Below are 143,066 nucleotides of genomic sequence, written 5' to 3'. Positions count from 1 at the left end.
ATGAAAGGATTTAGTACTTCTCTAGATATGAGGACTGGAGAAGGGAATGGCAAACCACTTCAGTATTCTTGCCTTGAGAACCCCATGAACAGTATGAAAAGGCAAAAGGATAGGACACTGAAAGATGAACTCCCCAGGTCGGTAGGTGCCCAACATGCTACTGAAGAACAGTGGAGAAATAACTCCAGAATGAAGAGATGGCACCAAAGTGAAAACAATGCTTTTGCAATAAGGAGTTCCTGATCTGAGCCACAGTTAGCTCTTGTCTTATTTCAGATGACTGTATAGAGCTTCTCCATCTTCGGCTACAAAGAATATAGTCAATCTAATTTCATTATAGACCCTCTGGTGATGTCCATGTGTAGAGTCATCTCCTGTGTTGTTGGAAGAGGGCATTTGCTGTGACCAGTGCATTCTCTTGGCAAAACTCTGTTAGCCTTTGTCTTGCTTCATTTTGTACTCCAAGGCCAAATTTGCCCGTTACTCCAGGTATCTCTTGACTTCCTACTTTTGCATTCCAGTCCCCTATGAAGAAAAGGATATCTTTTTTTGGTGTTAGTTCTAGAAGGTCTTGTAGGTCTTCATAGAACCATTCAACTTCAGCTTCTTTGGCATTAGTGGTTTGGGGCATAGACTTGAATTACTGTGATACTGAATGGTTTGCCTTGGAAGTGAACTGAAACCATTCTGTTGTTTTTGAGATTGCAACCAAGTAGTTCATTTCAGACTCTTTTGTTGACTATGAGGGCTACTCCATTTCTTCTAAAGAATTCTTGCCCACAGTAGTAGATATAATGGTCATCTGAATTAAACTCACCCATTCTGGTCCATTTTAGTTCACTGATTCCTAAAATGTCATTCACTATTGCCATCTCCTGTTTGACCACTTCCAATTTACCTTGATTCATGGACCTAGCATTTCAAGTTCCTGTGCAATATTGTTCTTTACTTTCACCATCAGACACATCCACAGGTGGGCATTGTTTCTGCTTTGGCTCAGCCTCTTCATTCCTTCTGGAGCTATTTCTCCACTCTTCTCCAGTAAAATATGGACACCTACTGACCTGGGTGGTTCATTTTTCAGTGTCACATCTTTTTGCCTTTTTATACTGTTCATTAGGTTCTTAAGGCAAGAATGCTAAAGTCGTTTGCCATTCCGTTTTCCCATGGACCACATTTTGTCAGAACTCTTCACCATGACCCATCATTCTTGCATGGCCCTACATAGTATGGCTCATAGTTTCATTGAATTAAATGAAATGTATGCTCCATGTGATCCACTGTGGCCCATGTGATCAGTTTGATTAGTTTTCTGGGACTGTGGTTTCATTCTTTCTGCCCTCTGATGGATGGGGATAAGAGGCTTGTGCAAACTTCCTGGTGGGAGGGAATGACTGTCAGGAAACTGGGTCTTCTGGCAAAGTCCTGCTCAGTTCAGTTCAGTCCCTCAGTCATGTCCCACTCTTTGTGACCCCATGGACTGCAGCATACCAGGCTTCCCTGTCCACCACCAACTCCTGGAGTTTACTCAAACTCATGTCCATTGAGTCGGTGATGCCATCAACTATCTCATCCTCTGTTGTCCCCTTCTCCTCCTGCCTTCAATCCTTCCCAGCATCAGGGTCTTGTCCAGTTAGTCAGTTCTTTGCATCAGATAGCCAAAGTGTTGGAGTTTCAGCTTCAACATCAGTCCTTCCAATGAATATTCAGGACTGATTTCCTTTAGGATGGACTGGTTGGATCTCCTTGCAGTCCAAGGGACTCTCAAGAGTCTTCTCCAACACCACAGTTCAGAAGCATCAATTCTTCGGCACTCAGCTTTCTTTATAGTGCAACTCTCACATCCATACATGACTACTGGAAAAACCATAGCTTTGACTAGATGGACTTTTGTTGGTAAAGTAATGTCTCTGCTTTTGAATATGCTGTCACGCGAGTATATGTTCCTTGGTTCTTTGTCTCATCACAACAAAGATTTGGAGCGATGGACATTAAAGCCCTCGGCACGTCACAGCTCTCGGGTCTTGGACAAACCGTTTTATAGCTCTTTGGCAAATCAGTGTTACAGCTCTATTTTATTTAGAGGATAGCAGGAGAATCCATCCTCGAAGTGTGAGGGCATGCCAACCCAAAGACTCGAAGAGAAGAGAGTAGAGGAGTGCGTGGGGGAGGGAGGGAGAGAGAGTGAGAGAGGGAGAGAGAGAGAGAGCACACACATGTGGGAGAGAGAGAGAAAGAAAGCGCTTTGGCTCCTCCTTTTATGTTTTTTTCCTCCACCTGGGCCTGCCCTATGTAAATTGGGCTTAGCCACGAGTGCTGTTTGTTCTACCTGAAGTCTTCACTCTGGTCCTCGGACCTTCCTTTGACCTCCCTTTGTTCTATTTTCAGGGCTTTTCCCTTTCTTGTCTTTTAGCCACCGCCATTTTGGACTCCTTTTCCCTATTCTACCTACCTAACATTCCCCCCTCAAGAGATGGGAGGCCCAATTCTTTGGGAATAGGGGCATTGAGGTCTTTCTGGCTACTTCCTGCTGAACAGGGACGGCGAGGGGTATTGGGCCTCCCCCTCTTGCTAGTCTCAAGCCTCAGAATCCTTATAGCAGTGTCCATCTAAGGGTGTGTGATATTTTCCGTGGTCGGCTGTAGTTTTATATCTTTGTTGAACTGGCACTGCATGTTGTAGCTGGTTGACCTGGGCAGAGACAAACAGGTTAGACAATTGACAGTACATGGAATAATCATAGGCATCATCAATATAGCATAACAAGGACTAGTAGGGGCATTAGTCAATTTTAAATTCACATCACCAGGATGGCTCTCTCAAGTCCCTCCTTGTTCAGGGATCAGAAGATCTATCTCCTGTCTGTTTTGGAGTACAGTCTCTGTCAAGCTGTGTTAGCTCTTTAGAGTTATCCTGAGAAATCTTATCTCCAGAAACCAGATTTTGGGGATGTTCATTAGAATGACACTCACTGGTAGTCCTGAATAGGTATCTGAGATTTCCCAGGGCTTACAGGTGTATTGAGTGTCCTCTTCTGTTTTCTTCCACAGCTTGACTCATGAGTAGTGAATCTAGGAGTCATGTCCTGGTACCTTGACTGCTGTGGGGGTAGAAAGTATTACAGGGTAGGGGTCCTTCCATGTGGGCTGGAGTTGAGCCTTTGGGGACCCATCTTTCCAGACTTCAATTAGGACTTGAGTCCCTGGAGCATATAGTGGTGATTCTTTAGAATCTTTTGGGGCCTGGTTCATACCCCACAAGCATATATCCTGTTGGAATTGCCCAATGGCCATGGTATAAGACTGGAGGGTCTGAACCTCTGGATCTAGGAAGAGGTCATTGACATAAACAAAAGGTCTCCCATATAGCATCTCATAAGGACTAAGACCAACCTGTTCCTTAGGGGCAATGCGGGTGTGGAGGAGAGCTATTGGTAAAGCCTCCTTCCATCCCAGGGAGGTCTCCTGGGTTATCTTTTTTATCGCTGATTGGCTCTTTCTACTTTTCCTGAAGATTGAGGCCTCCAGGCACAATGGAGATAATAAGTAATGCCCAATGCTTTCGAGACCCCTTGGGTGACCTTAGAAGTAAATGATGTCCCACGGTCACTTTGTAATGACCTGGGCAGACCAAATCTTGGAATGATTTCATGGAGCAGTTTTTTTACCACCTCTTCAGCCTTCTCAGTCCGGGTGGGAAAGCCTTCAATCCATCCTGTGAATGTATCTATCATAACTAATAGGTATTTATACCCTCAAGAAACTGGCATCTGGGTGAAGTCCATCTGCCAGTCCTCTCCTGGGTAGGCCCCACGTCGTTGGACAGGCTGGGCCAGCTGGGGTCTTCGAGCTCCTTGGGCGTTGTTTAATTGGCAAGTAGGACAAGAGGAGACCGCCTGTCTTATAGTTGTTTGGAAGCCTGTTCCTCTGAAGGACCTTTCTAGTAATCTTTGAAGGGCCTTTTCTCCTAAATGAGTAGTGGCATGTAAGGAGTTAACCAACTTCCATTGGAGGTTCCCAGGCAGAAAAAGGAGTCCCTCCTTTTGGAACCACCCCATATGATCTTGAAAGCCCTAGCTCTTAGCTTTAAGAGTCTCACCTTCAGTATATGAAGGAGTTTCTGGCAAATTAGTCTGTGGAACTAAGGTGGCAACCCCTATTAGGTCATGGTTCTGTAATGCTGCTCTCCTAGCTGCCTGATCAGCTGCTTGGTTCCCTCGTGCCACTTCTGTGCTCCCTTTTTGGTGTCCTTTACAATGGGAGACTGAAACCTCAGTGGGCAGATGGACTGCCTCCAAGAGTCGAAGAATCTCATCACCATATTTGATTGGGGACCCTCAGGTGGTCAAGTGGCCCCTTTCTTTCCAAATAGCCGCATGTGCATGTAGCACCAGAAAGGCATACTTGGAGTCAGTGTAAATGGCTATTCTTTTTCCTTTTCACAGCTCTAAAGCTCGAGTCAGGGCTATGAGCTCAGCTAATTGGGCTGAAGTACCTGGTGGCAGAGGCTTAGCCTCTATGGTCTCAAAATTGGAGACTACTGCATACCCGGCAGTATCATTCAATATCACGGTAATCCAAGTCTATGCCCCAACCAGTAACGCTGAAGAAGCTGAGTTGAACGGTTCTATGAAGACCTACAAGACCTTTTAGAACTAACACCCAAAAAAGATGTCCTTTTCATTATAGGGGACTGGAATGCAAAAGTAGGAAGTCAAGAAACACCTGGAGTAACAGGCAAATTTGGCCTTGGAATACGGAATGAAGCAGGGCAAAGAATAATAGAGTTTTGCCAAGAAAATGCACTGGTCATAACAAACACCCTCTTCCAACAACACAAGAGCAGACTCTACACATGGACATCACCAGATGGTCAACACTGAAATCAGATTGATTATATTCTTTGCAGCCAAAGATGGAGAAGCTCTATACAGTCAGCAAAAACAAGACCAGGAGCTGACTGTGGCTCACTCCATGAACTCCTTATTGCCAAATTCAGACTGAAATTGAAGAAAGTAGGGAAACCACTAGACCATTCAGGTATGGCCTAAATCAAATCCCTTATGATTATACAATGGAAGTGAGAAATAGATTTAAGGGCCTAGATCTAATAGATAGAGTGCCTGATGAACTGTAGATGGAGGTTCATGACATTGTACAGGAGACAGGGATCAAGACCATCCCCATGGAAAAGAAATGCAAAAAAGCAAAATGGCTGTCTGGGGAGGCCTTACAAATAGCTGTGAAAAGAAGAGAAGCGAAAAGCAAAGGAGAAAAGGAAAGATATAAACATCTGAATGCAGAGTTCCAAAGAATAGCAAGAAGAGATAAGAAAGTCTTCTTCAGCAATCAATGCAAAGAAATAGAGGAAAACAATAGAATGGGAAAGACTAGGGATCTCTTCAAGAAAATCAGAGATACCAAAGGAACATTTCATGCAAAGATGGGCTAGATAAATGGTATGGGACAGAAATGGTATGGACCTAACAGAAGCAGAAGATACTAAGAAGAGATGGCAAGAATACACAGAAGAACTGTACAAAAAAGATCTTCACGACCCAGATAATCACGATGGTGTGATCACTGACCTAGAGCCAGACATCCTGGAATGTGAAGTCAAGTGGGCCTTAGAAAGCATCACTACGAACAAAGCTAGTGGAGGTGATGGAATTCCAGTGGAGCTACTCCAAATCCTGAAAGATGATGCTGTGAAAGTGCTGCACTCAATATGCCAGCAAATTTGGAAAACTCAGCAGTGGCCACAGGACTGGAAAAGGTCAGTTTTCATTCCAATCCCAAAGAAAGGCAATACCAAAGAATGCTCAAACTACCACACAATTGCACTTATCTCACACGCTAGTAAAGTAATGCTCAAAATTCTCCAAGCCAGGCTTCAGCAATACGTGAACCGTGAACTTCCTGATGTTCAAGCTGGTTTTAGAAAAGGCAAAGGAACCAGAGATCAAATTGCTAACATCTGCTGGATCATGGAAAAAGCGACAGAGTTCCAGAAAAACATCTATTTTTGCTTTATTGGCTATGCCAAAGCCTTTGATTGTGTGGATCATAACAAACTGTGGAAAATTCTGAAAGAGATGGGAATACCAGACCACCTGACCTGCCTCTTGAGAAATTTGTATGCAGGTCAGGAAGCAACAGTTAGAACTGGACATGGAACAACAGACTGGTTTCAAATAGGAAAAGGAGTACGTCAAGGCTGTATATTGTCACCCTGCTTATTTACCTTATATGCAGAGTACATCATGAGAAATGCTGGACTGGAAGAAACACAAGCTGGAATCAAGATTGCTGGGAGAAATATCAATAACCTCAGATATGCAGATGACACCACCCTTACGGCAGAAAGTGAAGAGGAACTCAAAAGCCTCTTGATGAAAGTGAAAGTGGAGAGTGAAAAAGTTGGCTTAAAGCTCAACATTCAGAAAATGAAGATCATGGCATCCGGTCCCATCACTTCATGGGAAATAGATGGGGAAACAGTGGAAACAGTGTCAGGCTTTATTTTTCTGGGCTCCAAAATCACGGCAGATGGTGATTGCAGCCATGAAATTAAAAGACGCTTACTCCTTGGAAGGAAAGTTATGACCAACCTAGATAACATATTGAAAAGCAGAGACATTACTTTGCCAACAAAGGTCTGTCTAGTTAAGGCTATGGTTTTTCCTGTGGTCATGTATGGGAGAGTTGGACTGTGAAGAAGGCTGAGTGCCGAAGAATTGATGCTTTTGAACTGTGGTGTTGGAGAAGACTCTTGAGAGTCCCTTGGACTGCAAGGAGATCCAACCAGTCCATTCTGAAGGAGATCAGCCCTGGGATTTCTTTAGAAGGAATGATGCTAAAGCTGAAACTCCAGTACTTTGGCCACCTCATGCGAAGAGTTGACTCATTGGAAAAGACTTTGATGCTGGGAGGGATTGGGGACAAGAGGAGAAGGGGATGACAGAGGATGAGATGGCTGGATGGTATCACTGACTCGATGGACGTGAGTCTCCGTGAACTCCAGGAGTTGGTGATGGACAGGGAGGCTTGGCATGCTGCGATTCATGGGGTTGCAAAGAGTCAGACACAACTGAGCAACTGATCTGATCTAATCTGATCTGCATACCTGCTCTTCTTTTTCTATCCAAGACAAAGCTGCTTCCATCAGTGTACCAGATTTCCTCAGGATTGGTCAGAGGATCTTCTGACAATCCCTCTCGGGATTTTGTCCAGTGGTCCAAGGTTTCTAGACAAGAGTGAAAGGGGAGAGAGCCCTCGGGGGTAGGGAGGAGGGTGGCTGGGTTAAGAACCTCACAAGGGGATATAGTGAGGCCTGGATTTTCCATCAGCATTACTTGAAATCTGAGGATTCTTTGATCAGACATCCATAAATGGCCTCTCCCATTTAGGAGTGTTTTACTTGGTGGCTGGTAAAAATAGTTAGTTTGCCCCCAAAGGAGAGTTTTAAAGCATCTTCTATCATGATTGCAATAGCTGCAAGATTTCGAAGGCAGGGGGACCAGCCTCGGGCAGTTGGATTGAGCCTCTTGGATAAGTAAGCTACAAGCTGGGGTTCAGATCCCAACCTTTGAGTTAACACTCCCAAGGCTATTCCCTCTCTTTCATGGACATAAAGTTGGAATGCTTTTTCTGGGTCTGGCAACCTCAAGGCAGGTGCCTGAGTTAAGGCCTGTTTTAGTGTAGCCTCGGCTTTCTTTTGAGGAGTTCCCCACATCATTGCGATTGAATCATCTCGTCCCTTTAAGCTTTCATATAAGGGCTGGGCAGTTAGACCATAGTGGGGTATCCAGATTTTACAATAACCAGTTAGCCCCAGGAAAGCTCGCAATTGTTTTCGAGTCGTGGGGGAGGGCAACTGGAGGATTTCTTGTACCCGATCAGAGGACAGCCTCCTGGACCATGTGTAATCTGAACTCTCAGGTAAGTGACTTTGGCTCGACCATCTGTGCCTTAGCACGGGAAACTTTATATCCCCTTTTTGCCAAGAAGTTTAGAACCTGAATTGCATGTTGTTGGGCACTTTTTTCATCTGGAGAGCAGATTAGTAGGTCATCTATGTATTGTAATATGTTCCCATTAGGTCCCAGGTCCAGATCTAGGAGATCCCGCCTGAGGGCCTGTCCAAACAGGTGGGGGCTATCTCTGAACCCCTGAAGTAATACTGTCCAAGTCATCTGTTGGTGTTTTTCTCCTGGGGCCTCCCACTCAAAGGCAAAAAGATATTGGGATTCTTTAGTCAGTGGTATGCAAAAAAAATGCACCTTTGAGATCCAAGACTGTAAACCACTTGGCATTGGGTGGATTTCTCCCAAGATCACATAGGGATTGGGTACTGTGGGATGGAGGGGGACTACAGCTTCATTTATGATCCTGAGATCTTGAACCATTCGCCAGGTTCTGTCTTTTTTCTTTCCTGAGATTGGGGTGTTACATGGCGAACTGGTGGGGACCAATAGTCCACAAGCAAGGAATTTATTTATTAAAGGCTGTAGTTCCTCTCGAGCCTCTCTTTTGAGAGGGTATTGTTTCCGGTTAAGAAACCGAGTGGGATCTCGGAGGACAATGATGACTGGTTCAGCTTGGTGGCCTCGTCCAGGAATCCCCTGGTCCCACACCTGGGGGTTAATTTTGTCTTCCCATAGTTTTTGGTCCCTCTATTGAAGAAGGTGTAATGGGCTCTTCAGTAGTAACCAGGAGCTGTAGAACTCTAGGGGCTGAAAAACTTCCCATCACAAGGGTGGTCCCCAGTTTAATGAGTATATCTCTTCCCAATAAGGGAGTAGGACACTCAGGGACCACAAGAAACTGGTGGGAAAATATTTGTCCATCCCAGCAACAAAGAAGTGCTCGGGTGAATCTTTTAGTAGTTGTTTTTCCTGTAGCACCCAAAATACAGGTTTGGGAGGAGAAGCTCCAGAGTAGGAGATCAAGACAGAGTAGGTAGCCCCTGTGTCAACCAACAAATTTTCGGACCTACCTGCCACATCCAGTTGCACCCTTGGCTCCAGCCCTGTGATGGTTATCTGTGACAGGCGGGCTGGCTGGAGCGAGCCGCTTCAGTCCTCTTGAACCATCGTAAGGGTAGGCTTGGCTCTTGACCTTGAGGCTCTTGGGTCCCGAGGGCAGAGTGCCGCCCAATGTCCCAGTTTATGGCATTTGTGGCAAGTGGTTCTAGGAGACTTGTCACAGTTTGGACACTCTTTGGCCCAATGCCCCGCCTGTCTACAGATCAGGCATTTGTCTCGTGCCTTGTCCTTCAAGGACTTGGGGTTTGCCATAGGGCTTCTCTGGAGGGTGGCCAGCATCTGGGCATGCCTTGTCTCTTTCCTCTCCTCCTCCTGGGCCTTGGCCTCCTTCTCCTGTTCTCTGTTATAAAAGGTATTGGTGGCTGTCTGGACCATCTCATCTAAAGAGGCAGCAGGGTCCTGCTGTGGTAGCTGTGTAACTTAATTCTGATATCTGATGCACATTGGGACAGGAATTTGTCCTTTAAAATCACCCGTCCCTCGTAAGAGTCTAAGTCCAGGTTGGTAAACTTTTGGAGTGCCTCTTTTAGCCTCTCCAGAAAGGCAATGGGGTTCTCATTGGGCTCCTGAGTTATTGCTGAGACTGGGCACAGTCCCACAAGTAATAGGCTTCCTTTGTTTCATGGGTGGACTTCCTTAGGGGTGAGTCTTTCTGAAGCTTATCCTACCCAGAACTGTTGCAACAGAGAGCCAGGCGTCCCCGGGTCAGGGTGCAGATCCCCAGGCAGGCTGAGGCATGACAGCCTCCTAGAGATCGAATCACTGGGCAGGTCGAGGTGTGCCGGCCTCCTGAGAATTGGGTCCCTGGGCAGGTCGAGGCGTGACGACTTCCTGGGACCCCTAGGACTAGCGGATCCCCAAGCAGGTTGAGGCGTGACAACCTTTCAAGGACCAGATCCCTAGGCAGGTCAAGGCGTGATGACCTCCTGGAACCCCCGGACTGGAGTTGGGCATCCCCAAGATCTCCAGTGTGACCAGTACTGGGTAGGATTAGGGGGTTGGATAGATATTATACAGTATTTCCCTCCCGAGGCCAGCTATTTTCTGGTTGTCTCTCCAGAAGATTGTAGAGGCAACACTGTGGGCCCGGATGGGGCTCAGGAAAAGAGCATAGAAACAGGAGGGTAGGGGGCAGAGCACAACCTTTGAAAGAATGACATAGCAAAAGGGTATAATGTAAACCAATTAAAATCAATTGGGTCCAAGATGACAAGTCAAATTTAAGTGAACCTTAACCCCCAATCTATAAGCCAACAGACACACCCAGAGGTGGCAAGACAGCTCCAAGGCACTGTCAAAAGATGGAGGAGTGAGTGGTTCCCCAATGGCTGGGATGATCCTCTCACTCATGAGCATATGAATTCCACCTAGCACAAAACCTCACAAAACCTAGCCAGGCCTAATTCCATGGCCCCATCCCTTGCCCTTGAAAATGGTTCACACCCAGAAGAGTGGCTTCTTTCTGGATCCTAACAAATCCACCTCTTATCGCTTTGCCTCTCAATGAATTTTTGCAATGAGACATCAGAGCCTGAGTTTCATTAGTTTTGGCCGGGCTTGAATCCTGGGAGAGAGCTGAAGGACAGGAGGAAAAAGCAATGGGAAAAACGTGCCAAGGAATCCCCTTCATAGCCTGCCAGAAAATTTGCTAAATATCTGACTGGTGCTCACAGTTTCATTGGTCTGATCCTTGGCACAGAGAAGAGAAAGAACAGAAGACCCCCACCAGCTTCAGATCAGATCAGATCAGATCAGTCGCTCAGTCATGTCTGACTCTTTGCGATCCCATGAATCGCAGCACGCCATGCCTGCTTGTCCATCACCAACTCCTGGAGTTCACTGAGACTCACGTCCATCAAGTCAGTGATGCCATCCAGCCATCTCATCCTCTGTCATCCCCTTCTCCTCCTGCTTCCAATCCCTCCCAGCATCAGAGTCTTTTCCAATGAGTCAACTCTTTGCGTGAGGTAGCCAAAGTACTGGAGTTTCAGCTTTAGCATCATTCCTTCCAAAGAAATCCCAGGGCTGATCTCCTTCAGAATGGACTGGTTGGATCTCCTTGCAGTCCAAGGGACTCTCAAGAGTCTTCTCCAACACCACAGTTCAAAACCATCAATTCTTTGGCACTCAGCCTTCTTCACAGCCCAACTCTCACATTCATACATGACCACAGGAAAAACCATAGCCTTGACTAGACAGACCTTTGTTGGCAAAGTAATGTCTCTGCTTTTCAATATGCTATCTAGGTTGGTCATAACTTTCCTTCCAAGGAGCAGCGTCTTTTAATTTCATGGCTGCAGTCACCATCTGCAGTGATTTTGGAGCCCAGAAAAATAAAGCCTGACACTGTTTCCCCATCTATTTGCCATGAAGTGATGGGACCAGATGCCATGATCTTCGTTTTCTGAATGTTGAGCTTTAAGCCAACTTTTTCACTCTCCACTTTCACTTTCATCAAGAGGCTCTTTAGTTCCTCTTTACTTTCTGCCATAAGGGTGGTGTCATCTACATATCTGAGGTTATTGATATTTCTCCCAGCAATCTTGATTCCAGCTTGTGCTTCTTCCAGTCCAGCATTTCTCATGATGTACTCTGCATATAAGGTAAATAAGCAGGGTGACAATATACAGCCTTGACGTACTCCTTTTCCTATTTGGAACCAGTCTGTTGTTCCATGTCCAGTTCTAACTGTTGCTTCCTGACCCGCATACAAATTTCTCAAGAGACAGATCAGGTGGTCTGGTATTCCCATCTCTTTCAGAATTTTCCATAGTCTATTGTGATCCACATAGTCAAAGGCTTTGGCATAGTCAATAAAGCAGAAATAGATGTTTTTCTGGAACTCTCTTGCTTTTTCCATGATCCAGTGGATGTTGGCTATTTGATCTCTGGTTCCTCTGCCTTTTCTAAAACCAGCTTGAACATCAGGAAGTTCACGGTTCACATATTGCTGAAGCCTGGCTTGGAGAATTTTGAGCATTACTTTACTAGTGTGTGAGATGAGTGCAATTGTGTGGAAGTTTGAGCATTCTTTGGCATTGCCTTTCTTTAGGATTGGAATGAAAACTGACCTTTTCCAGTCCTGTGGCCACTGCTGAGTTTTCCAAATTTGCTGGCATATTGAGTGCAGCACTTTCACAGCATCATCTTTCAGGATTTGGAATAGCTCCACTGGAATTCCATCACCTCCACTAGCTTTGTTCGTAGTGAAGCTTTCTAAGGCCCACTTGACTTCACATTGGAGGATGTCTGGCTCTAGGTCAGTGATCACACCATCGTGATTATCTGGGTCGTGAAGATCTTTTTTGTACAGTTCTTCTGTGTATTCTTGCCATCTCTTCTTAGTATCTTCTGCTTCTGTTAGGTCCATACCATTTCTGTCCTTTATCGAGCCCATCTTTGTATGAAATGTTCCTTTGGTATCTCTAATTTTCTTGAAGAGATCCCTAGTCTTTCCCATTCTGTTGTTTTCCTTATTTGGGTAACAGCTATTGGGGCTCAGCAGATAGCGCCTTTGGGACATGTTGAGGAGTAGCCTCTCCAGAGTCCCTCACTTGTGCCCCCTGCCGCCCGCCTGTTCGAGGAAACAAGAAATGAGAGATTGTAAAGGTCCCTCCAGCCATAGGAGCAAGGACCTCTTACCTTAACCCAAGGTCTTCTGGAATCTGAGAGTGGGCCACATGAGCTTTCTGCTGAGTTCGTTTTTCGCTGTCCCGGTTTCCAGCACAATGGGCGTTCCCCTGCGCCCTTTGCTCTCCTTCTAGCACGGGAGCTTCTCTGAGTTGGGCTCCTGCTGTGCTTGGCCTCTTCCGCGCAGAGGCTGTTTCAGCCAGATTAAACCCAAGTCACGGCACCATAGATGTCACGCGAGTGTATGTTCCTTGGTTCTTTGTCTCATCACAACAAAGATTTGGAGCGAAGGACGTTAAAGCCCTCGGCGCGTCACAGCTCTCGGGTCTTGGACAAACCATGTTATAGCTCTTAGGCAAATCAGTGTTACAGCTCTATTTTATTTAGAAGATAGCAGGAGAATCCATCCTCGAAGTGTGAGGGCATGCCAACCCAAAGACTCGAAGAGAAGAGAGTGGAGGAGCACTTGGAGGAGGGAGAGAGAGAGAGTGAGAGTGAGAGAGGGAGAGAAAGAGCACACTCATGCGGGAGAGGGAGAGAAAGAAAGCGCTTTGGCTCCTCCTTTTATATGTTTTTTCCTCCACCTGGGCCTGCCCTATGTAAATTCGGCTTAGCCAGGAGTGCTGTTTGTTCTACCTGAAGTCTTCACTCTGGTCCTCGGACCTTCCTTTGACCTCCCTTTGTTCTATTTTCACGGGCTTTTCCCTTCCTTGTCTTTTAGGACAAGGTCTAACTGTTGTTTCTTGACCATGTGCAAAAGTAGGAAGTCAAGATATACCTGGAGTAACAGGCAAACTTGGCCTTGGAGTACAAAGGAAGCAAGGCCCTCCTCAGGAAGTCTTTAATCCAAATTTCTCCTGATGGATGGGGCTGTGTCCCCTCCTTGTAGTTTGGCCTGAGGTCAAACTACAGTACGCGTAGTTGTGACCTCCTTCAAAAAGAAGGAAGTCCTCCCAGGACTGCTGTAGTCAGTGCCCCTGATCCCGCAGCAGGCCATTGTCGACCAATACCTCTGCCTGAGACTCCCAAACACACACAGGAAGTCTGGCTTGGTCTCTTGTGGGATCACTGCTCCTTTCTCCTGGGTTCTGGCGCACACAAGGTTTTGTTTGTGCCCTCCATGAGTCTCTGTTTCTCCAGTCCTGTGGAAGTTCTGTAATCAAATCCCACTGACCTTAAAAGTCAGATTCCCTGGGGATACTCAGTTCTTTGCCAGATCCCCAGGTTGGAAAGTCTGTTTTGGGGCCTAGAACTTTTGCAGCAGTGTGAGAATTTCTTTGGTATAATTGTTTTCCAGTTTGTGAGTCGCCCACCTGGTGACTCTATAGTGGGGCTAATGACGACTTTCTTCAAGAGGACTTATGCCTTGAACAGGCACTCAAAGCCAGTGCTCTGGGACAACCAGAGAGGTGGGAGGTGGAAGTGGGGTTCAGGATGGGGAGACACATGTACACCTGTGGGTGATTCATGTCAATGAATGGCAAAAACCACCACAATAGTGTGAAGAAATTATCCTCCAGTTAAAATAAATTAATTTAAGAAAAAGAGAAATTATGCCACACACTGCACCTCCCAGGACTGCTGTTGCCAGAGGCTCTGTCCCCGTTGCAGACCACTGCTGACTCATACCTCCTCAGGAGACACTCAAACACTCAAAGGCAGGTCTGGCTCAGTCTCTTGTGGGGTCACTGCTCCTTTCCCCCAGTCCTGGTGTGCACAGGTTTTGTTTGTGCCCTCCAAGTGTCTCTGGTGGGTATGAGGTTTGATTTTAAATGTGATCGTGCCCCCTCCTACCGCCTGTTGCGGTTTCTCCTTTGTCCTTGGTTGTGGGGTATCTTTTCTTTCTTTGTTGGGTTCCAACATTCTCTGGTCGATGGTTGTTCAGCAGCTAGTTGCAGTTTCGGTCTTCTCGAAAGAAAAGATGAGCTCACGTCCTTCTACTCCACCATCTTGAGGTTATATGTATTGTATAAGGTATGTCTAACTTTCAAGCAACTTTCAAATATGCAGTACAGTATTATATAGTCACCATGTTGTACATTACATCCCCATTGCTAATTTATGACTTTATAAGAGGAAGTTTGTAGCTTTTGACCTCTTTCACTCATATATATATATTTTAAATAAACTTTTTTTTTTCATAATAAGATTTCATCCAGGATACCTTATTACCTGTAGTTGTGTTTCCTTAGTCGTCTCCAGAAAGTAAATATTTCTTACACTTTTCTTTTTTGGTGAACTTCACAATTTTAAGGTATGCTGGTCAAATATTTTGTAGGATGTCCTTCAATTGGGGTTTGTCTAATGTGTCTTTCTGATTACATTGGAGTTACCATGTGTGGAAGCAAAACCACGGAAATGGTATTTTCATCACGTTGTAACAAAGGTCCTATCAACATTACTCATCTCTGTTGATGTTGACTTTGATTACCTAGTTGAGGTACTACTGCTTGTAAAGTTTTCTTTTATCTCCCATTTTTATACTGTACTCTTTGGAAAGAAGTCACTATTCACAGTCCACACTTGAAAAGTAAGGGGTTTGGCTCCATCTTCTTAATGGAACCATATCGCTATATATTATTTGTATAGGAATTCTTCTGTACAGAAGATTTGTCTATCTTTCCCAGTTAGTCAATCATTTATTTATATTAGTAGGATCTCATCAATATTTATTTTATATTTTGGATAATAATCTCGTATTAGGCTATGTATTTTGTTTCTCTAATTGTTCTAACTTTGGCCACGGGGCACTCCTTCAGTTGGCTCCTATGCTATGAGACACATCTCCATCAATTTGTTCCTTGAGCACATCCTTACTTTTGGCACCAGAGGATGCTCCAGATTCATCTTGTATATTCCCTGCCCAGCCATTTCTCCAAGGAATCTGGTTTATTTTTGTCGAAGAATGATGTAAGAAACCAAGATCTGGGTACCAGATGTGCTCATTTTACCTAAATGTTGCTGCTTCTGTGCCCTCTCTGTAGCAGAGTTAGGAAATATACATGTGTAAACTAACAGTTTTTTTAGTGGATTTATTAAGACTTTCTATAAGCAAAATCATATTATTTACAAAATATAGTTTTGCTTCTTCCTTTCTATCTGGATTTTTTTTTTTTTTTTTCCTTTACTGCTTTGGCTAGAACCTCTAGCAAAATGTTGAATAGAAGTGGTGAGAGTAGACATGGTTGTTTTCTTCATCTTAGGACAATGCATTCAGTGTTTCACCCTTAAATATGATATTAGCTATGCTGCTGCTGCTGCTGTGTCGCTTTAGTCGTGTCCGACTCTGTGGGACCCCATAGACGGCAGCCCACCAGGCTTCCCCGCCCCTGGGATTCCCCAGGCAAGAACGTTGGAGTGGGTTGCCATTTCCTTCTCCAATGCATGAAAGTGAAAAGTGAAAGTGAAGTCACTCAGTCGTGTCGGACTCTAGGGACCCCATGGACTGCAGCTTACCAGGCTCCTCCGTCCATGGGATTTTCTAGGCAAGAGTACTGGAGTGGGGTGCCATTTTTGCAAATGCCCTTTATCAGGTTGAGGTAATTCCTTTCCATTTGTTGAGTGTTTTTATATGAAAGATGTTGGAGTTTGTCAAATGCTTATTCTGCTGTCTGTTGAGATGATCATGTGGTTTTGATCTTTTATCCTATTGGTGTGGTATATTATGTTAATTGACTTTCAGATGTTAAACCAACCTTGCATTTCTGGGATAAATCCTGCTTGATCACTAGTGTATAATCCTTTTTATATGTTATTGATTTCAGTTTGTTAGTATCTTGTTGAGAATTTTCCCATCTGTATTCAGAAGAGATATTGCTCTTTTTTTTTTTTTGGTAAAGTCTTTGGTATCAGGGAGATACTCAGGATGATTTGGAAAGTTTTCCCTACACTTTAATGTTTTGGAAGAGTTGTTGAAGATTTTTATTCATTCCTCTTAAACATTTGTTAAAATTCACCTGTAAAGCAATCTGGGCCTGGGCTTTAAATTGTGGGAAATTTTAAATACTAATTAAATCTCTTTACTAGGTTTATGTAGATTTTCTGTTTCTTCTTGAGTCCATTTTAGCAATTTGTGTCTTTCTAGGAATTTGTCAGTTTCATCTTATGTTTTCTAAATTATTGTCATACAATTGTTCATAGTTTTACTTTATAGTCTTTTAAAGTTTCTGTAGGTTTGGTAATGATTTCCTCTCTTTCATTCCTGATTTTCATATTTTGAGTGAATTTTTTCTCTTTTTAAATTCAGTCAGTTTAACTAAAGGTTTGTTAGTTTTCTTAATCTTTTCAAAGGACCAACTTTGGCCTTGTTGACTTTCTTTTTTTATACATGTATACTAATCTCTGTATATACACACATCATGATTATTACTATTATATCTATACACATTAGGCTAAACACACACACATATATTTTGTATGTGTGTGCAGACATATATACTGATGTCTGCAACTATCTAGTATTGCTTGATTCATTCTAGACTTCCCTCTTGCTTATCTGTAATTTCACACTCCAAGAATGAGAAGTCTACCTCCCACTGTCTGCCATCCATTTATTTATTTGTTCAATCACAGTATACATGTATAGTGGTCTCAGAGTTGTTAACCCATACACCTGTGGGCATCAACTTCATCAATTAGAGCACAGTGCTTATGTACATTTCCTTTAATCTTATAGCCTCTACTCATTTCCAAAGTCACTTAAGTCAGTACTTACCCTCCACTGTCTTAAGTGAGGTTATATAGTACATTTTAATAGTACTTTTAAAAATCACAGTCTGTATTCCACTCTGAGATTTCCCTGCCCTACTAATTAATTTTTTAAATTTGTATACATTAAGGTTGAGTCTTTTTGCTGTAAAGTTCTATGGATTTTGACAAATGCAGTGTCATGCATCACACAGAATAGTTTTACTGCCCTAAAATATAGTTCATTTATTAAGTCCTCCCCACTCCCCAAGCCCCTGGCAACCACTGATATATTTTCAGTCTCTATAATTTTGCCTTTGTCCAAAATGTCATATAAATGGAATCATATAGTATGTAGTCTTTTTTTTTTTTTTTTAGTATGTAGTCTTTTAAGATCAACTTCTTTCACTTAACAATGTGCATTTCACTTAGCAATATTTTCCATGTTCTTGCATGAATTGACAGCTAATTCTTTTTTTTATTGCTGAATAGTATTTCATTGTATGAATGTACCAAAGTGTATTTATCCATTCACCTATTGAAGACTATCTTGGTTACTCCCAATTTGGGGGGTCGGATTGTGAATAAACTGCTCTAAACATTCTTGTGAGGACTTTTGTGTGGACCTAAGTTTTCATATTCACTGAATGAGTGCCTAGGAGTGTAATTGTTGGATTGTTTTGTAAAACTGTGTTTAACTTTATGATAAACTGCCAACTTCTCTTTCAGAGTGGCTCTACCATTTTGCATACTCACTAGCAATGAATGAGGGTTCTTATACACTATGATAGAGGATTTTTCAGCTAAAATGACCCAGGATCTAAATTTATGGCCCTCTGCTAATTTTGCTGTTACCGCTTGGATGGATTCAAGGCCGTGGGAAACTGCAGAAAAGTAAGGGAGTGCCTAGAAGGGAGATATGGACCCTTTGATTAATTTTATCAGTCTCCTGGTCAATGGTTAATCTTATAAACACTGGATGTCCAAGGAGGTCTCATTCTGCTAATAGTTACAGAGAGAAAGGATTCTTTCTTCACTAAACTGATAATGTCAACCTCAGGCCATATATTCATATATTTTGCACCCCTCCCAGTAAACCAGATGCTACCATGTTATTGGGTACTCCAGATGTTATATTTCTCAGAAAACGCTTTACTGCTCCCTCTTGATTTTGTCTTTTATGGTAAGAAATGTATGTATTTGGGTTGAAGTGTTATAGGATAAGATGGTCCTTTTCTTATTAAAAAATATTTATTTGTTTGTTTGTTTTTGGCTGCATCAGGTCTTAGTTGTGGCATGCGAGACCTGCTGCAGCACATGGGATCTTTCACTGCAGCCCTCAGGCTTCTCTCTAGTTGAGGGGCCCAGGTTCTCGGTAGTTGTGCATGGGCTTAGTTGTCCCATGGCATGTGGAATCTTAGTTCCCCAACCAGGGATCGAACCCATGTCCCCTGCATTGGAAGGAGGATTCTTAGTCACTGGACCACCATGGAAGTCTCCAAGATGGTCTTTTTCTTATTAAATTTGAATTCCAATTAAAGATGGACCTTGAGATAGAGCTATAATGGGACAAATAAATATGGCATTGGGAGTGCTGGCTACAAGAAGACCCAGAAGAGGACAAGTGTGGGGAAATGGAGTGAGGAAGCCACATCAGTGATGGGGAGAGTCAAAAAAGAGTAAGAACCCATTTGTGAAAGAGGAAAGGGATCCGTGGCAGAAGTGGACAATCCCTGTGGCAGAGAACCCCATGGACCTGAATGGAGGAGGCAGAGAGAAAGAAAGATGCAAGAAACCAGCCTATAAGGTCAGGATGGGGGGCAAATGCAGTCTGATCTGAATGGGAGCTGAGAGCGAGAGGCTTACGGAGAAGAAGCAGGGAGGTAATGAACTTAGTTTAGGAGTCACTCTGACCTGAAGTTTTTGTATGTTTGTTTGGTTGGTTTTTGATTTTTGTTTTTCCAAAACTGAAGTATGTTTAAATGTGGATTCCAATATGGCAAATTTTCACTTTTTTTTAAATTGAAGTATAGCTGCTGTACAATATTATATAAATTATAGGTGTACATGGCAAATAGATGGGGAAACAGTGGAAACAGTGACAGACTTTATTTTTTTGGACTCCAAAATCATTGCAGGTGGTGACTGCAGGCATGAAATTAAAAGCTGCTTGCTCCTTGGAAGAAAAGCTATGACCAACCTAGACAGCATTTTAAAAAGCAGAGACATTCCTTTGCCAACAAAGGTCCATCTAGTCAAAGCTATGGTTTTTCCAGTAGTCATGTATGGATGTGAGAGTTGCACTATAAAAAAAGCTGAGCGCCGAAGAATTGATGCTTTTGAACTGTGATGTTGGAGAATACTCTTGAGAGTCCCTTGGACTGCAAGGAGATCCAACCAGTCCATCCTAAAGGAGATCAGTCCTGGGTGTTCATTGGAAGGACTGATGCTGAAGCTGAAACTCCAATACTTTGGCCACCTCATGAGAAGAGTTGACTCATTGGAAAAGACCCTGATGCTGGGAAAAATTGAAGGTAGGAGGAGAAGGGGATGATAGAGGATGAGATAGTTGGATGGTATCACCGACTCAACTGGACATGAGTTTGAGCAAGCTCCAGGAGTTGGTGATGGACAGGGAGGCCTGGTGTTCTGCAGTTCATGGGGTTGCAAAGAGTTGGACACGGCTGAGCTACAGCTGGACTGATGTAGTGATTCATAATTTTTAAAGTTTATACTCCACTTATACTCTTTATAAAATATTGACTATATTCCCTCCATTGGATAAATATCCTTGTGGGCTTATTTGATATCTAATAATTTGTACTTCTTACTTCTCTACCACTATATTACCCCTACTCCCCACTGGTAACCACTAGTTTGTTCTCTGTATTTGTGAATCTGCTTCTTTTATTATTATATTTGCTAGTTTGTCATGTTTTGTAGATTCCACATGTAACCAATACCATACAGTATTGACTTGGACACAGCATATGCAACAGTTAACATTTTTTGACCTTTCTGAGGGGCCCATGCTATGCTAAGCCCTTTATGTATTTTCTCACTTAAACTTTTGAGGTGAGCATTATTATTCTCATTTTGAAGATTAGAGATCATAGAGATTTAGAGAGTTTAAGGTACTTAGAGATGAGTATCTGTAAGATACTTAGAGAGCTTAAGTTGAGATTTCCACTTCAGCTTGTCTGGTTCAAAGCTGCCTTCTTTGTGTCTATGAGCAAAGTTTTAAACACCTTCCATGCCCCAGCGTTGGGGTAGCAAAGTGCTCACAGCCTGCCCAAGACTCCCCAGGTCTGTTTCTTCCAGAAGCCTCCCCAAGAGCCTTGGTCACAGTCTTCCCTCCCTTGAACTCCCAGACATTCTTGTTTAGTGAGTCCCCAGACACATCTTCGACTCAATGAACATGAGTTTGAGTAAACTCTGGGAGTTGGTGATGGACAGGGAGGCTTGGAATGCTGCAGTCCACGGGGTCGCAAAGAGTCGGACATGACTGAGCTACTGAACTGAACTGAACTGAGCCACATCTTGCCTTGAGTTTCAGCTTTTGCATTTATATTGCAATTCCTGAACTTTTAACAACATACCTTTTCGTTTTTTTCCCTACTCCTTTTTCCCTTTATTTTAAAATCTTTAAAATCTTTATTTATTTATTTGCCTATGCTGGGTCTCAGCCACAGCACACAGGATCCTTGATCTTTGCTGTGGCATTCGGGATATAGCTCCTTGACCAGGGATCAAACCCAGGCCTCCTGTTCTGGGAGCACGGAGTCCTAGCCACTGGACCACCAGAGAAGTCCGTCTTTTTTCCCTTTAAGTAGATTTTAATTCTTAGAACACCTTTAGGTTTACAGAAAATTGTGAAGATAGTACAGAGTTCCCGCATATCCCCCACACTATTTCCCTTATTATTATCCGTTAGTGTGGTGTGTCTCCCATTCAATTATTTTCTGTGCAGTCACGTACCCACTGATGTACTTTGGCAAATGCAGTTCATTTTGGCGTGTCTCTGCCTCCTGGAGCTAAGCCCAGTACTCTGCAGAGAAGCCATCACTCACCTTTGTGATGACCTCTAACTCAGGGCAGTCAGTTGGGGGAAGTTATCCAATAAATGACCAGTTCCATGTGAGCCCAGAAGCAAACCAATGCCTGAGGAGCTCCGTTCAGTAAACATTGGTTGAGCAGGTGGCTGTGGGGAGAGTCCCCCAGACTATCAGGACTGTCCTCTGAATCTGTAAAGTGCAGTGTCAGGGAGCAGGGCAGACAGGAAGGAGGAGCACCAGACGTGGGGCAAAGTGTCAGCTTCCCTTCAGGACAGATTGAATTTGAGCGGGTCATCCAGGTGGGACATCCAGCAAGAACCTGGGAATAGAGATCTGGCATTTAGAAAGAGAGAACACAAATTGGTATTTGTATAGTGAGGAGAAGGAATCCCAATGGAGAGGTGCAGATGGGAGCCTGTGGGTACCTGAACTTCAACTCATCACTTACCTTCTTTCTGATAACTCATGGCATTTGCACATCTGTTGCCTAGATTGTTTTTACAAAAATTCGTGAAAGTAGAGAACAGTGAAGTGCTTCTATGAGCACTGTGTGCTTGTCATTTGTCTGTTTTAAGTGGTGTCTCAGTATGAAACAAGGAAGCTTCTCTCAATATTTCAAAGGCTTCTTATACTATAGAAGTAGAATGGTGGGCTTCTGGAAGTAAGTCATCAGAGAGATCCCAAGGGAAGCATTCTGGGAAGCTCTTTATCACCAGGTTCAGCACAGTACCTGACACACAGTGGAGCCTTGGTAGATCATCCACTACACAGTGGATAAGGTGACAAGAATGGGAACAGATATTCTCTATTCTCTGAACATGTGCAACATCAGAGGTATCCCTCAGACAGGGAGAGGGGACTTGAACAATGGCCCCAGAGCAAGCTCAGGCTTAGGAACAGGATGAGATAATGCAGTGTCTCTGGCAGAGGCAGCTGGTGCCATGCAGACAAGTACAGGGCAGGTGCCCACTGCCACTCAGGCTGGAGGCTGGTGTAGGGCCATTCATGACCCAGCTCAGTGACTGAAAGAAATATGTCAGGGCAAGGGCTTGCCTTCCAGGAGCTAAGCACATAGAGCTACCCAAACAGGCTGGAGTGGTGTCTGCAGGTGAAGAGGGGCAGGGCCTCAGGGGAGGGACCAGAGGGTCACCTGGAGCTCAGCTTCTAGGGGAGGTCCTGGGTAGCCAGGGATACTTTAGGTCAGGGCAATCCCCATGGTATGGGGAAGGGCAGGGGAGGGGTAGGATAACCTTGAGAGCACATTCCTGGGCAAGAGTCAACCATGCCACCCACGCTGTGCCAGCACCAACCCTCCCCAGCTCCAAGCATGAATGTCCTTGCCCAGAAGCCACTCCCTCTCCAACTCAGAGAGAAGAAAAGGAAACAAGTTAAGGCTGGTGCCCCACTCAAATCGACCTTTAACTTGGCTCCAAAACTAGCCTTCCAGATGTGATCTGTTTCATATACTATGAATGTGTGAGTGGGTTGAGGGAAGAGGCAAAATAGTGATTTAGTATTGTGTTGGACAAAATTTTCATTCAGGTTTTTCTGTAACTCTTTGGGTCCTCAATAAGAATTTTTGTGGGTTTGTTTGTTTGGGGTGGGGGTAGGGGTAGAGAAAATTGGTCATGGTGTTTGTTTTTGAAAATGTCTACATTTGTTCTAGGCTTCCCTGGTGGCTCAGTGGTAAAGAATCCACCTGCCAATGCAGGAGACATAGGTTCAATCTCTGCATCAGGAAGATCCCTTGGAGAAGGAAATGGCAACCCACTCCAGTATTCTTGCCCGGAGAATCCCATGGCAGAGGAGCCTGGTGGGCTACAGTCCATGGGGTCAAAAAAGAGTTGGACACGACTGAGCGAGTAAACAACAGCAACGGTGCTTGTTCCTGCCCCAGCCCTGTCTCAGGAGAAGCTGCAGAGCAGAGTCTGCTGACACCAGAGTCCTGGGTGAAGTTCACAGCACCTGGGTTGTTTCTCCATTTAGTTTCAGAGATACTTTTTTCAGTTCACCCAGTCATTAGGTAATCTGCTACCCAGGGACACAACACTGATTCACAAGGCCTGATTCATTTGTGTGGAGCAAGAGAACTGCCATCTGGGACAGATCTTCACATCAAGGTCCAGGGGCTGCTCAGGGGGCGAAATCCTCTCAGAACTTGGGATGAGTGGGTGGTTTGGAATTTGTGGATTGCCAGCAAAGAAGTGGAGTGGTCTCCAGGGTTGTTTACTTAAGCTGCAATGGCCCTGGTAATTGCCCTTGTCCACTGAAACGCTTGGTGGGAGAAGAGGCCACTACAGCCACAGAAAGGCAGCTGCCCTGCAGAAACCACTCCAATGCCAGCTGGCACAGAGTGTCCTGTCTGTGGGAGTACTGCTAATAGAAACCCTCCTCCCTCTAAAACCTACTCAAGTGTGCTCGGAAGATCAGCTGCCTGGCATGACCAGTGAGCTTGTTAGAAATGCAGAGTCATGGGGCTTCCCTGGTGGCTCAGTGGTAGAGAGTCTGCCTGCCAATGCAGGAGACATGGGTTTGATCCTTGGGTGGGGAAGATCCCACATGCCTTGGAGCAACTAAGTCTGGGTGCCACAAGTGTTGAGCCTGTACTCTAGAGCCCTGGAGCTGAAACTACTGAAGCCTGAGTGCCCAGAGCCTGTGCTCCGAGCAAGAGAAGCCACCACTGCAACAGGAGCTGCTCTCTACTCGCAGCTAGAGAGTAGCCCTTGTCCCACACAACTAGAGAAAAGCCTGCACAGTAACGAAGACCCAGCATGGCCAAAAAATAAAGAAATAAATAAAAATTGAAAAAAACAGAAGAAATGCAGAGTCATGGGCCCCTGTTAGAATCTGCATTTTAACAGACCCCACAACACTCATGCTCTTTATAGTTTAAGAAGCCCTGGGCTGTAAAAAAGGAACAAATTTGAGTCAGTTGAAGTGAGGTGGATGAACCTAGAGCCAGTTTTACAGAGTGAAGTAAGTCAGAAAAACAAATATCATATATTAACTCATTTATATGAAATCTATAAAAATGGTACTGACAAGACCTATTTGCAGGGCAGGAATACAGATGCAGACGCAGAGAATGGACTTATGGACATAGTGAGGGAAGGAAATGGGAGACGAATTGAGAGAGCAGCACCACGTGCAGAATGGATGGCTAGTGGGAGCCTGCTGTATAGCACAGGGAGCTCACCTTGGTATCTAGGCTCCATGTGGATCTCAAAATCCACTTTATCCTGATTCATCTCAACACCCACAGGGAATCTTTCCTGTCCATAGCGTCCCTCAAGGCTGGACCCAAGGTCTCCTGCCTGAAATGGGGAGAGCACTGGGCTCCGCAGGGCTGCCTTCTATTCTGGATTCTCTTTCTCTCTGCAGCTCTTGGCTCCTATTGCCTACTTTTGAGTCCTGGCATGGATTTTATTATAGGAGTAGGTCTCTTCAAATGCTTCTCTGTTTGAATCCAGTCTCAAAAGCACTCATCTTACAACGTTTAGAGATGGTTTATCATGATTAGCTGCTTTCTGATTACCTAGATGGGGGCTGTGAGCTTTCATGTCATCAGTTAAGCAAGTTTCAAATCTCACTTTGGCACAGGTTACTTCTAGGACACATTTTGAGAGATCATTATCCCAGGCACATTGCATGTCGTGACCTTGGCTTTATATTTTGGGATCTTTAATTTTGTGCCCGTGGCATCGAATTCCATTATAAACTGGACTCAAACCCTCCTAAGATGGCTGTGGTTACTAGGTCCAGGCTGGAACCTGGAAGTAAGCATTCTGTTCTGGGCCCAGGGCTTCAGCCATCTGCCTGCTGGTTAGTATTCCAGTGTTTCAGTACCTGTGATGCAGTGAAGGGTGGCTATAAGATCAAAGATCTCAAAGATCTGAAGCTCAACTGTGCCATTTAAAAACTGTGTCCCTTGAAATTAATTACTCTGTGTTCTTTGCACTCTCACATATTTGTCAATAAAATGAATATGGTCCCTACTTGAGAGAATTGTTAGGAGGCTAAATGGCACCCCACTCCAGGACTCTTGCCTGGAAAATCCCATGGACGGAGGAGCCTGGAGGGCTGCAGTCCATGGGGTCACTGAGGGTCGGACACGACTGAGCGACTTCACTTTCATGCATTGGAGAAGGAAATGGCAACCCACTCCAGTGTTCTTGCCTGGAGAATCCCAATGAGATGGCTGGGGCATCACCAACTCAATGGACATGAGTTTGGGTAAACTCTGGGAGTTGGTGATGGACAGAGAGGCCTGGTGTGCTGAGATTCATGTGATGCAAAGAGTCAGACACGGCTGAGCAACTGAACTGAACTGAAACTACAGATGTCAAAAGGAGGAAGATGAAACTGATTTACTGATATTTTGAAACAAAGTTAATATATTTATTTTAATTCAGTTGCTCTCCATGGGACTTCCCCTGGTAGTCCAATAGTTAAGACATGGGTTTGATTCCTGGTTGGGAAACTAAGGGGGATTCCCAGGTGTCTCAGTGGTAAAGAATCCTGCCAATGGAGGAGACACAGGAGACGTGGGTTTGATCCCTGGGTTGGGAAGATCCTTTGGAGAAGGGAATGGCAATCCACTCCAGTATTTTTGGGCTTCCCTGGTGGCTTAGATGGTAAAGAATCCGCCTGCAATGTGGGAGACCTGGATTCAATCCCTGGGTCAGGAAGATCCCCAGGAGCAGGGAATGGCAACCTGTTTCAGTATTCTTACCTGGAAAAAGCCCTTGAACAGAGGAGCCTGGCGAGCTGCAGTCCATGGGGGTCACAAAGAGTCAGACATGACTGAGTACATACACATGCATGCATGGGGATCTAAGATCCCACATGTGCATGGCATGATAAAAAAAAAAAAAAAGGAACCTCCTTATCATGGATAAGTACACATACTGAGAATTTAATAAATCAGCTTGTCTTGTAGAGATAATATGAATGCATCGCAATTCTATTAAACCTGTACTTAGATTTCTCTGATGGGTTGGTGGTGAGATAAGTAGGAGTCAGCATCATCAACCTTCAGGTTCTGCCTGGTCTGCAGTCTACATGCTTGTGGGAATCATTAATTTCTCCCACCTCGAGGGGACTTCAGTATCTACAAAACAGCTCAAAGCTATTTTTCCTGTGTGGAGATAGTGAAGGACAGGGAAACCTGGCATGCTACAGTCCATGGAGTTGCAGAGTTGGACACGACTGAGCAACTGGACAACAACAATCCATTGATGCGAACCAGGACTCTGCCCCAAAGCTAGACTATTATTTCTCTTGACCGTTTCCCTTTGTCTCACGTTCTCTCCCTTTCCAGGCTCCTCTATTCATAGGATTTTCCAGGCAAGAATACTGGAGTGGGTTGCCATTTCCTTCTCCAGGGGATCTTCCTGGCCTGGGAAACGAACCCTGGTTTCCTGCACTGCAGGCAGATTTTTTACTGACTGAGCTACAAGGGAAGCCCTTTCCCTAGTTAACAACTGCTTAAATCTGTCCATTGGAACTCAGGGAAGGTCATGGAGGCTGTGGTGGTGGTGGTGGCTTAGTCACTATGTTGGGTCCGACTCTTGAGACCCCATGGACTGTAGCCTGCCAGGCTCCTTTGTCCATGGGATTCTCCAGGCAGGAATACTGGAGTGGGTTGCCATTTCCTTCTCCAGGGATCTTCTCGACCCGGGAATCGAACCCAGGTCTCCTGCATCGCAGGCAGATTCTTTACCGACTGAGCCATGATGGAAGACCCTTTGGAGGCTGAATGAAGGCTATTTCCGATAATCAAAGAAACGGGGGACACAGAAAAGCTTTGTGCCCAGGAGTCACACAGGGCCCTGCTGGATCTCAGGGCCCTGTGTGAGATAAACGACTAGATAAACGACTAGCATCATTTTTAGCACACCAGGTTTAGGTTTTTCTAGGTTTACCTTTTCTTCACATGTACTCTTGGCTTGGCTTTGAAGTGAAGTGAAGTGAAGTCGCTCAGCCATGTCTGACTCTTTGCTCCCCTATGGACTAGAGCCTACCAGGCTCCTCTGTCCATGGGATTTTCCAGGCAAGAGTACTGGAGTGGGTTGCCATTTCCTTCTCCAGAGGATCTTCCCCACCCAGGGATTGAAGCAGGGTCCTCCACATTGTAGGTAGACGCTTTATCGTCTGAACCACCAGGGAAGCCTTTTAGCACACAGTAGATGCTTAATAAATCTTAGCTGTTATCTGTCATTCAGCTGTAATATCAAGGATGTTCCCAGCCAAAGACTAGATTCTTCTGCATCATTTGCTAACTAGAGTAGCAATAAACTGGGGAAGAGAATCTATGTATAGTGTATCAGACTGCAACAGTATGTGGATATTACATTATCCTCGGAAAAGAGAGAAACATGGAATAGTAGCACAATTAGCTAGTACATGCAAAACTAGATTTTGAACCCAGGTTTCTCTGCTCCAAAGGCCCGCCTGTCCCCTTTGAACTCTCGCTGAGAGCTCAGCATGAGGTTGCAATGTGCAGTGGCTGTTAAGGTAGGGACTGAGGTGGCTGGCAGATGGCATCTGTAAAGGCCTGGAACAGAGGAATGGTAGTCCCGCTCCATTCTTCTGTTTGACCATGTGGATTGGTCAAACCATGCTTCCAATACTGACGAGTGAGTGGAGAAACGTAGAATCGTGTCCTATGGTGGCCCTTAGAAGGGATCAGGATATTTCACCTGAAGGAAAGATGATAGCTATGGACATAAGAACAGTCTTCAAACAATAACCAATTTATCAAAAGTAGAAGGGAAAGAGAATTCAGTATAATATGAGTGAAAACTTTTTTTTTTTTTGGCCACACTGCATGGCTTGCAGGGTCTTCCCTGACCAGGGATTAAACCCAGTTGGCAGTGAAAGCTGAGTCCTAACCACTGGACCGCTAGGGAATTAACTAGGTAAAAACTTTGTAACAGTCTGAACTTCCCAAGGCTGTCCCAAACCTATCAAGGTTTTGGAAGTGATAAATTTGCTCTCATTGGAACGGTTGAGTAGAAGCTACACAACCACTTGATGGGGTGAAGTAGAGAAATTTTGTTAGATGAAATCTTCATATGTTTAGTGGACATCTGTTATAGGCTGTGTATGGTACATGAGTTAAAGTTCCTTCCAGATTTGAAATTCTGTTATGAAACTAGAAGGGCTCAATAGGACATTATATCCTGCTCAAAACTCCGACTTTGAGCACTGTATTCATTGGCATAAATAGTCTTCTAATTAATTTTAAAATTAATTTGTATTCTGCTTTCCCGCCCTGAATAACTTTTACCACTTGCTATAAAGTAGGGGCAAATTCCACCATATTAATCTGGATTGCTCCTGCTCCATGCTCTCCCACGTGAGCTTCCTCTTAGCACAGAATAATTTAGTCAGGAGTATTAGGACAGGAAACTGAAGGTTTTCAAGTACATTTTAAAAGGGAAAAAATGAAAAATAAAGTGGAAAATATCAACCCTCAAATATATTAGTTGACAATCCTCCATTCTCTGGGACAATCCTGTTCCAGTGTGCAGAACTCCACATTTTTATTTTATGATTCTAGTCTAAGGTGATTGCCCTGAGCCTAGGATTCCAAAGTAAAGAAAGTGGATACAGGTTGTCAAATAGGAGCTGTGGTCAGAGCCAATGTAGGTTGGAGTGGCATCTGTAGTAGTAACTGGGAGGACCTATCCTGTGTGTCCAGCAGAGTTCTGCATCACTGGCCAAACTGTGTTGGAAAGCATTGGAAAGGACTTGATCTGTGTTCTCTAACAGTGCCTTCCCACTCAAAAAACCTCAATCAATATTTGCTCAAGTGCAGGATGATAGAAAGTTGAAACAGTGGGCAAAGTAACAGGGAGAATCCTTTCAAGTTGATGTTTAACTTTGAGCAAGTTGTTTGTCCTGTTCACTAGAAAGATTTATGCTTTGAGAAAGGAGATGGATTAGGACTATGGTTTTCAAACACAGGTCATAGCCCCCTGAGAAATTAATTTAATAGGTTGAAATCAGCATTTTAAAAAATTAAATAGAAAATTCCAGACTGCTTTGCACACAGCAAGGGTATTATTTAATGAAACGTTTACTTGTTTCATGTGAATATATACACAAAAATACATACATACACATATATACTGGATATATATACACATATATACACAAATATACTGGATGCAGTCCATGGGGTCGCAAAGAGTCGGACACGACTGAGTGACTGAACTGAGCTCAACCGATACTGGATTGTTCAGTCAAGTGAACATTTTACCATGGAGCCGTGGAGCGCAGTCAAACATATTTGAGAAATGCCGATGTCAGAGAACTCATTTAACATCTGGGCCACAGAGAGGACCCCAGAAAAGGCAAATGATTTTGAATCCCCAGTTTCTGAGTTGACAGATTAATGTATTTTATAAATTGTGATAAAATATACATAATATAAACAAATTCACGTCTTACAAGGTAAGGGAAAAAGCACTAAATGCCTTTGTCTAAAAACTAAAAACCTCCCACCCCCAACCTGCATCATCTTAGAGGCTTGGATTTATAGTGCTGTCCCTCTCTCCCATCCTCCTTGGTTTTTCCTCCAGGTTCTTGATCTCTATCCCCTGGAAGGGGTGTATGGTTTGATTTTGATGTTGTGGGGCAAGTAGCAAAAGTTCCCTCTTGTACTTGTGCCTGAGTTAGAGATGAGAGTGTTTATATTCAATTGTACTTTTACATTACAAAATAGATTATTAAAAAACAGGTAGCTAACTAGAATGTGTTAATAAATAAGCATACATGGGTTCCCAGGTGGCTCAGTGGCAAAGAATCCGCCTGCCAGTGCAGGAGCCATAGGAGACTCAGGTTCGATCCCTGGGTCAGGAAGATCCCGTATGCAACCCACTCCAGTATTCTTGCCTGGAAAATCCCATGGACAGAGGAGTCCATGGGGTCACAAAGAGCTAGACATGACTGAGCACGAACAGGAGTATAATTTGGAACAAGATTTAGAGTACAGAAGTACAGTCTCCCTTAATAAACACACTAAAATCTTACTTTCCTTTTCAGATCTCGGCAGTTGGCTGTCGCAGACCTTGATTCACTTATTTTTGCTTGTATTTCATATTTGGATCCTTATTATTTGTTCTTTAAGTATAAATTCTATTTCCCCAGCCACGTTGTTTGCATTTTCAGGGGTACAGATTCCTTTCCTATCTCTATAGGTATCTTTGCTGGACACACAATGCTGTTCTATGCTGTGCTTAGTCACTCAGTCATGTCCCACTCTTTGTGAGCCCATGGGCTGTAGCCCTCCAGGCTCCTCTGTCCATGGGGATTCTCCAGGCAAGAATACTGGAGTGGACTGCCATGCCCTCCTCCAGGGGATCTTCCCAACCCAAGGATTGAACCCAGGTCTCCCACATTGCAGGCAGATTCTTTACCATCTGAGCCACCAGAGAAGCCCACAATACTACTCAATGAGCATTATTGTATAAATGCAATAAATGGTAATTGATTACCTTTTCCTCTTAGCCATTATCAATAACGGAGTCATTTTTACTGGAATCAGGGCAGTCAAGTGCCACTGAAGATGAGAGAGTCAATTCCTAGGCAGGTTGATAAGAAGTCTGGGGTCCCTGAGGAGGAGAAAGGGGTCTGAGGCTCTGGAAGAGGAGATAGGGGTCTGGAATTCTCAAAGAGAAGGAAAGGACAAACTTTTCCCCCTACATTCCTTAGTAAGGATTATATAACAATAATGTATCTTGCTTGTTTCTCCTTCCTGACTAATCCTGGTATTTTAGAATGTATATTATGGGAGTGGGTCTGGTAAGATCTTTCTATTGTTAACTATAATCCTGTCATCTTAAAATGTAAATTGTGGGAGTTCAGTTCAATCGCTCAGCCTGTCAGACTCTTTGTGACCCCATGGACTGCAGCACGCCAGGCCTCCCTGTCCATCACCAATTCCTGGAGTTTACTCAAACTCATGTCCATTGAGTCAGTGATGCCATCCAACTATCTCATCCTCTGTTGACCCTTTCTCCTCCCGCCTTCAATCTTTCCCAGCATCAGGGTCTTTTCCAGTGAGTCAGTTCTTTCTACCAGGTGGCCAAAGTATTGGAGTTTCAGCTTCAGCATCAGTCCTTCCAATGAATATTCAGGACTGATTTCCTTTAGGATGGACAGGTTGGATCTCCTTGCAGTCCAAGGGACTCTCAAGAGTCTTTTCCAACACCACAGTTTAAAAGCATCAATTCTTCGGCACTCAGCTTTTTTGATAGATTGTGGGAGTGGGTCTTTATAGATTGTGGGAGTGGGTCTGGGAAAATTTTTACAATCTTGAGATATTCTTTTGATTTATTGTAGTAACTAATGAAAAAGTATTTAATTCCCTTACTAAGACTAGCAAAGGGGGCACCCTCCGTCTCCCTTCTGATGTCTATGTCAGAAGCTTTCTCAGTCCCTTTTCATACTTTTATAAAACTGCTACACAAAAGCTCTTGAGTGATCAAGCCTGGTCCCTGGTCCCAAAGCTAAATCTGCTTCTTCAGAGATCAAGAATCTGACACTATTCACCAGAAGCTATCAAAGACAACTTTCCTTTTCTGGACAAATAGCCTCATTGCTAGTTGCTTAGAACTTTTCAGTTTCCAGGCCACATTTACTCATTTGGCTTGGGCTCTGAACTAGCAGGACCTTGTATTTGTATAACTGTGTAGTTTAAGGAGCTTTCCTACTTTTTAGGGGGGAAAAAGTTATTTTCCTGGTGAAGGAAATAAAAGCATGTTATCTCTATGTGGCCAAAAGGAAAACTGAGGCATAGAGCGCCATTAAACCCATCGTTCTGCAGCACAGTTGGGACAGCTCTGGATTAGTTGGTAACTTTGAGGCTGGGGCCCTTTTCACTTCATCAGTGACTTCTCTGCTTTACTTTTTCCTGTTATTCCTCTCTCACTGAAAATAGGAAGATTCCTGCTTTCATCTCAAGGTGAAGAAAAGGGAGGGAGGGAGAATTTTGCAGCTTATGATTCCTGTAACTCTCTTCCACCACTGGTTTCCCTGAGGTATTTACATAGAGTAGGATTTTTAATACACACCACAGGAAGCCGGTCTCCTCATCAGTCTAAGTCTGGCCTGAAGACATCTTCCATGTTACTTTTCCTGCCTGATCCCGCTCTATTCCACCCAGACAGACTCAACCAAGCATCTTCTCTGTGCCAGAGTAGACTGTGGTTTTAGGAGACTGCACCTGCCTTATCTCATTTAAACACACAGAAAATCTGTGAAGCAAGTATTTTTTATTCTCATTTAAGAGCTGATACAACCCAGGCTCAAGAAAGTTGAGAACTCTAGTTGCTTAACTTCAGTTTTTGTGCTCTTTCCCCAGATCTCCAGGGCTTTTATTTATTTACTTGCTTGTTTATTATTTAAGCACATTGTACACCCCTCTCTAGTCTCCAATTTCCCTTATGCAAACTTCTAGTATACATGATTTTAAAACAATTTTTGTGTGCCTTTTGGAAGAACTGCATGGATTTTAGGTAAGTCTTATGCAAGTCCATGGAAGGCTGGAAACTGAATAATATCCATTTCAGTTATGATGAATAATTTAAATAAAGTTGCCAAAAATTTATTTCATTGCAAACATCCAAGTTATTGGTCTCCAGAAGTGGGAGCTAATGCTATGCAATAATGGCAACAACAACGAAACTCTGATTTAAAAAAGTAAAATCTTTGAACATATGTATGCAATATCAGATAAAGCAGAGTTGCCTCTCCGTATAGGTTCCACAACAAAGCATGACAAATTAATTTTGATCTACTTGAAATAACAGAGGAGGGAGATCCCGCAGAGCTTCTAGGGAGAAAGGGATAGTGAAAGGAATGTAATTGCATTGTATCCCTTGTTACTAATAAAAGCATGAAAATAAACATATAATTGACATGCTCTTTAGTGTCTTCTTTGTGGTTTCATTCTAGTCAATGTAAACATTTTAATTTGGATTTTTATAGATTATATCCTGACCTGCAATCTCCTAATTAAATTTTCTCCACGTGGTTATAAGATTTTCACCTGGATATCAGCACTGTTTCTTTTCTTTTAAAGTCCCACCGGCCTGGGAAGGAGAAGGGACTCAGTCGACCTGCTGTCAGAATTTCAAGTTGGCCCCATCAAAACGAATCTGTTCCATTCCCTGCTTTTTTTCTGTGTAGATCCACTAAGGTGCAGCGATATTACTACATACGAGATTTTAAAATACTTCTCCTTAGCGAGAGACTTTAGGTAACCGGAGTATAGAGAAGGGCGGTGGACAGACATCCCTGCGGGTAGTAAGGGGAAGAGCAGAATCTCAAGGTCGGGAAAGAGATTTGCATTTCAGAGGACTGTTGTTGTTTCCCTCTAGGCTCTGACCTGGAGAGCGCTTTATCTGTAACCCTTTTTATGGCCCAAGAATATTCTCGCTTAGGGGCTATTTGTAAACGTGTCTAATCTCGCTCACTGTATATTACCGACCAAAGGGAGGGAAACGGTGAGAAGTTTGCTAGCAGAGTTTAGAAAGTGATTAACAGTCCATTTTATTTATTTATTACGCATTGCACAATCCTATAATAACAACAATGGCAAGGAACATCAAAGTTCTACAATTCTATCACCCTAATAAATCGCTTGTTTCTATTTTCTCTTCCATTCCCTCATGCATTAAAATATTCTGCCAAGTTCTATGCCAGTCTTAGTGATTCAAGGGCGGGTTTTATACATCCGAAATACAAATTTGCATTTTCCCTTTTAAAAAAATTATAGTTGCTTTACAATATTGTGAGTTTCAGATGTACAGCGAAGTGATTTGGTTATACAAATACATATCTCTATTTTTCGATTCTTTTCCATTAAATATTATTACAAAATATTGAATATAGTTCCCTGTGCTATACAATTACATTTTGCTTTTAATTCTGCTTTGCTTATCCTATTTCTGAAGCTGCAAAACATATATTCACAACATGGCTTTAGTGCCTACTTAATATTCCATCAACGACAGACACTTTAAAATAAATATTTCAGTTTAAGTATCCAGCATTTACGAGTAAACGCTAACACCATTTGACCTTGCACTGCACAGCCAGAAGATCGGTCAAGGTTAGACTGAGGGCTCCGGGAGGCAGGGCTGCGGCTGCGCGCCAGCTAAGGACGCGAGGAGGAAGTTAGTACACCGCTCGCCCAACCCCTCCTGCACTTGCAGTCTCGCGCCTTTTCCCTCCGACCTCGGTCCCGCGCTCCAGCGGAGGGACTCCATCCGACTGCCTGTCCACTCCTAGCCCCAGGCTGTCTTTTTCCCGAGCGCCTCTGAAGGTGTACGTGATATAGGAAGTGACGCAAGGGAGAGGGCGGGACCAAACTATAAACTGCAGGTTGGGGGTGGTTATCCCACCAGAGGGTGTCGGCAAAGACTGGTGGCGGGCCGGGAAGCAGCGGACGGGGAGGTCCTTCTGTGAGTGACACGCGGCTGCTAGAATCCCGCCGACTCTCCTACCCTCCCCTCAGCTTGCGGGGGGCTGCTCGGAGCGGGCTTGGGTGCGACCCTCCTCGGTGCGGTCCAGCAGCCTGGGGAGCCGCGAGGGGCGCCCGGAGGCTGCAGCGCCTCCGGGTTGGCGGGCGGGAACGTAGCCCGCGTGGCGGCGGGAAAGGGGCTGTGGCGGGGAGCGGAGCCAGGCTGCAGGTGCAAGCGGGGTGCAGCGGCGCTGCGGGGCGGGCTGCCCGACCTTTCCCTTACCGGTGCCCTCCGCCCCTCGGCCCCCAATCCTGCGAATAGGTTCTGTTAGGGTCCTGAGGGCGATATGAGGGGTGTTCCACTGTCGTTCTACGCCCTGCTATTTTGCTCCCGGCTTCCCAGGTCACCCGGATCCCTTTTCCTCACTAGCTCGCCCTGAGAAGATGCAGGCACTCTTGGGACAGCCGTAGGCTGCAGGCCCGGGAGCGAGGCGTCAGCCACGCTGCCGCAGCGCTGAGCCACTCTGCGGGGAGCACGTGGCCCTTTCAGGAAGTATTCCCAGCGAACGGCGGTCGGGGTGCGTGGATGACCTTGAGCTCGTAGCCCTTGGATTCCTCGGGGCCTGCCGGGGCCGTGGTCTCATTGTTGAAAGGGACAAAGCTGTCCTCAGTAGACTGCATTACGACTGTGTCCTGGGCATGTAGACAAGGGTTTCTGTAAGCTGTATATCTGAACTCTAGTACAACCTGATCTTTCGGCGCTGCCTGTTGGCCTTGTGTGTGGGTTCTCAGTTTTTCTAAGCCGACTGAATCCCGCAGGTATTTGGATTGCTAGACTCTTCTCACTAACAGATGGGAGACCGTAGGAATAAGACTTCTATTTTGTGAAAGCTATGGTCTAGGGGCCAAGTAAAAGCTATTTGGATTGGAATCTGCTTTTGCCATCAGGAAATTAGCGATGTGGTATCAAAGGGCTGTGCTTGACGATATAAAACGCCTTGGAAGCCCATTGTATCACTGTTGGTAGTGGACAGCTTTGTAAGCTAGTAATGGGGCGGGTGGGCCAGTTGTGACTTGACCCAGGTTAACATTTTGCCATAGGCCAGATTGTGGTGACTGGGTATGCCAAGGAAATTGATTGCTAGTGCTTTTTCTGCTAAGAAGGTTGAACGAGGAGATAGTTATCCTGTTACAGAAGTATTTGGACACCTGATAACCTTTATTCGAGGCTTAGATAGGAGTTTGGAATACTAGATGCTGATTCCATTGCTGAGCTGGGGAATTTGACCTTATTGACCAAGACATTTAAGGTGATTTCCAGAAGTGGTTGGGATCTTAGTTCCCCAGGCCAGGGCTGAAACCTGTGCCCCTTGCGGTGGGAGTCCAGAATCTTAACCACTGGACTGCCAGGGAATTCCCTCCCTGATTTTTTCTGCTTTGAAAATTAAGGTTAGGCTCCCTAAAATACTGACTGGTCCTGTGAGGTTTTTTGTTTTGCTTTGGTTTTTTCCTCAGTTTTGGATTATTGTTGTTCAGACAGTTGCTAAGTCATGTCTGACTCTTTGCCACTCCATGGACTGCAGGACCCCAGGCTTCCCTGTCCTTCCTTCACCATCTCCTGGAGTTTACGCAAACCCATGTCCATTGAGTCGGTGATGCCACCCAACCATCTCATCCTCTGTCACCCCCTTCTCCTGCCCTCAGTCTTTCCCAGCATCAGGGTCTTTTCCAAGTTGGCTCTTCGCATTGGGTGGCCAAAGTATTGAAGCTTCAGCGTCAGTCTTTCCAATGAACGTTCAGGATTGACTTCCTTTAGGATTGACTGTTTTTGTTGTTGTTTTTCTCAATTTGGGACTGTAATAGACTCAATATGTTACACAAAATCCAGAATTAAAAATTTTGTCATTGATAGGAAATGTTTTCCAAAAGTCTGTATGTAGCATAGTACCCTTCAACTTGTCTTTGATGGAATGTTCTTGTTAAGGAATGGTGGTGGTGAACCTAGCCTGTGCGGAAGACTGTTGGATAGCAAACAACTCAGCTAACTCTGCCCTAAGGAGTGGTATTTACTTGCCTTTGATTACGTAGCTATTTGTAATGAAGAAAGCTCCCAGTTCACCTTGAATCCGACAACAATTGAAAGCTCTTAAAAATGACTCTCTGAGGTCTTTTAGAACTCTTGTGTGTGTGCCCCCTCTGTCTGCTCTCTCAGATGACCACTACACAGATAGACTGCAGGGACTTCAAGTGGTCCTGACCTTCAACTTGAGCAATCATTTTCTCAGAAAGCTAAATAAGAATGAACATTTTGCTTTGTTTTCTTTGATTCCTTCCACTACTTTTTCATTTTAGGCTCATAAAGTTAGACTCTTAAAGCTAGTAAAAACCTTGACCAGCCGTCTCTTTATAAGTCATTCTGGGTATACCCAAGCTATGTGTTCTAAGGGCCATGCAGTTTTGTAAGTCCCTGTAATCTTTTCATTTTCACCTGCAAATGCATAAGTGTCTTGGGAAACTGTTTACAAAATGGGTTTCTGTAACCAATTACTTGACATCTTGGAGCTCTGCCAGGTAAAGGTTAAGGTTTTTCTACTTTTAAAAATTTCTTACCTACCCAAGCTTTGCCCAGTGAGTAGCAAGGATGGGAAGAGTCTACATCCAAGGTTTTCATTATACTCCTTTTCATATAATTTCTAAATTATATGAAATGTGAACCTCATGTACATTTAGCATGCCTTGGTACTGTTAAAAAATAAAGTTGTCTTTACTTTGTTGATTACCACATAATTCCACATCAAATTTTGTGGGATAGAGAAATCAGTCAGAGAAGGCTTCATAGAGATGGCCCTTGAGCTGATCCGGGAAGAAATGGGTAGGACTTTAAGAACAAAGGAAGAATGTTAGTGGGTAGAGGTCGGGGCTGGATTTTGTCTCATTCTGGAGAAGGTAGAGGGCAGTGAAGTTATTAGGTGGTGAAGGTCTCTAGAACAGAGAAGCAGACAGAGAAACTTCATTTATGTGAGCTCCAAGGACTTGAAACTGTGGCTTGTTTTCTAAATTGAAATGGGGTTGTATTAAAAAACATGTGTCTTATTTTTATTTCAGGTAAAGTGGAGTAGTGGCTTTGAATATGTTTTCTATGTAGGTGAAAGTGTATTTTGGTACCTAATCTCATTAGCTATATATATTTTGTACAGACCTATGATTTTTAAGACATCCCAAAGTAGCATAAGACCTCAAGATAATTACCATATTAAAAAATTAAATAGAAAATTAATGCCACATATCAAGAAAGTAGGAATAAGATGATTTGAATTTGAAAGAAGCTTGGGACTGTTGTCTAGCTATTACCTTTGTCTGCCTTCTGTCTTCCATCCCATGGCTCAGTTTAAAACATTTCTTCCATTTCATGTTCAAAACATGTGGGGCTCTGATTTTGCTTACCTGAATTTTCATTAGTGTGAGAAACTGAATATTTTTCCCAGTTATCATTGAGAACACCAAGGATACACAAGAAGCTAATATAAATAAAAATCAAGGTGATTTTGGGTTGTCTTTTGTAATAGATTGTTAGCACTGATGGTGACATCTTGAAATAAGCTAAGTAAGAGTTGTTTGGCTTATATATGTAGTCTTGTGAACTACTTGTTTATAGGTTGGTATGAAAAGTTTTTCTCCCATGCTTTTAGAGCACATTTCAGTTAGAAAAAACATTAAGGGATTCTTTTAAATAGAAAGCTTTACTAATGGGTGAAATTATTTTGAAAAAATGACTCAATTTTGTTATGGGTAAAACTTTAGGAAGAGCCTTTGTGGATATCATTTTAGATAGAATGAAAATGTGGATAGAATTGTGTTCTTCACAGATGTGGGCTTAAATGATGGAGTTAAAATGAGAATTACCGAGGGTGTGGAGAAAAGGGAACACTCTTGCACTGTTGGTGAGAATGTAAATTGATACAGCCACTATGGAAGACAGTATGGATATTCCTTAAAAAATTAGGAATAAAACCACCATGTGACCCAGCAGTTCCACCCCTAAAATTGAAAAAGACACAAGTGTCCCATTGTTCATTGCAGCACTCTTTACAGTAGCTAGAACATGGAAGCAACCTAGAGGTCCATGGATAGATGAATGGATAAAAAAGTTGTAGTACACACACATGATGGAATATTACTCAGCCATAAAAAGGAATGCATTTGAGTCAGTTCTAATGAGGTGGATGAACCTAGAACCTATTATATAGAGTGAAGTGAATCAGAAAGAGAAAGATAAATATCGTATTCTAACACATATATATGGAATCTAGAAGAATGGTACTGAAGAATTTATTTACAGGGCAATGATGGAGAAACAGACATAGAGAACAGACTTATGGACATGGGGAGAGGGGAGGAGAGGGTGAGATGTATGGAAAGAGTACCATGGAAACTTACATATGGTAATATGTAAAATAGATAGGCAACCGGAATTTGCTGTATGGCTCAGGAAACTCAAACAGGGGCTCTGTATCAACCTAGAAGGGTGGGATGGGGAGGGAGATGGGAGGGAGTTTCAAAAGGGAGGGGGTATATGTATACCTATGGCTGATTGATGTTGAGGTTTGACAGAAAACAGCAAAATTCTGTACAGCAATTATCCTTCAATAAAAAATAAGTTAATTAAAAAAAATGAGAATTACCTAGGTCACACTTTTTTTCCTCCTCTGACTTGATTTCTTTTATGTTACAGTCTTAATTTTGTGTCTGGGGATTGAAATAGAAATAGTGTGTCTGTTTGCTCAGTAAAAAATATATTTTAACTATGCAAAATCATGACATGTGCTATTAATATCTGTTTCTTTAGACGTGCACTCAATCTCCTCATTGTTTATTTATACCTTTTATTTAGATCACTTATTTGAATGTATTGTCACTTTAGTCTTAAAATTCATTTAAAACTAGAAACCTTGAGGAGTGGCTGAGTCAGATGCATATTAAGCTGGTAAGCCCTTTTTTCCTAGAAAAGGGTGATTAAAATTGGTTCAGGGTGGGGCCTTCCAGTTCTGGCTCTAGTGATTGGGTTTATACAGTTGAGTGCAGTGATAGTGATAAGCTTTTTGTACCAGATGGGGTGAGATTGTGCTTCTAAGAGTATGAACTTTTGCTTGTTGGCTCTGGTCTTTAAAGCTTGAGGATTAAAAAAAAATTTTTTTTTTTCTTTTGTTAATAGAGTTTGATAGGAGACTTTTCTAATGCCAGTTTGTATAGTTTCTTTGTTTTACAATCTACATATATATCACATCTTGCTTTTTGCTGTGTGGGTGTTAAATGTGCTATGAGTATACTTTTAGAGGAAAAGCTTTAAAACAGTGTGAAATAAATGTCTTTTTATATACATCTCAACATACTTTCAAGCATCTAGATGCACTCAAACCAAATTAACTAGAAAAATCTAGATTTCAATTAATACCTGTGCTTTAACTTTTAAGACTCTTAGTTACAGAGGCATAGTTTGCTTTGAAAAAAGTTAAAAGTAATTTCTTAAATTTCTGGAGATGAGAACATGCTCTCTGTAAAACCAGTTTCATAGAAAGCTGTTGGACCTCATTTTTAGGTGATCAGTTTTCAACCTTGAACAAGTCACTTAAGGTCTCAAATAATTGGCCTTTTCATCTGTAAAATAGCATACTCTATGCTTTTCTTTTATCTATTCTTTTTGCATCAAAGATCTATCAAATCATTTGTTAGAAATTGTTCATTTAATCAGAAAGATCGGGTTTTCTCTCCTTTTCTGTTGGCTTGATTTGTTACCGATTTGTGTAGCATAACCAGTCTTTGGCTTAATTTTACTTTTGTTAGTTTTTTTTTTTTTCAGGTGCCAGTCTATTGTCTTTTGTATTTGTCCCTTTTCTTTGTCTAGTAAATTCAGTTAAAGTGAACTATTTGAAAGTAAGTGACAGACATCACGATACTTCATGCTTAAAACCATTGGCATTAATCTCCTAACAAGGACATAGTCCTCCAGAAAATGCAGTACCATATCACAATTCTAAATCTAATATTGATACAATACTGTTGTCTAGGATATAGTCTGTATTCAAATTTCTTACTTCTCCCAATAATATCCTTCAGGCTGTCCTCAACTCACCTCATCCCCCCCTCAATTCAGTAGCTAGTCAAGGGTCACCCTAAATTTAGTTGTCATGTTAAACTATCTTGGTTAAAGATCCTTTCTAGAAAGGTGATAATATATTTAAAAGTAAACGATATATAATACTTAATGGAAAGTCCTCACTAGTCTAATACAGTGGTATCTGTGTTGCTGCTGCTGCTGCTGCTAAGTCGCTTCAGTCGTGTCCAACTCTGTGCAACCCCATAGACAGCAGCCACCAGGCTCCGCCGTCCCTGGGATTCTCCAGGCAAGAACACCAGAGTGGGTTGCCATTTCCTTCTCCAGTGCATGAAAGTGAAAAGTGATAGTGAAGTCACTCAATCGCATCTGACTCTTAGATATCTCATTATGCTAATTCTCTGTTTTGTGTCTAGGCTCTTCTGTGTGGCAGCTCAGAATGATGGATCAAGCCAGATCAGCATTCTCTAACTTGGTATGATTTTAAGATGTATTTCTCTGTCACCAGTTTGCAAGAGTCTGAAGCATATGAAGATGCTTTTCACCCAGTAAGCAAGAAAAAATAACCAAAGCTATCATCAGTTACTCATTTATGTTTGAAGTGGTGGTCTTGAGGTGTACTAGATCTCACAAAGGAAGGTTATATTCAGTCTTGAGTAGAGTTAATTATGGAAAATCATGTAAGAAGTTTCAGGGCATAGTGAAGAGATAGTCAGATAGTTCAGATAAACTAAAGAAAGCACTGGTCAAAATGTCTATCAGTAGACATGATAACAGAAACTGAATGAAAAGGCTGAATGAGATAAAGGCCAGTGTATGAACCAGCCCTCTTATGCTATTGACAGAACTGGGCACAAGGAAGTGTGCTAGCTTGAAAAGGGAACTTTTTCCTTGAGAATGTACAGCAAGTCATAGTAATAGCCCAGTAGCACCTGATCAAGCTTCCTTTAAATGTCCCAGTTCCCTTTCTTCTCCTTCATAATGCTTTCTTTTCTTTTTTTTTTTAAATCTCAGTTTGGTGGAGAACCATTGTCATATACCAGGTTTAGTCTGGCTCGGCAAGTAGATGGTGATAACAGTCATGTGGAGATGAAATTAGCTGCAGATGAAGAAGAAAATGTTGACAGTAACATGAGGGGCAACCAAACCAGTATCGCAAAACCGAAAAGGTTAAATGGATATGTCTGCTACGGGATCATTGCTGTAATCGTCTTTTTCTTGATTGGTAAGAACAGCCATTCAAAACTTTAAAAATTCCTTGTTGTCAACTCTAGGAAGTTTGTTCATCCAGCTCAGCAAACATTTATGTAGTGCATTGTGCAAGATACCAGGAATACAGTGATGCCTAAGATTTTACACCTGCCTTTGAGGTTAGCCTGGTGGGAGAAGAGCAACGCAGGGATCATTTCAGTGTAATGTGCAAATGTTACACTAGAAATTTGCACAGGGTATTTGTAGCATAGATGCTGGCCCTGAGGACTCACAGAAGGCTTCTGGGAAGAAAAGTTACCTTTGCTTTGAAAAGCTAACTGTTTAAAATGAAATTATTATATAATAGATTGAATGGTTTAAATAGACAAAGCTGAGATGTGTCATTTACTTTCAGATGCCTTACAGTTTAATTTAATGCCAGCATTTGAAAATATTAACAATTCTTACAGGAACGGAGTATAAATGAAATTCTTTGAATTCACCTCTGAAACTCTTTATCCTTAGGATTTATGATTGGCTACTTGGGCTATTGTAGACGTGTGGAATCACAAGATTGTGGGAAAGAGGCAGGAACACAGCCTTCGTGCCCAGAGGAGACAGAAACTTTCGAATCAGAAGAGCAACTCCCTGGAGTACCTCGCATATTCTGGGCAGACCTCAAATCAACGTTGTCAGGAAAACTGGATGCCGTAGACTTTGCCAGGGCCATCAAGTAAGCCTGAGCTGCTTCACAAGTCCAACCTCAGTGCCTAAGCAAATACTATTAGGTGCAATGGAATAAAACAAGGGTGACAGTCTGGAGGAAAAGCTGGTTAGAACAGGCGAGACATTTTCAGTCAAGGGTAGTGAAAGTGAAAGCGTCAGTTGCTCAGTTGTGTCCACTCTTTGCGACCTCAGGGATTGTAGCCCACCAGGCTTCTCTGTCCGTGGGGTTCTCGAGGCAAGAATACTAGAGTGGGTAGCCATTCCCTTCTCCAGGGGATCTTTCCAACCCAGGGATCGAACTCGGGTCTCCCGCATTGCAGGCAGATTCTCTCCCCACCCCACCCCCTTTTTTTTAAAGAAAATTCATAGGCTTTTGGTCTTTTGTCATATGGTTCTTTGTAGCCTGTTGCTTGCTGTCAGACTTTGTTCTTCTCTGATTTTCCATCTCATTCCCCTGTAAGTCATGCTGAGCCCTGCTACTATCCATAAAGGAATCAGCAGCTTTTTTCATCCTCTAGCTCAGGACTAACCAACAGCCCAAGTCTCAAGTATTTCTTGATTTCTTCTGGTTCTTACTCAACCCATACCCTAAGAAGTATCCTTCAGGTTTCTGTCTTTAGACTTTTCTTTTTTTGGCTGCACTGGGTCTTCATTGCTGCGTGCACGGGCTTTGTTTAGTTGCAGTAAGCATGGGGTGCTCATCTTTTACCTTTTGTTAACCCCGAATAGTTTCAATGGGACAATAATTCTTTTGGTCTTAAATGAGAAATCTTGGCATTTTTACTTCTTCTGGTGAATATTTTTGTGTGTACTGTACACTAGGCATTATGGATAAAGTGAGGGTGAGGCTATAGTCTCAAAAAAGATTATATAACTCATGTGATGTGTATATTTACAAAGAGTCATGAGATATCAAAACGAAGAGGAGTTTTGCTTCTGGGATATTCAGAATGCTTCAAGAAGTGAAATTGAAGCTGTATGTCTTGAATACACCAACAGTAACACTGTCTTTCATTTCGCTTAGAGCAGATCTTATGGATACTCTTTTCCCCTAAAATTACCCTAAGCAGATATATAGGGATGAGGCTTTACAGTAGATAAAGAGGTTTAATTCCTGCAAATATAGATGCTTTTTTTTTCCTTTTCCTTCTAAGCTTGTCTCTTTCTGGTTAATCCAGAATTTTGGGTTACAGTTATTTTATTGAGTTATGCTTTTAAGACAACTTGCTTGATATTTGAGTTCAGTGTTTAAGTTAAACTTTAGTTCATTTAACAGTGAGTTTTTTCCCCTCCAGGATGCTGAATGAAAATTCTTATGTCCCACGTGAAGCTGGATCTGAAAAAGATACCAGTTTGGCTTTTTTCATTGAAAATCAATTACAGGACTGTAAACTCAGCAAAGTCTGGCATGATGAACATTTTATTAAGATTCAGGTCAAAGGCAGGTATGTTGAAAGATGGTAACCTCATTTTATAGAATTAGCTATTCTCAGGTGTGCTAATTATTGTCTGACTCTGTGACCCCATGGATTGTAGCCCACCAGGTTCCTCTGTCCATGGAATTCTCCAGGCAAGATTACTGGAATGGGTAACCTCACTCCTACCATCTTGCCTGATAGGATCTTCCTGACCTAGGGATCGAACCTGGGTCCCTGCATTCCAGGTGGACTCTTTACCATCTGAGCCACCAGGGAAGCCCTAATTATAGCAAAGACCTTCAAAATAAATAATGTATGTCAAATGCTAAATGTATTAAATCCATTTAATTTTTTTCTCAAAGATGCCTTCACTTCATTTTCCCTTAACCTTTTTTTTTCCCCCCACAGTTCTCAAAACTCGGTGTCTATAGTGAGTACAAGCGGTAACGGCAGTCAGGCATACCCAGTGGAGAGTCCTGAGGGTTACGTGGCATATAGTAAGGCTGCGACTGTTACTGTGAGTAAGGCAAAGCCATGCATGATTCTTATTCCCCTGTTGAATAGCTCGAAAACTCATTGTCTTTTCCTGTTCTTAGTATAAGTTTACTTGTAAAATGTAGCTGGTCATGGGATATTTTTGTTCTCATCCCTCCTATGCCACAGTTAAAATCCCGAGTCCTCAGCTTGGTTGGCAAGGCCCTAAGTGATTCTGCTGCTCTGCTCTTCACTCACTCTGCTGTGGCCACTCTCGCCTCCCTGCTGTTCCTCAAACACTCTAACTCAAACATGCTCCCACCTCAAGGCCTTTCTAGATCGCCTTTCTCTTTGTCTGTCCCACTCCTCCCTTAAATATCAGCATGGCTTCTTCCCTCCCATTGCACTGGAGTCTCTTCTCCAGCATTACCTCCCTAGGGAAGTCTTCTTTGATTATCTTATCAAAAATGGCCTTCCTCCAGTCCCTTCTCCTTACCCTGTAAGTACAGAGCCTGACATTATTCACTTGTTTCCACACTAGCATGTAAGCTACACAAAGGGCTAGGAGTTAGTTTCATTTTCTGCTATGTCACAGAGCCTCGGACAGTGCCTGACACATGCTAGGATTTACTGAATGAATTCATGTATCAGATTCACCCTTATGTGGAGGCAGATGTAAATAACCATCTTGGCTAGAGTCTAATGTTAATTTGATGCTTTACTGCTTGATCTTTTAAAATTTAGGCAACTTTGGCCAAACTACTATAGAAGTTGAAAAATAGCTAGCTAGATCTATCTAGGTTTTTTAGATTAAAATCCACATATTTATATGCCAGAGTCTTATCTGAAGATTGTCTTCTGAGCCAAATGAAGTTTTATGGTTCTTCTCTGTCTTCCTGGTTGCCTGTGCTGTATCACTTTCACTGGCCACCCACAAGCCAGTGTTTTGGAGGTAGGTAGTAATAGTTTATAGTCAACAATTTTGGATTCGTGATCTCTGAAGAAGATTTAGCTTCGGGACCAGGGACCAGGCTTGATCACTCAAGACCTTTTGTGTGGCAGAAGTTTTATGACAGTGAAAAAGGACAGACAAAGCTACTGACATAGACATCAGAAGAGGACAGAGCGCCCCCACTCACTAGTGTATCAAGGCCTTATATGTGTTTGCCTGACCCACTCCCACAACATACATCTTAAATTAACAAAGTTAGAACGAACAATAGAAAGGTCTTACCAGACCCATTCCCATAACATAAGTCTTAATATAACAAGATAACCAAGGTACAGAGCTTAAGGAAAAATATACCCTTGAGCAAGATGAGCTTTGTTGTGTAATCATTCAGTTCAGTCGCTCAGTCCTGTCCAACTCTTTGCGACCCCATGAATCACAGCACGCCAGGCCTCCCTGTCCATCACCATCGAGTCAGTGATGCCATCCAGCCATCTCATCCTCTGTCGTCCCCTAACGTGTAATCATTAGTTCTGGGAAAAACATTTTCTGTGACTAAGACTAAGGAATGTAGAAAAAAATGTTTGTCCTTTTCTCCTCCTCAAGAGACCCCTTTCTCCTCCTTGGGGGCCCTGGACGTCTTATCAACCTACCTAAGAATTAACTCTCTCAGTAGGTTGTTCTGTTAAAGAATGTGGAGAGGATTAGTTCACCTGAATGCTATCTGTGTTTAGATATTTAGTTGCTAATGTCAGTTTATAGCCATTCATCTGAACTCTGATAGAGTTTAGGAGCATTATGATGACAACTTACATAAACATCTAAAAGTTGATCTCTGCAAGTTTAGTTTATTCTAAAACAACTTTTGGATGGATTTATTATCACAGCTTTCAGTTAATTCTTATGTCCTTGGTTATCTGCAGTTCAAGTATAGGAACATTATGTAATTGGTTCTGCCTTGGCTAGTCTACAGTGTTTTTAATGACAGATACCTCTTTGCTTAAGCATATTTTAATTATCCTTTCTCTTTCCCCCAAATATCTGAAGCAATGTAAATTAACATAAATAGTCAATGTTAATTAAATGAAAGGTATCGTAAGGTAATGAAAGATATGAATATTTAGTTCAGTTCAGTCGGTCAGTTGTGTCTGACTCTTTGCGACCCCGTGAACCACAGCATGCCAGGCCTCCCTGTCCATCACCAAATCCCGGAGTTCACCCAAACCCATGGCCATTGAGTCGGTGATGCCATCCAACCGTCTCATCCTCTGTCGTCCCCTTCTCTTCCTGCCCTCAATCTCTCCCAGCATCAGGGTCTTTTCAGATGAGTCAGCTCTTCACATCAGGTGGCCAAAGTATTAGAGTTTCAGCTTTAGCATCATTCCTTCCAAAGAACACCCAGGACTGATCTCCTTCAGGATGGACTGGTTGGATCTCCTTGCAGTCTAAGGGACTCTCAAGAGTCTTCTCCAACACCACAGTTCAAAAGCATCAATTCTTCGGCGCTCAGTTTTCAGCAGACTCTGTCATTGTTCTAATACCATAATGCTCATTGAATCTAATGTCTTATCCTAGGGCAAACTGGTCCATGCTAATTTTGGCACTAAACAAGACTTTGAGGATTTAAATATGCCTGTGAATGGATCTTTAGTGATTGTAAGAGCTGGAAAAATCAGTTTTGCTGAAAAGGTGAGTATGAGTTATTAAATATATAAAATCATTCTATAGCTAAATGGTATTGTTAATTTTCTTACATTCTGAAAACCATCAGTGTTAAACTCTCATACCTGATAATATAATTTATTAAAGTACTCTACAAATCAAATAAGTTCCTGTTATCTAAAGTTATAGGATACTTCTGAAACTGGCATATCTACTTGGAGTACTTTGCAATAATTGTTCTCCAGTAAAAAAGGAGTTATGAGAAATGCTTAAGTGAAAGACATTTAAATTGTGTTTGTGTAACCAAGTTATATATATATATAAAACCAAGGTTTATGTGTATATATACACACACACACATACATTCTTTCTCTCTCTATATATATATATTAATGTATATGATTCAGTTATAACTGTGTTTTATAAAAAGGAAAATAAAAAGTCACCTATACAAGGGCTTAGAATGGAAAGACAGTGGTTGTCTTGGAAGGGTTTTTATTATTTATATTTTGAATTCTCTGTAAGAGTTCAGTTCAGTCAGTTCAGTCGCTCAGTCGTGTCTGACTCTTTGCGACCCCATGAATCACAGCACGCCAGGCCTCCCTGTCCATCACCAACTCCTGGAGTTCACTGAGACTCACGTCCATCAAGTCAGTGATGCCATCCAGCCATCTCATCCTCTGTCGTCCCCTTCTCCTCCTGCCCCCAATCCCTCCCAGCATCAGAGTCTTTTCCAGTGAGTCAACTCTTCGCATCAGGTGGCCAAAGTACTGGACTTTCAGCTTTAGCATCATTCCTTCCAAAGAGCACCAGGACTGATCTCCTTTAGAATGGACTGGTTGGATCTCCTTGCAGTCCAAGGGACTCTCAAGAGTCTTCTCCAATACCACATTTCAAAAGCATCAATTTTTCGGCGCTCAGCTTTCTTCACAGTCCAACTCTTATATCCATACATGACCACTGGAAAAACCATAGCTTTGACTAGATGGACCTTTGTTGGCAAAGTAATGTCTCTGCTTTTCAATATGCTATCTAGGTTGGTCATAAGTTTTCTTCCAAGGAGTAAGCGTCTTTTAATTTCATGGCTGCAATCACCATCTACAGTGATTTTGGAGCCCAAAAAAGTAAAATCTGACCCTGTTTCCACTGTTTCCCCATCTATTTCCCATGAAGTGATGGGACCAGATGCCATGCCATGATCTTGGTTTTCTGAATGTTGAGCTTTAAGCCAACTTTTTCACTCTCCTTTCACTTTCATCAAGAGGCTTTTTAGTTCCTCTTCACTTTCTGCCATAAGGGTGGTGTCATCTGCATATCTGAGGTTATTGATATTTCTCCTGGAAATCTTGATTCCAGCTTGTGCTTCTTCCAGCCCAGCGTTTCTCCTGATATACTCTGCATAGAAGTTAAATAAGCAGTGTGACAATATACAGCCTTGACGTACTCCTTTTCCTATTTGGAACCAGTCGTTGTTCCATGTCCAGTTCTAACTGTTGCTTCCTGACCTGCATATAGGTTTCTCAAGAGGCAGGTCAGGTGGTCTGGTATTCCCATCTCTTTTAGAATTTTCCATAGTCTATTGTGATCCACACAGTCAAAGGCTTTGGCATAGTCAATAAAGCAGAAATAGATGTTTTTCTGGAACTCTCTTGCTTTTCCCATGATCCAGCGAATGTTGGCAATTTGATCTCTGGTTCCTCTGCCTTTTCTAAAACCAGCTTGAACATCAGGAAGTTCACGGTTCACGTATTGCTGAAGCCTGGCTTGGAGAATTTTGAGCATTACTTTACTAGCGTGTGAGATGAGTGCAATTGTGCGGTAGTTTGAGCATTCTTTGGCATTGCCTTTCTTTGGGATTGGAATGAAAACTGACCTTTTCCAGTCCTGTGGCCACTGCTGAGTTTTTCAAATTTGCTAGCATATTGAGTGCAGCACTTTCACAGCATCATCTTTGAGGATTTGAAATAGCTCCACTGGAATTCCATCACCTCCACTAGCTTTGTTCGTAGTGATGCTTTCTAAGGCCCACTTGACTTCACACTCCAGGATGTCTGGCTCTAGGTCAGTGATCACACCATCGTGATTATCTGGGTCATGAAGATATTTTTTGTACAGTTCTTCTGTGTATTCTTGCCACCTCTTCTTAATATCTTCTGCTTCTGTTAGGTCCATACCATTTCTGTCCTTTATCGAGCCCATCTTTGCATGAAATGTTCCCTTGGTATCTCTAATTTTCTTGAAGAGATCTCTAGTCTTTAAGAGTTAGTGAAGCTTTATTGTGCAACCACATTGGAGTGGAAGTGTTTTTTACTTTTTAAATTGATATATAATCAATATACCATAAAATTCACTCTTTAAAGTATACTATTCAGTTTTTAGTATATACACAGGTTGTGCAACTACCATCATGATCTAATTCCAGAATATTTTCATTATATCCTAAAGATAACCCTATACCATTTTCAGTTACTCCCCATTCTTCCCTCCTTCTAGTCCCTGGCAATCACTAATCTACTCTGTTGCTATGGATTTGCCTCTTCTGGACATTTTATATGACCAGAATCATACAATATTCTGCCTCTTTTGACTGGCTTCTTTTCACGTGCATAATGTTTTCAAGGTTCATCCACGCTGTACCATTAATCAGTGCTTCATTTCTTTTTCTGACTGAATAGTATTTGATGTAAGGATATACCACATTTTGCTTGTTTACTTGTCAGTTGACAGACATTTAGGCTGTGTCTACTTTCTGGTTTTATGAAGAGTGCTACAATAAACATTCATTTATATATTTTAGGTGAATAGATATTTCTGATTATCTTGTGTGTCTACCTAGGAGTGAGATTGCTGGGTCATATGGTAACTCTATGTTTAGCTTTCGGAGTATATAACATTTTTGAAATGACAACGTTTTAGAAATGGAAGAGAGATTAGTGGTTGCCAAAAGTTGAGGGTGAAAACAAATGGCAACTGAAGAATCTTTGTGGTGTTAAAACTAATTGTTTGGTATTTTGATTGATTGTTTAGAACTTAATATGTACAAACACATGAATGAGTGCAAGTAAAACTGGAGAAGTCTGAATAATATATGTAGATTGTATTGTATCAATGTTAGTATTCAGGCTGTTAGTTCTGCAGACTTTGAAAGAAAACTGGGCAAAGTTTACAGTGGATCTCTTATTTCTTAAAGCTACAAATGAATCTACAATTATCTTGTAAAATTTTCAGTTAATTTCTTTAAAAAAGTTAAATTTTAAGGCAAGTATTTTTTCCTATCCATGTTAGCTATTGAAATGTTGGAAGTATTGGTGTAGTCTGCTGTAGCCCTTTGTCTTTCAGTATATGTTCAGTATGTATTCTTTTAATTTTTGTTGATTAGATCTTCATTTTCTGAGCTTTATGTGTTTTTCTTTAGGTGGCAAATGCTGAAAGTTTAAATGCAATTGGTGTCTTGATATACATGGACTACAGTAAATATCCCATTGTTAATGCAAATCTTCCAGTTTTTGGACATGTGAGTTTTTATTTCTTGACTAAATAAGTTACTGGGTTCTACAAATTGATGCTGGGTTCCATCTACATTAATAGCAATAGAACTATGCCTTCCTCAAATACTTTTTTTGCCCTTGGAGAATTTTAGCAATAAGTGAGAAGATGAATTACATGACTTTGAAACCTAATTATTACTTATTGCTAAAAATACTTTACCAATAGTACCTTGAATTAAGAATTTGACATATGCCATATAAAAACAAAAGTCATATATTATAGAGCCACTGAGACTTTCAGACTATAAATGTAGGTTATAACCTCATACAGAATTTGAATCTTATAGGGATTTCCTGAATAAATGTGTGAGCTAATTACTCTTTTGTTTCACTAGGCTCATCTGGGAACAGGTGACCCTTACACACCTGGATTCCCTTCTTTTAATCACACTCAATTTCCACCATCTCAGTCATCAGGATTGCCCAACATACCTGTCCAAACAATTACCAGAGCCGGTGCAGAAAAGCTATTTCAGTAAGTTCTTATTTGAAAGCCATCTTGCAGGGTCAAGTTTTATGATTAGGGAGAAATAATAATCTGTTGATTTGATAAAATCTTAAAACAATTGGCTTAAAACACATGTTGGGTGTTTGGGGGATGGTTAGCTGTTAACTTGATGTATATAAAAATGAAATTTTTCCTCTATAAACTGATCTTAATAGACATTCGATTCGTTAAACTTGAAGAGACCTTGTTCAGTCCACCCAGTGAATTTCTTGTGTAATATTGTTGGCGTACCTTCTGCTTGAGTACTTCCTGTGGTTAAAGCATTTTGTTACCTACGGCAACATTCAGTTATTGGAGAAGATCTGTTAGAATTTGTATTGGGCTGAAATCTTATTCCCTGGAATATCCATTAGTTCTGGACTTTCTTTTTTAGCAGCAGAATGATTTGTTTCTTTGTCTATAGATTGAATATCCTCAGTTCTCATGAGCTTCCCAGATGCTTTATAGTCATAATTAGCCCTTCTGGATATCCTCCCTAGTGTACTAGTATTTCTGTTTAAAAATAGAAACCAGGCTGCTTAGAGTACATGTCGTTAATTTTTATCTTGATCTGGATATATCCCTTCGTATTGGCAGGGGATGTTAGTCTATTTTCAAACATTCACGTGAGTATTTATTTGCTATGTGACATAGAATAAGTTACTCTAACCACACTGGTGATGTTTGACATAATTGTATAGCTGAAGTGTATTCTACTTAGCAGGATTACTGATATCAAATGAAGAGCCATCTACATGCAAGGACTTAATATATGACTATTAATAATGTGTCTAATAGGTTTTTTTAATAGGTGATTCTTTTTGACTAAAACCAGACTTAGAATCAGCTACTTCTTCCTACTACCTACAAGCCTTTCCTAATCTGTGAAGCCAGCCCCTTATCTTGTTCTTGCATACTGGGGGGTTAATAATGTTTTGACTTATTTATGTAAGTAAGCCCTTTTGAGCAGTCATTTGGATAACACATGCGGAATCAGAAGGGGGAAGCTATCTAACCTAACTATAGCAGCATGAGAGTATTTTTTCGTAACTGAAATAAGAATGCATACTTGCCTTGTTGGGCTTTCCTTGTGACTCAGCTGGTAAAGAATCTGCCTGCAATGCGGGAGACCTGGGTTTGATCCCTGGGTTGGGAAGATCCCCTGGAAAGGGAAAGGCTACCCACTCCAGTGTTCTGTCCTAGAGAGTTCTATGGACTGTATATATATAGTCCATGGGGTCTCAAAGACTTGGACACGACTGAGCGGCTCTCACTTTCACTTGCCTTGTTAGTGGAGAGTTAGGAAACATGAGAATGTATTGATGCACCTTTATAGATACGGACTTCATTTTTAATCCATCTTGGAGTCTATTTAAAATGTAAATTATAGCTATTCTCTGGCAGAAACACATACATCAGGTGGGATAGGTAATTTTTTAAAAAATTCATTAAACTAGGAAGCAACTCATACTTTTCAAATGACTGCCTACAGATCAGAGTAAAACACAAGTATTTGGTCACTAGTGAGTAATTTTGTGTGTTCTATTTGTCCTCTTGACCTCGAAAGTCACTGATTTTGTAAACCGTGAGGAAGTTAACAGTAACTCAGAACTCTGATCTCTACTTTCTGCTTCTAGAAATATGGAAGGAGACTGTCCTCGTATTTGGGGAACAGACTCTTCATGTAAGCTGGTATCCTCACAGGATAAGAATGTGAAACTTAGCGTGAACAATGTGCTGAAGGAGATAAGAATTCTTAACGTCTTTGGAGTTATTAAGGGCTTTGAAGAACCAGGTAAAGATCCTTGGGGACTTTTTGTTTGGTTTTCCTCACTAAAGAAGTGGCTAGAGGGAGAGAGGGCAGGAGCACTGACTGGGCTTGGTTTCTTGAAATGCTAAACCATATCTGTCCTAAAGTGAACTAACTGTTCAAGTGTCAGCTTTAGTAGGAGGTAATAACAACCTAGAAAGTTAACTTGTTGAACTGACCATTGTGCCTAGGAAATCTCTTTTTAAGTTATTAAGTAGACCAGAGGTAAGCAAATTTCTTCTTAAGGGGGCAAATAATAAACATGTTGTAGGCCAAATAGTCTCCATTGCAACTCTTCAACTCTGCCACTGCAGCATGAACACAGCCATGGACAATATTAATGAATGGGCACGCAGGCTGGAGTTTGCCACTATATCTGTTTGCTATCAAATAGTCATACCATTTGGTAAGGAAAGCCCTTGGACTTCAGTGCTTACTAGACAATTAGCGAGCACAAATAAGTAGGCAGTGAGTAACCTTAATTAGTAATGTAGAAAAAAGAGATTAGTATTGTCGTATGAATGTTTAATCCCTGGAGTCCTAAGTCAGGTCTGAAGTAAGTATCTCTTACCCTTACTACATATACTACATTTTTTACCCTTCTACTAATGTGCTTATTCTAGACTTCACTATTAGAAAACAGTTTAAAAGCTGTTTGAATAATTTATTTTTTTTTTTTTTTTTTTAAGATCGCTATGTTATAGTAGGGGCCCAGAGGGATGCCTGGGGTCCTGGAGCTGCAAAGTCCAGTGTAGGAACAAGTCTGCTATTGACACTTGCCCGGATACTTTCCGATATGGTCTTAAAAGGTAGAGTACAAATTTTGAGAACTTGAGCATCTATGTACTGTGCTTCTAAATGTTATAATATGCTTTGCTCACTTTTGCCTATGTTCTTATGGTTTGCTTGTGCTGGGCCCTCGGACCCAAAGATTCAAGAATGTGATGGGGGTTTGTATGTGTGGGTGGGTGGGTATAAGAGTGGCAAGTACCACGGGAGAAAGGCTTAAAAGTAAGCCTTTGTTACATAAACATTCCTTAAAGTTTATTTATTTATTTTTGGCTGTGCTGGGTCTTCATTGCTGCACAGGCTTTCTCTATTTGAGACAAGTTGAGGTGTGTAGGCTTCTTATTGCCGTGGCTTCTCTTGTTGGAAAGCACAGGCCCTAGGACCTGGGGCTTCAGTAGCCACAGCACATGAGCTCAGTAGTTGCGGCTCCTGGGCTCTAGATTGCGGGCTCAATAGTTGTGGCACACGAGCTTAGCTGCTCTGCAGCATGTGGGAGCTTCCTAGACCAGAGATTGAACCCGAATCTCCTGCATTGGCAGGCGGATTCTTTACCACTGACCACCAGGGAATCCCTAGACCCTGAATTCTTAAGTACAAAGTACGTTGTCTTTTGTTGTATTTGCCTTTGACTTTGAAACAGTTTTCTGTGCAGTGTCTTCATCGTGCTGGGAATCATGAGTTTCTTTGAGACACTGAAAAGCATTGTCTTGGGCCCTAAATTCTCTTTGACATAACCAGAATGATACAGCAAATCTAACATGGTCCCTAAGGAATCTGTGTGAAAGCAAGCAGTGTCATACCTCTGCACTATGTTCTATAGTTTGATTATAGAATGATAATATAGAACTTTATAAGTAAAATATAGAATATTTGGTTTATAAGTATATTATATAGTATATAATATGTTTATGTAAGAAAGGCTCACTTTCAAGACTGTCACATGGTACTTGCCACTCTTTTATATCGATCCACCCGCACATGCAAACCCCCATCACAAATCTTGAATCTTTGGGTCCTAGGGCAAGTTGCAGTGCTTAAGTCATAAACAAAAGTAAATTAATGCAGAAAAGGATGTACCCAGGGGAGGGGGAGGAGTGGAGTGGAGGGTAGTGGCCCATAAAAGCCCCAAAGGAACTATCATTAATTTCTCTGAAAACTCACTCTTTCCTAAACTTAAATTTGTGAGTTTTAATTCTATCTCAAACATTTGTTTTTAAAGTAATCTGGTATTTTAAGTGACTTCTAGGCAAATCGTTTTCAAAGAATATACTTCGGTTGTGATTTCAAATAGCTCTTGGTCTGGAAGTTATGGGACTCAAAGAATGGAATGTAGGAGTGAGGTCTAGTAAGCTGGTCCTTACTGTGTACTTCAGGTCTTATTTGCAAATGATCTCCTATTACTTTTAAAATTTATTTCTATTTCTTTTGGTTCTTTTCACTTGGGGCCTCAAAAGGAAAAGAAATAGTTTTGAATCTGTAGTCTGTAATCTGAAATTTCTGATGCATCTTAAGTCAGTTACCAACCTGTAACCTTTTCCAAGATAGAACTAACTGTTTGTTGTCTCTTAGGTCAGTTTAAACCCAGCAGAAGCATTGTCTTTGCCAGCTGGAGTGGTGGAGACTTTGGAGCTGTTGGTGCCACTGAATGGCTAGAGGTATTATCTATATCTCATCCATACCCAGAATGGGCCTCCCACTTGTAATTGCTTAAGCTGTCTTCCAAACACCATGCTCTTTTAGATTTGTTTATATGATTTTTTAACTTTGTATATTTAGTTTCAATAAAATCCAAACTTAAACAGAAATCCCTAATAATAGCTCTGTAGGTGATAATTGGATTAATACATTCTAGTACATTCATATTTTTCCTTTTCCAGGGATACCTTTCCTCATTGCATTTAAAGGCTTTCACTTACATTAATCTGGATAAAGCTGTTGTTGGTAAGTGTCTTTTCTTTAGTATCTTTTTTCATGATAAATTTATAAACTACTTATTTCCAGGGATACCTTTCCTCATTGCATTTAAAGGCTTTCACTTACATTAATCTGGATAAAGCTGTTGTTGGTAAGTGTCTTTTCTTTAGTATCTTTTCATGATAAATTTATAAACTACTTATAAAAAAGAAGAAGAAAGCTTTCTAAAGCAGCACTTGTTATTTTTTACAGTCTACACTGGACATAGCCAGATCAAAAGATTGACATAGTTTTCTCTTAAATAATGCATAAATTTATATGGGTGTGGATTGCCTTGCCTAGAGCAGTGGTTCTTTACGTGGTCCCAGATCAGCACCATCAGGATCACCTGGGAACTGTGAGAAATGCAAAATTTCAGGCCCTACCCTAGACCTTTTGAACCAGAATCTGGACCGTACCATCTAGCAAACTGTTGTAACCAGTGCTTATGATGCACTAAAGTTTGAGAACCACTAGTTATCTACTCTGGACCAGGAGGAAATAAACCATGCCAATAGAATGGTACTTCTGGAGACTAATTCACAACTTGCTAGATTGTGGCTTCATGGATAGAAATATAAGATAATCAAACTTCTAAAAGAGTCTGGTGTTAGTAAAAATACAGATGTAGCCAGTGGATGAAGTGGAGAGTAATGACATGTCTATTTGGGGAAGAAAAAGGAAGGAGTTACAATTAAACTAAATTTTATTAGTCATTATTGCTATTTTACCTTTGCCACAAAATGTATTGAATATAACAAGCTTGCTATTGCTAATAGATGACTGCCCTAACATGGGTGAACCAAAAAGTTACAAAAATACAAGTCGTTAACATTAAATATGCAAACTCAAGGACTAAGAGCTTCAGTTGAGTAAAATTTGGTGTTTAGCAGTCACTAAAGAGCTTGACTCCTCAACCACTTTTTTGTCTACTTCGTAAAGAGGGAGAGTTGTTGTATATGCCATCGATTAGGTTATTGTCCTCCTGTTTGCCAAGTAGTTATAGCTGTAGAAGTAGTAGCGTGCAAACTGCTTGACTAAAGGAGGAGCAATGTTAATCTCTTTGCAGGTACTACCAATTTCAAAGTTTCTGCCAGCCCACTGTTGTATTCACTTATTGAGAAAATCATGAAAGATGTGAGTATATCCTTAATCATCAAAGTGTAATGAAAGTTGGACAAAATATTAGGATGACAGACATTTATATTGAACTACTGTAGGTGTCTATGAGGGTTGTCTAGAGTCAGAATGTTAAGGAAGGGTTAAATGAACTTAAACCATACCTGAGACTTAAATAAGAAAGCCAGATGAAATACTCACTGAATAAAAACAGACATATGAATGACTATAGTTTTGAATGAGCAGGGAAAAAACATATTGGAGTGATTAAAGCTGGAGATGAAAAAGGGTCAGGGAACTTGACCTCGATCCCATGGGAAACTGGGGAGTTACTGTAGGGTCTCCCAACAGGGCAGTAATGTGTTTGCAGGTTAGGTTGCAGTAGTATAAAATGTGCTGGAAGGAAGAAACTAGAAAGAAGATAGTAGGCAGAACATAAAGTCTAGAAAGCACTGCTAAAACTGGGTGAAGCCCCCTTTAAAATGTTAAAAATGAAAACTTTCTTTCTCATAACTAAAAGAACTAACAGCACAAGCCTAGAAGGAATAACTTCAGAAATTATGGATTGTAACTGTTTAAAGAAATTTTTTTCAAGATGATATAATAAAAAATGTAATGTTTTAAATAAATGTTTATAGAGAAAAATGTTAGTGACTAGTCTGAATGAATAAATCCAGAATAAATAAATTTATATTATATTTATTTATATTAAATAAATTTAATATTTTATTAAAATCCAGAATTTTATGATTAAAATTCATTTTAATCATAATTTATTTTACAGGTGAAGCATCCACTTAATGGGCTGTCTCTGTATCGGGACAGCAACTGGATCAGCAAAGTGTAAGTTGAGAAAGGTCAATGAATAGCTAACAGGAAAGCAGGGTCACTCAATAAATAGCACCTACTATGTCCATTAGAGGTTTAAAAATAACCTAGCATTGAGTTTACCTGTACCTGGAAAGATTCAGTTTAAGAATTTACCTGAGGGTAGGATAGGGGTGCATGTAGCATAGTCTGTTCTTTGGAAAACTTTCTAAAGATGCTTTTTGGCTCTTCTTGTAGGCAAAAACTTTCTTTGGATAATGCTGCTTTCCCTTTCCTTGCATATTCTGGAATCCCAGCGGTCTCTTTCTGTTTTTGTGAGGTAAGTCTGAAGAATGCTACAGCACTGTATCTTAGATCTTCTTTGGTCAGTTTTGAGACCAAGTTTCCTAGAATGCTTAGTATGTATTGAGAAATTATACATGTGCAGTTACTGTAATCTTTCTTATTGTCAGTCTTAACATAGAATTTTAATCTCAGCTTAGTTAGCGTTTGAGTTTATTTGCTAAAACTTCTTCAGTTATATATGATGACTTTCAGTAACAAGGCTGTCTATTGGAGAGTGCAAGTATAGAATATTTCCTTCAAACAAAGTTCTACTGGATAATGCTGATCTTGATGCCTGTTGAAATATGATTGTAGATGTTTATCCCAAGATGTTAGTTAGTTTTTTAGGCAGGGATTATAGATAAAAGCACACACACAAAAAAGGCAAGCTTTTTAAGGGACAGAACTTTGAACTGACCAAGTTGTTGGAAAACCAAGATTGGCTTGGTACAAGAGCCAATTAGAAGACACTGAAATCCAGGCAGACTGAAAATGATGAAGGCCTCTGTGTTGGAGTTGAAAAACCAGCTCTGTAGCAGGCTCTTCCAAGGTGTGAAGAGATCCCAGAGTTCGTACAGGGGTTCAGGGTAGAAACTTTGGCATCAAATTGTTGACCCAGTAGAGGCCAGGTCCTTACTAGACTTCTTCCCACTGGGTGTTTTAGCCTGGGATTAGGACAGAAAAAGTGAGGAAGTGATGAAAGATGTGGATTTAGAGATTAACATAGCTGGAATTCCCCTAACTTTCTGCTAGATCAGCAGTATGAATGGTATTGAAATATTAGGTCATGATGTCTATTTAGTACCCTAGGAAGAACTGAGTATCAGGTCCTAGGGTTGAGGAAATTTATGGATGATTTCTGTTGACCTTCAGGAGTCTTTTTTTTAAAAGCTGTTCAGAGGTATAGGTAATACCTATACAAATAACATACATACCTATACAGATATGTGTGTGACACATACAGATAAGCATGTACAGTCTGAAAGTTAAGGACTGAGGTCAAACCAAAGGATTGCCAATGAGACTGTCACCAAGGACAGTGGTAGTGTTGAAGAAATAGTTACTAAAGTTGTCCAGTGAAAGGAGAGAGTTCTTGTGACTGTCTCGTCAGAAAGGTAGCATGAATGGATGAAAGCTGCATGATGAGAAAGAAGGTAAATTTTTGGCTAAAAGTAACACTTTATATTGAAAGTACATTTCAGGCATGTTCTCCTCTTCCCTCATGCCAAACTTCACAGGGAGACAAGAACAAGGATACAACCTGCTCTGGCTACAAATCCGTTCAGGGTCTGTGATGTGATAGAACAGGGATTCAGTACAGCTTAGAAGAAAGTAAAATCATTCCAGGAGTAGGTAAGGTTCAGAGGAACAAGCAAAAGCAGTATCTTCTTAAAGTAGTGGGTAGGAGATAAAGTTGGAGTAGGAATATATTAGAAGCAAAGGAAGAATTATAGTTACTGTTACCTTGATGGGGGAAACTAGAATGTGAAACTCCTAGTCTTATAACCCACCTTTGTTTCCCAGGACACAGATTACCCTTATTTAGGCACTCCCATGGACACCTATGAGACACTGAACAGAGAAGTTCCTCAGTTGAACAGAGTGGCACGTGCAGCAGCAGAAGTGGCCGGTCAGCTTGTGATTAAACTTACCCATGGGGTTGAGCTGAACCTGAACTACGAGATGTATAATGATGAAATACTTCGGTTTGTGAAGGAAATGAACCTATTCAGAGCAGACATAAGGGTAAGCACTAATTAAATCAGGTTCCTACTGGTAAAGTATCAAACAGTTTGAAGAATACTGTTTAGCTATTCCTGGGGAGCAGGACAGGTAGACAAAGTATGTTTTAAAGTGCACTGAAGTATAATTTTGCATAGAATCCACAACTCACTTGAGAGGAAGCCCAGAGACTGCAGTACATAGGACAGACCACAGCAGTGTTTCAGAATCTACAACAGTGTTACCTCATTCATCTGAAACAGTTCTCTCATTCATGTATTCCTAGCACCCCATAAAGAGGCTGGATGTAAACCATATGAAGATCTCAACTATGAACTTTTGAGTTTGTGCCACAAATACTTTTCAGAGATCACATGGGTGGAGAGAGGCACTTAGCCAGTGGGTTTATTTAGTGTTGATCCTTTGTGTCAAATATTCAAAGTTTTGATAAAACCAAATTAATATTAATGAGTGGCTTTTATAGTACCAGAAGTCAATTCAACAGATCCCTTAAATAAAGTAAATCACCGATAACCTAATCTTAATTATAAGGATTGGCTTTCTTGAAACTAATTGTAACTGATCAGAAACTGGGACGTAAGAATGGATAATAGTACTATTTGCTGAGCTTAAATATGAGTACGTTACTTAGCATATAGAGCCTGGAACCTTGTGTACAATATGCTTATATCTAGCTTTTGCTGCGGAGAAGGCAATGGCAAGCTACTCCAGTACTCTTGCCTAGAAAATCCCATGGATGGAGGCTGCATTTCATGGGGTCGCTACGAGTCGGTAGCGACTGAGTGACTTCACTTTCACGCAATGGAGAAGGAAATGGCAACCCACTCCAGTGTTCTTGCCTGGAGAATCCCAGGGATGGCAGAGCCTGGTGGGCTGCTGTCTATGGGGTCGCACAGAGTTGGACACGACTGAAGCGACTTAGCAGCAGCAGCAGCAGCAGCTTTTGCTGACTTGAGCTTGTTTGTGAGTCTCACCCCCTTTTATCAGGATCGTTTCAGTTACTACACCTAAATTTAGAAAGGTATGTGGAATAACACCCTTAGAAATATAACGTCTAATAGTGACTTTCATGTCTTTCTGTTTCAGGATATGGGTCTGAATATGCAGTGGCTGTATTCTGCTCGTGGAGACTTCTTCCGTGCTACGTCTAGACTAACTACGGATTATAAGAATGCTGAGAAAACAGACAGATCTGTGATGAGGGAAATCAATGACCGTATCATGAAAGTACGTAATCCTTAGAAAAGGAGGAATTCTAGGAGCCTGGAATCCTTTCCCGCTTTAGAATTCAGCACAAATTTTAAAAAAGATCTAAAGCTAGTATATCTAAACTGAAAATACAGAAGACATTTGACCTAGTATTAGTTTTTTTAGGCTCTGAAATCATTTTAAAGAAAGGATCAGTAATGATTTTCATCTGTCATTTTCTCTGTATTTCTGTTTAAGTCAGCCCTTAGCTGTTTTATTATAGTGGAAACTTGTAAAACTTCCGTATGTAGACGCCAACCAAAAAAGAAACAAAAAACAACCCAGTGCAGTTAGAGTTTACAAAGGGATTGACAGCTTTCCTTACAGTTTTAACATTAGAAGATTAGTAGCTCGGTTCTCAACATTCTTAAAATTCAGGGAAATTTAAACATTGAAGCGAGAGAATGATGGTTGTTTTACTATATCAGGTCATTTTCTCACGACAAAAGCTGAGCATTGTGTAAGGTCTGTGTTTTATTTTTGCAGGTGGAATATCACCTCCTCTCACCCTATGTATCTCCAAGAGAGTCTCCTTTCCGACACATCTTCTGGGGCTCTGGCTCTCACACTCTGTCAGCTTTACTGGAGCACTTGAAGCTGCGTAAGAAAAATAATGGTGCTTTTAATCAAACACTGTTGGAAAACCAGTTGGCTCTGGCAACTTGGACTATTCAGGGAGCCGCAAATGCCCTCTCTGGGGACATTTGGGACATTGACAACGAATTTTAAATGTGACACCCATAACTTATGCTAAAACATCAGGGTAGTGTGGTTTCTAGACTTGTATTGGTTATGCTAAATTTTCAGTAGGGCTAAAAAACTAATATTAAAATTCTACCCAATCTTGGTACTACTAGATGTTGGTCTTTAGACAGCAGCTTTTAATACAGGGTAGGTACTTGCATTTCTAGTTAAATTAAATAATTTTTTAAAATGTTCACAATAGAATATTTTCTGTGATTATCTCTAGAATTTTTAGTGCTTTGTAATGGTAACTGCCTCTTTCCTGTCATAGTTCTGAAAAAGTCAGAACCAGTTATGTGAACTATTGGTCTAAATCCTAAGGACATGAGCTGGTTATCTTTTGAGCTGGAGGAGGAAGGTGATACCTGCTGAAGGTGGAAGGTGGTGGCTTAGAGTGGTCTTCCATCTTCATCTGATGCTAGACAGACACCAGACTGTAAGGCTTTACTCTCCACATGGGGTCTCTGCCTTCTGTAAGGATTTAGCTGGTTTCTACCTCTGAAAGTGGAACAGTTCACTTTCAGAAGAGATGGGACATGTTTTCTTGCCATTGAGGTCTGAAATAGAAGAACTTCAGCTGCATAAAATGAGGTTCACAGGAGTAAGGCCTTAATGTGGCAACCTCAAGATTGTCTATGAAAAGAGGAGACCAGAAAGCCAAAGACCTAGTATATTTTCTTTTCCTCTATCTCTTGTCCCATAAACCTTTGTTAGTTTTTTGTTTTCACTTATTCCAAGGTATTTTGAAAGAGAACCAGGTTTTAGGTGTTTAATTTCAAACTCAGTTTGTCAGACTTTAGAGAACACAGTGCCAAATTTTGGCCAAAGTGTTAATTTTTTGGAAAAGCTTCCTGTCATTTTGGCACTGAGATATTTATTGTTTATTTATCAGTGACAGAGTTCACTATAAATGGTGGTTTGTTTTTTTTTAATAGAAGATAATTATCGGAAGCAGTGCCTTCCATAATTATGACAGTTATACTGTCGTTTTGGTTTTTTTTTAAATAAAAGCAGCATCTGCTAATAAAACCCAACAGATACTGGAAGTTTTGCACTTGTGGTCAACACTTAAGGGTGTTAGAAAACAACCACAAGCCAAATAAAATTATAAAGCTCAGTCTTGAGAATTAAATTTAATTAGTGGTTGCTAATCAAGTTAAACTTCTATTTAGCTAACCAGATAAAAATGGCAGTTCTTCTAAATGCAGTGAATTGTGACCAAGTTATAAATTAATGTCACTTAAAAGCTGTGATTGTATTCATACATGCAAAATTTTACAGTTCAATTTATCCAAGATGTAACTTCAATTTGAATTTTGCAAAATTTCCAGTACCTTTGTCACAAACGTAACTCACATTATCGGGAGCAGTGTCTTCCATAATGTATAAAGAACATGGTAGTTTTTGCCTACCACAGTGTCTATATCGGAGACAGTGATCTCCATATGTTACACTAAGGGTGTACGTAATTATCGGGAACAGTGTTTCCCATAATTTTCTTCATGCAATGACATCTGCAAAGCTTGAAGATCGTTAGTATCTAACATGTATTCCCAGCTCCCTATAATTCTCTATCTTTTAGTTTTAGTTGCAGAAACATTTCGTGGTCATTAAGCATTTGGTGGATAACTTCAACCACTGTAAAATAAAATTACTTCCTTCAAGGTTCTTTGTTTTTAAACCTAATGCTGTGTTATTTGTGGTTTCTCCGGGTCTTCTGTTAGGCAGGATAGTGGCATACATTTATAATGTTTGCTGTTGTCAAGTAAATTTAACTTTATCCCCTTATTTGCATGTTATCTCCTATAAACTTAGTTCACACAAGTTTGAATCCAGAATTAACCTTTTAGCTTAAAGCAGTAGAAACTTGTACCAGAGTTTAGGGGGAGGGGCAACTGTAGGGTGGGGGGAGGTAAAGTTTGCTAAAGGGTCTTTGATCATGTCTCCCCAACCATTAGTATGTGGTGGTTATAAGTTAAATGTAGACATGAACAAGTAAGTTTGAGACCACATCAGTTAGGACTTTATTTTCTACTCACCCATTTTTATTATAAACCTGATAATCAGTTGTTTGTTCTAAGGCAGTTCAATACTGTCACCAAAAAAAAAGTTCATAGGGTAATCTTAAGATTCTTAAACTTAGTGTCATTTATGTAAATTAAAATAGATGTAGATGAATACAGCCTCACTGATTTGTTTGACTGTTCAGTCTGTTTCAGTCTTCTAGTGTTTTATCTTGAACTGATACTTAGTGTAAGTGAAAAGGTCAGAGTTGGGATTCCTGGTTTGAGTATCATGCTTTGTCATTTTAATGAAAGTACAGTGACTTCAAGGCATTTTATGAATAACGGGTATACATTTTACAGCAGTAAATTTCTTCAGAAAATATTTCTGTAGTTAGGATTAAGTTATTTACAATCAAACAAGTCATTATGTGGTAAGGGGCTTAATATTCCTGAAGGAAATGGATATCTGACTAATGTCAACCAGCTGGTCAGATTTTTTCTGGTTTTAGATGTCACATGTATTTTGAAAGTAAAAGGATAAAATGAGTGAGCTTTGTCATGATTCACTATCTAGAACTTGCATGACCTTTATTGTGTTTCCTCTGGAATGTTCTTGAAATTTTAGTTTACTAAAGATAGCGTATTAGACTTGCCAACTTACTGCTCAGCTGTGTTTGTGAACAAGTGATATGCCCTTACATTGTATACAATCTGGTATGTGCAACAATGTGGAGATTCCTCAAATGATTTAATAAAATGCTTGAACACTGAGTTGTCATTGTTAATAGATTTCACTTAGGTTCCCAGTAAAACTGAGCGGAAAGTATAGTTCCCATATACTCCCTGCCTGCACACCACCCCCATCCCAGTTTCTTTGACCATCAATATCCTGAGAGTGCCCCACCCCCAAGTACATTTGTTACAATCAGTGACTCTATCTTGACACATCATTATCCTCCAAAGTCCATAGTTTACATTAAGATTCACTCTTGGTGGTTTACATTCTATGGGTTTGGACAAATGTATAATGATGTATTTACCATTATAGTACAATACAGGATAACGTTGCTGCTGCTGCTGCTAAGTTGCTTCAGTCGTGTCCGACTCTGTGCGACCCCATAGACGGCAGCCCACCAGGCTCCCCCGTCCCTGGGATTCTCCAGGCAAGAACACTGGAGTGGGTTGACATTTCCTTCTGCAATGCATGAAAGTGAAAAGTGAAAGTGAAGTCACTCAGTCATGTCTGACTCTTATCGACCCCATGGACTGCAGCCCACCAGGCTCCTCCTCCCATGAGATTTTCCAGGCAAGAGTACTGGAGTGGGGTGCCACTGCCTTCTCCGACAGGGTAATGTTACTGCCCTTAATATCCTGTTCTGCCTCTTCAGCTTCCCTTCCCAGTAACCTCTGGCAACCACTGATAATTTTTAGTGTTTCCATAGTTTTGCCTCTTCCAGAATGGCGTGTATTGGGTTGGCCAAAAAGTTCATTCAGGTTTTTCCATTACATCTTAGGGAATCATACAGGTCATTCAATGTAACTTTTTCAGATTGGCTTATTTCAGTTAGTAATATGCATTTAAGTTTCCTCTATGTCTTTTCATAGATTGATAGCTTGTTTATTTTTAGTGCTGAATAATATTCCATTATCTGATGTAACAGTTTATTTCTCCATTCACCTATCAAAGAACATCTTTGTTGCTTCTAAATTTTGGCAATTATGAATAAAGACATGTACAGGTGTTTATGTGGACGTTGGGTTTTCAGTTCATTTGGGTAAATACCAAGGAATGCAATTGTTGGATCATATGTTAAGAGTTATCTTTTTGTAAGAAACTTCTAAAATGTCTTCCAAAGTTACTGTGCCATTTTGCATTCCCACTAGCAGAGAATGAGAGCTCCTGTTACGCCACATCCTAGGCAGCATTTGGTGGTGTCAAGTGTTTTGGATTTTGGCCATTCTAGTAGGTTTGTAGTGGTGTTTCATTTTAATTTGTATTTCCCTAATGACAAGATGTTGGGCATCTTTTCATGTTTTTATTTACCAAGTGTATATCTTCGGTGAAGTGTCTGTTCAGATCTTTTGCTCCTGATTTAAGCAGGTTGTTTATTCTCTTATTGTTGAGTTTTAAGATTTTTTTTCTTTTGGTGTATTTTAGATAACAGTCCTTTATTAGATATGAGTTTTACAAATATTTTCCCCCCAGTTTGTGGTTGTCTTTTTTATCTTTGCAGAGCAAAAGTTTTTAATTTTAATGACATCCAGCTTATCAATTATTTCTTTCATGTATCACCAAACCCATCTAGATTTTCCCCTATGTTATCTTCTAGGAGTTTTATAGTTTTCCATATAAAGGATTTTTGTAAAGAATATATGGTTTATTCATTTTTTTGCATGTGGATGCATGTGGATGTCCATTTGGTCATTGGTTTTCATTAAGAACACTCTAACAGGTCACATCATTTGCAAGTATTTTTTCCCATTCTGTAGGTTGTCTTTTTGTTTTAGATTAATTTTCAAATATATACAAACAACTCATACAAATCAAAATCAAACAAACAACCCAATCAAAAAAATGCACAGAAGATCTAAATAGACATTTCTCTGAATAAGACATACAGATGGCCAAAAGGCACATGAAATGATGGTCAACGTCGCTGATTATTAGAGAAATGCAAATCAAAACTACAATGGGGTATCACCTCACATCAGTCAGAATGGTCATCATCAAAAAGTCTACAAATAATAAATACTGGAGAGGGTATGAAGAAAAGGGAACCCTCTTAGACTGTTGGTGGGAATGTAAGTTGGTGCAGCCACTGTGGAGACTACTACCGAGGTTCTTTTAAAAACTAAAAACAGCTACCATATGATCCAGCAATTCCACTCCTGGTCATATATCCAGAAAAAAAATACAATTCAAAATGATATATGCACCCCAATGTTCATAGCCACACTAATTACAGTAGCCAAGACATGGAAGCAACCTACATGTCCATCAACATGAATGGATAAAGATGTGGTATGTGTGTGCATATACACACACACACACACACATACATACAATGGAATATTATTCACCCATTAAAAAGAATGCCAGCAACATGGATGAACCTGGAGATTATCATACTAAGTGAAGTAAATCAGAAAGACAAATATATGATATCACTTATACATGGAATCAAAAAAAGGATACAAATGAACTTATTTACAGAACAAATAGACTCACAGACATAGAAAACAAATTTACAGTATCCATGGGGGAAAGATGGGGGAGGGATAAATCAGGAGTTTGGAATTAATACACACAACTATATATAAAATAGATAATCAACAGAGACCTACTGTAGAGCACAGGGAAGTCCACTCTATAATAACCTATAAGGGAAAAGAATCTGAGAAAGAGTGGATTTTTTTTTTTGCAAGGACTGATAAGTTTATTTCTGCAGTCAAGCTTTGAAAGAGTGGATTTAATGTACAACAATCACTTTGTTATATACCTGAAACTAGCAACACAGTAAATAAACTATAATGTGAAATGAAAATTAGAGGTGCCATGTGGGAAAAGATTGATAAAATGATTTCATATGAATTGTTACATGGAAAAAAAAAACCTGATTTCATACCAATTGTTGCATAGCAAAAAAAGCATAACCAAATTATAAGGTAATTGGCAATAATCATTGTTGCTAATCATCAGGGAAATGCAAATCAAAACCACAATGAAATACCACCTCACACCTGTCAGAATGGCCATCATTAAAAAGAACACAAATAAGAAATGTTGGCAAAGATGTAGAGAGAAGGGAACCTGTACACTGCTGATGGGAATGTAAATTGATGTCAACACTGTGGACAACTGGAGGTTTCTCCAAAAAACAAAAAATGGAACTGCTATATGCCCCAGCAGTTCCACTCCTGGGTATGCATGAAAATAACCCAAAACACTTATTTGAAAGATACATGCACTCCAATGTTCACAGCAACACAAGTTACAATTGCCAATACAGCAAAACAATCTAAATGTTCATCAGCAGACGAATGGGTAAAGATGTGGTACATACACACAATGGAGTACTACTCAGCCACAAAAAGAATGAAATTTTGCCATTTGTGCCACATAGATGGACTTAAAGGCATTATGTGAAGTAAAATAAACCCAATCAAAAAGTGGGCAAAAGAACTAAACAGACATTTCTTCAAAGAAGACATAAGAATGGCTAATAAACACATGAAAAGATGCTCAACATCACTCATTATTAGAGAAATGCAAATCAAAACCATAATAAATAGTATCATCTCACATTGGTCAGAATGGTTATTATCAAAAGTCTATAAACAAATGCTGGAGAGGATGTGGAGAAAAGAAAACCCTCTTACACTGTTGGTGGGAATGCAAATTGGTTACAGCCACTATGGAGAACAATGTGGAGATTCCTTAAAAAACTGGGAATAGAACTGTCATATGACCCAACAATCCCACTGCTGGGCATACACACTGAGGAAACCAGAACTGAAAGAGACACGTGTACCCAATGTTCATTGTTGCAATAGCTAGGACATGGGAGCAACCTAGATGTCCATCGGCAGACAAATGGGTAAGGAAGTTGTGGTACATATGCACAATGGAATATTACTTAGCTATAAAAAGGAACGTATTTGAGTCAGTCCTAATGAGGTGGATGAAACTGGATCCTATTATACAGAGTGAAATAAGAAAGAGGAAGACAAATACCATATATTAATGCATAGATATATGGAATTTAGAAATACAGTAATGACAATCCTACATGCAGGGCAGCAAAGGGGACACAGGTGTAAAGAACAGACTTTTGGACCCAGTAGGAGAAGGCAAGGGTGGGAGGATTTGAGAGAATAGCATTGAAACATGTATATTACCATGTGTAAAACAGATAACCAGTGTAAGTTTGATGCATGAAGCAGGGCACCCAAAGCCAGTGCTCTGGGACAACCCAGAGGGATAGGGTGGGAAGGGAGGTGGGAGGGGGTGTTCAGGATGAGGGAACACATGTATACCTGTGGTTGATACATGTTGGTTGATATATGGCAAAAGCCATCACAATATTGTAATTATCCTTCAATTAAAATAAATTAATTAAAAGAGAAATACTGTATGATATTGTTTATATGTGGAATCTAAAATAAAAACAACAAACGTGAATAAAACAAAAAAGCAGACTCAGATACAAAGAACAAAGTAGTTGTTATGGGGGGGCAATATAGGGGTGGTGGAGTGGGAGGTAGCAAGTATTGGGTGTAAAGACAGGCTCAAGGATGTATTGTACAACATGGGGAATACAGCCAATATTTTGTAATTTAATTTTAAGTGAAAAGTAACCTTTAAAAATTATATTAAAAGTTAAATTATAAGTAAAAGAGTACCTTAGTCCGTTTGTCGGTTACCAACTTCAACTCAAAGTGTCCACCAGGGGGCGTCAGAACCCAGGACTATGGCGCTTCATTCTGAATAGTCTATGTTGATCCAGGGCTTGTAAACTCTGGGTTCATCTGGCTTTTTCTCTAGCACGGCAGAAGGCGCAGGCACGTGGGAGCAGCTGGCAGAATCTCCTCCCACTGCTCTAGTAACTGTCTGAACTGTTTGGAAGCGTGTGAGCCCAGCTGCCCGAGCAGCTCTGGGGAGCTCCGACTTGCTCGATAGGATGAAGGCACTGTCCGTTCTCGGTCCTGGGAAGACGTGACCTGGGTTAACAGATAGCCCCATGCCAAATAATTCCTTTCGAAATCCCTCTCTAAAAGCTCCACTAAGGGGCAGATGGTCCTTTGTCATACTGCATCGTTTGCTCAGATATCTGTCCTAACCCCACACCTCACTTTCCTCCCACCTCAGCTCAGGCACTGGAGGTACTCCAGGGAACCAGCACCCACTGTTTCTGTTTGCACATGGTGAACTTTTAAAACCAATGGCTGCTGAGCCCCATCCTAGAAATTCAAATTTAATTGTTCTGGGGTGGAACTTAGGCAGCAGAGTTTTTAAAAGCCCTTCCCACGTGATTCTTATGTGCAGCCTTATGGAGAATCTCTGGGTTCAAGGCACTACTCAAGTGTAGGAGCCTGAAAGAAATACAGAATCTCAGCATCCCCTTCCCAGCTTGCTGAATACGAACCTGATTGAGAAGCACTGGTCAAGCCAGCATACTGTTCCACTTCATCCATACTCATCGCCCTGGCCAGAACCACAGCCTCCCCAACTTTCTCAAGTTAGAGCACTTGCCTTCAGAAGTTTTTGCCTCTGACCTACAGAGGGAAACACATTTTATAGCAGGATGTACAGCACATACATTTGTAAATAATGAAATTAAAATATCATAAAAATACTTCTATTATTCTTACTGAAGCAAACTTGGATTCGTTCACTTGTGCACAGCTAATCCACTTTCTTGTGATCAAGAAAAGTGCACCATTCATTGCAATGAGTCCAGGCAGCTAGAGTTCCAAAGACCCAATTCCCTGATGGGTCCAGGAAAAACTTTTAAGGACAGAGTGAGGGAGGGGAGATTGAAGGATGCATAATCAGCTCATGGATCTCCTTCTGATTGGCTGGTGGTGATGTAACTGGGAGTCAACATCACCAACCTGCTGGTTCCAATTGGTCCGGGGTCTACATGCTTGTGGGCGGCACACAGTTAACTTATTCCACCTGGCGGGGGTTTCAGTACCTGCCAAACAGCTCAAAGGACATGGCTTAGGATATTATCTATAGCCCTTGAGGAGGAACTAAAGGTTCTTGACTTTGTTTAACGGCTAAAGTATTATTGTTTCGTCTTGCTTGGCTGTTATGCTTTATTTCTGCATTTTCTTACCTCTCTGATTAAATTTATTTTTTATTGGAACTTGGGGAAGGCCTAAGAGGCTAAAGTTTTTCTACAGAAAAGAGGCAGGTGGAAGACATGGTGGGGTGGGTAGGGGGGCGGTCTATCCTGGGAAGGCCCCATAGAGTTACATTATCTGGTTGGTTACACTATCTGTGATGGACTCTAATCCGTTCAATAAGTATTCCTGGCACCTACTGTATACCTGGCATTGTTCTAGGTGCCTGTGCCAGTCTGTTCCCAGGCAAAACTTCCTGTTATTATGGAGTTTATGTTGGGGGTGGTGGCAGGATGGGGTTGTCAGAAAGTTAAAAGTAAATCATGAATATGAAGGGCATGCTTGAAGATTAATATAATAAAGTTTCTTTTAAAACTTATATATGAATCCTGATTGTGGTGTTTCTTGATTTCAGTCCTGGGTATACACACTTTGTAAAACCCAAGTCTTTGCATTTCTCTGGATGCATGTTATGACTCAGTGAAAAGTTCAAAAAGATTATATTCTGATATTTTCTATTATTGTCTTTTCATTAAAAAAAAAGCCAATTAAAACACTAAATTCAGTTCAGCTACTATTAGGTTGTAACAGGAGTTTAAAAACATTTCTCTCTTTTTAAAAACAAAACAGAACCAAAGAAAAACCTTCAGCCCAATAACTCCGCAGCATCCACCACTCTTGGCTGAACACCTGCTTACAGGTATGAGACAGGCTGCCTTCCTTGCCCTCCTGCTTACCCTGCGTGCAACCGTCTCAAGCCTTCTTAAGGGCAGCGCCACAAGCCTCCCTCAAGCAGCTCGGGCCACCTCTACTTAGAACTAGACCCGACAAGCCCTTCTCCCTGCAGAGTCACTCTGCTGTGGGCAGCTCTCTTCAGGTTCCAGTTCTGGGAAGAGACTGGCACAGGCATACAGGAGGGCTGGGGTTATTTCTGCAGCCACCTCCTGAATCTCCTGAACCTTGTGCTTCTAGCCTGTCTCATTTACTCCATTATGGTGTCAGTCCCCTTGGGGGAGATGAGACTCCCTGGCTACTAGTACCAGAGTCATCAGACAATGCAGAGAAGGAGCCATCCTCTGAGACAATTCCCATCACAGCTCCCACTGCTCAACGTGGTGGTGGGGACAGTCCAGGAGTTGGGACTGGGCAGGATGGGTGTGGGGAGCAGGAGGCCTCTTTTCTGTGAGCCTAACGGTCCAGGTAACCCTGCACTAGGGACCAGAGGCATGGGTCTGGCCCCTGAGAGCAACTGGAGGGGAGATGGGAGGATGGGGAGTCGGGCTCCCCTAAGAGAATCAGCAGGACCATCCAGCACGTAGGTGCTTTGACCTCTTGCCTTGTTTAATTTTGAGCTTGATTTATTAGCAGAAAAACTTGCTCCAAATTGTTGTTTGCATCTACTGATCCCCAAAACCTAGGCAGACCTGATGCTTCCCAAAGTTCCTGGGTTTGGTGTTGCTTTGTTGTGTCTTAGTGGTTCAGAGCAGACTTGGGAGTCAGAAAACTGGATTTGAATCCTGGCTTCACTCTACCAGCTGTTGCTTAATTGTGTACAGCCTCATTTCTATCACCTGTGGCGCCCTACACCCTGTCTCGGCCCAGGTTGGGTGCATTCACCTTCCTGCTCTGTGGCCCCTGCTCCATGACAAAGGGCAAACCTTACAGACACTGGTAGCGAATGATTTAGTAGGAAGTTGTCCTGCTCACCTCACAGGGCAAGACGCCATGACCCAAATCCACCCAGTCCAGCCCCCCATAGCCGTCTAGAACCCACCCCTTCTCATTGCCCCACTGTCCTCAGACCAGAGCCCTTGGGCCCAACGCGGGAGAATAGGCGCGCAGAGAAGACACCTTTACAGAGTTCTCTGCTGTCTGATCCTTGGGACAGTTCTGTCTGGAGTTGTTTGATTACTATACACATTTTACAGATGAAGTACAGTCAGTAACAGGGCCAATTGCCCTAAGTCTTCGGGTTATAAGCCGCCCCCCCCCCACACACACACAAGGCTGCCTGGGGCTGGGTTAGGCAGGCTGCACCGACACTGGGAGAAGAGCTCTGAATTTTCTCCTTCTTCCGAGGTGCAGGCCCAAGAGGGAGCAGTGGAGGAGGGAGGAAGGCCCTCTTTGCCTGGAGCTCTTTCTGCTTGTACTCCCCTAGCAAGAAGTGTCACAGGCCTGAGCCCAGCTCCCCCTTAGACCCAGGGAAAGGGTCAAGGCGGTCCAGTTTGGCCTCTGGGCTGCTGCTGAGAGATTAGGATTAGACTCCTTCTCTGCAGTCACTCACTCACTGGATTGGGACCTTGGAAACTTCCCAATTCAGTCTCTTCATTTTAGAAACGAAGGAACTGAGGCCAGGGGGAAGTGATGATTTTTTTTTTTTTCAACGCTACATGGTAAGTAGGGGGAGCGGCTGAACTGCTGCTTAGAATTCGAGGCTCCTATTTCAATGCTCCTCCACTGGGCCCTATTGACTACACCGGCTCAATGTGAACTCTCTACCTTCTGCTTCACGTCTTCTCCCTTTGGCTCCACCAGAAGGCGCAAGCAGCTCCTCTGGCGGGATGAAGAAGGGGGAGTGGTAGCCGGTTTGAAGGAAGGGGGAGAGGGAGGAGTAAGTAGGACAGGGCCCCTTAAAGGGGCGGGTCAATCCCGCCGGGCCCCGCCCCCTGGGGCGGCGCAGGCGCAGGCGGGCTCCAGGAACTCCGGCGGGAGGGCGGGCGCTCCTGGCTCTTGGGCCGGCGCGCTGGGCCGCAGCACCTGCGGGGGCCGGCGCAGGGCGCGGCGCCCGGCGGGCGGACCTCGACGCCCAGGAGCGAGGGCAGGGAGCCGGGACCGGGACGGGGGGCGGAGCGGGAGGGGACGCTACCCCGCAGCCCCCTCCCCCGGGGGACGGGGCGGAAGCAGTCGGGCGCGGGGAGGTGTGAGCGGACGCCGAGGACAGCACCATCTGGAGGGGCGGGACCGCGCGGCCTCTGGGGGGCAGGCGAGTGCGTTGGGCAGTGCCGGCTGGGGGCCCCAGGCGGGGAGTTGTGCAGGAAGAGCGCGGCGGGCTCAGCCCAGGGCTGCCGGAGCAGCAGCCGCAGCTGGTCGGGGTTCTCAGCTGGGGCCCGCAGCAGCTCCGCGGGCTGAAGCTCGGCGTGGAGGAGCAGGGGGGCGTGGGTCCGGCGGTGCAGGAGGAGGGCGGGGTGGGCCCGGGGGTGCAGGAGCGGGGCGGCCGAGGCCACGAGCCCAGTCTGGGGGTGGTGTGGGGGCCGCCGGACGGCGCGGACTGGAGGCGCCCGCCGCCGTGGACTGGCTCCGCGGGCTGGCCGGTGGTGCAGGAGGAGGGGCTGGGGCCCCGCAAGCAGCACCAGGAGAAAGGGGAAAGCAGCCCCGCAGTGCAGGAGCGGGGGGAGGCCCGCACCGGGGTGCAGGAACGGGGGGAGGGGAGCCCACGTCGGCTGCTGCAGCAGCCCGAGCAGCTGTCCGAGTTCGGGGAGGGCTCTTGGGAGCGCAGAGACGAGCTCGAAAGTTCCGGGGAGCAGTACTGGGAGAGCTGCGGGCACCTCAGACGGGAGGCGGTGGTCCTGGGAGAGGTCCCGGCCCGTCGCAAGAGACTCGAACTGCTGGGGAGGGCCCGGCCAGTGGGGCCCCGGGGGCCTGAGGGAGAGGGACGTCTGGGGGTGCAGGAAGCGAATTGGCTGCCTGGGGTACAGGAGGGACAGGTGGTGCGGGCTGTCCAGGAAACATACCTGGACGGGAAGGGGTCCCAGGAGGCGGAGGGTCCCCCTGAGGGGCACAGGATCCGGAGGCGCAGGCGGAGGAGGAGGTGGTAACCCACGGGCCGGCTGCTCGGCACCAGGGCCGGGCGGGGCCGGGCCGGGGTCGAGGTGAGCGCAGAATGTAGGGGTTTGGGGAGAGGGGAGCAGAAGAGCACCGCGAACCTGGGGGCGTTGGAAACCACTGCCCGGTAGCAAGCAGTGCCCTGCTGGGTCCTTTTCTGCCACCTCGGCTGGGACATCATAGAAGCAGTGTCTGCAGTGAGCCAGTGGAAGGCAGCAGGTAAGGAAGCCCAGTTCTGTTCTCAATTGGAAGGAGGGGGCTGTAGTTACCTCAGGAGAGCGTGGTCTCCGAACTGCCTTTTTTTTCCTTCCCCGTGTTTAAACCTGGAGAGGACCCAAGCAGTGCAGTTTTCAACGGCAAGGCAGGGCCCCTCCCCCCAGCACTGTTTGTGCCAACTGGAGTGATGGGACATTTCCTTAGAGTCTAGACTGGCGGTGAGACTGTCTGGGTGACTGCCAGGCCTAGGCAGAAGGAAGAGAGGGGTAGCCCTAGGGTGAGGTTGCAGAGGAAGTAATCGCCTCCCCCCCACCCCCCAGCCAACTACCAGTGGAGGTGCTTCATGCCCTAGCTGGGGTGGTGCAGTCAGCACAGGCTGCCTCACGTCCTCAAATCACATTCCAAAAAAGGGAAGGGGCAACATTGCAAGGACAGGACCTTATCTTGTAACTGTAGCCACATGAGCTGAGATGAGTGTGGCAATCAGTGACTTGGGCACGAGCCTGACCTGCTCCCGCCACACCTTCTTGTCACATTTGATTAATAGTGAGGGCCCAGAGCCAAGGATAAATAGTGGGCAGGAGGGTGGAGAGCCACTGGTGAGGCCTTGTCTCCGTGTGGGCTCTCACGACCCCAGTCTGAAAATGAGGGAGAGGAGGTGTATCTGCATCGCTGGACTCGGGGCATCCTGTGTGGCCCAGACCTCTGCCCCACCCCAAGGAGGTGGACAGATGAGCAGCTGAGCTGCGGCATCATGAGTTCTGTACCAGCCAGGGCCAGCTTCCAGCCCAGCTTGGAGGTAGGGCTTGCAGAGGTGGGGGCTAAATATGGCTTCCTTTTGACTCCCTCATGGTCTGGGTGCCAGGCTGTTCATTCCTGCCCCATAGGGACTTGGTGGTTCATCTATGGGCCTCGTCCTCTTAGGGATGTTCATCTCTTACCTGGCACTGTGTGGGTTCTTGCTTCTCTAGCCCTCAGGTGGAGGTGGGTGCAAATTGCTGCCTGTCTCAGGACCGTCGCCAAGACCCATCTCTGCCCCAGCCCAGGGAGTGGCTCTGAGTCAGATGGCCCCCAGAACCCCTGTCCCAACCGGACTGGGTGGAGATGGTCCTTTTCTGTCAGGCATGGAGAGTGGTGGTGGCATCCTCGGCAGGCAGCTGCTGGGACTCCGCTGGAGGAGCCGGTTAGCCTGCTCCCCATGCAAACCCAGACTTGACTGTCAGCTTCATCCCACGCCTGCCTGTCATCCTGCCACCACAAACACTCAGGCACCGGAAGTTCAGCTTCTGTGTCCAAGGAGTCTGGCTCTTGGGATGGCCAGACTGGTTCTGGCTCTCTGGTTTCAGTGGAGAGAATTGTTCTGAATACAGACACACAAGCGCACACCTTTACCCTTTTTCAGGTTGATTCTTGAATTTGTGGTAGATGAAGAGAAAGGACTTTGGCAGGTCTGGGTTTAAACCATTTACTAGCTGTGTAACCCTCTGAGGCAAGATAATGTCTCTGGGCTTCAGTTTCCTCCTCTATGAGGTGGGCTGCTGTTTTCCCGACAGTGTCCTCAGTGCAGAGGGCTCAGACCCTTTACCAGCCTAGCATCCACCTTCCTAGGAGCCATGGGAGTGGACATTAGGTAGGAGGGGTTGGTGCTCCCAGACCTTTTCCTGTGTCCCCGAAGTCCATGATTATTACCCTGCCCTGTGTTTTATTCTGGAAGATGAAGTGCTTTTTTTGTTTTTATTAACAGCTTTATTGAGGAACATATTGGAATATATTTATTGGAACATATTTAAAACATAATTTAATAAGTTTTAACATTTGTATATACCTGGAAAACTACCACCACAATCAAGATAATGAACACACCCATTATTTTCAGACTCCCCCATAAAAGTTCTTTTGTGCCCTTTTGTAATTCATTCGTCCTGTCCCTCCTTTGCCATCCCCCTTCCCTAGGTAACAGTGGTCTGCTTTCTGTCACTACACATTAGTTCACATTACCTATATTTAAGGAAATGGAATCATACAGTATTTTTGTTTGTTTGTTTTGGCTTGGCTTTCTTTAAGTCAGCATAATTATTTTGAGATGCATCCATGTTCTTGTGTGTATCAATTGCTTATTCCTTTTTATTGCTGAGTAGTATTCCTTTGTATGTGCATACCACAGTCTCTTTATCCATTAACCTCCTGATGGGTTGTTTTCAGTTTTTGGTTATTACAGTAAAACTATTAAGAACATTTGTATAATTATTTGTATGGACATATACTTTTATTTCTCTTGGAGAGAGCCTTAGGACTGGAATAGTTGGAGCATATGGTAGATGTACATTTCATTTTTTAACAAAGTGCCAGACTGCTTTCCACAGTGGTTGTACCAATTTACATCCCCACCAACTGTGTATGAAAGTTCTAGTTTGCTACTTTGTCAGCATTTGTCAGTCTCTTTAAATTTAGACACCCTAATAGGTCTGTAATGCTATCTCATTTTGGTTTTAATTTGCGTTTATGTAATGACTAATGTTGAGCATCTTTTCATGTGCTTATTTGCCATCTGTTTATCTTTGGTGATGTGTCTGTTCAAATTGTTTACCCATTTTTTAATTGTGTGGGTTTTTTTTTTCCATTCTAAGTTTTGGGCGTTCTTTTGTATTCTGGATTCAAGCCTTTTATGGGATATGTGATTTGAAAATATTTTCTTCCAGGCTTTGGTTTGCATTTTGATTCTCCTAACTGTGTCTTTCAAAGAGCCAAAGTTTTAGATTTTAATGAACTTCAATTTACCAATGTGTTCTCTTATGGATTTCGCTTTTGGTGTCTTAAGAACTCTCTGCCTGACTGAAAGCACGATGGTTTCCTCCTATAACTTTTATAGTTATGGATTTTACATTTAGGTCTATGGTCTATTTGGGTTTAATTCTTGGGTTAGTATATGGTGCAGGGTGTTCAGTTTTTTGCATGTGGAGGTCCAGTTGTTCACCAGAATTTTTTGAATAGACTTGTTTCTCCATGGAGTTGTCTTTGTACCTTTATTGAAAATCAGTTGTATATGTGTAGATCTGATTGTGAATTTTGTTTTGTTCCATTGGTCTAACTTTTCTATCTTTATCCCAGGACCACATTATCTTGATCACTAGATTTTATTGTAAGTCTTGAAATCACGGAAAGATCTTGAACTTTGTTCTTCCTTTTCAGAATTGCTGTAGTTATTCTGGGTTTGTTGCACATTTGTATTTTAGAGCCATTTGTTAATTTCTACAAAATAGCCTGCTGGAATTGCATTGACTCTATAGACCAATTTGGGGAGAATTGATATCTTAGAATATTGAACCTGACCCATGCACAATGTGCACCTCTGTATTTATTTATATTTATGAGTTTCACCAATGTTTTGTAGTTTACAGTGTACAAACCTTTTAAATCTTTCGTCAGATGTATCCTTAAGTATTGCAAATTTTTGGTGTTGTTATAAATGGCATTTTTAATGGAATTCAGCATTTTGTTTAAAAATTTATCTACCTTAACTGTGGTAAAATATACACAACAGAAAACTTACCATGTTAACCATTTTTAAGTGTGTAGTTCAGTAGGGTTGCTGCTGCTGCTAAGTCGCTTCAGTCATGTCCGACTCTTCGACCCCATGGACTGCAGCCCACCAGGCTTCTCTGTCCCTGGGATTCTCCAGGTTAGGTGTATTTATGTTGTGCAACCATTGCTGTCATCCATCTCCAGAACTTTTTTTTATCTTGCAGAACTGAAACTCTGTACCTATTAATCAACCTCTGTATTCCTCCTTCTACCTCAGCCCCTGGCAGTCGCATTCTACTTTCTGTCTCTATGAATTTGACATCATACAGTGTTTGTCCTTTTGTGACTGGCTTTTTTGACTTATCATAATGTATTCAAGGTTAATCCATGTTGTAGCATGTGTCAGAATTTTTTTCTTTTAAGGCTGAATAGTCATCCATCGTATGACTATATTACATTTCATTTATTCATCAATGATTGCTATGACCTTTTGCTATTGCCAACAATGTTGGTGTAAGATGGTGTTGTTTGTTAAATTTCAATTTCCAATTTTTTACTTCTGAGTATTATATACTCATATCCTCCCACCTTGCTGAACAGACTTGTTCTAGTAGCTTTTCTGTGGCTTCCATTGGGTTTTATACATAGACTGTCATGTCATCTGCTAGCACAGGCAGTTTTACTTCTTCCTTTCTGATCTTTATATCTGTTATTTCTTTTTCTTGCCTGATTGCACTGGCTAATCCTCTGGCATAATATTAAGTGGAAGATTAGATATATTGTTCCTGATCTTCAGGGGAAAGTCTTCAGTATTTCACCATTATGAATAATTTTTTTTCATGTATGATCTTTATCAGTTTGAATAAGCTCCCTTCTATTCTTATTTTACTGGGATTTTTAATAGAAAATCTATAGAAATGGATGTTGGATTTTGTCAAATGTCTTTTTCTGTGTTTCTCAAAATGATCATAGGATTTTCTTTTTTAGTTAATGTGTGGAATTGTCATGCATTAATTTTTTTCAAATGCTAGATCAACCTTGCATTCCTGAGACAAGCTCCATTGGGTCATGATGATTATTCTTTCTATTGTTGAATGCTGTTTTCTAAAAAATTTGTTAAGATTTTTTGCATCTATTTTTATGAGGATAGTTTTCTTTCCTTGTAATGTCTGCAGGATTCATGATATACATCTTTAATGTATTATAGTCTGCCTTCAAGTGATGTAAGAACCGTAAAATAGTACATTTTCATCTTTTCTTTCCTTTATGCAATCATTATCAGAAATTTTATTTATGTACATGACAACCCCCATGCAGCAATGGTAAGATTTTTATTTAAACAGTTAATTTATCTTTTAAAGTATTTTGAACAGTAAGAAAAATATGTTAACTATTTAACCATGTAGTTGCCATTTCCAGTGCTATTCATTTCTTTGCATAAATCTATGTTTCTATACTGGAGAAGGAAGTGGCAACCCAATCTAGTATTCTTGCCTGGGAAATCCCGTGGATAGAGGAGCCTGGTGGGCAACAGTCCATAGGGTTGCACAGAGTTGGACACGACTGAGCAACTTTCACTCACACACACATTTCTATATGGTATTATTTTTCTTCTGTCTCAAGGATTTCTTTTAACATTTATTATAGTGCAGGTCTGCTGGTATTGAATTCTTTCAGCTTTTATATGTTTAAACGGTTTATTTAGTCTTTATTTTAAAAAGATATTTTCAGTGGAATAGAATTGTAAATCACTAGTTTTAATGATACAGTGCCTCTGTCCTCTCATTTCCATTGTTTTCTGCAAGAAATTTGTTGTCATCTTTGTTCCCTGTATGTAGCATGTCTCCCTTGCCTTTCCCAACTACTTCTTGAGATGTTATCACTGACTTTGAGCAATTGGGTTATGATGTGCAATGATATACTTTTCTTCTTGTGTCTTGTGTTTGAGTCATTGAGCTTCTTGAATCTGTGGGCTTTTAGTTCCCTGTTCTGTAGCCTGGAAACTCAACTATAGGGCTGACTTCCTCTATTTCCTGTCTCCTAGGTATCACTGGTCTTTGTATCTTGATATACGGTGTCTTCAAAACCATTTTGTGTATTTTGTCCATGTTTCTGTTGTTTCTGTCAGGAGGATAAGTCTGATCTATATTGTTCTGTCTTGGCCAGAGCTGGGGATTTTACTTTAATTCTCTCACTACCACCTTTACTCTTCCCATCTTCCAGTCCATCCACTCTGGATGTATCTCATTTTTTCATCAGTCTGCTATTCATTGTTTATGGTATGATGTAGTAAACCATGACTTCTCCTTTCCTGCACACTTTTTTGTTTTTTCTGGAGTTGACTTTTCTTGTTTGCTTAGTTTTCTATGTACCTTTCAGTTAGACCCCACACTAGCTGTCTGAATTTCTCAGGATGTCAATTCTGTTAAGAATTCTATCAGATTCACCTTTCTGAAGAAGGCTCTTTCAGACCTTGTGCTCTGATGGCATGGATTAATTGCTCTCTATCACTGATGCTTAGCTGTCCTCCTGGGCTCTCCCTTTCAGTATCCTGGGCATTTCCATCACTGCCTTCCCGTGTTGCATTTCCCATTTCCTATCTTCCCCTTTGTTCCGTTTATTCTCTAGTTTGGGATAGCACATCGTTCAATAGCTTCCCAAGAGGAGGGTGAAAGAATGGTAGATTATTCTGAGACCTTGCCAGTCTGATAATCAAGTCACTTAATTACTGAATATAGAGATCTAGGCTGGAAATGGGCTTCCCTGATAGCTCAGTTGGTAAAGAATCTGCCTGCAGTGCAGGAGACCCTGGTTCGATTCCTGGGTTGGGAAGATCTGCTGAAGAAGGGATAGGCTACCCACTCCAGTATTCTTGGGCTTCCCCTGTGCTCAGCTGGTAAAGAATCTGCCTGCAATTTGGGAGACCTGGGTTCGATCCCTGGGTTGGGAAGATCCCCTGGAGAACGGAAAGGCTACCCACTCCAGTATTCTGGCCTGAAGAATTCCATGGACTGTATAGTCCATGGGGTCGCATACAGTCCATGGGGTCGCAAAGAGTTGGACACGACTGAGCGGTTTTCACTTTCAGGCTGGCAGTTGCTCTGGAATCTAAAAAACATTGCTGTTAAGTTCCAGAGTTAACATTAATGTCTATAGTCATTCCCAATCCTTGTTTTGTCCCCTTGCCCAGAAGTTTATAGCGTCTTTTCTTCATCTCCAATATTCTTTAATTATGTAGCTTTGGTGTGGACTTTTGCTCTCCATTGTGGCAATTCCCTGTACTTTTCCCTCCATCCCTTCTGTTGTGATTTTAGCAATTTTGATAGCAGAAAATGTCTGTTGATGTTCTTTTATCCCATGGCATGGATGAAATAGACAGAAAACTACTAAATTCACCTTAAGTTTTAATAGACATATTGGAAGAATGGGTTAGGATTTTTGGCTAGGGAAGTATCCATATTTCACTAAAAAACAAAAAACACCTTTTTTTTTTTTTAAGGACTTAATTTCTAACATTCTAAGACTCAGATTTTTTTAAATTAGAAAAATTAAGAGAAGTGTGTGAATCTGAAGAAGAAATTTTCAGAATGAATTTCTTAGAAATTTAGTAGAATGATTTTTCCATCCACTGACATTAATAGGATTTAGTGTTAAGAATTATCATCTGTATAGTAAGTAGTCCCGTAAACTGGTGCTCATGGCCATGATGAGAAGAGCCTTCTGAGAGTGGTCAGGGTCAGTGGCGGAGAATATTTGAAAACACGACTGTTCTGGCCAGGACCAATGATTAGCACAATTACAGGCTTTCTCTCTAGAGCAGCAGTTCTTAACCCCAGTCTGGATTCATCTGAAGAGACTTAACGATATGGTGCCTAAATCTCACTTAGACCAAGTTTAGAATCTCAGTGGGTGGGACCCATACATTGACACATTCCTACCCACCAGGTGATTTTTTAATACACAGCTAGTGCAGAGAACCACTGCTCCAGAGTTTAGCAGAGACCCTTGCTTCTCAGAGTGTAGGCTAAGGACAGGAGCTTGTTAGAAATGCAGAACTTAGGCCCTACCCCATATGTGTGGAATCTAAATCTGCATTTTAACAAGAATCCTCAGGTGATCTGCATTAAAGTTTGAAATAGTACCTCATTATTTATTCAACAAATAGATTTGCAAATATATCTGTTGAACAAATTTATAAGCACCTACTGCCAGGGCAAGACTGCTGGGAGAGGTGGTGATGGGTCTATTGAATTTTTTATGTCTTCTGCCTGTTTGTAATTTTTTATTCCCTTGTTTAAAAAAAAAAATATATATATATATATATATATATCCTCTTCTTGTTTTGTATAAGACAAGATGAAACATCTTGTCTCTCTCAGGATATTAATGAGCATTTTCTGTCAGAAAGTTTCTTCTCTTGTGTAGTCTTGTTTATTCTCAGTTCTTTTTTTCTGTGTTTTACTTTCTTCCATGTTAGAGGCTTTGCTTGGGTGTCTGAAAATTTTTTTGTCATCTGCTCTTGACTGCAAGCACTGGGTGGTCTTGTTGACTGAGCCTCTTCATATGGTGACCTGGCTGGACGGTTTGAGGGGGACTCCCAGGGTTGGTTTCTTTGTATCTTTCTTGCCTGTTCAGAGTCCTCCGAAAGGATACCCCTGTCTTCTGCTAGGAGATGGAGGCCTGGCTCCACGTTGCTGGAGGGAATGCAGAAGGGGAACTAGAATCGCCATGTCTATGTGTGCCTTCCTTTTTAGGGCCATGGCATCCGGTTCTCAGCCAAGCCTGCTGTGCCAGTCAGAGACCGGCAGTTTACCTCTGAAGGAAAGTCCCGACTTTGCTGGGTGGTACCAGGGCAGCCACCCAGTGGCTTTGTATTGGGGAGGGAGTCCAGAGGGGTCTTACTGCTTCTTAAACAGCTTTTAACTAATCCTGTGTATTTTTAGCACTTCTCTCTGTCTCCTGTTCTTCTTCTAGAGGTTTCTGGGGCTGCTAGTTCCCAGGTCTTCTGAGGATTCTGTGGGGGGCAGTCAAGGACTTTTCACCCTGAGACTGGGGATTTTCTCAGGTCTGCTCTCCGTAGCCACTGGCCCATCTGCTTTCTGGCTTCTAAAGCTTTGTTGTGGTTTTTCTCCTCTGCTCTTCTTCCTGTCCTTAGGGACTTGTGCCATTCAGAAAGTTCCTCTTTTGACAGTTGCCACCTCAGGAGGGTTTTGGGAAGAAGTGGAATTATGTGCATGTGTCTTTTCCTGAAACCTCTGTCCCCTCTTTAAACTTCCTCCCAGGATCCATGAATTCATTCAGTTAAATATAAACAAATAGGATTCCAGTCCTGCCCTCCATGAGCCCCAACCCTCCAACCAAGCTGTTTCGTGTCCGGTTGTATATGGACTGAATTCTGGTTCAGCTGTTACTCCCTGCATGACCCTGGTCATGTCTCCAGAGCCTCAGTTTCCTCATCTGTAAAACTGGGATAACGTAGGGTAGTAAGGGGGAAGGTTATTCAGGCAATAAAAAAATAAAAGCTTTTAGTGAAGAACTTGCACACAGTGTCTTTTTGAGAACCCAGGTTGTGACTTCTCTGTCATACTCCCCCAAACCTAGCACAGGGTGAGCACATAGTGGGTATGTGGTGAGTGACTGAAGGAGGCGGGTGTTGAGAAGTTTGGTCTGGGCCCTCCTTCAGCACCTCTAGGTTCTGGGAGCCACAGGCTTCTGTTGGAGGTGAGAACTCCGGGTTCTTCCTGTCTCTGCCTGTCGCCTGGATGCTGTGACTCCCACTGAGGCAAGTTCTCTTCCCAGGCCCCTGACCTTGGCAAGGCTGCCCCTTCATGGCTAGAAGGGAATCACCGTTGCTCTGAACTGTTGATCTCCCCTGACTCGTAGGCATCCATTCCTTGTGACAGCTTCTAAGGCGCCTGAGACCTGGCGTGGTCCTTCCCTTTCAGGGTCTCAGTTTCTTTATGGCTAAAATGGGTGGGATGTAAGGTAACTTAAAATATTTTGTAGTCCCTGACATTTCTCTCACTCCCACCTTCGGACTCCTCCTCTCCCAGTTCAGCAGTCCACCCTGCGCTGGATATTCCTAGCTCCTGGGATTCTGGTGTGGACATGGTCCCAGGGGGATGAGCAGTCCCGCTCTCAGAGTAAATGCTCTCCAGTTCACAGCTCTGGCTTCATTCCCCACCCCACCTCCAGGCCCCAACAATAGGCCCCTTCAGCTCTAGGCTCTTGCTGAGGGGGTGGGGGTGGGGTGAGGCCTGAGCGGGACCAGCCCTGAAGAGCTCTGGGAGTGGCTGGCTGCTGCAAGCCGGACTCCATCCTTCATCTCTTCCCAGGAGCCTGTACTTCTGGGCCTTGGTGCCGTGATGATGCTTGGGCCAGAGGGTGCCGAGAGGCAGCTTGCTGCAGTGCCCTGCATCCCAGCCCTGGCACTCAGGCGTGTGTGGTACGTGTGTGCAAGAGACCCAGACAGCTGCTGGAATTTACCCACTGACACACGCGGGTGGTGTTTCTATGCGGGGGAGGGATGCCTCAGGAATGTGTCAGGACTCTCTGTGTCCTCTCTCTGGGTGTCAGGGTTGGCACACCAGTCTTCAACTGGTGGAGCGTGAAACAGCTACAAAATACGTTCAAGAGCAAATTGATAGATATGGTGAGGTGTTGGGCTCAGCCTGGGTCTGTGTTGTGCTGTTTAGTCAGCTTCTTCCCTTTGCTTTCTGAAAGTTACACTTCCTTCTCTGTTAGAGTCAAAGGAGATGAGGTATAGGAGGGTCCCTGACCTGGTGTGTCTGTGCCGGCTTCCACGCCCTGCCTTCCCACCCTCTCACTGCCTTGTCCCTGTCCTTTCTCTCTCTTTGCGGCTGGGATGCCTGACAAACCAGACCTCCTTCCCATCAGTCAACCCTGTGGCGTCTTGTACCCCAGCTCTCCCTCTCTCAGCATCTCCATCCAGTCTGATGAGAAGGCAGCCTTCAGTCAAAACTCCCCCTCTGTCTTGAGGGACTGCTCTGCTGTCCCCCGGGGCTGAAATAGCTTTGTGGGAGCAAAGTAGCTTAGTAGTTCTGGGACAGGGGTAACTGTAATGAGACTGGTAGCCCACACAAAGGTACTTGCTTTTCTGGATTAGAAATAATGACAGAGGGTAGGGGTTGGTGGGGGAAGCGGAGCAAAGCCAGAGCCAACGAGGGCAACCAGGTTTATTCCTGATATTCACTGGACGTAGGTGGCACAGCTCACTGGAATATAGACAGGTCCATCACAAAGGCTTGAGGTCCTTTTCAGCGAACTCTGTTGACCACCTGTGCCTTGCCAGATTCTTCTTCAGGGTGACAGATATAAACAGATGGTTATTTTACAATGTATAAACCACAAGAGAGGTACGTATGTAGGGCTCCCTCAATAGAATTTTATATTAATACAGAGTGGTACAGAAACAGTGACCCTTAAAGGAGCAGAACATGATGGATAATTAAACATTTTTTTTCATTCTCTTGACTATTTTCCACATGTGCTATTATGTGATATGCCACTTTGGTTTCAAATATACTTTAACAAGATAACATAGGAAGCATTGTAAAAAAAAAAATTAACCATTTGGGAATAGGAAATAGGAATTCATAAAGGAAGTGATGTTTTAGCTGGGTCTTGAGGGATGTGTAGGAGTTCATGATGTAGACAGTAAATCGCAAAGCATAGCACAAAGACATTAAGCTCCAGGAAAGGCTATTTGATTTGGTTGGAACATGGAGACATTTGAAGGAAATGATAAAAGAGGTGGAGGTGGACAAATATACGAGAGGTGGATTGTGAAGGGCCTTGTAATTGGCTCAGTGAGGAGTTACAGAAGGATGCAAGCAGGAAAGGAACTTGAGACTTGTGTTCAGATGAGTGTAACAGTAGGGACTGTGTACCGGATGCTGTGCCAGGTGTGCTACTCGTGACCTCACTGAGTTTGCACTTGATGCAGGAGGCATTGTTTATCTCCATTTTACAGATAAGGAAATTGAGGCTTAGAGGTTGTCAGTTGCCCAAATGATTAGAGAGTGATACAACCAAGATTTCAGTTCAGGTTCTTTCTGACTCTCGTCGCAGTGAGATTGATGGGAGGGAGAATGAGGAGGCAGAGAGCAGATTTTATGGTCTGCCCCATGGGGGAGTGAGTAGGGAGTTATGGTCGGGGAGCCCAGGGTGAGGTTTCCAGCCTAGGTGGCTGGCATTGGCTTATGACATTTTCAGTCCGGAGACAGGAGCACACGCTTGGTTTAAGGTCGGGGAGGCTGAGCTCAGTGTGGACGCGTGTGGTACCCCTGTATCCCCCTGGCGGAGCCAGCTGGACATGTCTGGAAACACAGGTCTAGAGCTTCAGGAGCTCAGGAATGCACATGGGGCTAATCGGAACCCTAGGAGGAGAGGAGGTGACCCCCCACTGCCACCCCCCAGGTACAGAGAGAAGGAAGGGAGAGTTTCAAAGTCTTAAGAAATACCAGCAGTTAAGGAGAAGGGTGAAGAACCTTCAGGGTTAGTTAGACTCAAGGCCTGTGCGCCCCCCAGTGCTGGCAAATATGCCTCAGCCTTGACTGTCTATCCCAGGACCTCAGCTGCCAAGCTCCCCTGGAAGGGAGTGGGTCACTGTGTCCTGGAGATGGAGAGGGTGTGGACAGCCATGGTGTGTGTCTGAATCACCCTCTTCTCTCCCTTGGCCTGTGGCCAGCCTCCTCCCAGACCAGTGTGATTTCAGACCTGGGATGACCTGAAGGAGTGAGGTTTCCTGATGCAGTTCCTCTGGGATGAAGTCCCACGGGGAACCAGCCTGGCCCTGGTCCAGAAGCTTAGGCCCTGCACACAGAGGGGTGAGTTGAAGTTGACTGGGTTTGGTGGGGCTAGCATGTGGAGGCAAGATAATCCTCAGGTCGGAAGAAGAGCCATAACCTACCCCCCGCCCCCCTCTCCCCAAACACACACTCTTTCTCCTCTCCTATATGTTATCTTCCCTCCAGGGCCTGGAGAAGAGGGAAGGCAGAGGTGGGAGAGGGCTGGCCTGGAGGTGGGGTTGGCATATATTCTCGAGAATACGGTAGATTGTTTTGGAAAAATCCTCTGGCCGGAAATTACATGTCACGTCTGCTCCTCAGTGTAGATTTGTCACTCCACTGATGCTGTAGGAGAGCCTGGGGGAGGGGAGGGGACAGCAGAGGCAGGCTGGTTCCTGGCCATTATCGGCTGCCTTTGGAGATAAGGGGCCAAGTTGTTGATCATGGGGTGTACCTGTGGGGTAGATTCCCTAAACCCGAGAGGCAGTTTGGATCTTGTGGATGTCTTGTAACAGGATGGCAGTAGGAGGCAAGAGATTTAGGAAGGGAGGAGGCAGGAAGAAAGCAGGAAGGGGGAATGGTTTAGATCGAACCCTTTATCCAACCTGGAGAAAGGATGTGTGGGCATCTTTTTCAACCTCTCTATCTCTACAGTCTCCTGAGTTTGGGTTCCTGCTGCTGTTCCCAAAACCAGTTTCTGCCTTCTGGAGCTCTGGAGACCTGCAGTAGGAGCAGAGGAGCTTCTGCCTAGAATAAGCACCCTGCCTGGTAGGGTCTCTTCCCTGGTGGCTTAGCAGTAACGAATCTGCCTGCAATGCAGGAGACTCCCGTTCGATCTCTGGGTCAGAAAGATCCCCTGGAGAAGGGAATGGCAACCCACTCCAGTATTCTTGCTTGGAGAATCTCATGGACAGAGGAGCCTGGTGGGCTACCATCCATGGGGTCGTAAAGAGTTGGACATGACTGAGTAACAACACATACCCTGGCAAGGTCATCCCCTGTACCAGCGTGCTTCAAGGTGGAGAAGGAGCTTTTGAAGACAGTGAGCCTTATGGGAACTCACTTGGTGCCCACTTGGGGTCTCCTTCCTCAGTCTTGAAGTGGTGTGTGTTGATGTCTCAGCGTTTCCCTCCTCCTCTGCCCCAAACCCCAAAGGGGTGAGGGTGCCTTGAGCTCAGCCCTAAATAGCTGGTGCTGAGGAGTCAGTGGATGCTTCACATGCCATCGTAATGAGAGGGTGTGCGTGTGGCACCTTGGGGCCCTCCGGGCTAGAGGGAGAGGAAGAGCCTCTGCAGTGGGCTTTCTTCCATTGGCAGTGTCCTCATCGCGGCACTGGGGAGACTGCCCGTTGGACTCATGTTGGAGCAGCTCCTCCAGCAGGGAGTGTGGGTACTTGCACTCTTCTGAGGCCAGAGAGGTCAGCCCCAGTACTCTCCCCGGCCCTGAAGGCTCTGAGCTCCCTGGCACTGGGCCAGCACAGTCTTGGGGTGGGATGGGGGAGGGACGGCGGCAGGGAGAAGTCAAGGCCAAGAGACGGAGGCGGGGGCTGCGGTGGCCTGCGGTCTCCTTCCCTGTGTGGATGCCGGGGGCGTGGCTTCCATAGCCGGCGAGGAGTGGGCTGGGCAGGTTAGCTCGGAGTGCGGAGCGGCAGTGCGGAGCCACGGCGGTGCACTGCGGAGCCTGCCAGGTGGGCGCATTCTTGCAGCCAGGTAGAAGCTGGGCTGGAAGGAGAGGTTTCAGGCCCCAAGGTCTAGAGGGAGGGGTCTCGGGTTGAGTCAGAATAGGGGCTCTTGGATGGATCCCCCTCCTTATCATGGAGTATGGGGGCTCTTGAATTCCCAGGACCTGATCGGTGGCTCTGAGGTCCTGGAGGCGGCCAGGGGCTGAGGGGAGCTGTGGGTCTGTGGTCAGTAAAGGTGCGGACCCACACCTGGCTCTCTGGGTCGGGGCGGGAGGGCAGCTGGTGGCGCTGCTCTGCGGAGAGGTGGCTCCTTGGAATGGAGGCTGGGCATGGGATTGGGGGAAGGGCAGCCGCAGGCACAGCGGGAGAGGCCGCTAACCAACCCGCTCTGCTCGGGCTGCAGGTGGCAGATGTGGGGTGCATGTGGGGCAGAGGACCTGGCCTTCCTCTGGCCGAGGCGCTATAACAGCCCCTGCCCTCCTTCTGAAGGATGTCAGAGGCCCGGCCCCTCAGGACGCAGGGCAGTGACGCTGCCGGTGCGCTGGAGCGGTGGGGGGCTGCGGGAGGGCTCTGCTCCCCTCTCTGGCCCTAAAGCCGGGAGTTTGGATTTCATGGGGGAGAGATCTGCATATCAGCGCCTGACTGGGGCTGAGGAGGAATCGCAGGTAAAGGGGCAGCCAGATAGCCTGGACCCCGAGGTCTGCTGGTGAGCTGAGGACAGCCTGTCAGGAGTGAGGGGTATCTATGCTTCTGGGCCCCAGGACAGATCCTGGGGGCTAGGAGGCTGGGTGAAGAATGGTGGTGTGTTTGTGTGTGGGTTAGGATGGGGAAAGTCAGTGGTGATGAATTTCTGTTGCTGACATCTGCTTCAGTGTCTCTGAGTCCTTAGGACCCAATTAAGCTGCCCTTTGGGCTTGCCTTAGTGCTGCATGGGAGCACTGGAAGCACTGCCAGGATATGGATTTAGTCTTTCACGGACACAGAGTCCGTGTGCCTGGACATTCCCTCTTACTGGCTTTATGAATCTGCATATTAAGCCAAATGTCCTTGTTTGCTTTGGAAAATATGATCAGGGTGTTTACGGGTCTGCCTCCCTTACCCTTGGAGATCAAGCACTTTCTCTCTTGGCCAATAGAGGGCAGTCACTGACAGGACAAAGCTGGGGAAGAAGGGTGCTATTTTCCAAGGCTGGGAGAAAGGGGTCCAGAGCTAGTCGGAGCTCTGACCCCTGACCACGCTTTACTTTTCTTCACAGCCTCCTACAGCTGGATTGCTGAGCAAGCTGTTGAGGCTTGTTCTTACCTGACGTGCAAGGGGAGAATCAGGTCTGGGGTTCCAGTGAGTTTGGGACACATCTTTCTGGGCGGTTGTAATTTTCAATTCGGCCCTTCCAATCCAGTAGTTCCCCCAACTTTCGACAGAGGGAGTGATCCTGCTTAAATTGTCCCCTTTAAGTCAGGTGCCTGGGTTTCCTTCAGAGTGGTGCTTGGTGGGAGGTAGGTAATAGGTTTCTCTGTGCTGTGGGCATTGTGTGCCAGAGTTTAGGGGAAAGTTAGCTCTAGTGTGACTGCGACCTGACCTCCTCTTGTCCGTTAGCTGTGGTTCCATTCTAAGACTGGTGATTCACTGGGACCCAGGAGAGGCTGCACCTGGCTGGCATCATAAGTATTGGGTAGTGGGGGATGAGAGGGGGCTGGGAAAGAGGGACTGATTGCCTGGGGGTGTCCCATGCCCCCCCCTCCCACCTTGGGTCAGATCAGGAAATGTCTGTCCCTTCAAGCACCTCCTTGCCAGGAAGGTCAATCACTGAGAGAGAGGCCCTAGAAAGAGCCTGGGATGCTGACTCCCCAAAACTCTCACCCCAGCTGCCTATTCCACCAGCCAGCTGGGGCTCCCAGAGCTGGTAGCCAGCTGGAGAGGGACAAGAGAGCAGTGTGCAAGAAACAGGGGCTCCCTGGGCATGGCTGAGGGTGGGGGCTGAGGGAGCCTGAGAGAACTTCCTGCAGCTGTCAGGTGTGTCTGGGGGCTGTAGTGAGGGGGGTGTAAGAGCAGCTGGCACCCTTGAGGAGGGCCAGAGGGATCAATTGTCAGCTCTAGGAACATGGGGGGCCCAGGGGGTTGATGGAGTGATGCAGTTCCCTCTAGCTGGGGCTGTTGTCCCTGTATGTAGGTACTGTTCAGGAGACATCTTATAGCCTGGAATCCTATAGTTTTGGGGTGGAGCCATCACAGGGTTTAGGGGCTTATTTGTTTGTTTTGAGGGGGCTTTGGATCTTGGCCAGCTGGTCTGGGGAGGAGGCATCCTGGGTGATGTGCGTAGCAGACAAGGGAACCCCAGGGGAGGGGGTGGAGATTCCTCACCGTCCCCCTCACCCCCACCCACCCTTGGCTGGACTGCCCCACTCGGGCAGGCTGCCAGACTCTTATTTCCGTCGGGCACCAGGGTAACAGGGCCACATTAGGGCCTGAGCCAGGAGACGCCCAGCCAAGGCTGGGGCTGGGAGATGGGGGAGGGTCTCTGAAGGGTCTGCATGCAAGGTCCAGGATTGACTTTCTGGTGTCCAGGCCCCCTCACTAGCCCTCAGAGCCCCCACACAAGCACATATGGGGGCCTCTTTGTATATTGCTGCTTGATTGACATGGCCCCCACCCTAAAATCCCAGGAGTTGTCTGCGACTATGGGGGCTGGGGTGGAAGCCAGAGACAGGGGGCCTTGTGTATGTGGAGGTGGGGGGGGCAGCGCGGGTGGCTGGGAGGAAGAGTCCCCCCATTCCCGCCGCCTTCTTGGCAGTGATTCAGAAAGGTCCTTTTTCAGCCAGTGTCAGAGCTGCTCAGCTGGGGAGGGAGGGAGGCGGAGGGAGGGCGGGCAGTCGGGTGGGGGAGCCCGGGAGTAGGGCTGAGCTGTGACCACTGCACTGAAGAGAAGACAGAGAGACAGGACAGAGGACCCAGGCTACAGCCACCCCAGAGAAGAACTAGCTCGTTCCTGCCAGGCTGGCCAGCTGTGGAAACAGCTGTAGAGTAGAGCAAAGGGAACCACCCTATTTTTCTACTGTATTCACCGCTCCTGGTGTGGACTCTGGGGGCCTCTGGGGCAGACCTCTGGCTAACCTCCCTTCTGGGCCGTACCTGCAGTTCAGGAGCTGAGACCACTGTCCCCCATCCCCCCCACTTCTCGGGCCAGAGCCCCGGTGACCTGGTCAGGGTGGGTCCTTCTCCGTGGAGATGCCAGCAGCTCGTCGGTTCCCGGGCCTCGAGCTCTCGTTCCCTCTTCTAGCCAGACTCCGGCGGAGACTGTACACAGTGAGTGGGGGGCTGGGGGCGGGAGTGGACAGCCGGGCCTGAATCAGCTCTTCAGAGCCAGCCCTGCGCTGAGGGCCAGCGAGAAGGACGGGGCGGGCTCGACAGGGGCTCAGGGCCTCTCTGCCCTGGTGGCTGTGTTCTTGGTGACGAGTGTGTCGGCAAAGTGTTGTGTGGGAAGTGTGTGTGCCAGCCACGAGAGCTACACGTGTCAGACACAGGTGTGTAGACTGGGCTGTGCTGGGGGAAGCAAAGACACGGGCTGGTGGTGGGGTGTGGGGGAGCGGACTTGTCCAGGGTCACCCTGGGCTGGGTGGTAGAGACAGGGCTGGGACCCTGGCTGCCGCCTTCTTTTCCCCGGGATCCCAGTGTTCTCTCCCGTCTTCCCACACATGCCCCCCCCACGCAGAGCAGCCTGTTCCCAGGGTTGGGGAGCAGGGAGATTTGTTAGCTGGTGTTTCAGGAAAAAGGAACAGGCCAGACTGTGCTTTCTCAGAGACTTCTTCAGGGGAGGGGCCCCTGGGTCTCCCCCAGCCCTGACCACACAGGGCAGTTCTTTGAGCTGTTCTCAGGAGTGGCTGCCTCCTGCCCCCAGGAGCGTAGGGTTGAGGGGCCTGGAGCACTGGGACTTGAGGACTGGGGAGGACGCAGTGGGGGTCTTCAGACCACCTGCTCTGGTGGCCAGCCTCATCTTAGGCTGAGCCGTGTAGGGGGTGGGATCACTCTGCTCCAGGGACCAGGTAGTGATGATGGAGGTGCGAGCTGGCCCCGTCTGGTCACTCCATAGAGAGACACTGCCTGGGTTAGTGATTTTCACAGGGGTCCTTTGGGGCTTTCTTCTGGAAAGAGGTGGTGCCCTGCTCTCTTCAGTCCATACCCCCTTGTTTGTAATGGATGACTTTGTATGAGGATAAGTGAGTTAATCAGCCAAGTGCTTAGAACTGTCCCCAGCATCTGGTTAACTGTAGTTGAAGTGTTAGTTATTTTTATTTTTCTTAAATAAAGTTAATAGAAATACAACCTGTTTATTCTGTGTGTATGCACATGTGCCTATGTGTGTAGTCAGTTAACATAATGCCTCCTGTAATATAAAGGAAAATGGAAAGGAAATCAGTTACTGCTTCAGTTATGAAGCAGTCAGATCCTAAGACCTCAGGTAGAACCAGCGTGGAGGCAAAGATGTTGTCAGGCAAGTGCTGACTGAGAGGAGACATTTGAAATAGTAAGGGTGGGCTGTCTGCAGTGACCTCTTTCTGAATGGTGGACAACTTCTCATCTCCGAACAAAGCAAAAGGCCAGTTTCTCCTCAGTTTACACAGCAGTTCCATTCTAGGAAAATTCAGTCTATATTAAAATTGCAAAAATACTTTCTTGTTTGTGTATAAAATGGAATCTGATTCTCTGTTCAGATGACTATAAGTAAATTTTTCACCTGCATAAATTCAGTTGTATGGGATTTGTGACAGTATGAGAATCCCAGCACTCACTCACTGCCACTAGCGGTCCCCAACATATTGACAGCCAGACATGTTCTCTAGGGGGCTACCCAGGCCTCCTGAGAACCATGCGGGTGAACGGTTAGGGCTTAAAGTTTGGAAACCCCCTTCTGGGCCGCCGCCTCAGTGGAGGAGCCAGGGTTTGAACTGAGGGCGTCTCGTTTCTGTCCGTGGCTCTTTGTACTGCCCAGGGCTGCCTGGGAAAGTCTGAGCTTCTGGCACTGGGCTGGCAGCTCCGCTGGGAACTGTGGGGGCAGGAGGCTCGCCCTGGGCCCAAGCTGTGAGCGCCTGCTCTCCCAGAGCGACCTGGGAGGAAAGCTGGGGGGACAAGCCTGCCTCCCAGTGGGGAGGAGGGGTTCTCGGAGCAGCTGGCCTTTTCCCTGGTCCCTGTCTTCAGCGGGGATTGAACACAGGTCAGGGCTAGGCCAAGCCCTCAGCTCCGAGGGGGTCTTACTCAGACCAGGATGGGTTTGGTGTCGGATGAGCCAAGCTGCCTAGCTTTGAGGGTGCCACTGGCCTCATTCTCTGGGCCCCAGGGAGTGTCGGTAGGAGCCCACTCCCTGGTGGCCCCGTGCCTGACTGTGACCTGCACGGAGTTTTGTTTGGCCAGCACAGTGTACACACGTGCTTGCGTGTGTATATTTCAAACTTGAATTAGTTGACATAGTTCAAAAGTCAGGAGAAAGATCTAATGTCAAGTGTAAACAAGGAACAGAATGGTGTGGGTAATGGGTAAGTATGTGTGTGGGGGGAAAACAAGTCTGGAAGAATGGGTAAAAGTCATTAACGCAGCTGACTTTGGGGACGGGCCGTGCAGCAGGCAGGGATGAGACTTTATTATGGCTTCATTGTGCCTTTTGGTATTTTACATGTGCCTATATTACCTTTTCAAAAATTTTTTTAAAGATATTTATTTGGCTGTGTCGAGTGTTAGTTGCTGCATGTGGGGTTTTTGTTGCAGTGCACAGGGTTCTCTCTAGTTATGACTTAGCTGCCCCGTGGCATGTGGGATCTTAGTTCCCTGATCAGGGTTCGACCCCGAGTCCCCTGCCTTGGAAGGTGGATTCTTAACCACTGGACCACTGGCAGAGTCCCTCAAACTTTCTTTAATGGTGAGATTTTACACACAGATTCCGATTTCTGGTATTTCTTTTAAAAATTGAAAATCTTTGACACCACTAGGCCACAGCCTGTTGTGACAACTGTTGACTGTAGCTGAGCCACACTGCCTCCCTGGGCTGCGGCTGCAAGCCCGCCCTGGCCTCCACCCCTCTTTCCCTCCAAGCTCCTGTGGTTCTGTGTGGTGCCTGGGGAGTGGTTTTTGGACCAGAGGAGAAGCTCCTACAGTGTCAGGCATTGGGAGGAACATGCTGGAGCTCATCTAGTCCCTGTGGGGTCCCTCAGATCTGCAGAGCTCTTGGATGGGTCTCAAGGGACACTGCACCCCCCCCAACTTTTTTAAGTAACATTATGAATAAGAATGTATGTATTTTCCTGGAGATCCAATCGATATTTTCATCAGATTTTTATAGAGTTTGTGATGCCAGGAGAGTCGAAGAGCCAGTGGGGAACCAGAGGACAGAGTTTGATCTCAGGTCACTCGACCACAGGTGACAGATTTAGGGAGTAAGACCCTGACTCCAGGGCCTGGGCCATGTCCCAGGTACCCTGATTCTACCCCTGTTGCCATAGGAAGCAGGACATGGCTGCAGGCTCTTACGACGTGCAGCTGTTTGGGGGAGCAGGACGGGGGTTTGAGTCCTTCCCTGCAGCACACAGTAGGATGTGGGTGAGCCCAGGCCAGTAGCAGGGCCGCGTGTTACCTCCCTTCCTTCTGCAGTCCCTGAGCGGCTCTTCTGTTCCCACAGAGGCTGGGGAGCAGCAGCATGCAGCCAGAGGAGGGCACGGGCTGGCTGCTAGAGCTGCTGTCCGAGGTGCAGCTCCAGCAGTATTTCCTGCGCCTCCGCGACGACCTCAACGTCACCCGCCTGTCCCACTTTGAGTATGTCAAGAACGAGGACCTGGAGAAGATCGGCATGGGCCGGCCCGGTAGGTGGGGGTGTGGCCTTGCCCATCGTCACCCACAGACCAGTTACCTTGTCTGTCCTCAGAACTGCCGGCCTCGTGGGAGAGCCCTCCTTGCTTTGTTCTGAGTGGCAGAGCTGAGAGCTCTCACTGCCTGTCCAAGATCCGCCCCCCCATCTCCCCAGGTGGGGCTTAAAGCTGTGCACAATGAGTGTGCAGTGGTGAAGGTGAATTGCAGTTGGAGGAGTCTGACTTAAATTTCTAGCTACTCAGGATTAACGACACACTGAGTTTTGTTTGTGCAGACATACGTAGGCTGTATTTCTTCCATCTCCTCCTCGTTTGTAAATTGAGCCTGTGCCAAACACCCGGAGGGCTAGTGTCTGGAGGTCTGTGGAGAAGGAAAGATAAAAACCCTCAGATGGGTTGCTGCCTTTCTCCTGATTTGTCCCTTTCTCTCCTCTCTCCTACAAAGATCTGTTCTATAGGCTAACTTCCCCTCCCCCCATGTGTTTATCCTAAAAGTACTGACTGTAGCTTCTAGAAGTCATGGTGTTCCTTGTAGAACGTTAGCAACTTTTTACTGCATTCAGCCTAAAATAGCTAAATAAGTGATAATGTGAGAATTTAGATACTGATTTACGCTGCTTGTAGCCTAGAGAACTGACAGTTAATGCCAGGAACATAATACAGCCTTATGGGAGAAAAACTCAAAATTGAAGAAATTCTATCCATCACCTTGACTTAACTATTTTTTCTTGAGAGTTGACATAAGAGTACTGCTGTTCAGTTTTGGTGGTTAAACACCTCCGTCCACTTGGAGAAGAATTGCCTGGAAGTGGGACACAGCGCCCATCTGGTTAATGGCGGCCGGGCCCTGGTGGTGGGGACGGCTTGTTCCTTGGCGTTGCTGCGCTGCGCACTGTCTAGTGGTGGCCTCCCCCCAGGAGGACGAGGAAGCAGCCTCTGTGGGGGGATGAGCGCTTTAACAGCATGGGTTCCCCTTCCCCCCTGCCCCGCAGGCCAGCGGCGGCTGTGGGAGGCCGTGAAGAGGAGGAAGGCCATGTGCAAACGCAAGTCCTGGATGAGCAAGGTGGGTGGACTGGGAAGGAGGTGGGAGTGGGGTTTCATCGGGGCCCCTCTGACGTCACCTGGGAGCCTTCCCTCTCCCCGCGGTGTAATCTCACACTTTGTACAGACCTCCTCCTCTGGGGTCTTATCAGGCAGGGTACTTGTAGAGCTGCCTGGCTAAGTGTCTGTCTCCGCTGGAGACGGTGCTGAGTGGCCTGTATGCAGCCTTGGCTTCACGTCCCCTCCCGCTGGGTGGTGGTGCCGGGCATGGAGCAGGCGCTTGTTGACAAGTGCTCTGTAACTTGAGCCCTTGCGCTGAGTGTTGGGGCCGCTGTCCAGTATGGGGCGGTGGGACTGTCTGGACCCAGGATGGCTTTGCTTCCCTCCTCCCCCACCTTCCTAGTCCGTGGAGGGTTTCTCTGGTCTACTGGCCTCCCTGACAGCTTCCTTCCCCAAGGCCTCCCCCACCCCCCTTTCTCTAATTTGGGTCTGTGGAGTGGTGAGTCCCAGGTCTGACTCAGTGGAACTTTGCCCATTGTCTGGAAGACAATGCGAGAGGAAATGAACCAGCCGGCCTTCCCGCCCCACTTCTGGCCTCAGGGTTGGGTGGGGGGTGGGCAGTACCAAGCAGCTGGACCTGGGATTGGGCAGCAGAGATTTCCTGGCTGTGATCTGGCAAAGGGGCTGTCTCTTGGGATCTTGTAGCCTTTTCTGGGGACACCGTCCTGGTCCCTTGCCCAGGTTTTCAGGAAGGATGAGTGTGTTGGGGTGGGTGAAGGCAGGAGAGAAGAGTTGTGCAGTGTGCAGGACTCAGGGGTCTTGGATCTACCTCCGACTGACTGGAGGTCTCTGGGCCAGTCAGTTGACCTCTCCAGATTTGAGATATGTGGTCGGTAAAACAGTGCCAGCCACACTGCCCAGCTCACCTCAGAGCCTTAGGGAGGACCCCTTGAGAAAAAGGCTGTGAAGGGCCTTGTCAGCTGAACGTGGCTTGGATATGGAAGAGATTCCAGTTGCTGGGAGGAAAGATGGAGCAGTGGTGAGAAGAGGCCCTCAGATTGGAGACCCCTTCACCCTGTACAGACGAGACTCTGCCAGCCTTGGGGGCAGGTGCCCAGCTGAGCAGAGTGTGCTACCTCAAGGGCTTTGCATGCCCTGGTAGGGTGGCCATGTTAAACTGTCAGAGCTGCTCTGACTCTCAGGGCTTCCCTCTTGTTCCCTGACCTTTGGCCCCTTCCCTCCCAAGCTCAGGCTACAGAGTCCCCCAACCTTCCTTCTTTCTGAGCTCTCAGCTCTGGGCCTCTCTCCAGAAGCCCAGCTGTCTTCCCAGGCCCTTCCCCAGCAAGGCCTTGCTTCATCTTCACCCCCTCTCCCCATTCCCCCACCCCCACCCCATTACACACACACACACACACACACACACACACTCTCTCTCTCTCTCTCTCTCTTTCTCTCTCTCTCTCTCTCTCTCTCTCACGGTCCAACCTCAGGCTCAAATTATCCTCTCTCCTGGCAGGATGAAGGGCAGCCGACTCCCTGGGGAGGGTGGAGACAGACAGCGCCAAATGGGCAACCCAGAGAAGGGGCCAGGGCTAAAAATGGACGGGAGGTGTTTGTGAGGGCCCCTGAGGCTAAAGCCCATCTGCTTGGGTGAGGGGCTGGAGTCTGTGCTGGGCAGGGGTGCAGAGAGGGACAGGTGGGGTGGAGGGGGGTGCCTTTGAGCTGTCCCTGACCCCACAGCTGGGTGTGGGGCCACAGCAGCCACGGGCTACACTCCTGTAGTCCATTTCTGGCACATATCCTGAGGCCACACTGAGACCGTGGGCTCCCATTTGGTGGTGTGGTCAGGAGGGGACATGGGCCTCCAGCCAGGCTGTCTCCTGGAAGTTTGGCAAAGCCAGTACCTGTGTGGAGGCCTCACCGAGGACCAAGTGGGACAGGACGGAATGACTGGCCCTGGGACCTCAGGGTTCCATCTGGCCCCCGACTGCCTTCAAACAGGTGTTCAGTGGAAAGCGGCTGGAGGCTGAGTTCCCCCCTCATCACTCTCAGAGCACCTTCCGGAAGACCTCGCCCACCCCAGGGGGCTCTGCTGGGGAGGGGTCCCTGCAGAGCCTCACCTGCCTCATTGGGGAGAAGGACCTGCATCTCTTCGAGAAGCTGGGAGATGGCTCCTTTGGTGTGGTGCGCAGGGGCGAGTGGGACGCCCCCTCGGGGAAGACGGTGAGCTCCCTGGGTCCTTGGGGGTGTGGTGGAGGGGCAGAGGCCCTGCTCTGCCCTCCAAGGTGGATCGGTCCCCTCCATTCGGATGTGAAGGGGGCTGGGCACAGATCCAGAGTGGCTCACCCTGGAGTCCATGCTCAGGGTTAACTCGACACAAGGGTTTCTTTTTCAGTTATAAAACTGTTTTACTTATCATAAAAGTTTGAAAACTCTTTTAAAAATTAAAATTAAAAAATATCTGTTTCCCACCACTCAGAGGAAGCCGAGTTAGTGTTTCCACCTGTTTCCCCCCCTCAGGCATTTTATTGAATTTCTTCAAGATACAGCTTTCAAACACAGCTTTTTAACTCTTGCCCTTTTGTCTTAGTATTGTATCTTTAAAAATTTCCCCAGAGGGATAGATAGTACGTGTGCAGTAAAGCACACAGTTTTCGAGCGTACAGCTCAGTGAATTTTCACATACGCACGGGCCTGTGTGACCATTGCCCAGATCATAGTATGGGACATCTCTGTTGCCCCAGGAGGCTCCTGCACCTCTTCCACTGGGCGTCCTCTTCCTTCAAGAGAAAGCCACTGGTCTGACTCCTGTCACCATAGCTTAGTTTTATGGCATTATATTTAAAGCATTTACTTTCCACACCAAAAACATCTTTTTATTATAATATTTTAATATTCTATCATCATACCAGTCATCTCTTTCCTTATCATTGCCACTTAACCTGGGCATGCCCTCACGAAGGGGAGGCCCAGCTCATGGCCTTTGGACGTCAGCCAGCTGCCCTCCCCATGCCAGGCCACGGGCGCCTGGGACAGGCTCACCCAGATGAGCAGACCTGAGGCAGGAGGAGGAGCAAGCTGGCCCAGTGGGTTGGGACTGGGGTCTGTCCTGACTCCCTGCAATCCCTTGCTCTGGCTAGGTGAGCGTGGCTGTGAAGTGCCTGAAGCCCGACGTGCTGAGCCAGCCGGAGGCCATGGACGACTTCATCCGGGAGGTCAACGCCATGCACTCGCTTGACCACCGAAACCTCATTCGCCTCTACGGGGTGGTGCTCACACCGCCCATGAAGATGGTGCACACCGTGGGCAGAAGGGGGCTGGGGACAGGGAGGGGCCTGTGGTCTTGGGCCCCCAGGCCCCCCTCACCTCCTGCTAGTGCTGCGGTCACTCCTTCCTGACAAAGGTCCTGCTTTTGGTCCCTCCACCCACAAGTGGCAGGGGGGTTCCCAGGCCTGCCCTGCTGACTGTGCAGCCAGACCTCTCTTCCCTCTCCGGATTGTGCTTGTGTTCTCTGGCAAAGAGTTGCACCTATGGGCGGGCCTGGCCCCAGAGTTTAGTTTTTGGCATTGCTAAAAACTGGGCCCCTTTGGGTGGCTTCTCTGGGCCTCAGTTTCCCATGTTCCCTGGAGGGCGAGGGCCCCAGAGGACAGGTCAGGAAGGAGCATGGCAGTGGCAGGCCTTGAGGGGAGGGGCAGGGCTCAGCCATGCTTATGCCTCCTTCCCTCCTCCCCCGTGGCCTCAGGTGACAGAGCTGGCACCTCTGGGATCATTGTTGGACCGGCTGCGCAAGCACCAGGGCCACTTCCTGCTGGGCACCCTGAGCCGCTACGCTGTGCAGGTGGCTGAGGGCATGGGCTACCTGGAGGCCAAGCGCTTCATCCACCGGGACCTGGCCGCCCGAAATCTGCTGTTGGCCACCCGCGACCTGGTCAAGATAGGGGACTTCGGGCTGATGCGAGCACTGCCCCAGAATGACGACCACTACGTCATGCAGGAACATCGCAAGGTGCCCTTTGCCTGGTGAGGGGCAGGCGCTGCTGGCTCCCAGGCCCTGGACCCAGCCCCGCCCTAGTCCCTACACACCCAGGCCTTGGCGCTTCCAGGGCCTTCTGCACCTCCACTAGGCATTGTGTCTTCTGAGCCTGGCTTCCTTTCTCGTGTGCCCATCCATTCACTTATCCATCCAGAAATGCTTGTGGGCCCTCGTAGCGGGTGCTGGAACACACAGGGCTAAGTGCTGTGGGGATGCGGGAAGGCTTTGGGGAAGACCCAGTATTAAGCTCCTAAAACAGCAGAAGTCAGCCAGGCAGAGACTGGCTGGTGTGTTCCAGGCAGGGCCTTGTAGACTGATGAGAAATGTTCACCTGCACACTGGGCTGGTATCTGGCCCTGCCCTGGCCCCTGTGTGAGCTTATCCTGCGCTGAGACCGTCACGGGCCTCTGATATCAGAGGCACCTGGAGGAGCGTGGTCTCCTAGCTTTGGGGTGGGAGGAGTCGGTCCAGTTCTGCTTGCCAGAAAACCCTTCTAATCCAGGATATACGATCACCCTAATTAATTACTGACCTTATATCGAGGATGATCACACATCCTGGATCCTGCCTAATGTCCTCCAGTGATTAATAACACCTCTTTTCATAGTCAGGCACCCTGGTAAATTATAAGGTCACTTTGTTATGCAGCCCTCTTAAAACAACCCTATGAAGCGAGCAGACTATTGTTATTACCATTTCATAGATGAGGAATGTGGGTCTTAAGGAACATGATTTTACCTGTGTCCCTCCCTCCCACCCCCAACCCTCTACCCCCTCTTTGAATGGCTGGGCCAGCTCTCGAGTCCCACAAGACATCTATGATTCTCCCCCGAGGGCACTTCCTCCTCACTTCTGGCACTGCAGTCCACCCTGGAGTGCTTGCCCCTTGCTGGCTTCACTGCAGTGGTATGTTTCTTCCTCGCCCCGGAGGGCATGTGGGGACGTCTGGGGACACCACTGTGCCTCTTCCCACCCTTTTTGGTTCTTCTTCAGGCCCTGTCCAGATTTCCCACCCACACCTTCCTGCTGAAATGGCCTAAATCCTAGGATCCTGCCCCAAATCTGGAAATTGTCATCCTCCCACCACAATTAGAAAACAGCCTGGGATCTTATCCCCGCCCCCTTTTGCCCCTCCTGGAGCCTCTGACCCTCCTCCTTGCCCTGCTTCCCTGTGGGAATGCCCCCCCTCTTCCTGCTCCAGGCTGCGTGTGGACGAAAGACCTGAGCAGAGACGGTTGGGTCCACGACTGTGCACCCCGTAGTCTAGAAGGCCTGCCCTGTCCACTTCACACTGTGCCCCCAGTGCCTGCTGTGTGCCTGGGCTCTCAGAGCAACAGCAGGCTTGTGCAGGAGCATTTGGGGTCCACTGGGGCTGCTGCAGGGGCAAGGGTTCTCTGAGAGACCTGTTTGACCCCTGCCTCTGCCAGGTGTGCCCCAGAGAGCCTGAAGACACGCACCTTCTCCCACGCCAGCGACACCTGGATGTTTGGGGTCACGCTGTGGGAGATGTTCACCTATGGCCAGGAGCCCTGGATTGGCCTCAATGGCAGTCAGGTGAGGGGGCTGGGGTGGTGCTCCCCACCGGGTGGCCGGGGGTTGATTTGATCCCTGGCTCTCTGCCTGGCCCAGTTGGAACTGGCTCTCACCTGTTGGAATCGCTGTGTCCAGTGCCCTGTGTCTGCTCGAACCCCTCAGAGAGCTGAGCGGGGAGCATGGCCCCAGTGGTGAGGAACAGACCAGCCTGGCTTGCTCGCGGTCCTCCTCTGCCATGGCCCTCTCTTTGGAGGCCGCAGACCTGGGGGTCAGGGTCTGAGGCCTGGGGATCAGGCACAGGTCTTCTTTGCGGTGCAGGCATGGCAGACTGTGGTTCCAGTGGTTCCATGACTGGGGGACATGGAAGATGGGGGTGAAGAGCCAGGTGCTCTGCTTGTCCTTAAACTGCCCCTCCACCCCCAGATCCTGCATAAGATTGACAAGGAGGGGGAGCGTCTACCCCGGCCGGAGGACTGCCCCCAGGACATCTACAATGTCATGGTCCAGTGCTGGGCTCACAAGCCTGAGGACAGACCCACCTTTGTGGCCCTGCGGGACTTCCTGCTGGAGGTGAGGCAGGTGTGCCCACAAGGGCAGGGGTATCTAAGCAGAGATCAGCCTGGGGCGGGCAGTGACTGGTGTCTCCCCCAGGCTCAGCCCACCGACATGCGGGCCCTTCAGGACTTCGAAGAACCTGACAAGCTGCACATCCAGATGAATGACGTCATCACCGTCATCGAGGGGAGGTAGGGAGCCTGGGGTCTGCGTCCCACTGCCTTGAAGGACTCAGCCAGGAGGCGTCTGGGGCCCGAGAGCTCCTCTGCCCCTCAGGCTGTTGTGGCAACACCCTGGCTCCTGCAGCGAGATGGAGGGCAGGCTTGGGTCCCCTCCTGAGTGTGAGGAGTGAAGTATGCAGGTGCCAAGGCATACAAAGGGCTTTCCCTTCCTGGAGTCTCCTCCACCCTTTGCCCACTAGGCTTCAGCTGCGGCTCTGTGAGTCAGGGCCATGCTACCACTGTGGGTAGGAAGGAGCATCAGGGCCTGGGGCCCAACTGGGGACTCGGGGGCTCCTTTTACCCTCCCCCACCCTCCTCTTCCCCTCCTGTCAGGATAAGGACTCTGGACTCTCACCTGGGCACCCTGCAGTAGCCCAGAGCAGCCCCGCCTTTTCCTGGCAGCCTCTGCCCTCCACTGAGCCCGTAGCTCCCTCCGAGGGCTCCTCTCCATCCTCTGCTGGGCCTTTTGTCCCTAGCTGCCCTCGCAGGGTCTCTTTCCTCCCTCCCCCTCACACCTGGCAGCACGTGTCTGCCCACAGGCAGCATCCCCTGAGTCACATCTTCTACTTGCAGCCCCCGCAGTTCAAGTGGGCCTGCCTTGGAGGAGTCCCCACCCACCGCTCACCCCACCCTTTGTTATCTGATCCCTGGGATGTCTGAGGAACTGATTGAGGTGGGGCCGGCTAGAGGTGCCTTTGGGGTGGGGGCTGAGTATGGAGGAGCAGGGGAGGAAATCCCCTGGACCCCACACCCCAGTCCCCAGCTCCTCTGACTCAGAGCTGGGCAGGGATGGGGGCAGGGGCTTCCCACGGAGCCCTTTCTACCTGGACTTCAGGTTTGGGGTTTGGGGCCTTTGGAGAAACTTTGTTCCTCATGGGTGTTTGTTGAGAAGGGAGAGCTTCTGGGTCTGAGTCAGACTGATGACACAGGCCCCAGAGCCCAGGCTGTCTGTGGAGGAGCGGGACCTGCACCCCTGTGGCCCCCAGCATCTTCTCTCCAGGCCAGCATTCCGGCTTGGCAGTCTGGGGAAGGTTCTGGAAATAGGAAGATGAGGATGAGGGCCCTCCTGGAGGTGCAGGCAGGACCTTGGGCCAGAGCCTGAGCCTGCAGCCGTTCCCTCCTCCAGATGCCAGAACCCTGGGCCTGCACTCTCCTCTGCCCTGTAGATCCCAGGCCTTTACTCTCAGTAAAGGGCCCCTAGGCCCTTGCTCTCAGTGAGGGCCCATGTGCCAGGGCCCAGTGTTCCCCAGGAGGTGACTCAGGGGCTTGGTGTGTCTCTGGGGCGTGTGTCTCTGGAGCTGGCACCCAGGGTCACCCCTGGAGCGAGGCGGGGGACAGGAGGCTCAGGGGAGCCGCTCCTCCTGGGAGGCCCCAGTGGGCGGGCCCCGCCCCCACCCCGCCCTTCCGTCCCGGGCTGCTGGCTCCGCTGCCGCCGCCTGCCAGTGTGGGCTCATTGGGCTCTTCCTCTGGGGCCAGCAGTCCGACTTGGACCACAGCGCCTGCCGTGGGTCCCTGGAGCCGCTCAGGAGGTGGGAGGTGAGGGCAGGAGGCATGGCAGCCGGCAAGGCTTGGGGAGTGGGCCGTGTGTCAGTAGCGCCAGGGCTTGAGCTGCCGCCTCATTTCCTTGGGTCCCAAGTGCGTGTTTGCCTGGCTCTGTCTCCATGTCTTCGGGTGGATGGGCTGTCTGTGGGTGTCCCTTTGGGTCCTCGGGTCCCAAGTGCGTTGGTTTGCCTGGCTCTGTCTCCATGTCTCTGGGTGGATGGGCTGTCTGTTTGTGGGTGTCCCTTTGGGTCCTTGGGTCCCGAGTGTGTGTGTTTGCCTGGCTCTGTCTCCATGTCTCCGGGTGGATGGGCTCTCTGTCTGTGGGTGTCCCTTTGGGTCTGGGTTTGTGCATGTGGGTCTCAGTCTGTTTCTCCATCCTCCAGCAGCCTGGCTCTCAGCTCTCTCACATCTGTGCTCTTCTGTTAGACTTGGATTCCTTCTTGCCGAAACTGTCTCTTAGCCACAGTCTGGGAGCACCCTTGCCCCTGACTCTGACCAGTTCTTTAGACTCAGTGCTTCTCGAGGTATCAGGCAGTGGACAGAGAGAGGACACCAGATGTTCTGTGAGCCCAGCTCGCGAGGCTCTGTCTAGACTGAGAGGGATGGGTGAAGACCGCTCTTCTCCAGTGCGTCTTTGGAGGCTAGGATGGCTGACAGAACTCTGATGTTCTGTCTCCACCAGCCAGAGAAGGGAAACAGAGGTTTTGAAATCCATTGTGCTGGTCCTTGGCCTGGCTGGTGCCTGGAGCCTCTGCTTCCTCTGGTAGGCGAGGGAGGAGGAAGCGAAGGCTGTGTTGTCCCTCAAGGCCAGGGGCTGCTGGGGACACCCGGAGAGAAGCGCTCAGGTGGTGTTTAGAGCACTGTTTAAGCCACGTTTGTCAGCCATTTCTAGGCTACCTAGGCTGGGACTGAGGTTTCCAGGGACTGGTCCCCAGTAGGACTGGGGCAGCCTTCAGTGGTTCCTAATCCAGGCCCCGGTTCCTGGCTGCTGCTTCATATCTCGCCTGTCCCAGGATGCTGTGAGGCCATCCTGCTGGAGATGCTGGTTTGCTTCAGGGACTGTGCCCTCCCGTTGCCATGGAGACTCTGGGCTGAAGGGAGGTGTGGCCAGAGCAATCTGGGTGGGAAAGGCTGACCTGCTTCTCCTGGGCTGATGGTGTCTCCATCCCACAGAGCCTTGGAGGGCGGGGGAGGGGACTGGGAGCAGTGGAACGTAGCATTGGCCACCTCGGGAGTTATATTTGACTCTCCCTGGGAGGATGCTGCTTCCGTGCTTAGGATGTGGTTCCCAAGTATGTTTCCTACACATACTCTGCACTCCCCACAGCCCCCACCTGTAGCAAAGCCTTTTTTGAGACTTGGTGTCAGGACTCCCAGCAGTGACAAAGGATCCCTTCCTTCTAGGCCTGGCTCTTGTCTTGGCCATACAGGTAACAAGGAAGGTAGGCTTAGTTCTGCTCTCCCCTCTCAGAAGTGGGTCCAGAGGAGGCTTCCAGGTGAGGGGCTGTGTTAGCAAAAGGGAAGGAGTGGAGGGAGTGACCACCTGCCCCCCTGGGTGGTCGTGATTCCGGTGTGAGTCTGTTCCACTCTGCACTGCTTCTCCAGCTCAGTTAGTGAGCATCTCTGGAGAGGTGTGCAGAGCAGAATCCAGCATCCAGCTGCTGGGTTTGGTGTCTGAGGCTGTTCCGCGGAGGGGCCCATGAGACCCGGGGGCCTGTGGGTGTTGGGGGGAGGGCAGCATCGGGGGCTGGGTGCCAGGCCCTCCCCTCTATGCCTCTTTGGCCTCAGCCAGCCTGGAGGTGGGGTGGGGAGGGGATGTGCTCCTCTCCTTGGAATGGCCCTGCTATTTTTGGATGGGCTTTGTCCCTTCCCGGGTGTTGTCCTCTCTTCTTCCTTCCCTTCCTGCCCTCACCCCCGAGAGGCACGGCGGTAATCACAGGGTTGCTGTGTCTGTGGCGGCTGGGCAAGCAGCCTTGTTGGCAAGGAGGCTGGGCCCTCAGCCCTCCCCTTGCACCTCCTAGCTCCCCCAGAATCACTGTGCTCATGGGCCTCACTGCCTCCGTCCTGCTTCCACCTCCCCCAACCCTCCGATCTGGCTGCAGATGGGAGGAAACCTTGCTCTATGCCCCTGGTGTGGACAGGTAGTGTACGGGTTGGGGGCTGACAGTGAAGGGACACAGCTTGGTGCCACATGGACCCCCCCTACAGCTGCAGGAGGCCCTCCCCACCTCTGCCGTTGCCCAAAATCTGGGCCTGTTCCCAGTGTGAGCGATCTCAGCAGCAGGTGCAGGAGCCTCGGGGCTGTTGACTCTTTGGCTTTCGAAGCATCCAAGAGGGCATTTTGTTCTTTCCTGCCCACCTGGCCCGGCTTCCACCGCCGACCCCAGGCCCGGACCTAGGCTGTGCCAACAGAGTCTGTCTGAAGTCAGAGTGAGGGGCTGGTGGTCCCACAGTCCAGCCACACTAGGAGGCTGGGGTCCCTCCTGGACCCCTTGTTTAAGGCAAGGAGGTGGGTGGGAGTGAGAGCGAGGGTCCCACAGTCCTGGCAGGAGGTGGTGGAAGGCGCTGGAGATACGTAAACCTTGGGTTGCCCCAGGTGCTTCCAAGCTTCTGAAGGACTACCTGCCTGCAGGAGGGATGTGGTTGGAGGGCTTGGCCCCAAGCCCAACGCTAAGGCCGTGGTGCTCCTTTGGGCCCCTGCAGCTTAGAGCTCCTGGAACCAGGTTGAAGAGTGAAATTGGGTGGCCAGGGGAGGACAGGGGCTTAGGCCTTGCCAGGGGAGAAGGGAGGTGAGGTGGTACGGTGAGAAGAGTGCTGGCTTCACAGACTGACAGCTGGGTTTGAATCCTGGATCTGCTGCACTCTGGTAACTGTAGGCAAGTTGTGTTACTTGTTTGAACGTGTTTCTTTATTTCTAAACTGGAGGAAAAGCTGTCTGGCCCATCTGAGTCGCTTAGGGTAAGGCTCTGTGCTAACGCCAGGCCCTGTACTGGGTGAGTGGCAGATCCTGGGGGGCTGCTGGTGGGCTGCTCTGATCCTGGGGCCCTCACCCTGATGTTCTTTTCCGCTGAGGTGGTCAGATACCATGGTGCAGAGAGTTTGGTATGAAAAGGGTCCCGTCCTTGGGACCTTCCACCACACCCTGGCATTTACCACATCACCTCTGTTGGGCAGGGCTGAGAATTACTGGTGGCGTGGGCAGAACACGCGGACGCTGTGCGTGGGGCCCTTCCCTCGCAACGTGGTGACCTCCGTGGCTGGTCTGTCGGCCCAGGACATCAGCCAGCCGCTGCAGAATAGCTTCATCCACACGGGGCATGGCGACAGTGACCCCCGCCACTGCTGGGGCTTCCCTGACAAGATTGACGAGTGAGTACTGGTGGGGTCCCACATGGGGGCTCCAGGGCCAGCAGCCCTTCTCTGGGCACTCAGGCTCTCCAGGCCTCCAAGGTCCCCATTACAGCCCTGGGCCAAGGGTCTCCTGTCCTAGGCCTTTCCTTGCAGGCAGGCCTGAGGTTGCAGCTTCAAAGGTTGGACCAAGTCTTCCTTTGTGGAAGGGCCTCTAGGGCCTGCACCTCTAAGTTCTCCTGAAAACTGACCTTAGGAAAATGGACTTGGAAGTAGCCTTTGGAAGCAGTTAGTAGGAAGCATCTCCTGATCCCCAGTACTTGGTGGCAGTTTCCCTTCTTCTGCTGGAAGCACCCATGTCCTAGAGACGGAAGCTGCTGGCTCAGGCCTGAGAGGCAAGGTGCAGAAAAACTCCCTGCAGGGACACTCCAGAGGGCATTTAGGCAGCAGCTCGGAGCCCTCTGCCCCTCCCCACCCCACCCCACCCTGCTTACTCTACCTGGGAGGGGGTTCAGCTTCCTTTAAGCGAAAGGATGAGGTCATCTAGGGGCATCTGGGGAAGACACACAGGAGGATTAGTCACTTCCTGAGGGCCCTGCCCCAGGGAGCCACCTGGAGCTCCTCCTACTGGGACTCCAAGCCTCTGTGCCAACCCCACTGGGCTTCTGAGCAGTGCTTTCTTCTCCATCTTCTGACAGGCCTTGTCCCAAGGGGCGAGGTTCAGCCTGCCCTTCACCCCCTGCTCTGCACACCAGGACACTGAGCCCAGGGAGGGTGCCAGGGCTTTCGCCTCACCAGAGCCGGGGAGGGCCTGAGAGAGCTGGGGTTGCAGACCCCCTGCAGGAGGCGGCCGTGGCAGTGTGGCCTGGCAGCAGAGAAGAGAGTGGCAGCAGGTGGCTGCTGAGTGGGGGTGGGGGTGGGGGTGCCGCGGGGGTTGCAGAGGGCCAGCTCTACCCTTTCAGGGAGTACTTGGAGCCCATACAATCCTAGGCTTTTCAGCCTACACTCAGGAGTTCTTCCTCTGCCCCCTCTCCGTGGCACCCTCCCCTGGTCACTGCTGGATCTTTGGAAGGGAGCGCCTGGGAGCCAGAAGTCCTGTGCTCCAGACCCACGTCCGTCAGGGGCTTGGACAGGACTCTTCTGTCCTCTGCCTGAGGCCTGGGCACAGGCCCAGCAACTCCCCCAGGGTGCCCTCTCTGCCACCATCCTACCTGCACCCATCTCTGATCCGCTTTTCTCCCCACAGACTGTATCTGGGAAACCCCATGGACCCTCCTGACCTGCTGAGCGTGGAACTGAGCACATCCAGGCCCACCCAGCATCTGGGCAGGGTGAAAAGTAAGGGTCCCCAAACCCTCAGTCCCCTAGCTCATCAGCTACCGAGCAAGAGGTGCTGCCTCCTCGGGCTACCCTGAGCCGGTTGGGTCAGGGCCACAGGGGACAGCTGTGTCCCTGGCTCCGGCGGGGAGTGGGGCGGGCGGTGAGAGGCAGTGGTATCCGCCGAGGTGGGCATCGTCAGTCTGGCCAGCGCTGGCCTGCCCTCTCTGCTTTCCTCCTCCCCCTCCTCCTCCCCTCCATGCTCAGATCCTGGCTCTCCTCACTGCCCCCTAATCCTGCTCTCCTTTCCTGAGCCAAAGCCACCCCCCAGGCTCCATCTTGGCTGGGAGCCTCATCCATCTCCCGGATCCTGGGCCCGTGGGTCTGGAACACAGTTTTCCCATCCTGCCGCCCCATTGCTTCCCATCGCTGCTGGGTGTGTGCGTTCACTCCCCCTATTCACTTTCTCTCTCTCTCTCTCCCCCCCGCACTCTGCCCTTCTCTCCGGCTCTGTCTCCCCTCCCTTGTCCTCTCCTGCTCTGCCCCTCTACTCTCCGCATGGCCTTTCTTGCAGGGGAGCCTCCACCTCGCCCTCCTCAGCCTGCCATCTTCACTCAGAGTAAGTGGGGCTGCTCCCGGTGCCTTGGCCCCCGCCCCCGCCCCCTCTCTCCTCTCACTCCTCTCCTTCTGGAAGGTACAGAGCCCTGGCCGGCCGGGGGGAGGGGAGGTGGGCGTGTGCTGTGAGCTTCTGCGGCTGACCTGGCCCAGCATGCCTGCCGTTCCCCCCAACCCCCCAAAGCCTGGGCTTCTGGAATAAGAGTGTGGTCCTGGTGCCCACCGCCACCTCTGCCCACCATTGTGCAGCCCTGCCTCACTTCCTGCTGGACCTGCAGAAGCTGTGTCTGGGCTTTCATGCCAGTTTGTCGGGAGCCCTGTCCTCTCTAAGGATAGCTCCTGTTGCCCTTGACGGTGGGAGATGGCCCATAGCCCCTGCCTGCACTAATGGTGTGCTGTAACGGAGTAGGGATTGCTAACCAGGGCCCACAGGGATTTGGGGTCTTGTGTCAATAGAGAGGGTATTGAAGCGGGCGGATGTGGGGTATTGCTTGCTCTAGCTGCAATGGAGGCAGGGGCTCACTGGCCCCTGTGGAGGGCTGCTAGCCCCCAGAGCAGGTTCTCCCCTCCTGTTTGGAAAGGGTCTGTGTGCACGGATAATTCTGGTGGCTGAGGGCTGCCCTTCCGGGGAATTGGGAGCTGGTAGAGATACTTGACTGTCTTCCCCATCCACCTGCCTGACGCTGCCTCCCTGTTGGGGTTCTCCCTTCCATCACAGAACCAACCTACGACCCCGTGAGTGAGGACCAAGACCCCCTGTCCAGCGACTTCAAGAGGCTGGGCCTGCGAAAGCCAGGACTGCCCCGTGGGCTGTGGCTCGCGAAGCCCTCAGCCCGGGTGCCAGGCACCAAGGCCGGCCGCGGTGGTGGCGAGGTCACGCTCATTGATTTCGGCGAGGAGCCTGTTGTGCCGGCCCCACGGCCCTGTGCCCCATCACTGGCGCAGCTGGCCATGGACGCCTGTTCCTTGCTGGACAAGACCCCGCCACAGAGCCCTACACGGGCCCTGCCCCGGCCCCTGCATCCCACGCCTGTGGTGGACTGGGATGCACGCCCGCTGCCCCCACCTCCCGCCTACGATGACGTGGCCCAGGATGAGGATGACTTCGAGGTCTGCTCCATCAACAGCACCCTCGTGGGCGCCGGGGTCTCTGCTGAGCCCAGCCAGGGCGAGACCAACTATGCCTTTGTGCCTGAGCCGGCGAGGCTCCTCCCCCCGCTGGAGGACAACCTGTTCCTCCCACCCCAGAGTGGGGGCAAGCCACCCAACTCGGCCCAAACCGCAGAGATCTTCCAGGCGCTGCAGCAGGAATGCATGCGGCAGCTACAGGTCCCGCCTGGCTCTCTGGTCCCCTCACCCAGCCCTGGGGGTGATGACAAGCCCCAGGTGCCCCCCCGGGTGCCCATCCCCCCGAGGCCCACGCGCTCGCGTGGTGAGCTGTCTCCAGTCCCCCCAGGTGAGGAGGAGATGGGCCGGTGGCCCGGACCTGCCTCCCCTCCCCGGGTGCCTCCCCGGGAGCCCCTGTCTCCACAAGGCTCCAGGACTCCCAGCCCCCTGGTGCCACCTGGCAGCTCCCCGCTGCCTCCCCGGCTCTCCAGCTCACCTGGGAAGACCATGCCCACCACCCAGAGCTTTGCCTCAGACCCCAAGTATGCCACACCCCAGGTGATCCAGGCGCCTGGCCCGCGGGCCGGCCCCTGCATCTTGCCCATCGTCCGAGATGGGAAGAAGGTCAGCAGCACCCACTACTACCTGCTGCCCGAGCGCCCGCCCTACCTGGAGCGCTACCAGCGCTTCCTGCATGAGGCCCAGAGCCCCAAAGAGCCAGACCCCATGCCCATACCCCTGCTGCTGCCCCCTCCCAGCACCCCAGCCCCAGCCGCCCCCACTGCCACTGTTCGACCAATGCCCCAGGCTGCCCCAGACCCCAAGGCCAACTTCTCCAGCAACAACAGCAACCCAGGGGCCCGGCCATCCTCCCTGAGGGCCACTGCTCGGCTGCCACAGAGGGGCTACCCCGGGGACGGGCCAGAGGCTGGGCGGCCTGCAGACAAGATCCAGATGGTGAGTAGTGGGCCTGGCTGCAGGGTGAGAAGGGGCGGGGGCCCAAGGGACCCAGAGGAAGGGGCCTGAGTGGTGCTGACGGGTGGGGGTGGTGTGCCCAGCTGCAGGCCATGGTGCATGGGGTGACCACAGAGGAGTGCCAGGCGGCCCTGCAGAGCCACAGCTGGAGCGTGCAGAGGGCTGCCCAGTATCTGAAGGTACCACCACCTCCTGCCCACTCTGGCTTTCAGGGACCCTGAAGACTGTTCTGCGGCTCTCCTCCCACTCTCTCCCTCCCTCCCCCCACCCCCCTCCTCTGCCCTGCCCTGGTCCAGCACCCCACCCCAGTGTGTCCCATGGCACCGCCCTCTGCTCCCCAGGTGGAGCAGCTCTTTGGTCTGGGTCTGCGGCCACGAGGCGAGTGCCACAATGTGCTGGAGATGTTCGACTGGAACCTGGAACAGGCCGGCTGCCACCTGCTGGGCTCCTGCGGCCCTGCCCACCACAAGTGAGCAAACCCTGCATCTGCCGTCTTCCTGTCCCCGGGCTTCCTGGAGCAGCCCCCCTGGGAGTAGCCAACATTGCACGGCCAGACGCAGGGCTCCAGGCAGGAGGAGGGAGGGGGTCCCAATCCCACAAGACAGGCAGTTCTCAAGGAAAACAGTTTCTCCTAAGCACGTTTGTCTTGACTTCATAGCTTCTTTGTTCAGATGAACTAATGAGTAAGAGGAATCAGAGCCACTCTGGTTGCAGGGAGCTTGCTTCCTAAGCAGGCTCTAGCGAGCAGCAGTTTAGGATCCAATAATTTAGACAAATACTTCTCACCTTCTCATTTCCTATTTGTGTTTAAAATAACACCTAAAGTTTTAATGCCTTTTTAAAGGAATGTCTAATAAAAAAAAATCCATTACTTTTCCTGTAAAAAATTTATATGTAATCTGACAAAATATATAGATGTATATTAATAGCAAACTTGATGTAGAGTATAAATACCAATGAAAGTTTTATTGAGTCAAAAGTGAACTTCTTCCCTGGGAGGTGCTGGCAGGGTGTGGGGTGTCAAGAGTCCCCTGGCAGGACAGCCTGATTGGAGCCCAACGCCCTGCTCACATATGGTGTCAGCTTATGCTCCTTTCCTGATCTCTCAGGGTGCTCATCTGTAACATGTGTATCAGTGTTAGTTCCAACCTCATAGAAATGGTTAGAAGAATTAATGAGGGATGCCTCTGTCATACCACACAGCAGGTGTCTGGCCCACAGGACGCTGTCCCTGAATGTTAACCGTTACCTTGTGGTCATTCTTACTCATTTGCATCAGTTATTGATACACGGTTAAAGAAGGCATCCAGGATGATAAATTCCAAAATTATTGCCTAGAACCACCCATTTTCAACCCCTTTGGCCTGCACCAAGAGGCCTTCTCGTACCTGCTTAGCCTGGACCTTCCATCCTCTTGCACTGACCCCTGCTGACGGAGGGCTTTCTGATTGTTTCCCATCCTTTAGGCGTTGAGATGCCTGAAGAGCCAGAGGATCTGCCCTGAAGGAATCACTTAAGCTTGTCCATCTGAGGAGGGCGGGGAGACTCCCTGCCAGGCCTGGAGGACCTGCTGCATCCACGGCTCCCAGTGGCAGAGCGAGGCCATGGCAGCAGGAAGCTGGGACGCTGGGACCCCCACCCCGCCTGTCCCTCGCTCCCCCAGTGCTGACCCTGCAGCTCCAGAGCCTGTGCTGCCCCAGCCAAGGTGCAGGAGGGACCTGCCTCTGGGCTTCAGTCCCTGGTGGAGCCTGTGGCTAAAGGGTGTGGCCAGGCCTTGCGGGAAAGCCAGACTTGACCTTGGGCAGGGAGGATGTGTTGGCCATACAGAGAAGTGGACCAGGGAGTGGGTGGGGGCCCTTCACAGGGCTAGGCCCTTTCCAGGGAGCCCTGTCGAACAGAATGTGGCCTCACCATGGTCGTATTATGGGACTTGGCCGGTCTTAGGATCTTGTGCCTGAAAATAGCCTGAGGTGGCTCAGGTAGCAGAGCTAGGGTGCCAGTTCGTTCTCTGGCAGGGACCAGGGCCCTAGGGCCCAGGATTGGAAGGAGACCAAGGGGGCAGCAGCCCTGGAGGGACACCAGTGCTTCCTCTTTGACCCAGCTCTTCCCCTGTGCTGTTCCGTGTTTTCCCACCAGTCTCTGTTGCCAAAGTTGCTGCCCCAGCTATGAATATCTGCTTCTTCCAGAGAAATAAAGTTAGTTTCTATTTTATGTTACTTATTTGTGTCTGCCTGTTTCTTTTGTCAGCTGCCTGAGGTTCCAGGGCTCCCCAAGCCACTGCCATCTATCCCAGGCAGCAGGCCCTGTAGCGCCATCTGTTGATGATAAAGAGGAAGTACAGGCCTCTTTGACCCTAAAGAGTCTCTCCCTTTCCTGAACTGGCTGAGGACAGAACCCACCTAATTCAGTGTCTCTTAAGTTTTATCTCTGGAGTTCTGTGAGGCAGGATATACTGTAGGACAGTAGGACAGAGTACAGTAACTCAATTAGCTGGACTTAAGCCAGAAATTTTTTTAGCACGTGCTAAGCTCAACATTCAGAAAACTAAGATCATGGCATCTGGTCCCATCACTTCATGGCAAATAGATGGGGAAACAGTGGAAACAGTGTCAGACTTTTTTTGGGGGGCTCCAAAATCACTGCAGATGGTGACTGCAGCCATAAAATTAAAAGACGCTTACTCCTTGGAAGAAAAATTATGACCAACCTAGATAGCATATTCAAAACCAGAGACATTACTTTGCCAACAGAGGTCCGTCTAGTCAAGGCTATGGTTTTTCCTGTGGTCATGTATGGATGTGAGAGTTGGACTGTGAAGAAAGCTGAGCGCCGAAGAGTTGATGCTTTTGAACTGTGGTGTTGGAGAAGACTCTTGAGAGTTCCTTGGACTGCAAGGAGATACAACCAGTCCATTCTAAAGGAGATCAGCCCTGGGATTTCTTTGGAAGGAATGATGCTAAAGCTGAAACTCCAGTACTTTGGCCACCTCATGCGAAGAGTTGACTCATTGGAAAAGACTCTGATGCTGGGAGGGATTGGGGGCAAGAGGAGAAGGGGATGACAGAGGATGAGACCGCTGGATGGCATCACCGACTCTATGGACGTGAGTCTGAGCGAACTCCGGGAGATGGTGATGGACAGGGAGGCCTGGTGTGCTGTGATTCATGGGGTTGCAAAGAGTCGGACACAACTGAGCAACTGAACTGACTGAAGTCACTTCAGTCATGTCTGACTCTTTGCAAACCTATGGACTATAGCCCACCAAAGTCCTCTATCCATGGGATTCTCTGGACAAGAATACTGAAAAAAAAAAAAAAAAAGAATATTGGAGTGGGTTGCCATGTCCTTTTCTCCAGGGGATCTTCCCAATCCAGGGATCAAATTCTTGTCTCTTGTATCTCCTACATTGGCAGGCGGGTTCTTTACCACCAGCACTATCTGGGAAGCCCTTTTGTTTGTTGTAACATGGAAGGCCTCAATATGTGTAAGCATTTTAATTTTCTTTTTCTGGATAGCTAATAATCACTTGGTTCAAAATTCAGAAGATACTCAGGAGTATACAGTGAGATTTCCCACCCCAGCTGCCACCTCCCCTCTTCAGAGGCTGCCTTTATCCTCAGTTTTCTGTGTGTTTCTTGTTTTTTTCACTTCAAGTGTTCTGAAGAGCTCCCTAGCCATACTGAAAGAGCTTCCCCAGTCTTGTCTAGGGTTGCGTGGATATGGCTGAACCATTCTCTGTTTAACCAGGCCCCTTTGGATGGTGAGTTATTTGGTTGTTACCAGTCCTCTTCAGTTACAGCCATTGCAGCAATAAATGGCGAATGTGGGTTATTCGTCACTTGAAAGGCAATCTGAAGGATGAGTTCCCAGAAGCAGTGTTCCTGAGCTAGCGTGTATGCAGCTCCTGAGGGATCCTGCCAGCTTTCTCCCCACAGAGGAGGGTCTTCCCAGTGTCACAGTCACCGGTGTGTGAGAGCTTTCCTTGTGGTATCAGAGCTTTCTGACCTTTAGACGGTCTGACACATGGAAAATGGTGTGTTTTAAAATGCACTCCTCTAAGTTGGGCCATTTATATCTCTTTTCTATGAGCTACTTATTAATAGCTTTGACCCATTAAAAATTAGATTATTAATCTCTTACTGGTTTTAAGGAATTTAGTGAAAGAAGAAATTTAGCCTTTTGAGCTTTATCATATTATCATCTGAACTTAAGGAAAAGAGGTAAGTCATAAAGTAAGCTGATGGCTTGGGTTTATTAAAAACAAAGGCAATTCAAGATGTGCCTGAGTTGTTCTCCTTAGTGTCTGGGGCTCCAGGTTGGCTGTGGGGTAGGCCCCCTAGGAGATCTTTATATATTGCATATATATATATATATTGCATCTTTCGGATGCAAATATATTCTGAGTATGCGATTCACAAAGGCAGGAATTAAATTATATTTAGCTGCAGTTTAAAGAAATTAATCAAATATATTATCAGGTCAGTTCAGTTGCTCAGTCATGTCCCACTCTGTGACCCCACGGACTGTAGCACACCAGGAAAAAGCATGTTGTCATAGGAAAGGAAAAAGTATTTGGGCCTTGCTGCTAGACCTGGATTTCATTCTCAGTTGTTGAATCTTGGAAAAATGACAACTTTTCTGAGTCTGTAAACTGGGGAAGAGTGTAATTCCCACTTTATAGAACAGTTGTGAGGATTAAATGAGGTCATGTAGGTGAAACATTTTGCTAGGTGACTGGCCATGCGAAGTACCCAGTAAACCATAATCATAACACATTTTGTTTCTTCATGTTCCCGCCTATTGATAGCTTGCATTATACACTGAACAACTCTTAAGTGTACAAATCTCTTCTTTCACCTACCCTCTTATTTGGAAACAATTTGTTTTTTGTTAGCAAGTCACTTCTAGTTACAGATCATGGGCACTTTTAGCTCCATTAAAAAACATCATTTTTTGGAGAAGGAAATGGCAACCCACTCCAGTAAGTCTTCCCTGGAAAATTGCATGGACGGAGGAGCCTGGTAAACTACAGTCCATGGGATTGCAAAGAGTTACACGCAACTGAGCAACTTCTAAAAAAAAAAATGTTTTTTGGTGAATGATGGCAGAGCTAATACATTTCAGAATTATATTTTATAAGGGGGATACCAAAGCATCTGGAGTTTCCTCAGGGGGTCAGGAGAACCAATGTACTTTTCTTGCCAGAGACACAGCTCCCTGAATTCTAGGTTTTCCTGCCATTTTTCTTGTTTCAGGTCAGGCTGCCAGCTTCTGCCGGCATCTCTTGGGTTTATTGAAAAGATCTTAAGGAAAGATACTGAAAGAGCTGACCCAAGTTTTTTTGCCAATACGGAGCATCAGCAAATCAGTGAGGATTCACTGGATACCTTCTTTGTGTCAAGCCTTGAAGAGGGGATACAAGTTGAAGAGACATAGTCTGTGCCCAGGGGGACTGTGACATTGCAGCAAGATGATGCGTACTCTTACATGCTTGATGCCTTGGAATGAGAGAGGAGGTGGCTCCCTGGAGGAAGAGACATTGTGCTGACTTGATAGGGAAGAACAGACAAATGCCAGGAAGGCGAAGGGACGTGACAGCATTGTAGGTGTGGGAAACTGCACGCACACCCTATGGGGATGCAAACTGGCTTGTCCTGAGGACAACAGGTGGCGAGGCTAGCACTCCTCCTCTTGTTAGGTTTCTGGGGTGAGTTGGAAGTGACTTTCATTGTGTCATCCTAGTGAGTGGATCCTAGGGCTGGAACATGAAGACACTGGTGTGAAATGCTGAGTCCTCTAACTTAACAGACAAAGGGAGGTGGCAGAGGAATAATGTGGTCAGGCCTGTGTCTTTAAGAGAGATGGGATAACCAACAAGGTCCTACTGTATAGCACAGGGAACTGTATCTAATAACCTATGATAAACCATAATGGAAAAGAATATGAAAAAGAATATGTATATGGGGACTTCTCTGCTGGTCCAGTGGTTAGGACGTCACCTTCCCATGCAGAGGGTATGGACTCGATTCCTGTCCGGGGAACTAAGATCCCACATGCCTCAAAGCCAAAAAATAAAATGAAATAAAACCAAAACATAGACAATAGAAACAATATTGCAACAAATTCAATAAAAACTTTAAAAATAGTCCACTTCAAAAATGCTTAAAAATTATGTATATATGTATGTATAATTGAGTCATTTTGCTCTACAGCAGAAATTAAATACAACACTGTAAATGTACTTTATTTCAATACAATTTTTTAAAAAGAGAGAGATGGCTCTGCTTTAAAGTGACTTGCCGCGTCACTGCGGCCATGAGTGGAGCACAGGTCTATGCATGGTGTCTCACTGCACACTAGGAGAATAAAGGTGTCCTTAAAGCAAATTGATTTTTACAGAAATTTGAACTTGGAAAATGAAGAGGCCACCAATTCCTTAAATCCTTGGCTAGAACAGGGGTTCTAAAGCCCAGTCCAGGGCCTGTGCTGGTCTAGGGCCAAGTTTTCACTGGCCTGAGGTGCAATGTTAAGAATAAGAACCAAACAACTTTTTCTCAAAATGTACTCCATTACAATGATTGTCTTTATCCTGAGATTTTTGTCTTCCTGCATTGGTATTGAAGTGGCTGTTCTTGTGCAGTGATGGTAGTTGTCGTGGTAGGTGGTAGATTTGTCCTCGTGCCTTTACATAGCAATGCTATGTATGCACAACCTCGCAAGCAGTTAGTTTTACATCATGATCTCTGAAATCCATCTTCAGAACGCCTGGACAAGAGTGCTTTTGTGTTAGGCAGCACCACCTATTGGCAACATGTGACACTGCAGTCTCTTGGGCCAAATGTAAGATGAAGGGTTAAGATTGTGTGAGGTCGTTGTCCAATAAATCAAGTCCAGAAACTCCAGGCCCAGCCCCATGGGTGCTTAAAAGGACATTCCAGGGAAGCTACTGGGGAAGAAACAGGTTCGCCAATCATCTGGAGCCAAACGGGGCCGGCTAGGATTTAATGCCAAGCAGAGGAACTGAGTGGGAGGCTTTGAAGGAGCCCACCCCTAACCCAGAAAACTGGACTAACTGGGAGGAAGCTGTGGGCTGAGGAAAAAGTCCTGGGAGGACACAGGTGCCCTTTGGGAAGCCATACCAGCACTGTATTATTTATTTTTTATTGAAGTATAGTTGATTTACAATGTATTAATTTCTGCTGTACAGCAAAGCGTCTCAGTTTTACATATACATCCATTCTTTTTTATTTATATTTTAAAATATTTTTTCCATTATGATTTATCCCAGGACATTGAATAGAGTTCCCTATGTGAAGTAGGACCTTGTTGTTTATTCATAATAGTGTGTACCTGCCAACCCCAAACTCCCAGTTCATCCTTCCCGCATCCGCCACTCCCCCTTGGCAGCCACAGGTCTCTTCTCTATGTCTGTGAATCTGTTTCTGTTTTGTAGAGAGAGTTCATTTGTGCCATATTTTAGATTCCACACGTAAGTGATATCATATGGTATTTGTCTTTCTCTTTCTGACATACTCCATTTAGTATGGTAATCTCTAGTTGCATCCATGTTGCTGCAAATGGCATTATTTCATTCTATTTTTGTGGCTGAGCAATATTCCATTGTATATATGTACCACATCTTCTTTATCCAGTCTTCTGTCGATGGACATTTAGCTTGTTTCCATGTCTTGGCTATTGAGAATAGTGTTGCTATGAACATAAGGGTACAAGTATCTTTTTGAATTATAATTTTGCTCAGATATATGCCCAGGAGTGGTACTGTTGGATCATATGGTAATTCTATTTTTAGTTTTCTAAGGAACCTCCATTCTGTTCTCCATAGAGACTATACCAACTTAGGTTCCCACCAACGATGTAAGAAGGTTCCCTTTTCTTCACACCCTCTCTTGCATTTAGTTATATGTAAACTTCTTAATGATGACCATTCCGATGGATGTGAGGTGATACCTCATTGTAGTTTTGATTTGCATTTCCCTAATAATAGTGATTATGAGCATCTTTTCACGTGCCTATTGGGGATCTGTATATTTTCTTTGGAGAAATGTCTATTTAGATCTGCTGCCCATTTTTCAACTGGGTTTTTTTGTTGTTGTTGAGTTAAATGAGTTGCTTGTATATTTTGGAAATTAAGCCCTTGTTAGATAGCAAATGTTTTCTTCCATTCTGTAGGTTGTCCTTTTGTTTGTTTATGATTTCCTTTTTCCTTCGCAAAAGCTTGAAGATTTGATTAGGTCCCATTTGTTTATTTTTGTTTTTACTTCTATTGCCTTGGAAGAGTGACCTAAGAAAACATTGGTATGATTTATATCAGAGAATATTTTGCCTATGATCTCTTCCATCATTGTATTTTTTAACACTGTTTTTATGATTGTCATATGTACTTACGGTTGAATTGAAACATTCAGAAAAGCACAATTTGAAAATTAAAATTACCCAGAACCACTTGAAATTTTGATATATTTTTTCCTGTGCACATATATGTCTGTATTGTGGTTTTATAAAAATAAGGTTATCTGGCTTATATTCTTATGTACCTGACGTTTTTTACCTGCCATTTGACACCACCAGTTTTCTGTATCTTTAAATGCATCTTCTCACAGGATATTTAAACACTGCATATTTTGCATTCTGTGAAAGTGGAAAATAGACGTTCTCTATTAACACATTATTTTGCCAACATTTTTATTTTGTAACAAATTATTTTAACTGATATTGTTAAATGGCTTTTCAGAAAGATTTGTTCCCCTTATTAAAACAAAATGTATGTTTTTTCATTTCTTTTTAAATTGAAGTATAGTTGATTTACAATGTTGTCTTAATTTCTGCTGTACAGCAAAGTGATTCAGCTATATGTATATGTGTATCTATCTATCTATATATATATACACATACATTCTTTTTCCTATTATTTTCAGTATGGTTTATCCCAGGATATTGAACATAGTTTCCTGCACTGTTCAGTAGAACCTTGCTGTTTATCCATTTTATACACAATAGTTTGCATCTGCTAACCTCAAACACCCATTTGATTCCTCCCCCGACCCTCTCCCCCAAGTCTGTTCTCTGAGTCTGTGAGTCTATTTCTGTTTCATAGAGAGGTTCATTTGTGTCCGATTTTAGATTCCACACATAAGTGATATCATATGGTTGTCTCTCTTTTTCTGACTTACTTAGTATGATAACCTCTACTTGCCTCCACGTTTCTACAAATGGCATTATTTCATTCTTTGCTGTGTGTCCTTTCTTATTCCACTGTGTATGTATATATCACATCTTTATCCATTCATCTGTAAATGGACATTTAGTTTGTTTCCATGTCTTAGCTATGGCTAATAGTGCTGCTATGAACAGAGGAGTGCATATATCTTTTTGAGTTATAGAAATAAAGCCTATATGCTTTAAAAGAAAGGATTTCTATTTTGGAGCTTTGTTTTAAAATACTTTTGAATGAGGTAATCTGTTGAGAATGGTCCAGATGGTTGGAGGAAATGGGCCATGACTTGATAATTGTATAACTTAGTGTTGGAATAAGAGGGCTTGCCTACTTAAGAGAGTGAATGAACCGTTCCATGATTAAAAGCTAAACAGAAATCCACGCACTTTCCAGGCGGGAACGTTCCCAGGGGTCCAGCTTTCTGCAGCTGCCCCTTGGAGGTTTCTGACTTTGTCCCTGCGGCCACCTCTGGGATGCATGGCTTCCCCCTTTTTGGCTCTGGCATCAGGTGCCCAGAATCCCCTTCTCTTGTGGGTCTTTATGAAATGGAGATCAGGTGGAGTTTTTACAAACCGCTGGACCGAATGCCGCGGGAAATATCTCTATTACTACAGGCTGTACCCTGTGTGTTCGCCCTTTATCCTAAGGGTATCCTTATCCTTGCTACTTCAAGGGTGGCACAAGGTAGGTCCGGCAGTGTCGGCATCACCTGGGAGCCTGCGAGAAACGCAGAGCCTGGGCCCACCCTGACCTACTGAATTGGAATCTCCATTGTAGCAACGTTTCCAAGGGATCCTTGGACATGCTCAGCTGTGTGAAGGCTTGTAAGGCAAGCTCCACTCTCACTCCAAAGAGCTGGGTGGCCCTGCTGGCTCCCCAGCCCTTGGTCCTCTCCCGGCATGGACTGTGCTCCCTGCCCTGCTCTCCCCATGACCCATCACCCATTTGAATGCCTCCCTTCTCTGAATAAACCATTCATTTAAAAAATATATACAAGGAATTTAATCATAACATCATTTATAATAGTTAACAATTGGAAACCATCAAAATATTCAATAATAAGTGATTGATTGATCATATTTTATTTCCTCCAAAGAATAGGATACAACACAGCATATCAAACCATCCTTAAAAGAATGTGTAATTGATATTCAATTAATATTAAAATTGATTATTCTTAGGGATAGGATTGTAGCTGGCTTTCTTTTCTTTTCTTTTTTTTTTACTTCTGTTCTATTGGAAAATGGCTTTCCGTTATACTGTTTTTCCCAGGGTTTGTTTTTTGTTTTTTTTTGTCCATGCCACATGGCTGTGGGATCTTAGTTCCCTGACCAGGGACTGAACCTGGCCCTTGGCGGTGAAAACAGAGTCCTAACCACTGGACAGCCAAGGAATCCCCCCCAATTTTTTTTACTGTGGTAAAATACACATAACAAAATTTATTTATTTATTAAAATAGTAGCCATATTAATGAGGACTAGGTGGTTTTGATTTGTATCAGTGACGCTGAGCATCTTTTCATGTGCTTCTTGGTGATCCATTTTTTAACTGGTTTGTTGCTCTTCTGCTGTCTGACCTGTCCTGTTGCTTGACCTCCTCTCCCACCGTTTAGTGTCACTGGCCTTAGGAATCCTGCCTTCTGCCTTTCTCCTGTCACCAAGCATGTGAGGTGGGCCTGGCTCTCCCTACACACACACACACACACACCAGGACCTTCTGTCCCGACAGTTCCTGTTCTCGGGGGTCTTTATCCTCCCTTTCTGGAGGAGCAGCCAGCCCCTTGCCTGTTACTCTTGCCATCCCTGCCAGGCTGGCACTGCCCCTGTGTACAGACGTCTTGTAGTCTGGCTGATGGCAGCCACCCCTCCAGACGTGCTGCCTCCCCCAAGTCCTTTCATGCCCCTCCAGCCCAGGCTGCCTCTTCTGCACGCCCAAGGCCGCAGCCCCACCCCAGTGGTTCATTCGCAGGGGTCCCATCTGTGTGAGCTGCCCTCTGGAATGGTTACCAGGCTCTTAAGGGCTCACAGTAAATGAGGGGAGGTGGAGCCCAGAGTTCTGATGTGGCAGAGACAAGGAGCCCTAGTACCACAATCGAACAATTGAAGAAATGTGTGGACCTTGAAGGATGAGCAGTTGCCAAGCACAGGAGAGGAAAGTTAGGAGAAATAAAGACGTGAAATCACAGACGCACTTGTGGTAGAAAGGTGGCTGGACAGGGGTGTGGGGAGGCAGGGGAGAGACCAGAGGAAACGCTGGACGAGGGGCCTCAAGGGATGGTTTTGTCTCTGTGATTAGGTTTTAAATTTTTTAAAAATTTTATTATTATTGATATTTTTATTTGACTGTGCCAGGTCTTAGCTGTTGGATGATCTTTAGTTATGGCCTGCAGGATCGTTCCCTGACCAGGCTACCTGTGATGGGAGTGTATAGTCTTAGCCATGGGACAACCGGGGAAGTCCCTCAGTGATTAGGTTTTAAGTTCCAGAGAGCAGACCTGTGTCTTGCTCTTCCTTCTGTGCTCCAGGAGAGCTTGTCAACTGGATTTCCTATTTGCTTTCATTGTGTTAAATTTCAAGTGTTAAATATTTCCAAATATGTCCTTCATCCACCTATCCATCCATCCAGTCATTTCCTCACCAACTAATATTTCCTGCATTCCTCCTGTGTATCAGGCACTGTACTAGGAGCTAGAGATATTGATTATGAGCAAAGCAGAAATGGGTTACCAGGCATGGAAGTTGCTCAAAGTCAGATAAGCTATTGATCCAGCTATTGTCCTCCTGCTAAAACAAAACAATGGCTTCTTCCTCTCTTAAATCAAACATTTTCTTCCTTTGCTAAAAGAACACTTTCATTACAGAATTTCTGGAACCCAGGAAAATAGAATCTTCCACTCATTTGTAGCCTGACACTTGAATACAATCAGTACTAAACATCTTGGTGTTGTTTTTTTTTTTGGCTTTTACTGTATTCACTTCACTTCATCATAGATTCATAAACATATTTCACTGAGTACATGTGCCAAATATTTTTAATCATTTCCCTTTGGTTGAGTATAGAAGTAGTTGCCACTTTTCTTCTATAATTATTACTGTCAAAGCTAATTGTGCTAAATCTATTACTATTTAACCAACTCCTCCCAGTGCTTTGCATTTCATCTGATGCATTCCTTTAAAAAGTAATCATTACCTATTATGTTATTTCAGCAAATTATTTATTCAGTTCAGTTCAGTCGCTCAGTCGTGTCCGACTCTTTGCGACCCCATGAATCGCAGCACGCCAGGCCTCCCTGTCCATCACCAACTTCCGGAGTTCACTCAGACTCACATCCATCGAGTCAGTGATGCCATCCAGCCATCTCATCCTCTGTCGTCCCCTTCTCCTCTTGCCCCCAATCCCTCCCAGCATCAGAGTCTTTTCCAATGAGTCAACTCTTCGCATCAGGTGGCCAAAGTACTGGACTTTCAGCTTTAGCATCATTCCTTCCAAAGAAATCCCAGGGCTGATCTCCTTCAGAATGGACTGCTTGGATCTCCTTGAAGTCCAAGGGACTGTCAAGAGTCTTCTCCAACACCACACTGCAAAAGCATCAATTCTTCGGCACTCAGCTTTCTTCACAGTCCAACTCTCACATCCATACATGACCACAGGAAAAACCATAGCCTTGACTAGACGAACTTTTGTTGGCAAAGTAATGTCTCTGCTTTTGAATATGCTATCTAGGTTGGTCATAACTTTCCTTCCAAGGAGTAAGCGTCTTTTAATTTCATGGTTGCAGTCACCATCTGTAGTGATTTTGGAGCCCAGAAAAATAAAGTCTGACACTGTTTCCACTGTTTCCCCATCTATTTCCCATGAAGTGATGGGACCGAATGCCATGATCTTCGTTTTCTGAATGTTGAGCTTTAAGCCAACTTTTTCACTCTCCACTTTCTAAATATAGGCACCTTTCTTTTCTTGACCTGTACTCATTAATGAAATTTATAGAAGCCTTGTAGTACTGAGCAGCCAAAGATGGAGAAGCTCTATACAGTCAGCAAAAACAAGACCAGGAGCTGACTGTGGCTCACACCATGAACTCCTTATTGCCAAATTCAGACTGAAATTGAAGAAAGTAGGGAAAACCACTAGACCATTCAGGTATGACCTAAATCAAATCCCTTATGATTAGACAGTGGAAGTGAGAAGTAGATTTAAGGGCCTAGATCCAATAGATAGAGTGCCTGATGAACTATGCAATGAGGTTCGTGACATTGTACAGGAGACAGGGATCAAGACCATCCCCATAGAAAAGAAATGCAAAAAAGCAAAATGGCTGTCTGGGGAGGCCTTACAAATAGCTGTGAAAAGAAGAGAAGCGAAAAGCAAAGGAGAAAGGAAAGATATAGACATCTGAATGCAGAGTTTCAAAGAATAGAAAGAAGAGATAAGAAAGCCTTCTTCAGCGAAATGCAAAGAAATAGAGGAAAACAACAGAATGGGAAAGACTAGTGATCTCTTCAAGAAAATCAGAGATACCAAAAGAACATTTCATGCAAAGATTAGCTTGATAAAGGACAGAAATGGTATGGACCTAACAGAAGCAGAAGATATTAAGAAGAGGTGGCAAGAATACACAGAAGAACTGTACAAAAAAGATCTTCACGACCCAGATAATTATGATGGTGTGATCACTCACCTAGAGCCAGACATCCTGGAATGTGAAGTCAAGTGGGCCTTAGAAAGCATCACTACAAACAAAGCTAGTGGAGGTGATGGAATTCCAGTGGAGCTATTCCAAATCCTGAAAGATGATGCTGTGAAAGTGCTGCACTCAATATGACAGCAAATTTGGAAAACTCAGCAGTGGCCACAGGACTGGAAAAGGTCAGTTTTCATTCCAATCCCAAAGAAAGGCAATGACAAAGAATGCTCAAACTACCGCACAGTTGTACTCATCTCACACGCTAGTAAAGTAATGCTCAAAATTCTCCAAGCCAGGCTTCAGCAATATGTGAACCGTGAACTTCCTGATGTTCAAGCTGGTTTTAGAAAAGGCAGAGGAACCAGAGATCAAATTGCCAACATTCGCTGGATCATGGGAAAAGGAAGAGAGTTCCAGAAAAACATCTATTTCTGCTTTATTGACTATGCCAAAGCCTTTGACTGTGTGGATCACAATAGACTATGGAAAATTCTGAAAGAGATGGGAATACCAGACCACCTGATCTGCCTCTTAAGAAATTTGTATGCAGGTCAGGAAGCAACAGTTAGAACTGGATATGGAACAACAGACTGGTTCCAAATAGGAAAAGGAGTTCGTCAAGGCTGTATATTGTCATCCTGTTTATTTAACTTACATGCAGAGTACATCATGAGAAACGCTGGACTGGGAGAAACGCTGGACTGGAAGGAACACAAACTGGAATCAAGATTGCCGGGAGAAATATCAATAACCTCAGATATGCAGATGACACCACCCTTATGGCAGAAAGTGAAGAGGAATTAAAAAGCCTCTTGATGAAAGTGAAAGTGGAGAGTGAAAAAGTTGGCTTAAAGCTCAACATTCAGAAAACGAAGATCATGGCATCGGGTCCCACCACTTCATGGGAAATAGATGGGGAAACAGTGGAAACAGTGTTAGACTTTATTTTGCTGGGCTCCAAAATCACTACAGATGGTGACTGCAGCCATGAAATTAAAAGATACTTATTCCTTAGAAGGAAAGTTATGACCAACCTAGATAGCATATTCAAAAGCAGAGACATTTCTTTGCCGACAAAGGTCCATCTAGTCAAGGCTATGGTTTTTCCTGTGGTCATGTATGGATGTGAGAGTTGGACTGTGAAGAAAGCTGAGTGCCGAAGAATTGATGCTTTTGAACTGTGGTGTTGGAGAAGACTCTTGAGAGTCTTGGACTGCAAGGAGATCCAAGCAGTCCATTCTGAAGGAGATCAGCCCTGGGATTTCTTTGGAAGGAATGATGCTAAAGCTGAAAGTCCAGTACTTTGGCCACCTGATGCGAAGAGTTGACTCATTGGAAAAGACTCTGATGCTGGGAGGGATTGGGGCAAGAGGAGAAGGGGACGACAGAGGATTAGATGGCTGGATGGCATCACTGACTCAATGGACGTGAGTCTCAGTGAGCTCCGGGAGTTGGTGATGGACAGGGAGGCCTGGCGTGCTGCGATTCATGGGGTCGCAAAGAGTCGGACACGACTAAGCGACTGATCTGATCTGATCTGATCTGATAGTTCTGAATTCTCCAGAAATATAGAGAGTTCAGGACAGCAAGTGTTTCTGCCACTGGTTGTATGACCTTAGGCAAGTCCCAGTCCTTCCCTGGTCCTGAGTTTCACAGACTGTAGAGGAGGTGTTGGAAGAGGGTCCTTATCCCCTGCCTCTGTTAGACAGTGTTCCAATCCTGGGAGGAGAAGACAGATGCTTTAATTCTGCCAACAGCTGCTGTCTGTGTTCCTCTGCCTTGTCTGTCTTGTCTTCTCCATCTAAAGGGCCCCAGGTTATAAGCAGAAGCCTTAATTTGAATCCCAGCTCTGCTTCTCACATGCAGCCTCGTCCCTGTCTTTGGATCTCTCAAGAGCATCCGTTTCCCCCTCTTGAAATGGAAGTGAGCTACTGTGAGGGAGTCACACCTCAGGGCTTCCAGCTGTGCGATCTGATTACTTGTCCACTTTTGCCTCCCCATCTCTCCAGCCTTAGTTGGAGGTGAGTCCTCCTTCTGTGCCTCCTGCCATGTGCAGAACACTGCAAACAGAGAGAGAAACCACCAGTCCCTTCCCACAGGCAGCTTATATTGACTGGAGGGGGCTCATTGAGGAGTTGGTTAAGCAAATATGATAGTGAGGGGGAGGGCAAGCAGAGCCAGGTTCTGAGTGGGGAGCTAGGGTGGCTGGTCTAGGAAGAACTGGGCAGATTTAGACACATGTAGACCTCAGGGCAGCAGAACTGAGGGTTCCGGGGCCAAAGCCACTGGTTTGGTGCTGGCCTTACTGCTCCACCCATCCCTCGTCTCTTAAACCAAGGAGCCCTTGGGCTGCCTGTAGCCCATTCATCATGTTGGGGCCATCCAGTGAACTTTTTGTTTTGATTGAATATTATGTTGTGAGACTCTAGTTTTGTTTAATGCTTATGGAGGATGTTGGTTTTGTTTGTTTGAGCAGGCAATTGATATACAATAACAAATTCCTACTTGCCTTGTGAGCTGCAGTTCCAATGTCACTTCAATTTTCAAGACTTTGCTGGTGCTTTGTAATGCTACTCAGATCTGACCATGTGAGCATCACCTTGGGGGCAGTTTGGGACCTGGGTGGCAGGTTTATTTCCTTTGGTGTGCTGTTTAGGGAAAGATCCAGGCATATGTAGTTTGGATATGAGCCCAGGAGTTCCTCTACAATTTTATAGGGTTGATTTCTGGAGCCTCCCCTCCTCACCAACTCCTCAGCACTTTCTGGTTCCCAGGGGCCTTCCTTCCAGGTACTCTGGCTAGAAAGCCAGGGCTTTAATTTCCCTGCCCTACCCAACACTTCACATGATGGCAACCACCTCTGACCATGCAAACAGAGAATACAGAAGGACTGGAGAAAGCAGTGTGGTTCCCCCATACTTTGGAGGCCAGAGTCTCTGGTCAGAGAGAAGCGTTCTCTCCCCTGGAGCTTTAGGTACCTGTCCAATTGTTGCCACTGCTGCTATAGGTTTGCTGGAGAACTGGGGTGGAAGAGAGTGAAAAAACCACAGAAAACGTATATATCCTCCATTCACTCTAACCCACAGGAGTCCCCTTCCTTCTCCTTCGACCAGTAGTAGAGAGCTTCTTGGGAGCTCTTTCTGATCACAGCTCCCGGTCAGCTGTCATACTCCAAGTCTGGAGATGCCAAAGGGAAACCAAAGGAAAATTCCGTGCTGGTTTGATGGAACTTCAGGTTCTGGTTTTCTTCCCATCCGCCTGCCACCCTTTGTTTCCCAGAGTCTCCAACAGCAGACCTCAGCTTAGGACGGGGATCTGCCTCCCAGGTTAGTGCTCCTGAGTGTATGCTCACAGGAGAAAGCCACCAGCCAATCAGGCATTTACCCCGGCCAAGAAGACTTGGCTCTGACACTTAATTAATGTCACCTTGATGACCCCAGTCCCACCACATATCAACCCCACCTCAAAGGCATACACTATCTTTATCGAGCACCTACTAAGCACTTTCATTGGCCTTAGCTTACATAATACAGTTACCCCATAAACTGGAATTTCTTAGTCCCATTTTACAGACAAGGAAACTGAGTCTCAGGAAGGTTAGGTAATTTTCCTAAAGCCACAGGAAAGCAAGGGCACTGGAATCCAGGTTCAGATCTAGTGATCCCAGCACCCACATAGCTTCCTGTTACATAAATACCCACCTTGGCTGCCAACCTGGGTCCTGAGAATGCAGCCAAGATGAGAGAGTCACCTGAATAAACCATGTGACTGCTCAGAAATTTGCCTGATGTCCATAGCCCACCTGAGGGGAGAGTCTGTGCATCCTGGCCACTGTGGGCAATCCTCTCAGAGAGTACTTCTGCCACCCTCCTGCACTGAGCAGGGTGGCCATCCCAGGGTCTCTGGCACATCCCCGTTTATACCCATTGCCTCTGTGTATTGCTAGTGGCATACCTTTTTCCTCTCAGAGGTGTGCCAGTGTGGACCCTAGATTACAGTAGCGTCCCCCTGCCACTGGGGGATGCTCAGCCATGCCTCTGAGTCTGCTCAGCTTTGTTCTCAGAACAGGACAGGTACTAGATCCTCCGATAAATCTCCACGTGGGCAGGAAGATATTTCCTATGTCTTCCCTTGACCTCTTCTTCTCCAGTCTGGAGAGTCCTTCTGGCTCTCCCAGGGGGCTTCTGGCAGGCTGCATGCTGCTGTGCAAAGGGCACAAGCTCTGGAACCCGGAGTTCCGTCCTCTACTGGCCACCTCCGGTGAAATATTTAGACTGTCTGAACCTCTGTTTCTTCACCTATAAAATGGGCGTCATAAAACATAAATGTTAAGGTGGTTGTAAGGACTTGATGAGAAAAAGAATGTAAAGCACTTTGGCGCAAATGGCTGTGTCTCATTTTTCAGGCTGGATAAACTGGAGAATCAGGTGCAAAAGAGATTGCTGGGTTGGGAGGAACGCTCTCTCCTACTTGGAGGCTAAGACAAAGCTACTGTGGAGGGACCGTAGGGCCTCCTGCTTGAGACCCACACCTCCCCTCCCCTCCTTGACCCGCAGACTCCTTGGTCACAGTCTCTGCACATCTCTTCTAAGAACAAGTCAGTGAGGGTCTGGATGCTGGGAGATCTGGTAGAGGCGATGTCTCAGAGGGAAAGAACTCTACCCAGAGTGAATTCAGGGACTCAGTAAGAATTTAATGACTACCTGAATGGGTGAATGAATGCAAGGATGCACAGACAATGGCTCAAATCCTTCAGAGTCAGAGTGAAAGCTGGGCTCCCTGTGTCAATTTGAGACCTCTCTGAAGGGCCATCCAGACCTTGAACTTCCCGAGGGACCAACTGAGCCCTCTGCTATGATCGTCTTCCCAGCTCAGGTCCCTCCGCCCAAGCCTGCCTTTCCCACCCCTCACAGGGGTTCCAAGAACACATCTCAGGTAACCACCTGCATGGAACTATTCCTCTCAGGGTGTTTCCTGTGGCCCTTAACCTAAGACAATGAATGCCCTGACCATCATACAAAGGAGGAAGTGGAATTTATGATTTATAATGAAGCATGTCACTATTCAGGCATGACTGCACCAGGACCTTGCATCACTGGCCTTTCTTGGGGGCTTATGAGACACGCTGGCCGCAGACCCGCTGGAATCCCAATCTGTAGCTGAGCACGGTCCACAGGGCATGTATGTGCACAGAGTCAGAATACATCATTGAGACACGTGATGTGATTACAAATGGGCACTAACACATAGGTATTAATATCTCATGCCTGCTCAAAAACCCCAATTGGCAGTGCTGTCAGTGGTGAGGTTTTCTAAATCAGTGAGCAATTCTTGGTAAAGTGTCAAACAAAAGAAATAATATTCCCCAATTCATCCAGTGGTTGCATTCCTGGAAAATTCAGTATGTCTTAATATCATGCAAAAACCCCTCTTTCGCCACATACAGAACAGGGGCATTTCCTCACTGTGTGTTACTGCTCTGTGTAGGGTAGATCCCTGGCCCTTGCCTTCTACGTCAGGGGCCTCTGGTACAGTGACCACTGAAAACACCTCAGCACTTCCCAAACTGTCCTGTAGGGGTCATTACGATCCCTACTAAGAACCCCTGGTCCCCTAGAGAAAACCTCGACTTGGCCATGTATGTGTTACTCATCCACCCCTCCCAGTAAGCTTAGGAAGTCAGTGTTGTTATTCCCTCTCCTAAACTAAGAAAATCAAGCTCAGAGACGTTAAGCAGTTTGTCCATGTTTACACAACTGGTAACTGGGGGAGAAGGCAAGATTGAACCCAAGTCTGCTTGTCGCCAAAGCCCATGTTCCCCAGGGGACCCCTTGAACTGCTCTGCACCTTCAAAGCTTGGGTGTGCAGACAGAACCACGACCCAGACCCTCTTCCTCAAGTAACACCCCATGAGGCTGTCTGCCCCACACACCACAAACAGACCCCCAGAGACACCAGCAGGTCCAGATCCAGGAGGTGCCAGAGCGTCTCTGCGGGTCCCTCCTCCCTCCATGCCTTCGTCCCAGAAGAGCAGAGAGCGCTGCAGTATCCAGCTGGGATGCCATGCCCTTCACTTGGAATTCACTTGACCTTGAGTAAGACTTTGAAGAACAACCGTTCGGCAGGTACAAATGGGAGCTGACAAGTCACGGAGGGGCCAGCATGGGATCAAGTTCTCAACCAGGAGCTCCCTGGGCTTGGTGGAAGAGGAGGGCGGAGGGGCACTGGCTCTGTGTGCGCCTATGCCCCCTGCTGGTGGAATCGCGGTGGACTTCTTCAGGGAGTTGGGTTCAGCTGCACCTGGGGTTGTATGAGAAAACGCACAGCCCCGTTGCGTTAGTCCCAGATCCCCCAAGAAGCCATCACCAAGGGTTGTGATCAAATGCCCAAGGTCTTTATTTGGGGAAGTGATCATGTGAGAGAAAATAATGAAGGAGCTGGAGACTCTGAGAGTGTCTCCAGGCCACCGTGCAAGTCTGAACCTGAGTGAAGGAGAGAGGGAGAGTGTGAAATGGGGAGTCCTGGACAACCCCCCACCCCGTCCCACCTACCACCTGTCAAGTAGTCCTTGGAAAGTTCGACAAAGCCATCGAGGAATCCTGCAGCCTGTGTCTCTCAGGAGTGGGTTAACATCCCTACCACAGTCAGTCATTGTTTGGGAGTTGGGGGCATCGGGGGCTTTCTGCTCTGACCCCAAGGACCCCTCCTACAACACACACACACACACACACACACACACACACACACACACATAATCCATTGGGTTTTCTAGGCTCTTCCATCAAGCCTCAGATGGTAAAGATACTGCCTGCAATGCAGGAGACCTGGGTTCAATCCCTGGGTTGGGAAGATCCTTCTGAAGAAGGGCATGGCAATCCACTCCAGTATTCTTGCCTGGAGAATCTCACAGTGGGGCTGGCGGGCTACAGCCCATGGGGTGGCAAGGAATTGGACATGACCAACAGTTTCAGTTTCCATCAACTCAGTGTCTTGACTCTGGCAGATTTTCCTTTTCCCGGTGTTGGTAAGGAGATGACAGGAGTGCGTAGGAGGAGGAGGAAGAAATGAAGGGAAACAGCCCCCCTGTCCAGCAAGAAAAGCACATCCACAAACCAGCAACCCTTTCCCTTGCTAGCGTTGGTGGCCTCCCACTTTGGTGTACTTTGAGTTCAGTGTGCAGTGAGAATGGCGGTCTTGCCCACTGTTTGTGGGTTTAGGAGAAACGTCTGGGCAGGTGTGACTGTGGTCACCCTGGAGGCTGGGGTAGTGCACTATGCAGGGCTGCTCAGCAGAACTGGGTGCCTGGTGATGAGCAAACTGGAGTTAGGGAGCCAGGGGGACGGGGAAGTGATTAGGGAGGAGGCCCCTGCATGGCCCCAGGAAGCAGGTCTGAGGGCTTAGCCATCTTGCTGAGCAGGAAGTGTGCTGATTTGTGACAGATTTGAAGGGGAGGAGAGCATCAGCCAGGATGGAACCCCCCAGGGCAGCCAGCCCTTCTCTCCTCTGGCTGTGTGCACGATGGGACCCCACGTGCAGCTCTGGCCTCAACTAGACCTGCTGGGGCCTCTGTGTTCACCCTAGGACAGCCTGGCCTTGATCATTCCAGAGCAGCCCAAGGGCTATGAGACCTGGAGCTGAGTCCTCGCTGTGCGAAACTTCCTTCTGTCCTCCTCATGACTTCAGCCTCTCTGTCATCCTGTGCTCTCTGAACCCAGTGACTAATGCACAGAAACCTCCCCAGGAAGAGCAAGGCCAGGTGGACTCCGAAATGGAAGCTAAGCCAAAGGCATGTGGTTTGCAATTTGGGTGGCCCCTTGTCACTGCCTGTGGGTGCCAGAAGAGAGAGCTGAGGTCCAGGGAGAAGCAGGAAGGAGTGGGTGAGGAGAGATGGGGAGAGATTTCTCACTAGACTGGGAGATCCAGGAGGGCAGGAACCAGTTTTGCCTCATGTCCCCCTGGCAAGCAGCTGGCATGTAGAAAGCACTTGCTTTAATGTTGATTGATTGATCAATCAATCACTTGATTGATTTTTGGACAAGTTCATCTAGAGGGGCTGTGCAAAGGATGGTGAGAATGGGGTTGGAATGAGAAGAGCTAGTTTTCTTCTCAGGAGAGACATGGTCTCTGGTTGAAAATGACAGGAGAATCTTTGTAGAATGGCTGTTCTTTTGAGAAATCTAAGCAGGGGCGTGGGAGGGATCTAGAGTGGACACTGCCTGGAGGGACCTTCAGCCAACCTGGCAACGCAGCCAGTCACTAGTGTCCCATACAGCGGTGAAGGACGTGAAGGCTGCTTCTCTGGGGCGTGCTGTGTAGTCATTTCCCTCTGTGTGCTTGCCACGCACACACTCTTCACAGGGGATGCCACACGGTCCAATATGGCAGCCACTAGACTTGAAGCCTGGCTGGACACAGCTGAGAGGTATCAATACAATAACTATACAGTACACCTGGATTTTGGGCTTTCCAGGTGGCTCTGGAGGTAAAGAACTCGCCTGCCAATGCAGGAGAAATAGATGCAAGTTCCTGGGTCAGGAAGAGCCCCTGGAGGAGGGCATGGCAACCCACTCCAGTATTTTTGCCTGGAGAATCCCATGGACAAAGGAGCATGATAGGCTATAGTCCATGGGGTCACAAAGAGTTGGATATGATTTAACGACTAAGCACGTACCCATACCTGAATTTCACTGAGTGGTGGTCTGAGAAAAAACATTAACTGTCAGGTTAATACTTTTTCATATTATGTTGAAATGATATTACTTTAGATATATATTGGGTTAAATAAATTATGTTGTTAAAATTAATTTCACCTGTTTCTTTTTACTTTTAATGTGGCTATTAGAAATTAAAATTATGTGTGTGGCTTGTGTTATATTTCTCCTGGACAGCATTGCCCAGCACACTGCTTCACATCTTGCTTTTTTCCCACGTTGTGGAAATTGTCCCAAGCCAATACATATGAAGCTATCTCATTCTTTCTAATGGTCTCATCGTATATAATTGCATCCTATACAACTGAATGCAGAGTTCCAAAGAATAGCAAGGAGAGATAAGAAAGCCTTCCTCAGTGATCAAAGCAAAGAAATAGAGGAAACAATAGAATGGGAAAGACTAGAGATCTCTTCAAGAAAATTGGAGATACCAAGCGAACATTTCATACAAAGATGGGCACAATAAAGGACAGAAACAGCAAGGACTTAACAGAAGCAGAAAAGATTAAGAAGAGGTGGCAAGAATACACAGAAGAACCATACAAAAAAGGTCTTAATGACCTGGATAACTACAGTGGTGTGGTAACTCACCTAGAGTCAGACATCCTGGAGTGTGAAGTCAAGCGGGCCTTAGGAAGCATTATTATGAACAAAGTTAGTTGAGGTGATGGAATTGGAATTCCAGCTGAGCTATTTCAAATCCTAAAAGAGAATGCTATTAAAGTGCTGCACTAAATAGATCAGCAAATTTGGAAAACTCAGCAGTGGCCACAGGACTGGAAAAGGTCAGTTTTCATTTCAATCCCAAAGAAGGGCAATGCCAAAGAATGTTCAAACTACCACACAATTACACTCATTCATTTCACAAGCTAGCAAGATAATACTCAAAATTCTTCAAGCTAGGCTTCAGCAGTATGTGAATTGAGAACTTCCAAATGTACAAGCTGGATTTAGAAAAGGCAGAGAAACCAACATCAAACTACCAAATTCCATTGGATCATAGAAAAAGCAAAAGAATTCCAGAAAAACATCTCCTTTTGCTTCATTGACTACGCTAAAGCCTTTGACTATGTGGATCACAACAAACTGTGGAAAATTCTCAACGAGATGGGGATACCTCACCATCTTACCTTTCTCCTGAGAAACCTGTATGCACATCAAGAAGCAACAGTTAGAACCAGACATGGAACAACAGACTGGTTTAAAATTGGGAAAGGAGTATATCAAGGCTGTACATTGTTACCTTGCTTATTTAACTTACATGCAGTGTACATCATGCGAAATGCCAGGCTGGATGAAGCACAAGATGGAATCAAGATTGATGGGAGAAATATCAATAACGTCAGATATTCAGATGACACCACTCTTAGAGCAGAAATTGAAGAAGAACTAAAGAGCCTCTTGATGAAAGTGAAAGAGGAGAATGAAAGAGTTGGCTTAAAACTCAACAACAAAAAATGAAGATCATGGCATCTGGTCCATCACTTCATGGCAAATAGATGGGGAAGCAATGGAAACAGTGATAGACTGTATTTTCTTAGGTTCCAAAATCACTGCGGTTAGTGACTGCAGCCATGAAATTGAAAGACGTTTGCTCCTTGGAAGAAAAGCCATGACAAACCTAAACAGTGTATTAAAAAACAGAGACATTACTTTGCCAATAAAGGTCCGTCTAGTCAAGGCTATGGTTTTTTCAGTAGTCATATATGGATGTGAGAGTTGGACTATAAAGAAAGATGAGTGCTGAAGAATTGATGCTTTTGAACTGTGGTGTTGGAGAAGACTCCTGAGAGTCCCTTGGACAGCAAGAAGATCCAACCAGTCCATCCTAAAGGAAATCAACCCTCAATATTCAATGGATGAACTGATGCTGAAGCTCCAATTCTTTGGCCACCTGATGCAAAGAACCAACTTATTAGAAAAGACCCTGATTCTGGGCAAGATTGAAGGCAGGAGGAGAAGGGGATGACAGAGGACGAGATGGTTGGATGGCACCACCAACTCAATGGGCATGAGTTTGAGCAAACTCAGGGAAATGGTGAACAATGAGGAAACCTGACATGCTGCAGTCCATGAGGTCACAAAGAGTAGGACATGACTGAACGACTGAACAACATGTACAGATGTGAGAGTTGGACCATAAAGAAGGCTGAACGATGAAGAACTGATGCTTTTGACATGTGGTGCTCAAGAAGACTCTTGAGAGTCCCTTGGACAGCAAGGAGTTCAAACCAGTCAATCCTAAAGGAAATCAACCCTAAATATTCATTGGAAGGACTGATGTTGAAGCTGAAGCTCCAATACCTTAACCACCTGATGTGAAGAGCCAACTCATTGGAAAAGACTCTGATGCTGGGAAAGACTGAGGGCAGGAGGAGAAGGTGGTGACAGTGAATGAGACGGTTGAATGGCATCATCGACTCAATAGACATGAGTTTGAGCAAACTCCAGGAGATAGTGAAGGACAGGAAAGCCTGGCATGCTGCAGTCTGTGGGGCCACAAAGAGTCAGACACAACTGAGTGACTGAACAACAATAGAAAGAAATGAAGCACTGATACATGCTACAGTGTGAATGAACCTTGAAAATTTATGCTGAGTGAAAGAAGCCAGATACAGAAGACCACATATTGAGTGGTTCCATTTATGTGAGATGGCCAGAGAATAGGCAAATCCATAGAAATGAATGATTGTTTGGGGTTGGGGGAGAGAGGAATGGGGAGCAACTTCTTAAGGGGTACAGGGTTATTTGGGGAGCTGATAAAATATTTTGGAATTAATGGTGATGGTTGCACAACACGGCAAATCTACTAAAACCACCAAATCGCACACTTTAAAATGGTTAAAATGATGAATTTTATCTCAATAAGAAAAAGAAAAAGAGTAGGTTTGGGATGCAATGCTTGGTTTGGGAGAGGTGAATTTGGAGTGTCTGAAAGATATCCGGGGGAAATGCCCAGGAGAGAGTTGCAGCTTTCAACTCAGGAAAGAGGTCTCAGGTGGTTACCCACACATAGAGCCACAGAGAAGCCATTTCAGCCCCAAGATGCTCTTCTTCTGGCCCATCCTAGGGACCCCGCTCATGGTCCACAGTCTGTGCCCACGGAGACAAAGGTCAGGTTACCCATCATGTTAATCACTAGTCTTCTTTTGATGTAGATTTCTTATTTTCACACGAGGCCAAGTGCATGCACAAAATGACATATCCCCTGCATTGGCAGGTGAATTCTTAACCACTGGGCCACCAGGGAAGTCCCCATCATCAGCATTTCTATACAATACTTTCTGCAAAAGGCACAGTTAGGGTGGTGGTGAAAAGATCAGTGACTGCTAAGGGGAATGGAAAGGAGGGGCAGGAGTTGAGTAGTTGAAACCCTGGGTTTTTTTAGGGCAGTGAGACTGTTTTGTATGATATGGTTTGGATACATGACACCAGCACATGAGAACACACTTTGCAGCACAAAGAGTGAACCTTAATGTGTGCAAATGAAAAAGTAGCCATTCAGGAGGTTAGGAATCCCAGGGCAGAATGCAGAATGTGACAAAACAATCTAAGTGTATTACAAATGTGTGAGACAATCTCAGTAAAGGGGGTGGAGGAAGTGGTGCTGGCATGAGGAACTCTGCAGACGAGTTTAGCACATACAAAAGAAGCTGAATACCAAGTTGTTTCCCGTGAGGGTACAGGTTAACAACTCTGATGCATACTGGCATTGAGCAATAAAGTAAACAGTGATGACAGCAACCAGGTGAGAGGTAGGAATGCGAGGTTACAGGTAAGCAGAGGAAGAAGCTAGATTGATCTGTGGAAATGGATTGGCATTGGAGACATCAGCATGAGTTCATGTTTAGCTTCATATAGATACAGATGATTCTATACAAAATATTTGTATATGTGTATGTATGCGGGTCAGTATATACCCGTATTTGCTTGTTCCTTCAGCTAAGAAATACTATGGTAGCAATGGGAAAATCTAGCATCAAGATCTTGGTTTCTAATGCCATTTTCCAACAAAAAGGAGCTTGGGCTCTTTGGAGAAATGACTAATTCTAGGACTCAGGGAAGAAATACAAAAGATGAACTAGAGCATCTTGTAGAAATGCAGAAAGTGAGGAAGTGCCCCTCAACAGACGGATCAATAAAGAAGATGTGGTGAATACAAACACACACACAAGGTGGAATGTTACTCTGCCATAAAAAAGAATGAGATCTTGTCATTTGTGACAACATGGATGGATCTAGTAGGTATTATATACTAAGTGAAAAAAGTCAGAAAGAGAAAGACAAATATTTTATGATTTCACTTATATGTGGACTCTTAAAAACAAAACAAATCAGCATAACTAAACAGAATCAGAGTCATAAATACAGAGAACAAACGGGTGGCTGCCAGAGGAGAGGGTGGTGGAAAGGGGATGAGAGAAATAGGTGTGGGAGATTAAGGGGCACACATTTCTAGTTACAAAATAAGTGAGTCACGGGGATGAAATGTAAAGTATGGGGAATATAATCAATAATAATGTAGCATCTTTGTATGCTGACAGATGGCAACTAGATTTACAGTGATGATTATTTTGAAGTAATATTGTGCTACATGCCCACCAGGAACTGACATAGTGTTGTGGGTCAACTATACTTCAGAAACAAACTCATAGAAAAAATATCAGATTTACGTTTACTAGAGGTGAGGGTAGGGATGGAGAAAAGGGGAATTGAAAGAAGGTAGCCAAAAGACACAAACTTCCAGTTATAATACAAAAAAGTACTAGGGGTATAATATGCGTACATGCTAAGTCACTTCAGTTGTGTCTGACTCTTTGCAACCCTATGGACTGCAGTCTGCCAGGCTTCTCTGTCCATGGGGATTCTCCAGGCAAGAATACTGGAGTGGGTTGCCATGCTCTCCTCCAGAGGATCTTCCCAACCCAGGGCTTGAACCCACATCTCTTATGTCTCCTGCATTGGCAGGTGGGTTCTTTACCATTGGTGCCACCTGGGAAGCCATTTACTATATATAAAATAGACAACCAACAAGGACCTACTGTATAGCACAGGGAACAAATTACAAGATACTCACTACCTTGTAATAATCTACAATGGAAGAGAATGTTAAAAAAAAGAAAAGAAAAGAAATATTTATATATATGTATAACTGAATCACTTTGCTGTATATTGGAAACCAACACAGCATTGTAAATCAACAATACGTCAGCAAAAATCTAAAAACAAACAGCTTCTCTGTCAAAATGCTGTGAAAAAAAGTGAGAGTGTTAGTCGCTGAGTCGTGAGTGACTCTTTGCGACCCCATGGACTGTAGCCATCCAGTCTCCTCTGTCCATGGAGTTCTCCAGGCAAGGACACTGGATGGGTAGCCGTTCCCTTCTCCAGGGGATCTTCCCAACCTAAGGATTGAATCCGAGTCTCCTGCATTGCAGGCAGATTCTTTACCATCTGAGCCACTAGGGAAGCCTATCAGTTCAGTTCAGTCGCTCAGTCGTGTCCGACTCTTTGTGATCCCATGAATCACAGCACGCCAGGCCTCCCTGTCCATCACCAACTCCCAGAGTTCACTCAAACTCACGTCCATCGAGTCGGTGATGCCATCCAGCCATCTCATCCTCTGTCGTCCCCTTCTCCTCCTGCCCCCAATCCCTCCCAGTATCAGAGTCTTTTACAATGAGTCAACTCTTTGCATGAGGAGGCCAAAGTATTAGAGTTTCAGCTTCAGCATCAGTCCTTACAATGAACACCCAGGACTGATCTCCTTTAGAATGGACTGGTTGGATCACCTTGCAGTCCAAGGGACTGTCAAGAGTCTTCTCCAACACCACATTTCAAAGGCATCAATTCTTCGGCACTGAGCCTTCTTCACAGTCCAACTTTCACATTCATACATGACCACTGGAAAAACCATAGCCTTGACTAGACGAACCTTTGTTGGCAAAGTAATATCTCTGCTTTTCAATATACTATCTAGGTTGGTCATAACTTTCCTTCCAAGGAGTTAGCGTCTTTTAATTTCATGGCTGCAATCACCATCTGCAGTGATTTTGGAGCCCAGAAAAATAAAGTCTGACACTGTTTCCACGGTTTCCCCATCTATTTCCCATGAAGTGATGGAACCAGATGCCATGATCTTCGTTTTCTGAATGTTCAGCTTTAAGCCAACTTTTTCACTCTCCACTTTCACTCTCATCAAGAGGCTTTTTAGTTCCTCTTCACTTTCTGCCATAAAGGTGGTGTCATCTGCATGTCTGAGGTTATTGATATTTCTCCCGGCAATCTTGATTCTAGCTTGTGCTTCTTCCAGCCCAGCGTTTCTCATGATGTACTCTGCATATAAGTTAAATAAGCAGGGTGACAATATACAGCCTTGACGAACTCCTTTTCCTATTTGGAACCAGTCTGTTGTTCCATGTCCAGTTCTAACATTTGCTTCCTGACCTGCATATAGGTTTCTCAAGAGGCAGGTCAGGTGGTCTGGTATTCCCATCTCTTTCAGAATTTTCCACAGTTTATTGTGATCCACACAGTCAAAGGCTTTGGCATAGTCAATAAAGCAGAAATAGATGTTTTTCTGAACTGTCTTGCTTTTTCAATGATCCAGCAGATGTTGGCAGTTTGATCTCTGGTTCCTCTGCCTTTTCTAAAACCAGCTTGAACATCTGGAAGTTCACAGTTCACATATTGCTGAAGCCTGGCTTGGAGAATTTTGAGCATTACTTTACTAGCATGTGAGATGAGTGCAATTGTGCGGTAGTTTGAGCATTCTTTGGCATTGCCTTTCTTTGGGATTGGAATGAAAACTGACCTTTTCCAGTCCTGTGGCCACTGCTGAGCTTTCCAAATTTGTTGGCATATTGTGTGCAGCATTTTCACAGCATCATCTTTCAGGATTTGGAATAGCTCCACTGGAATTCCATCACCTCCACTAGCTTTGTTCGTAGTGATGCTTCCTAAGGCCTGCTTGACTTCACATTCCAGGATGTCTGGCTCTACGTCAGTGATCACACCATCGTGATTATCTGGGTCGTGAAGATCTTTTTTGTACAGTTCTTCTGTGTATTCTTGCCACCTCTTCTTAATATCTTCTGCTTCTGTTAGGTCCATACCATTTCTGCCCTTTATCGAGCCCATTTTTGCATGAAATGTTCCCTTGGTATCTCTAATTTTCCTGAAGAGATCTCTAGTCTTTCCTATTCTGTTGTTTTACTCTATTTCTTTGCATTGATCGCTGAGGAAGTCTTCCTTATCTCTCCTTGCTATTCTTTGGAACTCTGCATTCAGATGCTTATATCTTTACTTTTTACCTTTGCTTTTCACTTCTTTTCTTTTCACAGCTATTTGTAAGGCCTCCCCAGACAGCCATTTTGCTTTTTTTGCATTTCTTTTCCATGGGGATGGTCTTGATTCCTGTCTCCTGTACAATGTCACGAACCTCCATCCACAGTTCATCAGGCACTCTGTCTATCAGATCTAGTCCCTTAAATCTATTTCTCACTTCCACTGTATAATTATAAGGGATTTGATTTAGGTCATACCTGAATGGTCTAGTGGTTTTCCCTACTTTCTTCAATTTAAGTCTGAATTTGGCAATAAGGAGTTCATGATCTGAGCCACAGTCAGCTCCTGGTCTTGTTTTTGCTGACTGTATAGAGCTTCTCCATCTTTGGCTGCAAAGAATATAATCAATCTGATTTTGGTGTTGGCCATCTGGTGATGTCCATGTGTAGAGTCTTCTCTTGTGTTGTTGGAAGAGGGTATTTGCTATGACCAGTGAGTTCTCTTGGCAAAACTCTATTAGCCTTTGCCCTGCTTCATTCCATATTCCAAGGCCAAATTTGCCTGTTACTCCAGGTGTTTCTTGACTTCCTACTTTTGCATTCCAATCCCCTATAATGAAAAGGACATCTTTTTGGGGAAGCTTATAGAAGTTCCCAAACGCCTCCTCTCAATTCCTGTTTTTACCTCACCGTGAGGAGGAAGAGCTTGTGGACTACATTTTGGGAAGTGCCCATGTAGACCTCTCTGAGCCTCAGTCTCCTCTTGGGTGACATAGGACAGTAATTCCCTTCCCAAGGATTGTCATGAGGGAGGGTTAAGCAGGTTCTCCTGGAGAGCATAAAGCAGGCCCCTAACTAAGGGAGGCTTTCTCTCTCTCTCTTTTAAAAATATTTATCTATAAATTTGGCTGTGCTGGGTCTTTAGTTGGGGCATGTGAGATGTAGGAGTCTTAACCGCTGGACCACCAGGGAGGACCCGAGGGCAGCTTCCTCATGCACTCTGCAGGGCCCTCGAGGAGGCATCCATTCTCTGCCTACATCCCCCAAGCCCTGTAGCTGCTCCCACGCCTCCCACCCTCCAGTTCCCCCTTCC

The 143,066-nt window shown here is 45.9% G+C and overlaps 2 protein-coding genes across 19 annotated transcripts; both read left to right on the top strand.

Annotated features, from left to right (window-relative positions):
- The first annotated feature begins 34,655 nt into the window (after positions 1–34,655).
- Positions 34,656–64,793, top strand: TFRC (transferrin receptor). 5 transcript variants are annotated; one of them, XM_070370830.1, is made up of 19 exons: positions 34,656–34,755; positions 41,420–41,478; positions 42,018–42,228; positions 42,720–42,927; positions 44,216–44,365; positions 44,747–44,855; positions 47,337–47,450; positions 50,839–50,937; positions 51,307–51,446; positions 53,096–53,253; positions 53,958–54,077; positions 55,627–55,712; positions 56,059–56,122; positions 57,080–57,147; positions 57,914–57,972; positions 58,195–58,276; positions 59,806–60,027; positions 61,111–61,251; positions 61,759–64,793. In XM_070370830.1, the coding sequence occupies exons 2-19, from the start codon at positions 41,443–41,445 to the stop codon at positions 61,999–62,001; spliced, it is 2,310 nt and encodes a 769-aa protein (XP_070226931.1). In that variant the 5' UTR covers positions 34,656–34,755; positions 41,420–41,442; the 3' UTR covers positions 62,002–64,793. The 5 variants fall into 5 exon arrangements, with proteins under 5 accessions (XP_070226931.1, XP_070226921.1, XP_005897866.1 ...); XM_070370820.1 differs by lacking the exon at positions 34,656–34,755 and adding an exon at positions 34,793–34,892; XM_005897804.3 differs by lacking the exons at positions 34,656–34,755; positions 56,059–56,122 and adding exons at positions 34,793–34,892; positions 55,935–55,998.
- Positions 64,794–74,759: 9,966 nt separating this feature from the next.
- Positions 74,760–114,276, top strand: TNK2 (tyrosine kinase non receptor 2). Of its 14 annotated transcripts, XM_070370730.1 has the most exons (17): positions 74,762–74,912; positions 87,142–87,280; positions 95,587–95,767; positions 96,766–96,836; positions 98,816–99,037; positions 99,955–100,107; positions 100,557–100,834; positions 102,275–102,401; positions 102,804–102,950; positions 103,032–103,126; positions 107,873–108,067; positions 109,293–109,384; positions 109,938–110,057; positions 110,697–112,042; positions 112,144–112,239; positions 112,402–112,529; positions 113,527–114,276. In XM_070370730.1, the coding sequence occupies exons 2-17, from the start codon at positions 87,218–87,220 to the stop codon at positions 113,531–113,533; spliced, it is 3,321 nt and encodes a 1,106-aa protein (XP_070226831.1). In that variant the 5' UTR covers positions 74,762–74,912; positions 87,142–87,217; the 3' UTR covers positions 113,534–114,276. The 14 variants fall into 14 exon arrangements, with proteins under 14 accessions (XP_070226862.1, XP_070226831.1, XP_070226841.1 ...); XM_070370761.1 differs by lacking the exon at positions 87,142–87,280 and having other exon boundaries at positions 74,760–74,912; XM_070370740.1 differs by lacking the exons at positions 74,762–74,912; positions 87,142–87,280 and adding an exon at positions 75,585–75,708.
- The last annotated feature ends 28,790 nt before the right edge of the window (positions 114,277–143,066 follow it).

This window comes from Bos mutus, chromosome 1, assembly GCF_027580195.1.
Source record: "Bos mutus isolate GX-2022 chromosome 1, NWIPB_WYAK_1.1, whole genome shotgun sequence".
In the NCBI taxonomy this organism is placed as follows: Eukaryota; Metazoa; Chordata; class Mammalia; order Artiodactyla; family Bovidae; genus Bos; species Bos mutus.
Note: the sequence above shows the minus strand (reverse complement) of the source record. Positions and strands in the feature narration are given on the sequence as shown.

Excerpts from the sequence above, each read along its gene's own strand:
- TFRC (XM_070370830.1), top strand. The coding sequence starts at position 41,443 with ATGATGGATCAAGCCAGATCAGCATTCTCTAACTTG. Across the intron at positions 53,254-53,957 it reads TAAGGGCTTTGAAGAACCAG|ATCGCTATGTTATAGTAGGG; the intron begins GTAAAGATCCTT and ends TTTTTTTTTAAG. Across the intron at positions 54,078-55,626 it reads TTCCGATATGGTCTTAAAAG|GTCAGTTTAAACCCAGCAGA; the intron begins GTAGAGTACAAA and ends GTTGTCTCTTAG.
- TNK2 (XM_070370714.1), top strand. The coding sequence starts at position 92,148 with ATGCCAGCAGCTCGTCGGTTCCCGGGCCTCGAGCTCTCGTTCCCTCTT. Across the intron at positions 103,127-107,872 it reads ATCACCGTCATCGAGGGGAG|GGCTGAGAATTACTGGTGGC; the intron begins GTAGGGAGCCTG and ends TCTGTTGGGCAG. Across the intron at positions 112,240-112,401 it reads GGGCTGCCCAGTATCTGAAG|GTGGAGCAGCTCTTTGGTCT; the intron begins GTACCACCACCT and ends TCTGCTCCCCAG.